Consider the following 140,315-nt stretch of genomic DNA (forward strand, 5'->3'; position numbering starts at 1 on the left):
ATAGACGCTCGGAATGATAAAATAGTAACCTTTTTACAGAATCTGTACCAAAATACAATTCACAATAATACACTATACCAGAGAACCGTAAGTAACACCAAATGTACTCGTAAACGATTCGTAACGGTTCGCAAGCTACGTATCGATACAAATAGGATGTTCCGCGAAAAGAACAAACACCTTAAATCTATGATTAAGAAAAATATTAATCTACTCTTAACGTTAAGTAGAATATATCGGCTTCTCGATTTTTTTGCGGGGTACAGCTTAGGAAACGTTGATCTGGAGTCACGTGATCTTCTCCATTCTGTTTTTTTTTGTCGCGGCCATTTTGTGAATAAAGATATCGAAATCGGTAATACAGTAGGTAACATTTCGACAATAGTAGCGTATTCGCAACCAAACCGGATAGCTATTTATTTGTAATATCCATTTGATCGCATAGTTACAGTTCTACTTGTTTATTGTGAAGTGAATAATTATAGTTTATATTTGAATTGTCATTGAACGAGTAAAGGACAAAAGGTTGTTTATGTCTGTCGACAGGTATGGAACTTAGCCACCATTTTGCCACACAACGAATAATTACCTAGAAAAAGCGGCTTAAGCGTTTGTCGGTATAAATATACGACATTTCCCACGTATCGCGCGGCGCCGGTCCGCCGAAACGAAAAAAGGAAGTAAATTGAAAGTAAAACCGACGACGCCCGGCATCGAGTAGCGCAGAAGCGTGAAGCGTGCGACGCGACGCTGCGCATCGCGGAGACATAAGAGAGGCCGACAGGGGCCGGGGGTCTCCGAGCTATTTGTACACCGAATGGAAAACGCGGCACGACTCGCCTTCAGACGAAAGGAACGGGACGTTTTCTTAATTACCACGTTTCACCCTTCTCCAAGCTTTTCTCTTTCCTATTCGGTATCGCAAAACAGAGGCTATTGTTCGAAACTTTTAAGCAGCAGATCGACGACTGTTGTTCCATATTTTCCAAAGCAAGCCCTATCACAGGTTAGAAGAGTCACGCTACTTGACCCAGGCCTTAAATTTACACTAAATAGATAATTGTAATATGCTTCTGCCTTTATAATCAATTTACAATTACTAATCCTGCCTTATGCGTGACGCTATTAATCATTCGAACTACCAGAGTAATTGGAAACTGTTCAAACGATTAATAGCGTCGCGTCTAGAGCAGGATTTACTAGCCTTATTAATGTTCATCCATCAGATCTAGGATTGTTCGTGAAAAGGTTAAAGTACCAACTTTTATTTAGCAGATACGTTGAATAAAACAGTGCCTGAAGTCATGATCTCGTAAGTGGTTTTTAAGCGTGTTGCGTTTGTTGGAGTATAACAGAAGTTCGTCTCCTCGTTCTTAGGAAATTGAGCATTCTCTTAGAGAATTTCTCTGCCCGACGTTGACGCCGAGAACCTTCCAGCCGTAGGAAATCTCGAGCCATTAAATCGCGCGTGCACTTCTAATACATTCTATTCTATTCTAAGCAAGCCAGATACGCGCCGAACGACCCTTCTCACCAAGGGTTTATTTACCCGTTAATTTATTAGCATGTGTTGGTCGCGGCGCAGCTTGTAATCGAGCGCGACGGAGTTCGCGAGCACTGCGTGCCGTAACACCGAACACTACCCACTAGAAGTCACCGTATTTTAAGGGGGTTGCCGCAGGCATCAGACCGCGGACACCTTTATCTCACGCTTGAATCTACTTCCAGCGAAAAAAGACTTGACGTATATTTGCCGTGGAAATTTATACGCCTATTCACGGCCAATGTCCGTCGACTCCTCTGATATTAGACAGAGAGATCACCCGGTGAACGTGCAACAGAGTCGTCCGAGTTGCATTCCGTAACTCGAGTCATTCTTGCTACAGAGACCATCTGTAAACAATAAAACTGACGCAAAATTTTTAGTCTTGAATCTTTGCGGTTCATCTACCTCTAATGAAACGTATTTTAGTCTACAGAAGGACTCAAGTATACTTCTTCTATTATGACGCCGTCTAAATACGTTTACGATTTAATCGTAAGACTATTTTTGTATTGCTTCTTCCGAAGATTATTACAGGTCGTTCCATAAGTTCGTCTTTATTAGATTTTGTGTTAAATCATACCTTGCTTTAATCGTCAATCTCTCAATTGTTTTAGATCGTGGCAATTCAACCGTGCAGATTTTAGCGAAACTCAACCGTGCTCCACTGCACGTCACATGGAAGCGACAGCGAGGTGATAAAACGATCTCAAAGAGCAACGTTCAGTAGGTGACGTTCACGAATAGCTTTCGCTTAAAACTTCTCTCGGTTGTCGATCCTCCTTTCGACATATAGGCGCGATCGTGTTTTTCTCTTGACGCTTTGGCCGCGCATAACATAATGAGGACCGTCGCGGCGTGACGGGCCGTCCCTTTGAAATACGAATACCCCCTATCTACTCTGCGGTGAGATACCCCGCCCCGATACTCTGTTACTCTGTTCAAAGGAGCGACAGAACCTGCCCACGGGAGCTACTTCTTTGGAAGTCCTTCAGTGTCGGCTTTCTCCAATCTCATTAAGGGCGCACCGCTTTTATTAAGCGCGCGAAGGATGGATAGAAACTAGGGGACCTTCCTGGTCCGAGTCGCGATTCCGTCTTCTTAGAGAGTCTCCGTGGAACGATCGCTTTTTAAGAGAAACAATGCGTAAATTGAATATTTAAAAAAAACTTCTTTGTCTTTCTTCAGTCAAAAGGTAGCTTTTCGTTAATTTTATAGAAGACCCGTGACAGAAGTGCTTCAATGGCTTTTTATATCATCTTCCATTGGAAAAACTATCATTGGTTATTTAGACCGAGGCCCGTGAAGCCGGGAACGCCGAGTGGGTGTCTAATTTCGTCGAAGAGGAGGGATTTCACGCTCGATCGACGCTGATTGGATAGCGCCGCGCCGTTTGCTTTTATAACTCGGTATGTGTGTAAATGCGCGTGTGTGTGCACGCGCGCGTATCCACACAAGGAACGGCTCGATGTGAGTTGCAGCTATTATCTGTTGTCTTATCGAGTTACAAACACTCGGAAGGCTCGGTATCGTTTGGCAATGTTTTAGTCGCGTGTGCCCATAACGATAATCAATTCGTAGCTCGTACGTTTAAGGCTGAGAAACTTAGAAAATGTAAAAGTTAAATTCGATTTACCCTTCATCGGGAAGGGAGGGTTGAAACGATTCCATGTTACACTCTTCATCGGAGTAAAGATAAAATCTATCGATTATGTAACCCATATTTAACTCGATCTAACAAAGATCTAATTGAATTAGCAACATTTCACCCCGCTAGTCGGGGGTAAATTGCGTCGTTCTTCGGAGAAAATCCGCTTCTGTGAAAAACAAGAGAAGAAACGATTGATTTAGTTGTAAGCTTTTATGCATTAAGAATGATATCGCAGCTCATTAAACATTGCGCGCACATTATCATCGGTTACAGAGAAATGGTTCCGATTATTCGGAATGGAAGCATCAATCACGCCAGTCCGCGCTATCGACTGTTACGCGTGTATGTTACAAGACGCACGACGTCCGCGAAAGACCTAAACGCTGTATTGCAAATATAATCGTACCAGTATACGCACTTTGCGACTGGTGTAATTGTTTTCGATTCCCACGCGCGGGACTTCGTTGTCGAAGAATACGCTCGATGCTCGGTAGAAGTTAACGAACGACGACTGAAAAATTGCTATGCAAGAGGTCCCGTGATTCGCGGTACAGATAAATATCTGATCGCGGCCCTCTAATTGTTTCTTATGCCCATTTGCGGGACTCTCGACTATTGCATTTACCGTTTTTCAAGCGCTGGCCAAAATGAATACGTACCTTGTGCTTCGATCGATTGGAAACTCGATTGCGCGAGCACGGACAACTAAATCCCGATGGTTTTTCTCCCGCTGTTTCTGAAACAAACTTTCCTCTCGAGCCACGGAAGTCGTGGCCATTAAACAGATCGCCGCGAAAGATTGCGTTCTGCTGGAATTGGTGCGAGCTATTGGGGTTCTTCGCAGCCCATAATCGTCTCTGTATGTAGAAATATTTATCTTTAACGCGACAAAATGAAATTTTTAATCCGAAACGAATTACCAAAAAATCGAGAACAAACGCGTCGCTATTCGTATACTTAAGGTGGTACCGACGCGACGTTCTGAATCTTAGTTTAATCTCGACTCCATCGAATCTCGTTTTCTGTTAATGGACCAAACAATGGCACTTTCGATCGTGGACCATTTGGACCATCCGCGCGAAAGAACCGTATCATTCAAAGGTCTGCGCGCGTCGTGCCAAGAAAGTCCGGAATCGCGGGGAATCTAAAGCGCCGTTGTATTCTCGAACTCTTCAGCGTGCCAACCGAGCCGTGAGCTAGGAAGTAGATTAATGTCAGCCGCAGAAAAATTTCGGTTAATTATAGTTATGGCGTGACGCAACGAGAAGGGAGCTCGTCCGAGATGCATCATTACCAACTAATTCTTTCGACGTCTAAGCGTAATCTGACACTTGTCTCTAACTAAATATTCGCGAATTACCGACAATACCTACTAAAGCAACTTACCTGTAGCTGTTTCAGGTCCTGGTGCGAAAATCTTTGTACAGATAAATGGTTAAACACGTCCTGGTACTTAAACGATAGCTTGAACTTTCATTTATATTAAACATTTTTACAGGATTGGAAGGATAACTTGAAGGGTGGAGCCTGTCGTTTAACTTCGAGGAAACTATATATTTCCCAATGAGAAAAGTTACATTCCATAAAAAAAAAACATGGCAGAAGACGTATGATTACGCAATAGTGAAACGATTGTACTCGTTTATCAGTTAAATAATAGCGATATAATCCTTTCGATTTGATGTTCGGTCTTTGATTCACTATGTATATCTTTCTCGAGAACAGACAACGCTTCCTCGACGATCGCGTCGTTAAATCTACGCAAGAATCGTGCAAACGTACGAAAACGGACAAAAGGGACGAAAAAATAGTAACAATCTCCCTGTTCCGTCGTTTTCTCATAGTTCGTCGCGTATACGGTAAATACATAGAATTAAGTTTCTTTATGGCACTCGAAAAAAGGCACTCTTGGCATTCAATCTATGGCACACGGCGATAAAAATATGTAATACTGGTGATATACCCCTCTCGTACTTTCTATTGTTCGGAACACTGGCATCGAAGATTTAACAATGTTCTTCGATCGCTCAAAATAGTAATCGTCGCGTTCTTTCGTTACAGAATGGCGCAACAGCGACTCCGACGATCAACTGTTTCTTTTGCACCACAGCGTCTCTGTTCTCACGAATCTTCACAAAAGGTACCTTTTACCGTGTCTCTCCACTACACTTTCCAAAACCTATTTCACTTCTACAAAGTCTTCTGTCGTTTATCGATTCTAGGGACAACGCTTCGACGATGAAACAACTTCGATCTCAGCTACCCGGAAGACTGCATTATGATTGCACGGTGAGGATAGGAGAAGCAAGCGGTCACCAGGGGCGTCGCGTTCACAAAAAGTAAGTACCTTTTACCGTGTCTCTTCACTACACTTTCCAGAACCTATTCCACTTGTATAATATATTTTGCTCTCGTCGTCTGCACTCCTTCTCTTGTTGCTTGACGTTAGGGACACGCTTTTCTTCCGATAAAACGAATCTAATCTCAGTTACATGGACTGGCCGGTTGACTGTTCGCCGCGGATGATTGCATCATGATCGATTGAACGGCGAGGACGGGAGACGCGGTCACCACGGGCGTCGCGTTGTCCGAGTGATGATGGTGATGATGATGGTAGAGGGCCGACGCGTAATACTGTTGATGGTGATGGTGATGGTGGTGCGGATGATGGTAACCGGTCGCACTGGATTCCTCGTTGTTGTTGTTGTTGTTGACAACGTTGTCGTTAGGCTGGTGATGATGATGGCCGTGATGATGGTGGTTATTGTTGACCGTCGCGCAGAGCGGCGAGGTCGGCGACGAGGACGATGGAGAATTGACTGTCAGATTGCAACCACTGGCGAGAATATCGTGGACCGTGTGAGGACTCGGCCACTGAAGGCTGCTGGCGGTGGTCGTCTGGTGACCGGCGTGGATCGCGGTCGGCGACGATGGCGACAGCTTGCTCGGCGTCGTCGGGCCAACTGGAAACGCACCGGTACCGAATTGGTAGGAACGGGTTGTTGCGAATTCGATAATCAGCGCTCGTATCAGGATGGAAGAAAGAGACGCGACTGTTGCCTGATATCCCGCGAGCTCGCTGCTAGAACTGAATAGAGCCTTCGATCTTGTACGTGTTTTTAAATACACGGATACACGTGGTGCGTGTACCCGTGAAAATGATCGCAATAGACACGAGTATACGGGTACCCAGATATATGTGAAAATGTGTAATACACGTATAGCGGTGTTAATGAATTAATTATTGATTAGTTTTGTGTGTGTTTCTTCTTCTTTTGACATGGAAGCAGTGTCGAGCAAAATGTAGTTGAATTGGAACTATCGCCAGTGATTCTTGTAATAGTAAGATGGTTAAGTTTACGTGTATTCGTGTGTCTGTAAATCCATGTACCCGTGTACACGTGTATAAACACGTGAGAAATAGCATCACGCGTTCCTCTACGCGTGACCTTAAATTCAGGTGTATCCGTGAAATAGGGGGCTCTAGAACCGAACGATTTCAAAAGGCTGAATACATTTCAGACCGCATCTGATTGTTCTTCCCCGCGTCACGCACAGAGCTGAGCGATATCGTGACGATTCGGGTCGGAACAAAATGGACTGTCCGCTCTAGATCACCAAGGGAATGAAAATTTTCGAGTCAGAGATTTAAACATCTATCTATATACTATAGTTGAGCCGTCTACCTAATAAAATTGTTGCTTCTATTTGTACAGAAAGAGAGAGAGAGAGAGAGAGAGAGAGAGAGAGAGAGAGAGAGAGAGAGAGAGAGAGAAAGAGAGAATGAGAAGATTGTCAGCTACGAACCTGGAATATGATGATGATGATGGTGATGCGTTACAGCGGGTGGTGGCGTTGCGTGATAAGGCGTCGGCGGATAAGGGACGGGACAGAGCGCAGCTCCTGCGGCGGCCGCGGCCGCGTACAGGTGATGATGATGGTGATGATGCGCTGGATGATGGGGATGATGATGCAATGCAGTGGCGGCGCCGACCTTGTTCCTCAGTATCCTGGAGATGCTGCTCACCGATGGAACGTTGTATTTGTCGCATACGCCGTCGGACAGCAGACGATCCCTGATCTCCCAGGCGAAGATCCCCGGATCCTTGAGCTTCAGCTGCTTGATGTACTGGACCACCTTCGGCGTGGTCACCCGGGGCTTGCTGCCGCCGATCGCGCCCGGCAGTATGCTGCCTGTCTCGTGGTACCGGGCCAAGATTTTGCTGACACAACCATGGCTGACCCGCAGCTGCCGCGAGATGTCGCACGGCCTGATGCCCAGCTGTGCAAGCTCTACTATTCGCAGCCTAACCGCGTTTGGCAGGGGTCGCCCATTCACGAACACGCCACCCAGTTGGTTCACCTCGCCATACTGCTGTTGCTGCTGCTGCTGTTGATGCTGTTGTTGCTGCTGCTGTTGTTGTTGGTCCCCACCCAACTCCGCCGCGTTGCTATCTGCTCCGGGAAAAGAGGGAAAGGAAGGATTACATCCGCGTATATGCTGCACCAGAGAACAGAAATATTGGTCTTGTCAAGGTCGATCGGATCTAGGTAGCAGATCATAGGTTTTACCATTTAAAGCTAGTAGGACGAAATCTGCTGAAAGTAAATGGTACTGGTAGCTGAACCTTAACCGTAAAGTATTCCTTGTATGTCTAATAGCGTTGAATATGGTACTTGCCTATAAATATGGCAAGTACCATCAGTACACCAAGATGTCAGTACGATTCGATAACGTGAGAAATTCGAACACATAATATATTCACAGTTCGAGGTTCGTCGAAGGGCCAGCGAGTCGAACAAGAAAAATGAGTGGCGCTGCTCGATTAGACAGACCTTTTGGGTCAGGGTTTTTATAGTCGACGTGTCGTAGTCGATTACGGAGAGGGCTTTCGGGCCCATTAAACTCTCAGTAAATCCCGATTTTATTTTCTCTCGCTGTTTGGGTTACGCGACACCCCCAATTTCCGAGACTCGCGGTCGTTTCAGCGGTGGAAAAGCAATACGATTTTGATTAACAGAATCGTGGTAGTCGACAGTCGAGGTTTATAACGCGCGGTCGGAATGCAAAGGAACCGCGCGATCTAACATCGATTCGCTGGGACGCCGAAATAACGCGGCGATAATATACACCGCATCGAGACTTACACCTGGCGTTGGGGAGTTCGTTTTAATGAGATGCAGATGTACTCGGTCTCCATATCATCACGTCGGTTGCTCCTGTTAATCCAATCTGCCTTGTGTAACAGCCCTTAATTAGCGAAGCGATGCCTTACCAATTACCTTTAACTGCATTCCAAAAACCCACCTAAATTCCACCGGCCGGTAACCAAAGACAAACAACCCGTTACGAGCATAATAAGAAGAGCTATCTTTAACCCGGGGCACAGCTACATTCTGACTTTCCCTGAAACACGAGAACAGAGGAAACTTCTTGTACGTTTCTCCAATATCCGCAATAGAAATTGTGTGGACTGTTTAGTGCCGAGTTTCTTTGTCTTTAAGCAATTTTGTATATTTTATAAATTTTTAGCGTAGAACGAAGTAGGGGTAACCTTTCCAAAAATTCCGAGACCATCGATCCGCAAAGACAGTCGCAAACGACTTAGCGTCGTTCCGTCACGGAAACCGGGCATTTAGCGAATCTATGTTTACATACACTCTGTTATTTTCAGTGTCCCTCGAAACAGAGAGATGGACGGACGGATCCTAGATGGAGAGGAAACGCGGAGCACGCTCTTTCCTGTTCACAGAAGAGACACCGACACCCGCCGGTGGGGAAATTTATGTGGCTCTTCTCTTTCTCCCTTCGTTTCTCTTCCCGTGCACCGAGCCGGAGGTACTATGGAGAAGAAGAGGAGCAAATAAGAAAACCGCGGGCGGAAAGGAAGGCCCTACGATGGCTCCCGTGATTCCTGGAAGTGGGAGCACCGTCGCCGACGCCGACGCCGTCGACCGTAGAGACGCGTTTTTGCACGCGCGCCCATCGGCCACCATTTTTTTTCTCCCCATCTTCCCCGGCATCCCCTCGATTCGGATCGTAATGGCGAATTTCGCGCGACCCTTTGCTCCACCGTCAACGAATGTTATTGATGCTTCTCAAAGGAAACGTCGCGTTACGTTCTTTGAAATAATCGAATGACTGCGCGAATGAGTTTATAGTACGCTACCTAATACGTCGTAAATTTCAACGTAGTGTAAAGGATGTTCGCTCGTAAGCCGAGACTCAGAGATCAGACACTTACCGAGTGTTATCGCTGTGCAACGATGGCCGCCCGTCCACTTTAAATCTCGACTTTTATTTATTCATTCAACAAACGGGTAAACTGACGTTGAAGAATAATAAAATTAATAACACCGAAACCGTTGAAAAGTAGAAACTGACCGAAGCGAACCGCTAAGATGAAAAATTCACGGAGAAACGGGGTGAGGGGTTTTCCGGGAATCACCCCGGTCAAAGGAACGGGTTTTTCAGCAGATCGCCGATTCGTGGAACGACCCCGACGTGGCCCGTTAAACTCCAACGATTTGGACTTAATGATCCGCGCTACGTTAAAAGCCCCGTCTTTTTGCTGGCGAACAGTCGATCGTGAAAGAGTAGTGCGGGCTCGTTAAACAGGAGACAGCCTCTGTGGTTTATGCGCTCCCCAGTCGGCTCGTTTATAGGTGAGTATTAATGAGCGGATAAACCGCCAGTTTGATAGATTTACAGTTACGATGAATTTCGTGACTTTTCAGGAGCCTACTGTTTCTGTCACCGCCTTCGCGAACCATGAAGCTACACTCTTTGCTGGAGAACGACTTTTAATTCTTTGCAATTCTCATTTTTCGGGGCAACCAGGAGCACGCGATACAAATCGGGTAAGAGTAATTAAAGTTGAAAAGGTGCAACAATAAGCCAGAGTGAAATAGAAGCAAATGGTACCACAAAAAAAATCATCGAAATCATGAAACGCTTTATCTTGTATTTTATAGGACCCTTTCTCGCCTACTCAAAGGAAAATGTTTTTCTTGTCCCCCAAAGCATTAATCTGCAGGTCTCCGAGGTCTCGAGTACTAGAAATTCTATACGGGTCGGTGATAAATTTCTAGTAATGTCCCCCAGTCTCTCCCGCGGGAGGGTAGAAAATATTACTGGTACAAGATAAACAATTGGATCGCATTTCTGATCCCAGTCAACTTTGATATACTGCTGACTTTTATGTATCATTTAATTATTTATTATTATGTTTATACTTCTATAGGACACCTACGCCTACAACGGTGTTAATTACTATAACGTCGAAGAACCCAACACACTCAGCCTCAGCGAAAGCGCAAGTTCCGATGTCCCGAACAGGGGATCATCCTCCTCGAGTGTCGCATGTGCGGAGAGACGCAAACCACGCACACGGTCGCACACGCGTGCACCGTTCGCTCTCTCCTCGCTCTGAATACGTGTATTACACGCGTGTAAAATTACTACACGCGTCGGGACCCTTTGATCCCAGCCATTCATCACTGCACGCTCGAGAAAAAGTCTAATAATATTGCGTGCACGACGACGTTCACGCGTGTGCGTGCGTGAAATGGCCGGATCGCCGGGGTTCCATACGACGATCCGCAGATGTATGCGACCACTCGATCTTCCTGCAACGATTATATTCCTCCTCGATCCGCGACGATCCGCCAGGAAATTCGAGCTAGCCCGAGAAGAGATAGCACAGAGATAGAGAGAGATAGGTTGGCGTTTCCTCCGCGGGTTAACTGTGGTCTTATTGTACACGGTACAGAAGCGAATCCGTCGCAACCGTGAGTTATGTAATTCGCAAAACGGTGGGAGTCATACTTACGATCGAGATTGATAGCATGACAATAATTACGGCGGTAATTGAGAACGTCTGGCCATAGCGTCTGTTAACTTTAATGTTTACTAGCTCTTGCAACGAGCTGACTGACTCTGTAGCTAATTGTGCTGTTTAGGAAGACAGATTCGATCGAGAATGGCATGTAAGGTAAACTGTTTTGATGGTATTACGTCATTAAAAAATACTATCGACACGAGTAAATAATTGAGGTAAAAGACTGATCTCTATGCAGTGGCTTAGAGAACGATAAAGTAATTCGAATAAACGATCTTCCAATTATTTCGAGCGATTTGTGTCTTCAATTCCAGCGGTCGCCCGTGCTCTCTGAGAAATGCAACGAAGCCTCAGGAAGAAGTATCGCGCTAATTTCGTAACTGGAAATTTGCGAAAACGATACCAGGGGCAAGAGGGGGTTGAAACAAATTGTCATGGACAAAAGGAAGAGTAAAAAAGACAGCCTGGTGTATAAGTAGAAAAGCGAACGCCGAGGCATGGTCCGAGATGTGGGCGTGCACGAAACGAGTGATGGATGTCAGTGTCACCCTCGAAAACATGTGTTTCACTTACGTAGATGCCCCCGAACGCGACCAGTGTTTGTCTACCATTCTCACTCGCTAATTATCGACCCCCGAGCCGCCGTCCCCTTTGTCGGCCTCTCTCGCTTTTATAGAAACGGATCTTTAATTTAATTTCCGCAGTGCCCGGGAGCACATGTCAGTGATTAGTTCGTCGCAGCGGCGCGTCAGAAATTAAATCTTCTTAATTCTCGAGCGTGAAGTTTAAACTGTCCGGGGAATCGTCCAACGCCCGAGATTAATGCAACGTCAACAGAAACGCTAGAAATCTACTGGTTTCGGTAAAAATTGATGGGGAGTGTTTGTGATTGAGAAATTTGGCAAGCTGGATTTCTGTGGAAGCGAAGGCGGTCTTCGAGGAAAGGTACGCTTTCCAAATTTTGCAATTGAAAATTTTACAGGGTGCCAGCACTCTACAATTTGAACACTTTTAGACACAGAACTTCTTTTTTTTTAGGAGTTCCTGGAGGAAAACCCTTGATCCCTTCAGAGAACCAAGATGGCGGTGAATCTACAACGAAGAATCTAAAATAGCTTTTGATAAAATCCTCAAGTTCAGATTGCACAGTTTATAAAAGTTTATAGCCATAGCTTTGAAGGGCCACGAATCTCGGTATCGAGTCAGAATGTTTGAAGACGAACGCTCCCAGATTTATACCACGTGTATCCGCGAGTGTTCGAAATAGGCCTGTCAGGCTTCATCATTATTTCCAGAAGTCACATAACCTGGGCACCGGCCAAACAGTGTTATCTCCCACCGGAAAAGGATTCTTGGCAAATCGAGGCGATTTTTGCATCGCTCTAAAATCGGTCACGCTCGAAGACTCTTCGATTTTGTTATCGCGCGTAATCCACATGGTCGTCCAACGCGCTACGACGCAATCGAACGGACGTTATCGTGCTTGCACGTAAATTTATGCGCGATATTTTTCCTAGCGACGAGGGAAATTCATTTAATTGGGTTATCGCCGAAAGAACGAATTCTGTATTTTTTCCTAGATTACCGAATTGTCTATTTATAACCGTGAAATTTATGTAACTTCACGCCAGAGGAAATTAATTATGCGCTAATCGCGGTGCATTTTTCACGATAACCGTTTGACCTCGTCGAACATAGTTTCATCATAGCTTCGTCAGTTTCTAGACGCGTCTGCTTGGAACTGAATTAACAACGATTCGCGTATTCATCGTTCGCCTCTATTTCTTCTTCTCTCCTGAAACATTTGGTACTTATTGCCAACGACCCACGTGGAAATACATAAATATATACAAATATCGTACAGGGAATTGTTGATAAATTATGCTTTTCTAGAATCATTAACAAAATACGCAAGATACGCATTTACTTATTCTCCAAGGAGAAACTCGTTCATCAGTTTCACGTCGCTGAAGAAGCACTCGCGTTTAATTCTCGATTTGTATTTTTCTCCTCGACCTTTCGCCAAGTTTTCCAATAATTCTTCCTTCATACCTTTCTTCGTGCACCTAAAATACATCCGTGCAAAATTTATCTCGCCACGTGCGTGTACGCGCGCGTGTTCCGCGCGAGAACCCGGTCTCGCATCTGGAATACGCGATGACAGTGGGACCGAAATATATCCGATCGACGAACAAAAAACGTGCACCGCCAAAAGTATATATCTCTTCTTTTTCTTCGTCGATCCCTCGAACGTGTCTCCGCTTTTGGCGAAGGGTTTCGCGGATCACTGTCGACCACAGTCTGCAGTAGTAGATATCCCAACAAAATGAAATTACGCAGACGGCGATTGAATTGACTATTATTATTTCAAGATACAAGAGGAACAGCTTCAACGATAATCAGGATTGACTCGATACGAAAAGTTGGATTTAAAAACGCTCGTGTCAAAACTAAAATTGCTGACCGACGCGAATGCTACACAGACGAGCGAAATTTTTGGGATAGGCTATTAGAAGATTCCCCCGATGGCGGATCGCCAAAATTTTGAATCACGGGACTGGTATGCACGTCCAAATCGTGCAAGTAACAACTTGTCAACGATACATCTCGGAATCGTTTTACCGTACGATCGTTGTCTGTAGGCGAAATAGTCCATACGATACGTTCCACCTTGTCACGTTTTCATAACCGATCCATGACGCGAGGAACGGCGAATAATTTAAATAAATATTAGAGACGCATCGTGGTAAACGTTCGGGACACTTTGCGATCGTTCGATCGTAGATTTCTGCCGTATCACGATGTGTTTTGAATGACACTTTCTGGTATTCTGTAATCGTGCGACGACAATAATAACGGCCTTATGTAATATTTAATTAAGCGATTCGGAAGATCTCAGTATCGATTCCACCAGCGTGTAATACGATGTTGTATAACATTCGAAACGAAGCGACGGAGACGCATAGTACGATAAAAAGAAAGACGATACCGTCTCTTACGTTTCTGCGCGATTTATGTTCGCCATCTAATCGTCTGGTGTCCTCTTCTATAATATACGAATTAGCGTCTGGAATCGGTCAAAGTTCAGATAAATACATGTTCTAATGTCCGTAAAAAATTTGCTCGGTCATCGATGCATGACGGTGTTCGAATAATAAACTTTTTATTAGAGAACATTCTACTGTCAAAGTGAAGAAGATAATGAAAATTAAGCAATGGTTTTCGTTATCGTTTCTCGACCATTCGCGTCTTCCAATTGACAAAGTCTTCTCGGTATCAGTGCCTTCTCAGAATTATTTTCTGTTTAGATCGGTTACTGTTTCAAAGCTACATCCAAAGTGTGATATGTTGTCATTCGTTCTTCAGACTATAAAATAAAAAAGCCTGCAAGCGTTTGAACAAAAGCGCGTATCCAGAAGGGAGCCAAAGTTAGAGTAAACACGAAATCTCAAAGGATTAACTTTAAAGGTACAACGAAATTAGTCGACAACGAATTGTCGCGAATGCTTTTCAAGCTAAGAAGGACGATTGCTCGGAAAACCGTGGTGAAGGACGCGAGAGGATCGACCGAAACGGTCCTTAGGTAGCTCGAGAGAACTCCAGAAGCTACTGCAAGTATTTGCGCAGAGTCCTTTGTCAACTGGACCCTTTAAAAGCTGGCTTCCTTGTTTAACTGGAACAAACGGTACTAATTGAACACTAATGAATCTATAACTGCACATTTTCCAACAGTGTCAATATTATCAAACGCATCTGGAGCCTTCGTCCGGGAACAATTTGATTTTCGATTCAAATTATGGTAACAAACAATGCTTTACTCCTATTTGCATTGACATTATAGATACTTCGACACAGTCGAGCAGCATAGTAAAATGTTTATTCTTATTTCAGGTACTGCCTGTGTAGAGTTTACATTCAGTAGCAATTGGTTCGTCCCGCAAAGACCGAGATCCAACGTTTTTCGCAGATTCCCGTGCGCGATCGCCTCGAGCGAATTTCGCTCGTGCAAAGTAACGGAAAAACAATGTGGTTAATCGGTTGGTCGCAAAGTGTCGTGACAAATTTTTATTGTCGAGCGTATCTCCCGGTCCACCCGCTTGAGAGAACCACGCTCGGACGACTTTATCTCGCGACATACGTTTCCAATGTATCGCGTTAACGTATCAAGGTCTTGAACCGTACGCGCTGGTTTATGGGTGTATTGGTGTCAATGACTTCGAGGGATTGTCAACGTCATCGCGGAGGGGAAGAAAAAAACGTGGAAGCCGATAACGCAGGCATTTTAAACCGCGGACATTATTTCCACACGCGTATTTGTTCCGCTCCGCGATCGGATTCCGTTTTTTAATCGCTTCTCCGTCCACTTCCGAACGTTTTGTGTTTTCGTTGATTGGCGTATATCGATAGATTCCCGTACAAAGTTCGATTTGCCGCGTAGTACTGAATTTTTTTGTAGAATTGTATCTTTCGTTGCAGGTTGAAGGTTCCTCGTAATTTCGTACGGCCCGCTTTCGGACGAGTCCGTTTCCGACGCGCGTCCATCGCGTGGAATACGGGTGTTGAAAAAAATCATCGGGATTTGCCGCGAAAGGGTAACGTTAGATCTGGGTCATCGGCAACGTTTCACGCGTCACAACAAACGTGGCACATCATAGTGATTTATGATCGCATTACCAAAATGTAGGTCATGATACCCGGATTCCTGTCAATATTTCTGATTCGACGCGTCGCTCTTCGACTAGAATTCCTTTTCGACCGAGTCTCAAGCTTTTCTGTTCGGCCAGAACTTTTGTTCTTGTGCACCACTTGTCCTAGCTGTGCAACGTGCGTCGCAAATAGACAAACAATAGAGGGAGGAAAGCATTGAAAATCTTTGATAACAACAAACAACATCGAGCGTTTAGGGGCCTCTGTGTGTCCAGACGTTTAGGAAGAGTATAAATCGCAGTTGGTTGGACCATTCACTGGTAACCAGTGACATAAATTATGCTAGCTAGTGTACTCATCGGCAACCAGCTATGAAGCAGTCTCGTTAGACCGGTCAGTTCCGATATTCGTGAAGTCGAGGATAGACCATTGGCATAATTACCAAACATCGCTTTGACGAGTCACGTATGGTGTATAGCTGTTTCGTCGAGAGTTTGAAAAAACGAAGAAAAGCAGGGCGATAAGGACCGAGAGAGGGCATCCGGGACCCAGCAAGGGCAAAGGTTGCTGGTGAAACGAGTACAGTAAACTTTCTATAAATAGACTAATTCGTATCCTTCTCTGTGCGGATTATTCGGTTGATTGCATATCATTTCATTCGTCACGTAAAAGCTGGGAGTTCTACAATTGTAGTTTCTTAAATAGAAGAAATAGTTCAACGTTATCTTAATAAGATACATGGTTTGACTTGAAGCGGTTTTAACGAATGCGAAGATCTCTGCCGCGCGTTTATCGCTCGTTCTTCAATAGAAAAAACGTAGGTGGTTTCTGTTAATTGTAAACAAGAGATTCTATTGAAACGAACGTCGCTCGCTGGCAGCTTAGGTACCGTTCAGTGTTGAGTCCGATAATTGCAACCTATTTTATTATCGTTGCAGCGAAATTAATAAGTGTGACCGGCCGACGGCGCCGCTGAGATACAACGAAGCGCCACGTCTCATTTAATTATAAATTCAATTAGGTCGAAGTTGATCGACACACGCGTCAATCGCCGCGCGGCAATTTCAATCTTTTATCATGGAAGACGCATGGAAAAAAAAAAAGGCAGAATGTTCGGCACGCACGCCCTTAGAAAACAGGAACAACTGCGACGGAATGGCTTCGAAACTCCATCCAGCGAAATCTTATAACCGTAGACCACCTACACGAATCGGATAACCGATGGAAACACTAAACATACACACAGGTTTGAAAAAAGCTGGGACCAAACAACATTGGTAACGTGGATCCATATTTATTAAGATATCCTTGCTCGTTTCTATACTCAACACCTGTATAAATTACAGCTACCATGCAAATTCTCGTTCCTGACATTTCGTTCGTTCTACGAGCATCTTTTCTTCTATTATCCAAAACGAAATTGGTCCCGACAACCCCTGTCAGTGGGTTCAGAGAGTACGTATTACACAGTTAACCGGAACAATATTTACGTCGCTTCTAAATTACAGGACCGATCGCTCACCTAGAACTATAGGATCCATTGGGAAGACCAGTCTCGCGGCCGTCGGCTACATGCAACGCGGTTCCTCTGTGACTCTGCAAACCTCGAGTACCTGCAGCAGCTTCTCTCCGATACTTGGGCGTTTCGAATTGGACTCTTGGTCCGAGAAGTTCTCTGTCTCGCGATCTAAGTGCCCTTTGAACTCTCAAAGCAAGGAATCCTCTAACTCGCAAATCCAGGGTCTCCGAAACACCTAGTCCTAGTTGAGTTATTTAACCCGCGAATTCTCTCAAGCGAGTCTTTATGTCCTCTGCACTGTTTGTACCAACATTCCTTCAATTTTACATTTTCCTCCAGTAAATATCGGCGCGCTTTCACTCGCGTCCAGCAGCGTAACCAGCTCACCGAACTACGCCACAACAATTCGGAAGAACAAGAACGAGGCACTTCACTGACGCAACGCGAGAGAAGTTAGTGCAACGGCCGCCGATTGATTCTTCATTCGCGTGGAACGACGTAAACCGGAGAACCACGGGGCACCGCGTCACCGGCCGATGAAAGAAGATGGTAACTGGCGAACCGCGTCGTTGATTCGCGCGGGCTGGGGAAAGACACTCGACGCGGGAAAAACGCGACAATGTAACTTGACGGTAAATAACACCGGTGCAAACAACGTGCAGTACCGTGTCCGTGTCCGTGTACACGCCGCTTTGCTCTACCATAGAAGAAAGAGCGAGAAAGGAAGAGACGATGTGCTGTTTGTGTGTGTGTGCGCGGGAGAAATAAAGGGCGAGAGGAACGGAGAACGCCGGGTCGCGACTAGAGGAGACGAAAAAAGAAGCACGGACACGGTCAATGGTGCGCGGCTCGCCCTTCGCTGCCTCACTGACTGGGGCGACAGATTTACCAGAGCAGAAATAAGAAATCTCCTCTCCGGCTACTAGCGTGGCCTTAGAACCGCGACCCCCGCCCGCTGCCTGTGGTAGTCGTCTCTTCTCTCATGTGTGAACGCGCGACCGCGTGCGCACCGAGAGCTATATCCTTGTGTTCGCCAGAATACGAGCGAAAGATTCATCCCACCTACATGCTTTGGTACGCGTGGTCGTGCACGTCCCGTGCAACGAGAGCGACCGAGAGACGTGAAAATCATTTAGGGAAAAACGAGACAGAGAGAAAGAGTAACTCCGACTAGAGGGAAAGAGGTCGAAGGAGGACGGACGACGAAACAGAGAGAAGAGATCCGTGACTGAACGCAAGTGGGAGAAGAATGGACTGCATTTGTTTCGAGAGGGCTGCAAGTGGTCGACGACCAATCGGTGGCCGCGCACATTGACGTGTCGCGTACACTTCTGCGCATTCGTAGTGATCAGTCCGTTGTGCTTCCGTAGTACAGATGCCGTGTGTGTGTGTGTGAGAGAGTGTACACTGGTGCGCACGCTCGACCAAGCGCAGCCGACAATCACGATGGATACTAGAGGGGAAAGCTGGCCACGCTTAAGAGGCGGAGCCACATTCGCACGGACCATTGGCGAGAGCACTGCACCGTGAGCAACCGTGGTTTACGCCTCTTCATTGTGCCCTCGTGACTTACGTTCATTGTCTTATTCTGCTTCTCCCGCTGTCTACATGAGCACTCTTTCCGGTCCCGATGGTGTTTCGGTAGAAGGTTCGTATGAATTTTTAGATACTGGTATATGGAGCGTGAGATAAATTGTCGAAATTCCGATGGGGGAAGCACAAATTGAAAGGTAATTCTTCGGAAATGCAGGTATACTCTCGTCCATAAGTCATTGGACAGTTAATGAATGTCAAGTAAAAACGAATTAACAATTATGAAACAAAGCAATAAGGTCGCTTCAAAAAATTGTATTTGTATTTATCTCAATTTACTTTTTCCAAGATGGACGACCGAAATGTCCTGTGTCTTATGGACGGTAGTTCATAACCGTTCAAATCGTGAATACCATGATAGTTCGACGTACTGAAGCGTACGAAGTTAAACAAAGCTTTAATATTGATGCCCGAAAATTTATACTGTTTCTCAATTACGACCGAATAATACATAGATCCAAAATTACACGTTGACAATAAATAGCATTATCAACGATAATTATGCCAACGATAACACGATGTTTCCAAACAAGCAACCCAATTAACGACAAGTATTAACTACATCCCTCAACGCAATTCTTAACTTCGATGAACGGATCAAATTGCAAAACGTTCAAATTTATAGCAGAACAGTACTCAGTTTTATCATTGAATGACATTATAATGACTCATTCTATTTTTCTTTATATATATACATAGTTCTACATTCATTTACGTTTAATATGTAATAACTTAGACTTATAAATTTTGAATTAATATTCAGTCAAACTTTATTTTCTTAATAAAGATGAAGGCATTATTGCGAAAAGGATGGGCGTGCCATCTACGGTAGAATGTCTAAGTTTGTAAAAAAATAATACGGTTATAGACCGGTAGATGACATCACCAGTATGTGGGAAACTTCCTATAAAAAGGGTCACAATAGTTATATTATCGAATCTAATAACATAAATAGTATATTAAATAATAATCTGTAATTATTGGAAAATTATCATCAGTCCTAATTAAGATATGTCATTCTTATATTACACCTATGGCTATGCTTAGCTGGAAACTTTTTCTATATGGTAGTTTTCTAGTTTAAATTTATTCAATCTAAATTCCTTAACTAGTCGCAGTATGTCTGTTTACATAAAAATAAGTTTAATATGACAATTAGTACCATTCTAAGTATTGCATCTTCCGTTGGTATTTTCCTTCCATTGAAACATGCATGGAAATTTACGTCTATTTATTTAACCAATAGTTTTAAAACTTAATTTTATATCCTGAACTTAAATATTATTTCATCGTTATAGCTCAATTTCATTGTAGCTAAATGTATTAAAATGCAACGATAGGTATTTAAATCTATTCATTACATTTGATCAGATTGATAACCTATTCCAAAATTTAAGTAACACCATCTAACATATCGTATACGTTTGGCGTGCCATATTTCTCGGAACAAATTAATAAACCTTTGAGTGCGCACAAAATTCGTTTTGTACTTTACGAATTACGCATTGTTGTTCAAAAACATGGATGACGTATATAGATTATACAATAACAATGCATCACCAAGAGTTCACATAAAAGAATATTTCGATGAATATAAAAACATGATAACATCGACAGAATGTTTTATACCTATGAAAAGAGACAAAAGAGATTATTTGTCACTTATGGGTGTTAATCTTGGTGAAGAGGAAATGGCCATGCTGGCAAATTACTGCAGGTATTCTTACTTGTTCGTTTGCACCAATTGTTTCTATCCTTTTTGGTTGCTCTAAAGTATGTACATTGTTGTCAGCATTGACAACTTGACTGTAGAAGGAGAAATGCCAAAAATAATTAATACTAGGAGAATGAGAACACAAGAGGCATTCGATCCTCAATTACCAGAAGATGTGGATCTACAGACCATTCAGAATTTAAGAAGCAGATTGAAATTAGGGACCAAACGAATCTCTTACAAGTATCAAAGTGAATTATTTATAGTAAATGTCTATTTAATATAAAAAACATGTAGGAAAGGGAATATTATTGATACATAGTTATTACATTATTGTTTAGACCCATGACAAAAAAACAGAAGTAGAATCAGATGGTGAATGTGCTACTCCTGGTCAAGATATTCTAGTCTTTGTTAGGATTTATCATCCTTTTGCTCAACGTGCACGAAATGCACCAAAGACAGAATGTGGTTCTTTACTTCGATTGAATAATGTTACAGCTATATTAGGATCTCAGACACTTGCTCAGTTGAAAGATAAAATACCTTGCATTGCTGATTACACTATTTCTAAAGAATGTAGCAACAATTTGGACAATGCAGTAGGACCTATGGCAAAAGTAATTTTTTTTATTTGTAATCTCTGCACAATTTGTCAGATTATTATACATACTACATATTCTAAAACGTCTCTCATTATTTTAGGACGTTTATAAATCAGGATTCTTTTTTATCGAAGACACTTTTTATAATGACAGTAGGCAGCCAACAAATGTTGATTACAGTACAGTAATTCAAGAATGGGCAAAAAGGCGGCCAAAATTAGGGCCTTTTCGAACTGCAATAATGGAAAATTGTCGAATAGATTCTCTATTTTTAAGATTTGGTTATCCATGGGTGTATAAACACCAAGGCGGGTGCGAGCATTTGATCGTATTCAGTGATTCAAGGTAATTCGATTAAATTGTGTGGAAATCTTGAATGTTAAAATAGACCTATGTTTAGCTTCAATTGAAATTGTTTAATCGTCTTTAGGCTGATTAATTCCGACGATGATTTAGCCGTAGCCGCATACCCACAAATAGTAAGATTAAGACCTACGTCTTCTAAGTTTTGTATGATATGTGGTGTGTACAGTGTACAGTGGATCACAATGGAGCATGAGAGAATACCACACAATCCTTGTTACTTTTGTGACACGTGTTTCAAATCTTATAATTACATTGGTAAAAAAAAGGTTGGAAATTTTAAAGCGTACGCCTATCCACGAAATACGGAACTCTTGAGGAAAATAGAAGATATATGAATCGGTAATTTCAATTTTACAGTTTTACCGTACTAAAAAATAAATTATTTTATTGATGACTTCAGAGAATACAATTTTCTCAAGTTATCTCTTGCACTATGAAGTTCTGGTTTAATTTCTAACGCTTTCTTGTACATATGTTCCGCTTCGTTAAGTTTATTCCATCGGTGGTACAATACACCTAAATTTAATCGATATAAACGTTTAACATAAACATTAAATAACAATTTCCAAATTTTCAAATTTACCTAAATTTGTGTAAAACATAGAGTCTGTAGGATTTTTCGATATTGCATTTTTAAAATGCACTTCCGCTTCTACAAAGTTTCCAGCTTTGCCTAATATATTTGCAATATTGAAGTGAATAGAGGCATCATCTGGTAAAAATTGTAAAGCTTGAATTGCTATATTAAGTGCGTCTTCGCGCATACCTAAAATCATGCGTACATTATAATATACATGAATAAAAGTGTAATTGATTTTATTTAGATACCTAAATCATCAAGTAGTAATATCATGTTCGTCCATGCTCTTCTGTGAGTTTTCCTCTGTCTGGTAGCAGATTCCCAAGCTTTTAATGCTTTGTCGTAATTTTTTTTTTCCAAATACTGCAATAAAAATTGTTTCGCTCAGAACGGATAGTTTCACTTAATCAAATCGATGTACATTCTACTAACCAGCACGCCTAAATTATAAAAGCAATCGGGATATTTGGTTCTATGAGATAGGGCCGTTAAATAACTTTTTTCAGATTCCTCATATTTCTTTAGAGTCGACAGGACAATACCTAAATTCATCCATGCTGTAGCAAAGTCTTCCCTAAAACTCACAACTTAATGACACTATGTTTCTAATCAAAAGTTTCAGGAATGACTACATAAACTTTCCCATTCTCCTTGCATCTCAAATAGTCGGTTGTAATCAGACTTACTGCAGCTCTATAGCCCGTTTAAACAAAGTTTCTGCTTCTAAATATTTTCCTTGATCTTTGAGCAAATTACCGAGGTTGTTCATAGCTTGTGCATATTGGGGATTTAATCTATTCAAAAGATATAGAAATTACGTCGGTCTTGTCATTCTACTCTTAAATATGTTGCTTGAACTTTTTGTTATACCTTAAAGCTTCTTCATACGCATACTGTGCCAATGTAGAATTCCCGGCATCAGCAGCATTTTTGGCAATATTGTAGTGAACTTTAGCGTTTAATGGGCAAACATGTAATGCTGATCTGAAAAGTGATGTTTCGTTTTTCCACTGGTCACTTCGTATCCACGATCTCACGAAGAATAACGAAATTAAAATTGTGTATGCTAATAGTGCATACTGAATAGAAATGCGATTACAAAGTTTATGTAATCCTATAACAAATAAAAGACAATAACCAGCAGAAGGAATGTACAAGGTTCTCTCAGCTAACACAAAACCAACATTGAAAAAGATGTTACTAGCTGGCAGAAATGGAAAGACTAATATTGCCAGTCCCATAATCGTAAATCTGTAAAGAAAAAACATTTTTTTTTACAGTAGATTTACAACTTCAGCTATTTACAACAATATAATTACCTTACAAATTTTTCTTCATGCTGATTGAAAGTGTATGTAAACAGTATGCCAATTGTCAGCCAAAAAATGAAAACAAAAAATATTCTTTTATCATATGTAGTAATTAAAGGTACACAACCCATAGACCAGTCAAAACACAACCATTCAGGACATATCAATAGCCATGCATTTAGGCAGTAAATGTAACTGTAATTCAGCATTCGTAAAAATATGTTGTCTATGAATGATGCTGGATTATCAATATGCTGAAAAGTAGGAGGTTTAAATCCCATAACACTGAATCTTGAAACTATGAGTATTAAACCAGATACAAAAAGTATAAAGAGCCTGATCAATAATTTTTGTTTCCGCTCAATAATGTTCTTTATTTCTGTATAAGAAGGTTTAATTGCCATAAATATGACCACATTAAATGGTAATACTTTATTTACTACTACAAGATCATATACACTGCAAATACCCTGGAAAAATTTATAATTAATGAAACCAACTAACACACAACAAATTTTTCATGTTTCTTACAATTGCTGTAATTCCAGTTTCCTTGCATAGCATTGAAATTGCTATGGCTGTAATGCAACCACACATACTACACCATCTGTATAGTAATCTCTTTGCAAAGATTGAATAGTTGTATAGCAAAATAGATAACCACATAAATAGAGCACATAGCAATTCAGCTCTACCTACTATACCTGAAACCTGAATGTTACAAGTGATTGCTAATATTGAGTTTTTATTTGAGAAAAAAATATATTAATTCTATCAATATTTCTTACAGCTTCTGTATGTACTGGGTGAACAGCAAATAATACAGTAGCATAAACTGCAATGTTTTTCCCTTTTGAGCCCAATAATATATTAAATACAGGCAACAATAACATACACACTATCATATGTAGAATAATATTTACTATATGATAATCTTGAGCTACTAAAATTTCACGAAGCCAAAAGTGTAATCTAAAAAGAGTTAACATCTCTATGTAACAGACATTCAAATATATTTTTTATAAGCACAGTTTTACCTAAAAGTCAGAATTGTAAATGGTCTGTATGATTTGTGACTTTGCTTGTAAGTTAGTTTAGTTCCCCAAAAATCATTTTTAAATAGATCCCTGAGAGGAGTCGTTTGTACATCTTCATTGTTTACAATAGCTTCAGAATCATCAAATACAAATTCACCATTGTAACTATTAGCAAAACACAAAGATAATAATGCGATTATGAGCAAAGAAAGTGGTAGTGGAACGTCTGCAAGTATAAAATTATTAATCGAAGTATTGCTTCTGTGTAATGCTTAAAGTTTATTACAACAGAAACGTATTAATGTACCCGGTAATGTAACGTTCGTTTTCGATAACATTTTTCCCCCTTAATTTGAACTTGTCAAATGTTTACGTCGAACTTTTACATGTCTGTACAGCCTACTTGAACGAATCGTTCAGTTTGCTGGAAATGTGGCAAGGACATAAGATTTATTTTTACACTTTAAAGTTTGAATCAAAACATTCGATATTTAAGTTACTTCCTGTAATAGTATTTACCTTAAAACTAGCATTTTATGGAAGATGGTGTTACACGAATTGAAATACCGATCACTGATTTTCATGAGGTTGGTATTTCAGTTTGTCTAACACAATAATAAAAACCAACGCATCTAAGGCAAAATCTCCCAAAAGAGCTTTATTTTTGATTCCCTCTTCACTTCTTGAAAAAAACATAAATAATAATTTGGTTACAAGTTTGCTAAGTTTATTCCAATCTATTCTAAATACATTGTCTGTGACCTTGTCTATGGTTGACCCAAGACTTGATATAATAACTGCATGTATTAATAATTATTAATGATGCAATGGGAACTATATGGGATAAATAACGAATGTAGTAATTTGTTAGGAAAAGTTTTAAAAAAAGAAATATGTACAAAACTAGAATTTATACATAGTTTACGTAATACGAATAGAATAAGTGGAATTGTGTGTGTAACATAGATACAAAGTACAATTTCATGAATTAAAATTCAATGAAACTCAAGTAATTCCTGCATTTTGCATTTTGCAATCAGTCATGTTTTAAGAACGTATTTGTCAAATATATTAACGTATTTGCACATTATTCGATGGAAATTGAATCTAAAAGCTTGTTTGCGTAGGTAAAGGTCTATACACAACGAATTTAATTAATAAAATTTGAGTGAATAGTAATAACATTTTCGACGAACATGTCGAATATTATAAAGATATATCAAAGATTATTATCAAAATATCCATTAAGCACTCAAGCTATCCAAGCTGGTAATAGAATCAGTTGTTCTATATCGCGTATATATAATTGTAACTTGCATTAGTGGTTGTTTGTATTGTTATATGGATAGGTACATTCATGGCACTTGGGGATCAGATTGCACAAAATGTAATTGAACGAAAAAAAATTAGTGAATTAGATTTTATAAGAACAGCCCAGTTTGGATGTATAGGTTTTTTTATTGCTGTAAGTAGTTGTAATATAAAAGTGTTTTATACACTGAATGTTCAGCTATAATTGCATACTTCATATATTAATTTTATTGATTTAAAATCATATAACAGGGCCCTGTAACAAGAACCTGGTATGGAATACTAGATAAATATATTGGTTCTACAGGAGGAATTGTAGTATTAAAGAAAGTATGTTGTGATCAACTGTTCTTTGCACCTTCATTTTTATTAGTTTTATTATCTACAATTGGTACGTTACGAGAAAGTGATTTAGAACATGTAAAAACAAAATTAAAAAGTGAATATCCTGAAATTTTAAAGAATAATTATAAGGTAACATATAATATGTATAGTAAGATAAATTTTATATAATATTCCACGTGTATTTTTAACACTTGTGAATGCAACATTTTTTCAGATTTGGCCTACTGTACAATTATTCAACTTTTATTTTATACCTTTGCAATACCAAGTCTTAATAGTACAAGCAGTAGCTTTGTTATGGAATACTTATATTTCATATAGGACTAATTCAGGGAAAGAATAGGTATGTGAAATATTTACAAATTTCTAAACATAAATGATTTATACTTGATCTTTGTAATACAAATTTTCATATGCTCGAATTTTTTGATCTGAGAATTGTACATAGTAGAGTAATACAAAAATGGATACTTTTTGAGAAATAAAACTAAATAATAATGTTGATAATAAACAAGTGGAAATATATTTGTAATTATAAAATGCAATATATTTTTATAGATAAATGTTTCTTGTTTTATTTTATTTTTTCGACATTAAAATACAAAATATATGTTCTCTTGTAATTTATTATTTACGTATAAATAAACTATATAAACAAACTTTACATTATAATTTTTTTATACTTGAAAGCATTAACATCTTTACAAACGAACACATTTTTAATACATTAATAGTAAAATTATTTTACGGAATGTAACTATTTATAAAACTGTTAAATGATTGATTGCAAACACCCAACATTAAGCATTGTGCCTGAATACTTGTTACTTACGTTATATATGTACAATATACGAAGTGTATAAATTAAAATCTCATCTAAATTATCTATGAACTATGTAAGTGTATTGCTATCAACTTTTCATAGTGGAACTTTTTCTGCTTTTGCAACTGCTGCAGGTATTGTTTCATTAGTTTTAGATGATATACACGTGCCAAGTAATTCTGGACAGGATATTTCGTTTGTGGCAATCTTCTGTATTTTTTTTAATAAATCGTAGTTGATGCGCTGTGTTATTACAGAGTCGTTTCTGTGTCAATATAATATGATTGATTATATAACGATACATTTTTGTAATTTTTAAGTTACACACACACGCAAAGACGTACTTACTTGTATACTGGATGTGAAATAACTTCCTTTCTTAACCATGCAGCAGTTGTTAATAGTTCTCCAGAAGCTCTTTTTTGTATTAGTTTCATATATGATTGTACAGTACAGTGAGTATCGGCATCTATATCCATACTAGCTAAGTACGAATTTACAAGTGGTATTAAGCCAGGAAAGACACCATCCTAAAACCAGATGTGTTTTTATTTATGTCATTTATGCAATTAGTTTCGTTTACCGGGAAAAAATAATACCTTTCCATTGATAATTTCATTAATGGTAAACTCTGTGTATTCTGCTTGTCCATCTTGCTTTTTTGCATCCGATGTAATATCTTGGCGGAACCAAAATCTTTCCGCCTTAACTGCGTCTCTCTTTTGAGCCCTAGCCATATTTGCATCAACTTTACTAATTGGTATCAATAAATTTAATTTATAACTTAAGATAACTCTTGTAAGGAGAACAACAAAACAGACAATTGCAGCATTTTCAAAATCTGTAATTTGAGCTTCGCACGGACGAAATTCAACACGCCATCCTATAGGAGAGTTTGGCGGCGGTGGTTTAAACCGCATTGTTTGCCAGTTAGTTGATTGAATGTTCTGAAATTTTACATTTGCTGTTTATACATTAATGTATAAAAATTATATACTTGCAATAATAGTATTAATAGCAACAATCATTACTTCAAAGTGATCAGTATCTTCTTGGTCATTTTGATACACTTTTTCAGAAAATAGAGATACAGTATCCCTGATAAATAAATGAGCTATATGTTGTGCTAATAATTTGTCGATTCCATTATCCAAAAGTTGTTTATATACTTCATCATCATACGTCAAAGGAACATCATTGTACTTTTCTCCTTGTTCGCTAAGATATGAGTCAATAGAGTCATATCTAGATTTATTGATTCTAAATTTGTTTTCCTTTAGAGGCTTTAAACCACGTTCTTCCTGTGTTCTACAGTCAACAGAACACGATATCACATTCCATCGACAGTCAACATCGCTTATATATCCTCGATAAAATGGGCTAGCCGCGGTTAGAGCCAACTGTCGAATGTTAAACAAATGTTCTGTAACGTATGCGCGAAAGAATATGCTATCTTTGTCTTCATTTTTCAAGAAAACATAACAATATTGTTATGTGTTACTAACCATTATTGGGCATAAGGGTGTTAATTGATCATACAATGTCCTTGCTTCTTCTATATTACAAGCTTGAAATGTAAGTTGCAAACAGCAACATCCCATTCCAAAACCCATAGCATCCATGTAAATATGATCTTCTTTTGCTGCACTATTAGACTCATCTTTAATCAAGGCACCAAAATCTTCTTTAAATGGATTTGGAACATTCTTATCCTTATAAACTGTAAATAAGTCCTTTGTGTTAAGCATCAACTCAATTGTGTTTACAAAACACTATATACAAAAATATTAAATATAGTAAATACATACTAGGAATGTTTATAGAAACTTTTTCTCCGCGTCGTTGTCTTATATTGCCTGTTAATGTTTTGAATCGCGGATGACCTGGATATATAGCTTCATCTGGGAAAAATAAACTTCTTGATACACCAGTGTTTGGTGTTGGCTGTGTAGGAGGATCTGTAAAATCAGATGCCCCTATTCTGTAGAAGAAGATATTAATTAATCAGATCTCTGAAAAACACTATACAACTACTATATTATAATATCAATATTACTTTATCTACCTTGGAAAACTGGTTAAAGACATTAAAACTTCATTGGGTTGAAGTAATTTTGTAGCTTCTTGCCTTCTATACCTCATGTTGGCTTCAACAACATTAAAATGGACTAATAGACCTCCATACGGTTTTCCTGGTGTTCCTTCAACCATATAAGCTCCATATTCAGGTCTCCATAATGATTTAATATTACTGAAAAAAAATATGTATTACTAGGATATGTTTACTATTTATTTTACATGCAATTGAAAATAATGTACTATTGTTTAAAGTTTTAATTTTTCATTCATAGAAGAAGAAAAAGATACTTACTCTGGATCATTGTATTCTTTTTCATTTAAAGTTTTTAATATTTCTACAGCCCTTAAACTAAGCTTTGCAGTTTTTGCTTCATCATCAAATTTAATAAGCATATATTCCACCTGTATTAAATCAATGAATAGAATATTAAGAACACTATAACAATTTAATCTTAATTGTTAACATTAAAACAAATAAGTTTAGAAGATATGTCAATGACATTGACCATATTGAATGATATTAGTGAAATCACATGATTAAATCAAAAGTGTTGACTCATTCATCACCTAGAAATATTGAAATATAATTGAAATGAAGAAAACTGAAGGTTATGGCTTATAACAGTTTAAAACCTGTTACAGCTTATAACATCTATTAATTACTGGTATTAATAGTGACTGAATAATTTATTGAAAGTAAAGACAAATAAATATAATATTCTTATATAAATAATAAACATATGAGAGTTAATAAAAACCTATATAATGTGAAATACAAAAATATTCAGCTAGAAAAAGAAATTTTTCTTGATCGATGATACATGTAGTAGAACAATATAATTATATTATTTTATGAATTAAAAAATAATAACTTTAACGTAAAATTCAATTTTTTTAAAATAAAAATAGAGCCATGTATCAATAATATACATTGAATAACATTGTGCAATTTGTAATCATAGTGAACATGAGGTAGTGTATTTTTTAATCGTTCATGACAATTAATTCTTTATGACATGACATTGCAAAACAAGTTTATAAGTGTTTTATGAAACTAAGAAATCGAAAAATGGATATTACCTCATCGCCCCATTTGAGTATATCACCTTGTCTGTCTCTGAGCCTCTTGTATAAGTTAATAAATTGAATAATTCCGTGTTTTCGTACGTGTTCCGCGAGGTTTTTTGTTTCTTCCCAAGATAAAGGGTTTCCTTCAGACAACAGTCCCATATTTGTATAGGTTAATAATTATGGGAGTGTTTCAAAATCTGACACTTGAAACAAAATTTCGCGCAAAATCGGTCCAATCCGACTGGTATCGAAATACACCGAGGCACAATCGCGTGTATGTTATAGAAACCACTGAAATTTTCGAATGAGATAAGATATAGTACCACCGACGCTTTATATACTAACTATACAGCATGAACTACAGTCTTCGTCGAACGTCGAACTATCCCGTCACTTTCAATGATATATATGACATCTGAATCATTAAGACTTCGCTACTTTAAATATAGGTGAAACAAATAATATGAAGTATCCGATCGATATAGTAAGTGGAACTAGAATGACATCTTTTTGTTAGAATATACAAAGCGCGGAAGAACAAAAAATTTTATTCACTGTTATCTTGTGTCAACTCATCTAATTGAGCAATATATTGTAATGCATACATTTATCACTATGAACAAGATAAGATAGAGAACATACAATATCAGGAAATTAAATTTATATACAACATATAGTATAAAGTAGTTTATTAGATTTTCCATTTTATAAATCCAGTTTAACATTAATGTGTAGTGGTCATGACCTTCTGCTTCACATGTTAAACATGTACGTATGTATAGATATATACGCAATTTAGTCGAATAAACCGAATCCCATATCTTCATCTTCGGATTCAGATTCTTCTTTCTTTTCTTCCTTCTTTTCAGCAGCAGGTGCTTCTGCAACAGCTGCAGCTGGTGCAGCAGCAACAGAGACTGCAGCGAATTTGCTCGGATCCTACAAAAACGTTACAAAATAATAATGCATACATATATTTAAATACTTTCAAAAAAAGTATATATTCTACATTGAATTTCAGACGGCACTTTATGCGTTTTTCAACAAAAAAAACCCTAAAGTGTCAGTGGGTTCTGCTATTGCTAGCTCTGACACATTAAATAGGATTCTCAGATATGTTTGTCATCATAGGTGTAGTCATTATAATAGCATATAATAATCAAAAGTAGACATACTTTGATATATTCCTTGATTGTAGCAGCTTCTGCAAATTCAATTTCAGTAGTAGCAGCGATAGCCAATAGATTCTTGAACCCGTTAACAATGCTATGCGGGGCGCTGGCTACCGTAGGATAGCCAATGGCTAAACATACTGAAGCTAAATTTGCAACTCCAGTCATGAATTTTTCACGCAGATCTTCCGGTTTGATATCCAAAATTTCAGGTGCAAAAATAGTACCGGAGTCGTATACTTGTTCAACGATTAAACCATACGAGAAGGGAGAAATGTTTAACATATTTAGAAGAGTGGCTTCCGACGCGCCCACTTTGTCACCCGGTTTTAAAATATGAACGTCGTTCTAAAACATGAAACATTAATTGTACAAAATTTAAACATAATATAATGATACGAATTTGAATTTTAACAAAAATGCAATTACAAGATTACAATATCATATTACAAAGATTATATAATATATACGTACCACAATTTCAATAGTACCCTTGGAAATTTTAGTGGGAATGCTCAGTGCTTGAAAGAACGATGTTTTGTCAGGACTGAGTCCAGTATTTTGAGAAGGAACGATTACACTTAGCGGTGCAATGGTTCCTGCTCTAGCTGGGGCTCTGACCTTGTTTTCTAAGAGCTTGTCTCTTACTTCAATTAAATCTCCGCGAGTAAAAACAAAACCGACATTCCCACGAATATGTGGCAGTAACTTTTCCAATGCAGCATTACGTTCAATATGACCACGAATTGCTTTTCTCATCATGGTATTCTTTCCCATTAATACAACAGCATTCCCGCGAAGGGACATGCGTATTTGTTGCATCTGTTTAGAGCCAACATTGTCTGCACCCACGATGAAACATTTGGGATAATCATCCAAAAGTTGCTACATAAAGATATAATATTTTTCATGAGAATCATCCAGAAATGCAAGCACACATCCAAATATTACAAATATATTATTACAAGGTACTTACAACAAGTTTGGTGAAGTAATTGGATTTCCATGTTGCCTTATCCTCCCTACCCATCTTAATGTGTGTGTAGGGATTGTAAAAAGTTTAAGGACTAAAAGAAAAAGAAGATTTATTAAAATAAGATCTACAGTATTTGTTACAATACATATCAATAAAATTACAATCAGACATGACATATGCAATTTATAATCTTTTAATCCGCACACAGATGGGTTCTACTATTTCTAGCTTCTGTATGGTTCTCGGAATTATCAGACGAATTATTTTATCATCATATAGAATCATTATATCAATAAAAAAGCATAATCGGTCACCGATATTTTATGCAAAAGATCTGATAATATACAAATTATAGAAAGTTCAGTTATGGCCACATGGCACGCTAACCTTAAAAACTGTTTATTACTAATTTCTTGAAAAATTAAAAATACATTTTCCATTTCCTCGATTGCATTTATACAATTATAGTGTATATAATGCTACAAAACAATTAATGAATACAGAATGTAAGTTAACTTCTTATTTTATTGAATAAACGGTAGAACAGAATGTACTTACCGTGGCAACCTACGTGAATGCAATGGGGAAGAAACAGGAAGTTGCAATTTCTTCATTTTACAAATCTATCAGCCATATTACCGGAAAAGCGTCATCATGCTGTAAAATTTTCATAGTTTCAAAAAATTACTTGTGCATTAATTCATAAAACTATAGAGTTGTACATTACTTTAATTATCTAGTATATATGTGAACTAAATAAATTTGAACAAAACATACGGTTTACTCAATTTTTTAATGAATGCTTGATAAATTTTTTGAATATATTGAATAGTATTTGACATTTCAAACAATATTTATTATAATTTATGTTTAATTGATATACTAACATATTATTGTTCGGCATCTAACTCTTGTTTCTGGCGGGAAAAATATTGCATTAGCCCGCCAATATGATATACTTATAGAAATCGCTCTAACCATAAAATCACATTGTATATTACTTTACAGTTTAAAGTTTTTATATAAAATTACATACAATTATTTAAATAAACTTATATTTTAGTATTTAGATAACGTTTTTGGGGGAAACGAATGATTACGATAGTTTCATTCGGGTGGACGTAAATGTAATTGAAAACGTTAAAAAATTATCGAAAAATAAGTCTAGTAGGGAAATAGAATAGGACAAACAACTTGGGCAAGATTAAGATAAGTGAGACTTATATTTTAGAAAAGGAATACAAGATTTCAGCACTTTGTGCGATCGCTCATGACGTTTCTGTCGAGTGCAGTTTGCAGAAGATATGTATATTTATACATCACTGATACATAATGTTAAATTAGGTAATGTAAATATTAAATATAATTTCATACAAGTATCTTTAAAGCATATACGTGAGATAATAAATTTATGAATAATTACAATATAAAATAACAAATTTGTTTTTATATATTCTATTTTGTACTTTGCATTTATTTGTTTCTTCAAAGTTAAATATAAGACAATGTATATATCCAGAAATACTGTTAAATTAATCTTTTAAATATAAAACATATCACAATTGCTTGGATATGACACGATATTGAATAAAAAATAAAATATTTGTAAAATAGAGAAATGCTTTGCTTGTACAATCAGGAAGAGATCTATTCGCGTTTGTACAATAAATGCATAACTGTACAAGGATGTTAATAAATAGTATTTATGTAGAATATTTGTTAATCTTTTAGAACATTGTTTTAAAAAGTTTTTGATTTTCCTCCAATGATAGAACTTCCTCAGTACAATTTTTTAATGTATTCAGTGCAAAATCAATATCATTGTTATCAAGAATAGTAGAAATGCAAAGTCTGAGACTAGGCCTGACTAAATGTTTTTCTGCTTCTAAATATATAGGAGTTATAACAGCTAAATTATTTTCAATACATCTTTCAGAGATTTTGGAAAGTAATCTTGCTTCTGTATTGTAATCCAGTTTTCCTTGCAGATGGACATGCTTTACTGGAGACTCTGGACAGCTTGAACATTCCAAAGAGGGAATGTTTAGAAGTCCATTACTTATGATTATGCAATTAGCTTTTAGTGATTGGAATATCTGTGGATTATTTTTCATAATGTCTAGGGAAGTAATAGCAGCTGATGTCAGAAGAGGTGGCAGAGATGCAGAAAAGCAATATCCAAGTCCAGATAAACGATGATGTTCAATAACAAATGATGTGCCCACACAGAAACCACCAATAGATCCTATAGCTGTTTCCAAAGATCCTAAAAATTACACAAATACATTATTCAAGTATAATAATAATTACCTGCAATTATTATACATGTCTAATGATACTACCTACCCATAATCATGTCAATTTCATGTCTAGGAATACCAAAGTGTTCAGTCACACCTTTTCCATGTGCACCAAGAGTTCCAAAAGATATTGATTCATCAATAAATATTCTTAATTTATATTTTTTACAAAGTTCAATTAACTGTGGTAGTGGACAAATCTTTCCAGTATTCATATAAATACCTTCAACTATTAAAAAGCGTTTAATTTTGGATGCTTTTTTAGGATTTTGTTTATCAAGTTCTGCTTGTTTTGTTAATAGATCATGTAGATCTTTCACATCATTGTGTTTAAAATACTTAACGTTAGTTTTAGATGCGTCTAATCCTTTTTGTATGGCAAAATTTACATTTTGATCAACAAATATAAGATCTTTGCGCTTACAATATGCTGTTATTGCAGATGCTATTGTACTAAATCCATATGAATATACAACAGCTTCTTCTGTATCTGTATAATTTGCTAAACGCTCTTCTAATTCAAGATGAACATCAACAGTGCCGTAGAATCCACGTGGGCCACAAGATCCTACACCATACTTTCTGACTGTTGCTATTGCTGTTTTTTCTATCTCTTTATTTTCTATTAAACCTAAGTAATTGTGTGTGCCTAAATTTAAACAATCTTTACCATTGATTATTATTCTTTTTCCAGCTCTAGATGTTACACATCTTGGATTTAGAGAAGGATGAACTTTGTGTGAATTAGGTATTAATGGCTCAGGTTTCCATTCTGCAAGTTTCTTTTCAACTTCATCTTCTGTTGGCACTCTTTCGTGTCTATTATAATGTCTATTAGTAATAAACCAAGCAAGCCAAAGAATCAAGAATGTGCCTAGCAGCGTGTGATATTGAGGTATTATGTTTAAAATTTCCATTGATTCAATAAATACAAATTTTGTGCTCATGATTTTGTTTGTATGATATTTTACGTACCCTGTTTTAAATTCGTTGTAAATTAACAAAATCAATCACTTTATATTACGGTATATTATTTTTTCAGCAAAGTTGTAAAGTTTAAAGGTGTAGTAAAGTTTATATTTTCAAAAATCATATTTTGTAAGTTTAAAACAGATGCATATATGGTATCAATAATTATACTATAATTATAGGTTACTGTTACAAAATATTAGGAAACCATGAATAACTTCACGATAAGGAATATTATTAAAGAAAAAGACGTAAATATTAGATAAATTTATTGTGACTCAGCATAATTACTGCAGTCACCTTTTTTGACTGCAGAACTAGATGGCAGCACTAAACAGTATATGGATCAGTAAGGAACATTCAAAGCATTACTTTATAATATATTTTTGTGTTTAAGTTCAGAGAATACAGATACAAAAGATCTCTGTGGAAGTGTTATTATACGTTTAATTATATTCTGTCGATTGAATTAAAGTTTTGTACTAAAAAATATAACACTAAATTTAAAATCGTTCAAGAACGTAAATCGTTACAACTTTATTGATCTATTACGCAGTAAAGCTGTTTCTTCCTGGATCTTATTAATTCGATGATTTTAGATTTTTAAAGGAACACTGCAAGGAATGGATGCGTTTCTTTTGAAGATAATGCGCTTAAATGTAAGCGCATGTGCAGTTAACAATTCTAAGCTCTTATAATAGCAAGAGTAGTACTTCCGGTATCCGGCAAACGCCCCAGTGTAGTAATGTTGTCAGATTGAATTCTTATCACTTGTGTATCGTGTTTGTTGTGTTGTTGTTGAGTCAATTGTCACAAAGTGACAGCATACATGTTGCTGAACTTCAGCGAGGCTTTATATTGGTGAGTAAGTGCACATATTTCGCATAATAATTATTAACACACACACCATAGCCGCTAGGTGCATATCAACTTTCCTGAAAACATTTTACTATTTACTAGTTATCGTAGTTTACATTATTCATACTTTGACGTTACACATGTATATACACGAGACGTGTAATATATTCGATTAAGCGAGTGAAAAAATTAGAACTGTGGTTCTTTTTATTAAAAGATACAAGGGAGTATTTAGTTTGGTTATGAACATGGTTATACGTGTGCAGTTTATACCTCCTGCTGCGTTTTGACTGTGAGTCATACTATGCTGCACCTGACACTTGACACCTGGTAACGAATCTTGATGCCTCGTAATATTGAATAAATATACGAAATCCGATTAAGTACAGTATATATACCATTTAGGTATGTATTTATACGTATCGTAGAAACAAAGATTTTCATTCTCTACTTTCCATGTTCATAAATGACATTTTTTAAAACGAAGTTGTTTTAATTGTCTTTCGATAATATACGAACACGAAGGATATATGAATTTATAATACACAATTTAACTAAGAAAATTTATTTTACGGTATGAAAAAATATAGAAAATTATGAAAGTATATATAATTCTCTTTGTTTAAAGCTATCGTTTTAGTCATATAATTTCACGTTCGTTTAATTAGAAGTTTAAAATTTCGTTGCTGAGATTTTTTACTATTAGGTTGGTTATATGACACGGTCCTGTGATTCTGACGCGAGATTAAAATTCCATCGTGAAAGCTGACGAAGTGAGTCCGTTATCATCATTCATCAGTTACACATCGAACGTATTATTCTTTATATTTTATGTAGTCGTTTTTTTTTAATTATCCGCGTAACTGTTAACGAAAAGATAGATTTTCTAAAATGTCCGAAGTTCGTAAAATCGCGCAGAACGATTCCCTAATGGTACCAGGTGCTTACGAAAAGGTTTTAAATATGTGGAAAAATCGTGAGTACCAAGTGATTTCTTTTTTTATATGAATAACGTTCATATATGAGTTAAGGACACTTTCGTAGTTTTATAAAAATAAGTTTAAGATAGTAATAACAAAGATACGAGTAAGGCTGATTATAAAATTGAAAATACTGATAACTTAAGTGTGTGTGCGCAATGATAAGAAATTCAAATGAAAGTTCTGCAACATTTTCCAAATGCTTAACTGTTTGTTATAAATTTTCACACGGATTTAGAAATTCTATAATTATTACTTAAAATTATAATCTTCAAATTTGTATTAATATCGCGTATCTAAAATGTACGTAATCTGCATTGCGCAAAAACGTTTCTAGCAAACTTAATTAAATATTGTGTTGTAAATTGTGTATTCACGTTGTAATTTATAATATTCTAAATTATTAATTGTATTATTTATGCTCTATAGACGATATGTTTATATCACAACAAAGATTTTTGATAAATATTACATATCATTTATCATTATCAGTACAAGTGACTTACATGCAATGTGAAGACTGATAATAAATAAAATATATTTATAGACGTATTTGTTTAAGATTGGAATTGTTTTAGAATGTTGTTATGAACACAAGTATTTTTATGAGATACATATTTTTTAAATTATAGAGTTAACATGTACGTGTAGAATTACATATAACGGACCTCCGTTTCTGATCTATGATTAATTTGAGCAATAATGCATGGGCAATAATATTACTGTTGTCTTTATATTAGTTGATGTTGATAAACGTGTCTAAAATGTGAATTATAAGTTAAGTGATTTATAGAATTTGTTTAATAGCGACGAGGAAAGAGAATTCAAAGTTTCGTAGTCCTGTTAGAAATGAAGTTGCATTTCGAAAGTCCTATGAGTGCACGTGGCTCCTACCTAAGAAACTTGCAACAATTTCGGGTCTCGACCACTGTGGCAGCACCGCAGAGTGCCGGTCGAAACCAGAAGCGGTAGAGTATTGCGCCGGTTGCTTCCAAAGTAGGCTGTTTTTGAGGACAGAAACTCCACCCTCACGGGTCTCGTAATTGAATTAAAATTTTCCATTTGTGTATCAGTTCGAATTCACGCAGTTGTCAAGTGCCAGTTAGGTCGGAATTATCGAGGGTGGACATATTCGTCTGGTTCGAAACATTTGGGAATTATTCGAGGACCCAAACACATTAATTCGTACAACGAAATTGAATGACATCGCATTGATAATTTAGAAACGTAACAAATAATTTGGAACGCGTGTTAGCGTATGTTTTGCGTAGTGTTTGATTTATTGTTGAAATATAATACCAGTAAATGATACTGGCACGGTGTTAATTTACATAGTCGTTTAAACTATTTATAGTCGAATCAACAGAAGTGATTCATGGTAAATGAATGTATGCAATGTTTTTTTAATGATTGGGCATTCGTTCATTCATATTTTGATCGTCACCGTATTAACGTACGTATCTCTGTTACATACATTACCTGCATATATGGAAATGGCATGTGCTTCTAATATATACGTGTGCGTGTTTATCTATTGACTCATTGCAAGTTATATCGAGTCTCCAGCTTTTTCTGTGCGATTATGAGAAACGTGGTCACGGTTTACGTTTGTAGGGGTGTATCGTTGCCGTTAGGAAGGGCGTGTATTTGCTGTCCGACGCAAATTTCATCTTGTCCGTGTTTTCCGTTAATCGTAATTGGAAGCCGTTAGAAGATGAAAACACAATATTTGCTGTTTCAAGACGAACGCGTGCAATTGTAATTTCACGATCGTGTCTGTGTAGAGTCTAAACTCGGTTAACGTGCAACGCCCATTTCTGCCATCGAATTAATCTCGGTAATGTAAACTTGCATGTAATTGAAATCGATCATTGCATTATCGAGGGACGTTACAGTTTCTTAAAAGTTATGTGATTTTTACGATAGTTCATTGAAATATTATTAAAGCGTTATCAAAAACTGCTGCTTGTTCGTGACAGTTAAAAAGGACATCTTGATTGTTGAAACGATTGAATCAGTTTTATCTTTGTTGTCTCAAAAGTAGCGGTAAACATGGTTTCTTCAGCATACGTTGCCTGTTAATATTACATGCTCCATGTTTTTAATAGAAAGAGAAAATAATATGCGTTAATTACTTAACCTAACATCGTTTTATTGGGTGTGCAATAGAAGTTTACAATGTCAACGAACGCTGACCGTAAACATACGAACTGGCTGTGAGTAAATGTAATTGAAGTTCGTTTGTATGCTGAACAATTTATAGTGCGTGATTCCCGTGGGAAATTCACTTGGAATAGAATATTCGATCGTCAAGTTCCGCTGCCTACGAAGGACTAGCTAGAACGCGTGCTCAACCTAAAATATTCAAGTACCGGTTACTTCGGCTGTGAGAGGTCTGTGCTGAACTTGAGTCTAAATAGCAAAGTGTTTTTACTCGTTACTACTTTTCATATTCCGACTCGATAATCGTTACGTACTAAGAAGCGTTTTTCAACTCTAATTGTTAAAAATTATAATATTTAATCCATAAATTAACACCACACTCTGAATTCATAGTTAATATTTTACATTGTTACAACCTAAGTCTTGTATATATTTCCGAAATTATATCTCTCTCGTTGAAACGTACGATATATTTTACCGAAGTTTTAACGCGCGTTTTACGCACATCGATCATTTCCGGTCTGACGGATCGATAGTAGTCGCGATACAGAATCGAACTAGATCGATATTGGAATACACCTAACCCCAAACGTAAGGGTATCACTTTTAAAACCTACGAAGTTAAGATTAGAAGCTACGGCAAGCGTTTGCTGATACGAAGGAAATCCATAATCGATATTGACGATGTTCAAATGCTGTGTTTGCAATAAGAGCGCGAAGAAGGAGAAGTCGAACGGCGATGTGACGAAGCAAAGTCAGAAAGCGATAGACCTGCAGGTAGTTGCTAAAGTTGAGGAGGACGGGCCAATCGGACGAGAAGAAAAGCTGAACGGCGACGTACAGAGATTGGAGAAAGTTTCTCCATCTATGGAGAATTGCTCCGCGGAAGTAGTCGATGACTTGACTGTCAAGAGTCCGTTGCCATCCGGTAAACGCGATGAAATCGATGGTTCTCGACTGAGAAAGGAATCGATTGTAGAATCGAACAAGGGGGAAGACGATGATACTAAAAATGCGACCGATGGAACGGAAGAGAACAAAAGAGAAGAGGAAAATGGAATCAAAGATGCGAGTGGAAGTGCAGAAGTAAATGGATGTGATAATACGAGCGGGATTAGTGACGGGGGTGGCGGGGGTGGGTTAATGCAGGTAATACTGAATACCGGCGTTCCTAGCATTGTTAAAACGAATCTTTACGATTCCTCAACCGCGTATATCGAGAGAACGATCGATGATGGACCAGAAGAAGAAGGCGACGATTCCGTTTTCGAAGCCTGTCCGAATGACAATGCTAATAAAAAGACAACGCCAGGTATATTTTTATTGATGCAGTATTTTTGTCCTTTATGTTTTCATAAATTATTTCATATATGCAATTTTCTTACTTCCCTGGTTCTTTATTTACACGCGTGCCGTTTTAGAACAGCATTTCAGTGTAATCAAATTTCTTTGACGATAATAATAATGTTTCACCGGGCCAAAGTTCATTAAGAGCATAATGGAAACTGCCTTTGACGCTAATCGCATTACCGCGTTTAATATGGATTAGTACTCCTAATAATGCGATCTGCGTTATTGTTGTCGTGTTTGTGTAATGTATTTCGTTACAATCAGGTTGTAGAAAGAATCGACTTTTTGAAATTCCAAGACCCAACCCAGAAATATGGCCTTATTTGGTTATTCGTTTTGTGACTCATACACATACATTCCCACCTTTAGTTGCTTTTTAATTACACGAACACTTGGTACTTATCAGTACTTGCGATATGATTGATCTCATCGTTAGTCATCCGCCAACAAAGTGGGAAAAGTGATTTCCATATCAGGATAAGTGGTGGGGGGGTTTCTTAAGTCGATTCTCTCTTCGGTCCAACTAGTTGAATTATTCTCGACCGTGAACATGAAAATTGCATATAATGGACGATTTTGTGTGGACAAAGTGTCTATATTCGGGTGTATGATGCGCAGTTCCGTCAGTTCCCCGTTGGCTATCGGAGGAGGACGATCATGATTCAGAAGAGTGCAGTGGCATGCAAGAACCACCAGCGACGCCGGTCGCCCGCGACGAACTAGCTTTAAGACGACACAGATTCTTCTCCGATTTATTGCACGCCGCGCAAAATTCGTCGGAGCACAGAGTGAGGTTTGACCCACTAGGACCGATGGTGCACGCCGGTTAGGGCTCACCCATAATCCATTTCTTACTTTCTATAAGTTTTATCGAAACTAATTTCTCGAGCTTGAATACACCGCGTATAGCTGGACTAACTTACACTTTGTTTTACCAATGATTCAATATACTGTAGAACAATGCTGTCCCTTACATTGTTTTGCTTCTCTCTTCCTTCGCATATCGCATTGTGTTTGGACGTGACGCGATAACGTAACATCAGTCAACGTCTTGCGGTAAATGGCTTATGTTGGACAGCATTGCTATAGTGTTGCGATAATGGCTTTGTTATCTGTTAAATATATTTTGTATGTAATGTAGATGTATTTTGAATAGGTGTACATCAGGTTTAAAGCGCGCGTATATCTGGAATTATTTGTCTTGGAGGTATGACAAGGAAGCAGCATCAAAACATCTCGCTGTATTATACATTATTTTTCGTCCTTGTTCTATTTTTACACCGTGACCCATTTACCTTTCACCTCGGTGTACTATTTGACAACCTTTACACGTCGAGTGGCGTGTTGATTACGTTACGATAATTCGTTATTTTTTTTAAAGAAATTCTTTTTTTTTTATTGTGCGTATAAAATGTGGAGCTTAGTAATTTTATTCACATAAATGAACCATCTCGAAATATTTAACACTTGATTGCTACGTATATATGGAATATCAATGTACAAAGAATTTTTTAAGCATTGAATATCTGTAAACACGCAAGGTCTACCATACGAAATAGTATCTACCTACGCAGAGTTTGTAAGGCACGTACATATAACTCGCGATTCAGTTTTCGCAGTTTTCCTAAGAATAGGCCGACATATATCGCGTCGAACATCATTAGAACTGTGGTTTAGTTCTTCACCAGTTTCTGAAAAGGCGAGAAGGTCTCGCGCGCACAAACGTTTGTTCCAGTAGAAATAATTTTCGATAAAGTGAACGAATAACTGAATGAAGTGTGATTTTAAAATTGACGTACTATTGGATTGGAATTAAAGCAGCAGTAATGAATTATTTACTTTGTCTATTGCCTATTGCTCTAAATTTAATTGTAGACCTAAACAATTTTTCTATGATATAAATCAAATTAATGTTCTATTTTTATATTTTTAAACTTGATTCTTCTTATTTTTAAACCAGTAATAATAGAAGCAATACAAAGAGTCCGCCTATAGAGTCTTTTTGAATGCAACTATAACGAGCAATTATAGTTGTTTTGAATGTAATTTTCACAAATATTTTTAATAGTTGAAAGGAAACGCGATTTTATTTCTTTTAGACACTGCTTACAACATAATGATCTAGTGGCTCTGGATCTTGATACATCTATTTATACACTCATTCTATATTTAATGTACTCGACATAAATGCGAACTTTCTGGATTATATTTTCTCTAATTATTGAAAGATTTATTTTACGATTAAAGATTTAAATTAAAAACAAATTCTGTTTTGTTTGATTAAAATATTACAAGTACTTTCATGAGAATTGAAATATTTCATATACAATAACTCGTTAATTTTTAATTATATTAAAGGCTGCGAAGCTAGTGATAAGGAAGATCACTTAGAAGAATTGGTAAATCGTTTGGAAACTGTTACCAAGCGACTGGAGAAAGTACGGACTCATTCTATAACTGAAACTCAAGACTCTGCTGTTCAAACAAGTACACCATCTCCAAAGAAGTCTCAGTTAGTTGGAAGCAGTGCATCTATACAGTCTGCCTCACCTACTCAATCTCTACATAAACCAGCATCAGACAAATTTGTCAGCATGTCAGTAGCAGGGTATGAAGATCTTTTGGCTGGTCCTGTAAGAGAATACTTGCAGCTGAGTGAGAAAATTGGCAGTGATGTAGCCACTCACAGCAAGCTTGTAGAAAAGGCATTCCAGTAAGCATTTCATTATAATTTTATTTTAAACGTTGAGTACAATCGCTATAACGTTAATCGCTAATTATTTTTATTCCTTTTATAGAATTCAATTGGAATTTATTCGAACTGCGGCAAGTCGCTCAGCCCCAGTAAATCAATCAGAGCAACTTGCTCTTCTTGGACCTACATCTACACAAATTCAACAGATTCAAGACTTCCGTGAGAAAAATAGAGGATCTCAATTTTTTAATCATTTATCAGCAATTAGTGAAAGTATTCCAGCTCTAGGATGGGTTGCTGTATCACCTACACCAGCACCCTATGTAAAAGAGATGAACGATGCTGGACAATTTTATACTAATCGTGTATTAAAAGATTGGAAGGAGAAGTAAGTTCGTATTGCAAACTGTTAAAAAATAACAATAAATCAAACGTTTCGCCATTATTATTATTACAGAAATAAAGTACATGCTGAATGGTGCAAGGCTTGGGTTCAAACGTTAAGCGATCTTCAGCAATACGTACGTCAACATCACACAACAGGATTGGTATGGGCAAAAACTGGCTCTGCACCGGTAGGCATACCACCACCTCCACCACCATGCATGCCTATTGGAGATGTGGCACCAGTCAGTATTGCCGATGACAGAAGTGCTCTTTTCGCCGAAATTAATCAGGGAGAAGCTATTACAAAAAGTAAGTGTACTATAGTTATAAAATACTAATAAAACGGTAATTAGGAAATTTTATTAATTGGTACATCTTATTTTATAGACTTAAAGAAAGTCACTTCCGATATGCAAACACATAAGAATCCTTCATTGAGGACTGGTCCAGCGCCATTTAAAGCACCGGTAGTTGATAATGTTATACCATCAAAAACAGTACCACCTGCAAGTGCACCCATTGACAAACCACCTGTATTTACTAAAGATGGGAAGAAATGGCTTGTAGTAAGTAATACACTGTATAACATCCTCTGTTCTGTATTTGTAAAAAATTAATTTTATTCGCAAAATTTGTATTTTATTTGTTTTGTAGGAATACCATAAAGGAAATAAAGATTTGCTCGTCGATAACGTTGAGATGAATAATGTGATTTATATGTTCCGATGTCAAGACAGTACCTTAGTTGTTAAAGGCAAAGTCAACTCTGTTGTTATGGATTCATGTCGTAAATCGTCTGTCGTGTTCGACTCTGTTGTGTCAAGCATCGAATTCGTCAACTGTCAGAGCGTCCAAATGCAGGTATGTTGTTTAATTTTTACTAAAAATGGAAAATGATTCACGTCCTATATCTTGGATCAAATATCGTGTAAAAAATAACTTTATTACGAAATGTGTACATATATACATAATATAATTACATAAAGTACATGCCCTGTATTAGAAAATAAAGGTCCGATATTATAAAAATATTGTTCTGATAATAAGGAATTTTATAAACGCAGACAATAAGTACTATTTGTGATCGAGTATTACTTATTTTTTTTTATATTCTGATACAAGTTTCTTGCAGACGTTTTGTAATTCTTGTAGATGTACAGTGTTTGGCTCTTGATGAAGAATTTCTAGGAATGCTATGTATTCGTCGTTATTTAACTCTTTAGGTGTCCCACATATTTGAAACTTGTTTAATACACTTTTCGATGTACCTGAAACCTTTTCTAAATCCGACATTGATGTACTTGTATCGATTACGGATGGTTTAGCAGTGACATCTATTTCCCTTTGCTCAACGGAAAGAAAACATAAATGTTTTAACTTGGCGTTGGTGAATGAATCATTTTTTATTAATCGTGCAGGTGATTCGGATGATACATTTTGATCCAACTCATTACCATTTATGACAGAAGAAACGATGGTAACAATTTTGTGCATTATACTTTTTTCCTTTTCTATAGAGTCTGTTGAAAATTCTACATCTATTTTGTTAGATTGATTTTCTTTGGTCTCTTTTTGTAGGTTCAGCTCTCTGTTTTCAATATATTCTAAAAATTTGTTCGGATCTACTATCTTAGTTGTGTTTTGATCATATTTTGTGTATATGTTAACATATATTACCATTTGTTCTTGTGGAGTAATGTTACTGTCAGTATTTTCACTTAAATTTTGTAGAGTATATGATGCTTTCATCAAATCTTGCTTGTCAGTATGGTTTTGATTATCGTCTGTATTCTTGACGTAGTTGTTGTTTTCTACCGCATATTCTTCATTATTTTCTGATTTGCCTTCCATCTTGATAGATTCTTCCATTGTATTTTCGCTTTTACTACACAAATCATCCTTCCAAAGCATAGTCATCGTTAGCGGTCCTCTCATTGGACTCTTAGATCTTGTCTCATTTTCTGATCGTCGCGCTGCTTCTAATCGACTTTTTAAAACTGGTATGCAAGATCTTGAAGAGGTTTTAGGTATTGGTAGTATTGGTTTCCCATGACTTTTTAATTTAGTTTCCAAAGAGTGAATGTAATTTATTGTGTTCGCATTACTCGGAGATTCATATGATTGTGAAGTAACATGTTTTGCCGATTTCTTTGATCGAAAACTGATTTGCGATAGAGACTGTTTTTTATCTAACTTAACGTGACATTCTGCATTACGTCTAGATTCAACGGATAAATCTCTGACTCTTACGTGTTTTGGAGTTGTATTACTTTTTGCTTTGGCGTGGACAGTATCTACCAAATCAGATTTTAAACCTATTATATTTTGCGGAGCAATTGGTTTCTGTAGCTTTTCAATTCTTGAAGTGTAATTTTCTTGACTCCTTGACTTCATTGTTTTATTCAATCTTTTCAATGTCATATTGTCTTTTGCATCCCTTGGAGAAATTTGACACGATAATGTGTTTGTCATAAACGCGTTTTGGTCTTCATTTAATATGTTTGATTTATTTACTAAGAAATTGGATTGTGTTTTATCACCGGCATTTATATTTTTTGGTGACAGCAAGGTATGATTATTGGTATCGATGCACGAAATTAAAACTTTATCATTTAAGATTTTATTTCCTTTTCTCGGTGTTTGTTCCGTTTCCTTAAATAGTGGTACATCTACATTTTCAGAATTTGATAATTTTTCATCAATATCTTGCGAAATAGATAGTAAATCGGCATTTTCAGTGTCTTTTGAAAATTTGTCTTGGTAGTGTAGTTCCTTATTGTCCGTTTGTATGTTTGAATTCGAATGTAAATAATCGTCAAAATGGTTTGAGCGTGTATTATTTAATTTTGCGATAGAACTCGAAGCTTCGTCAGTGAAATATAAACTACTATGCGGAGAAATGAGGTTGGAATAAGATTTATAGTCTGCCTCGTCAATTGAATTTTCTTTACCCAGATTTATTAATGAATCTCTTATATCTGAGTTGTTCTGTTCATCTTTCAGTGCGTCATCTTGGTCATAATGAATTCCTGTTTCTTTGTGTTTCTCTACCGATGATGTATCATCATTGCATGTTAGCTTGTGTTTATCATAATTCTCCATATCTGTGCAATCATATTTCTGAAGGGTTATCGTGTTTGTTGAAATTGTGTGTGCGTCTTTTTCGTCAACGTAATCATTACTATAATTACTTTTGATATTTGACCAATTTAAATTGAACTCTTCATTTTCTGATTTATTAATCATTACAGTTACTGATGGAGGTTCTGGAATGTTAGAGCTATTCGAGTGATTATTGGTACTGGTTGTTAAGGAATCCTGTATTAGATTTGTTTCGATTGAGTTTTCTTTACTTTCAGAGGGTGATAATTCATATATTGCATCCACATTTTCTAGCATCATATGCATTTCTGCTGCATTTTCAATACTTGTTGTTATTAGGGTTTGCTCGATGAGTGAACACGCTCCAGGGTGTCTTTTTAAACTAAAATTCGGACTGGACATTAAAATTTCATTGTCTTCAATGTACTTTTCATCGTCTGATAAATTAAATTTCGTATTCACAAAATCATCTTCTGCATTTTTCATGGATGACACGTCTGTACACTGTTTCAGAGATTCGGAATCTAGAAAATTACAACCTTCGTTTTTATTTGGATTCTGATTCTCCTCGTCGAACAGAGTTTCATTTAAATTTTGTGAAAACAGTTCCACGCTACTAACGTTACGATTTATAAGCTCATTTGTATTATTCATACGTAAGTAATGCGTTTCAGAGTTCTCTCTTTCATCCATCTCATTATTGCGTGTTTCGTGTTTACTTATATTTGTTTCTACATGCTTCAAACAGTTTGTAAATTTCATTTCCATAAGTCTTCCATCAGAGTTATCTTTAGTGTGATTTAAATGTTTTATTTGTAAATTATTTGGAACCATTTCAGCAGATTCGTTTCCTTGTAAACAGTTGTTAGCGTTAATTTCGTTCTCCTTTTGAAGCATATTACTGAAACTGAAATATTTAGAGGGGGAAGAAAGGTTTTGATTCGATTCAAAATATTCTCTACATCCATTCTGATCGTTAATCGCAGTTTGGTATGTAAGGCCTGTTATGTGATTGCCGATTGTTGAACGTGCTGATCGTTTATTCTGTTTTACATTGAAAAACATGTAAGTATGACTAGTTCTGTCGGTGGAGCTACTAACAGACTGTTCCTCTGATATTATATCCAAAATATTGGACTGAAGATTATTATTAATGTAAGAACATTTACTGTATTCTGATAGAGATTCGCTGTTTATATTTTCTTTTGTGTCATCGATGCAACATACCTTTTCAAGTTCAACGCGTGTTAGTAGTGCCTTTTTGAATTGCAAAGCTTCTTGAAGTAATAATGACGTAGACTTATCATCAGATTCACTGTCTTTTGACATTTCAGTACGGCTCGACGTTGGTGACAGTATTATCAAATCTTCGTCGGTTTCCATTGGGATAGCATGTTGATTGAAGTTCTCAGTGCATATGTTTGGTAACGTACAATTCTCAGTTACAGTTGTTTCCCTATTAATATCATTTTCTTTGAACAGGTCGGACGAAATGGTATAATATATTCGCTCAGGAACTTTATCGTATTTAATGGCGAAGGGGCATCCATTATCCTCAACTGTATCAAGCTTCTGATTGCTCAGGGAACATATTTTATTCTCCGATTTCTTTAGTAGCGACCAATTAAGTTCGTTTATGTTTCGTGGACAACACGTATTGAACATGGTGCAATAATTTTGAATGGACAAGTCAGAACTTTTAACTGTGTCGTCACTCTCGTATTGCTCAGAGCTGATGTAGATTGTTTGTTGCATTTCATCAGGGTTTATCCTGGCATCGGTATCAAAACTTACTCTACTTCTCTCTTCGTTCCAATTATTGGCTTCCGTCGTGGCCGATACAAGCGTATTCATGACATTCTGACAAATGTTATTTATGTTCTTGCTATTCTCATCTTGTCCGTCTTTCCCACGCGCGTCAGGATTTTGTATCTCGTACGTTCGCAACACGTCGTGCAAACTTTCCAGCTTCTTCTTCACTTGGTACAGAGTTTCTTGAGACGTTTCTATGAATTTCTTCCGTTCGCACGGTTGTGGTACCAACATATTCGAGACCGATTGCCGCGGAAACACGTCGGTACAGAACGTTATATTCATTTTCGAAGGCCTTAAGCGTTGGTCGATTAATTTTAAAACCGGATAAACTGCGTTCGACAGCTCCAAATAATTTTTGTTGCTCCGTTGCATCGAATCTGTTACATTTAAGTCCGTTCCTTTCTCATTTTGTTCGTTTTTTTCAGATTTTTCATCGACCAAATCGTTCTCGTGGGTACACATTCGCTGCTGTAACATAATCGAATAGATCATCGATAGCGACATAATAGTTGTTATAGCATCATTCATATTTACCTCCGTTTTTGACCAAACATTTTTCATCAAAGACTCGTCGCTGAGCTCGGAAGAGCTGCAGACTAATCCTAGATTTTTGTTGCTATCGTGCAACTCTTTTAAATACCGTTTGCACTCGTCCATGGTTTTAGTGAATTTCTTACAAGCACCGGTCATTTTGTTCGTTTCGAACGCTTTTGTATTCTTACTGATGTTGCTCGTCGATTTGGCGGTCCTGTTCCTCGAACAGAGTGCAGACAATAACGCGTTTCTGCTCTGTGCTTCGAAGTGTTCGCTTCTCGATACTTTGCGCTGCTTACGACCGATCGCCCTCTTAAACACGGAATTTAGCCTGTAAGCACAACCAGCTTAGAATATCGATGACATTTATGAACGTCGTATTTAGAGCGTGTAATTGTACTTTATCTCGCTGCTACTTTTCGAAGATTTACTGCTGCGTTCCAGTGGCAAAGCGTCGCGTCGAAAGTACGGATACGTGGTTTTCGTCTTCGCGTCGAACAGTTCCGTCAAACGATATCCGGATGGATAATTATATTTCGGGCACGAAACGTACGACTCCTTTCGCCTTGGACTAAAGAACGACACAACGTCTTGATAAAGTGGAAGCTCTCTTTTCGTAGCTCTTTCGTTACCTTAATAGCACGTGTTTTATCCAGTCGTTACGGTCGTTGGGATTGGATAGAGTCAGCCGGAGATTTCGCAGGTTCTTTCTGAAGTTCGATTTATGAATTTGATGAGGCAAAGGCCAAGCACCGTACTGCATTTTATAGGTCAGTATATTAACTTTCAGCTCGAGGTCCTCTACTTTGTATCCGACTTTGTTGATAATCTCATTCTCGACTACAGTGTCGTCCACGTGTTTCGTCTTGGAGAACATCAAACGCAGCAATATAGTGCAGATAAAGGACACGGCGAGGATCTTGAAATATTATTTATTCGATTAGTGAAATATGTTGGGCGCCAGATAATATTTTCTTTTTGCGTTTGCTTTTCGAAGGGGCTATTCGTGAACATAGCGTTCAGATAGAAGAAGTGAAATCAGTTTCAGGAAGAACTTACCCGATCGCTATGTTCATAGACCTCTAATTCATTACAACTGAAAAATAATAATTCTCTGTACCCGCCAGACTATCTCTTCGTTCTTCAAGCAGTCAAGAACGTCGGTCACAATCTCACTCCAAATGTAATTTGCAATTGCTTTCGGGCATTCTTTCCAGTCGACTTCGCAGATCATTTGCACAGGTTCAAAATTTCCGCCTAGACATATATGATTACCGAGGTACGTTTAGGTTTGCTCGAAACGAGAGTAATTAATTTTTATTTCATAACGAACGTCTGCGAAATCTTACCGAACTGCCAATGCATCTTGACAAGAGGTGTTTTAGACACAACTGTAGGTTTTAAGAAGCCATCAACACGTATCCACTATTATTTAGAATATGTACCGCGTGAAACGTGGAAAGTCAAGAGATACTGCGACTGGCAGTTGTTCTTCTTCGATGTACAAAGCGAAAATATCGATATTGCGTACAGAGTGTTTCAGATAAGAAGTTGGGACATTCTATTTTTGGTGGATGGTGGACCAGTAATGTTAATTACTATAAAATAAATTCGTTTCTTTTGTCTTTCTGTGATCACAGGTACTGGGAAAGGTGCCTACTATTTCCATTGACAAAACAGACGGTTGTCAGATGTATCTGAGCTCCGAATCAATGGACGTAGAAGTTATTAGCAGCAAGTCTAGCGAAATGAACGTCATGGTACCAAAAGCCAACGGGGATTATGTAAGTTGTTTACGATATCAATCGCATAAATTGTACGGTTTTTATCTACTCTGGTATATTTATATGTTGTATTTTTGGGGGATTTTCAGGCAGAGTATCCTGTGCCGGAGCAATTCAAAACAACTATTAGTCCAAAAGGTCTTAATACCATCGCGATCGATCTATTGGGTTAAAACATACAAAAATCAACTACTCATAGCCTAAAGTTAACGTCTGTCTAAGAGTACGGCTCATTAGAGGTATCATCTTCAGAGGATTCATCGATTTATTATTTATTGCTTCTTTAATTAATTTAAGTATCGAGAGAGGGGCGAATAATTAGAAAAGAATAGTTTCATCCTCGCGCATAGATCTGCGATCCTATATCGTTTTCAGAGATATAGAATCGAATTAGATAAATCGATTAAATAACATTTCAACGTTATAGCCCTATCTCTTTCGATGTATTTGTACATTTCGTGGGGATCATCGATTTTATTCGGATGGAAATTTGAGTCAAGCGAAAAATGATGCTTGACAAAACGAGTCTTGTCAAATTTACGTACGCGGATATTTGATAAATTGTTGCTTAATATTTTGTAATATAGGACCGATTAGATCTCTAGTAATTGTGATTCGTCAAACAGGTGTTCAAATAGTAGAATCGATATTCTTCACGAAACGTTATTACGCACGTTGGCGTGGAGATAAAAGGTGGCTGTAGGTTGGATTAAGAATAGGTATGGACAAAAGTTTTGCTACCTTCGAATCGCACTTTTATACATTTACACCATTTTTTATTGTGATCGAACTTTTGCCCAAACCCGATCGCTTCAAGGTTGCAGTCAACTCGCCAAGGAATTGCCACTGAATTGTTTTAGTGGAAGAGGGGAGAGCGAGTATCGCACGTACACATCTGAGAGTATAGAATCAAGGAACATTCATGAGCCATTTAGAAAGTGTTAGGGACGTCATATCAGTAGGTCGATACATTACCTCTAGACTTTTGCAGCAAATAATTCTGTTCATTGCGACCCCTTATCAGTTATATCGCACGGAATTACATTTATTCAGAACAAATTAATTGATGTTTGTAGATGTCGTATCCTTAATTCGCTATGACGACTTTAAAGCTTGAGCAATTCAGTTCACGTGTCTTCCGAATCTATGAACGTTCGTGATATGTAAATAGAATTGAATATTGAATTTATTTTATGTATAACATCCGATTTATCGCGCGTGAATTCGAGAATTTTAGAAACTCTTGGTACGTTCGTTGAGTGATACGTGTAAATTGAAACGATCAAAATGGTTGTGCAAAAGTCTTGATGGTTCAGCCGTTAAGGGGGAAAATACCTTGAACAATAAGGAAATTGTGAACTCAATATTGAATTTCAAATGCGTGCTGTTTGAACGTGACGTAAATTACATTGTGATTTTTACCACTTGGTATATTGTGCTAATCGTAGGTATAATCTAATATTAGAACTACTTAAAGGAGGCACGATTTAGAATGACAAGATCGTTTAGGGTAATAACGAGTCCAGCAGTTCGATCCTTTTTACCGAAGAGACAAGCAAATCCGAACAATGCGATTTTTCTATCGTTTCTATGGTACTAAATCTGTTTAATTACGGAACGATAATTATTTGACCGAGATTATTTACTCCAAGGATCGTACTGTCTTTAATACAGTAATCTTTAACAGCTTTCATTTTAATATCGATAGAGTATTATAACGAAAGTAACCAATATTTATTTCCGAATATGATTTTCAGTGCTATTTCTAATTGTCCTAATAAAAGGAAATGATATACCACCTAAACTATCGTTGTGTTATATTTATATTTTTCAGAAACCGACGAACGATTTAACAGCGCTCTTTCAGAGAGAAAGGTACGCACCGTACATATTGTTTTCTAAAAATTCTTATTTATTGGCATCAAAAGATTTTTTACATAATACATTAGACACGATATATACACATTATGTTAAAAACCTTTGAACTTACGATGAGATTAAAGTAGCGAGCACGATATACGTGGCCTTGAGATTCGTTTTGCAACTACAAAGAATCAGAATGCCAGGTTCGTCTAAATATGTTTACGTTAAGTATGTCTGAGTCGTACGAATGATTGAACAAATAATGCCGTGAATAATCTAATGGTTGTCATTAGTCGATTTACTTCTATGATTCTAACGCATTAATATTAACTATCAAACGCATTGATAATTGCACAGAAGATTATACTTCTTAGTTAATCATTAATACTTGAAACCTTCAACAGCTTGTACGGATGTTCAATACATTTTGTAACATTTGTCTTCAGTTTTCGATTTCTATCTATATATTGCACATATATAAAATGAACGAACATTTTTATATTTTACAGAAGTGTTCGTAAAGACACGGTGAAAATTGAAACATTTTATTTTAGTGCTTGTGTATCTCGTGTTTTGCTTTTTATTAAAAAACTTACTGATTCTCGCGTCTGTTTGCGGCAAATGGATCATCGTTAGGATAAAATTAATTGGTTGCTCAAGATCGTTTCCCCAACCGTGAATCGTGCTAGGTAGAATTACTTTTCTACTATGTTTAAGTTGAGCGGCCAATTGATTTTCGGCCAACTACGGTTTCGTTGCCAGCGAGCAGACACGCGGATTCTTAAACTCGTTTATCGTAAAATTAATTCATTCGTTTGCCCGACGCGTGTACAAATACGATCAGTCTTTTTTCGTTAACACGTTCGGTGTCTTTCCGTTTTGGTTCGCACAGAAAACTAGAAACATTCAATACTTCGACGGTGTACTTATTATTTTACAGTATTCCGAATTACGTAAATTGGTATTCAAATATTTCCAAGCATCCGCGTTTATCGATGGTAAGCGTTTTAAGTGCACGAGGGGCTTCAACGGAAAGACAAATGGCGAAGATCGATGCCCGCCATTGGACACGACGTGTTAAAAATTAACAGGACAATTACGTTCGTCGCTACCGTCCGAGCATTCTAAAAATCCGTTGCATACTCGTGATTTTGGCAGACATTCACCGAGGGGGCATCGATGTCCCTTGCAGGACACCATCGACGATCGAATGTCTTCGCTCGAAAACGTGTGCTCGATCCAAGGAAGATAATGATGGACTTTCGTGTAAACTCCCGGTCTTCCGGGTCTGGCGCAACCATAACCGTTCGAAGTAATACCTGAAGTAAAAAGTTACACGACTTTAACGAATAATAGTAGTCTCTATATTTATCAAGTTTTTAATAACATGAATCTTTTCTGATCTTCAGTATTATCAGAGTGTGCGTGTTTACCATGAAGAGTGTACGTGTTATCCGATCCCGAGCAAACCAGAGGTCCACCGCTGTCTCCTAAACAAGCATCTCTTCCACCATCCTTCAATCCTGCGCAAAGCATTCCCGACGTGATCCTGTACAAGGGAAGAAATAGCGTCTTCCTTCGACACTCTTCCGTGGAGATTACAGGAAGCTGTACTTCTTGCAACGTATCCGCTGTTCCATAAAAAGTTATTGTTAAACTGCGTGCTTCTCGGTTTTATGGATGTATCATAAGGTATACTTACGAAATATTCTTCCAATCTCGAACAGTTGCCCCCATCCGGTCACGGTGCACATAGTACCACTTTTTGGCTCTGTTTCAGGAAGACATATCGGTCTAACGTAGTCGCTGAAGATCGCCGGCTTTTCGAGCCTCAGCATCGCTATGTCGTTTATGAATCCGTTGTCGATGTATTCGGGATGCAAGGATATGTGGTCCAAGCGTAGTACTTGTTCGTAAGGACTCGGGAAACTTCCACGGCGAGTTGCTCCGATTCTTGCCACCCAATATTCGTCTTGAGCACTGCAAAAAACCCGAATATTCTGTTTGAAACGGTTCAAACAATTTCTTTGTACCAATTTTACCATTCTACCAACCTTTAAAGCTTGGATCTACATTTACACTTTGCATAGTGACAGTTTTACCCTAATTCTTTCATTTAAATATGTTTTTAATATATTTGCATCACTTACTGGTAAAAGCAATGCGCTGCGGATAGGATCCATCTGTCGCTGATGAGAGCACCTCCACATTGATAATCGCCTTCCTTATACAGAGCCACTTGCCACGGCCAGCTTCCAGCCGAAGAGCTACCGCCCCCGACTATCCTGGAACGTCGAGAAACATTCGATCTGCTTCAATGCATACGTCTTACACAAGTACGTTCATGTATTTCATTTTCTATAAAAATATAATTTACTCGAAAGATAAATATCCTTTTACGAACATAATGGCTCTAACAAAAAAACAAAAACGACAGAAGTTTTCGGCAGATTAGCAGTATTCCCGATGATCTTGATAAAAATTTACGATGTCGATGCACGATATAATGTGGCTCGTTGGGAGCAATAAGGATCGTTTGAAATTCTAATTTTATGCGTGCCGTGTAGTATATATTTTTTTTTCCCCGCGATCGATATATTGTTATTACTGAAACGCAGGAGGAGGGCATTATCCTCGGGCGCAGTTTGTATACAAAATAGTTGTATAAATGTTCTGGTCGGTATATAATTATGAGAAACTGGTTCAGTGAGTATACCTGGCCTGCGATGGAACCTGCGTTCTTATTCCGCACTCAAGGTTCTTGCACTTGACCCTGAGAATCTCGCCGCTCGGGCACTCGGATGGTTTGAAAGTCAGGATCGTCTTATCCAGGGGTTTTTCGTTGTACGACAATGTGTAATACGAGCGACTGGATGTTGGCCTTTCGTCCAATACCTTTTCGACGGTTTCGTAATCTCTGGAAAACGTTAATCAATTTGTCGAGACATTTTCCACGCGTAAATAAATAATTTTTAATGTTTTACTGCCGTATGTTAGAGTCGAAACGTTTGTAGATCCACTTTAATTAGTATCTTTCTCACAGTTTCGAAAAACACTGTTACACAATTTTTGGAAAATACTTACTGATACGTAATTGCCTTGCAAACAGCTCTGCCGAGGTCCTCGATGGTCCAGGTAGCTTGCCTCTCTTGCAGAAGAGTATCCATTCCACTTAAACACAATTTTCCCCATTTCCCGTTCTTTCGTATGTTTATGTACCCCTCCTCGTTGTAATTGTTAATCTCCTTCTTAACATTGGCGGAGGTAGCGTCGTTCTCGTTTGCATTTACGTGGATCGAGTTCCCACGAGTAAGAACGTCCTTTCCATTCGACGATATTTCCCTTCCGGAAACTAGAGTGGCGTTAGATCGTTCACGGTTGCCAAAGACCACTCCTTCCTTGATCGTCGACTCAGTTTTTGTGTTTATAATTTTTTCCAGCCGAACGTTGTCCTTGAGAGCACGGAGAGTAGTGGATTCTAAGATGGAGGATTCGACTGCTTCTTGATCGAAGACGACGTCCTTGTCAGTGGTGGATTCGACTTCCGAAAAATATTCTTGCGCCGATGGGTACGCATCTTCCGTCACCGTCGTCTCGAAATTGTTTTCCCGGTTTGGAAACGCGCTCGTGTTCTCGTAATTTAGAACTACGTCGTCCTCTATGAGTGCAGCGCATTTCTTTTCGTCCTCCCCTTCGGGACAGTCTGCGAAACCGTTGCAAACCTTATCTTGATCCACGCAGAATCGACTGTTACCGCACACGAACTGACCCTCCTCGCACCAGTCTAACGACAAATTAAGAAAAACTATTTATAACAGAATGGTCGGTCGTTTCGAGTTAGAATTTATTATAAGATATTATCTTCGAGTTTAAACTTTCGAAAGCAACGATAGATAGTATCGATTCGCGCGAAAGATAAATACCACAGTCCGTTTCGTCCGAATAGTCCCAACAGTCGGCCACGCCGTCGCAAATTTTCTGATGCAGGAGCTGCGCTTTTAGAAAGTCGGCGCACGTACAGTTCGCTTCGTCCTCCGAATTCGAACATTCACCCAACATGTTGCATCTGCCACTGGATGGCAGACATTTTCCGTCTCTGCATAGGAAACCGAAACAATCGTCTGTGAAAACGGATGGCGTCAGATAAGAATCTTTAATCGCAGACAAAGTGATCGCAATGTATTTGTTCTAGGGGTTGTATACGCCTGAGCGTCAAAAAAAAAATTGATTTCAAAGTTTCAAAGTCGATACAATTCAGTCGATGTTCAGGCGGATACAACCTCTAAATATACCACTAAATAATTACCAGCTTCTGTACTTTTCTCGGTGGTGGAGATCATCTTGTCGTCCCGATCCTCCATCTTGTTCAAGATCTTGGTGAATATTTCCACTCCGTCGCGTGTCATCGTGAACCCCGCGCTCGAGTTCATCAAAGTCTTGTTCCCGGTCGCGATGTCCGCGATTTCCTTTAGTTTCTCGAAATCGAGCAACGGTCGAGCTTCCGGTTTCACGTTCGAAACGTGAGGTCTCGAATGATTCTTGCTACTTTTCACCGGCTTGTCGTCGGTCCCGATCGCGGCGAGTTGCTTCAGCTTCTCCAGCAGAAATCGGTTTTCCTCGATCGTGGAGATCTTTCTGTCGAACGTTTGAATCGTCTGATCGTGAGACTTTTCTACTTTCTCGCCCTCTTTGCTCGGATCTAGATCCATTTTCGAGTCGTCTCCGAACGAACGATTCTCTTCGCGACTATCGTCGGCGGAAAACTCTTCCGGTACACGTTGCGTCGACGTTTCCTCGTGCGATTCCGAGCGTATCACCGGAAGCGACGTAGAATTGGTGATCATGAGTTTCAGAACGATAGGATCGTCGTTGAAGTTCGAGGACACTTTGGTGCTGATCGACGTCACCACTTCTACGATTTGCTCGATCCTGGCGTGTCCGTTCGCGTTCTCCGACGCCTCGGATTGGAAGTAGTCCCGACGATTAGGCGAATCGCGTTTCGTCGTGTTTCTGTCGCGACTCTGCACGCCGAACAACTGCTCCAGAAGCATCGCGTCCTCCGTAGAGCTTCGGTTTGCGGATTTCTCTTTGTCGATTTTGGGTCTGGGTCTGACAGGCCTGCCAACAGCAGTGTTGCTCTTGGCGGGCGCCAACGTGACCAAGTTCTCCACCACGTATGCCTTCAGGGTATCGTTGTAGACCTTCTTCCGGGTCTCCAGCGAGCCGGGTCGACTCGTGGTTTCGTTGGAGAACCAGTACGACTCGTCTTCCGTATCGAAAGGCGGCCTGTGTCTTGACGAATCGTCCTCGGTTTGTCCAGGAGTGTGCTGCAGCGTGTCGATCTCTATGAACGTGGAGTTTCTCGATACGCTCGACGTTATTCTTTCCGGTGGCGTCTCCTTGGTGTCCTCATTCCTCACGACCAGTTTGTCTATGTTATTGTACGACGGGTGAATCATCTCCGAGTAGACTTCCGTCGTGCTCAATTTCAACAATTTCTCGTCGTCTATCATACCTCGAGTACTCGACTCCGTTGGCGTCACGCGATCGAACATCTCGATCTTCGCGTGCTCCATCGGAACGTCCGTTTCCCGATCCCCGACAAAAGTCTCTACCTTCACGACTTTTTCCAAGTCTCCTGGCAACACTCGCGTCGCGTTTGCGTTCGTTTGAGCCTCCTCGACGAATTTCTCTTCCTCGTGTATTATGCTGTCGGTCACTGCATTAGTCTCTTGCTTCGACGAGGACTCTTGGTCGTTCCCGTCGTCGTCCACGACGGACGTGATCTTGTCGACCGGTATAGTGTGCCTGAAAGGCTTCAGCGTTCCAGAGTTCTCGATCAAGCTTGGCCTCAGAGCGGCCCCGTTCAAATCGGGCGTCTTGTAGCTTGTGTAGACAGGCTCCTGGACAGTCTTGTCAACCTTTCTGTCTTGCAAAGCGTTATTATGGTGTTTGGTAACCGCTTGGATGTCCGAGTATCGGTTTCTGGGCTCCAATTCGACGTCCACGTCCGGAACAGGCTCCGCTACGCCTACTCTGGACACTTTCGTGGTCGATTCCACGTTGGGTTGCGTCGGCCTCTGCACGTTCCATCTGGGTGTACTGGAACCGATCGTCGAGTTTCGTTTCTCCGCGTTTGCGGTAACCTGGTCCACTCTCTTCTTATTAGTTTTCGATGAACCTCCAGGATGTTTGGCGTCCTCCGAGTCGCGAATGGGGTCCGTTATCGTGTAGGAGACTCGCGATCCAGGGACTCTCCAGCCAGTTTCGTTCTCGTTCGTGGACCGATAGGGTTTCGTGAACGAAAATTCCATTCTCTCGGGCTGAGCGGAAGTACGCAGCTTCAGGTCGTAGGTCTCGAGCGGCAGCTGGCCCGCCACTTCTATTTCCGGCTTCTCGGCGTCGTCCACCCTCGTCGGAGGCACGGTGAAGATCTGCCCGTCCTCCAGGAGTCCCGGGATTTTGTTCTTGAATTTCCCGTTCACACGGAAGTTCACCATTTCCTGGGGCACGATCCTGTCGCGCGGGAAGTCGCTGTCGTCCGTGTCGAAGGTGCTCATACCGGGAACGTCTGCGAACGAGATCAGCGTTTCCGGCGGCTCCACGACTTTCGTTCGCGACGTCGATGATTCGAGAACGCTTTGAACGGTGTGTCGGGGCGGTTTCAACGTCGATTCGGGAACCATTGCTTCCCCAACGTTCGCGTTGCTGTAGTTCACTTTGTTGTTGGTCGTCTCGACGTTCCCAGGCAATAGTTTCAATTCGGTGTTCACGTAACCGGGTATAATCGGCTTCCACGGCGACGTCTCGAAATCGGGTTTCCGGAAATCCTTGAAAATGTCGTCAGTTTTGTTCAGAGTGGCGGCCATCGTGGACGTCGGAATCCTCGCGGTTGATTCCGCGATGGTCTCGTTGAGTTGCGCGTCGTTCGCTGTGTAATTTACCCTCTGATTGATTTTAATGGGCACCGTGTGCACGTTACTGCGCGTTGGTTCGCTCGTTCCTACGGTGGAGGATTTAATAGTAGTTTCCTCGCGAGCTAACGGTCCTCTCGTGTCGTTCCTCGCGTCGGGTTGCGTTCTAACACCCTCCGTGGAATTGATCTTGTTCTGAGCGGTGACGTTCACTTTCGTGGCTTTGTACGTGCCCTGAATCGTCGGTATGTTGCTGAAATCGATTTCAGGCTCGCTGGATTCTGGTTTGCTCGGTTTCGTTTTTATTTTCGGGCTCGTGATCAGCGAATTGTTCCGACTCGGACGCAGAAGACCGTTCTTCGTGATCATCGCGTTTTTCTGCTGCGACTGTTTCTGACCTCCGGCTGCGTCCTGATTTATTCCTGTAGAAAAAATTAATACAAATCGTGGCGCGCGAAAATTGTATCGCGAATTTTCCAATTTGCACTTTTTACAAGTGGTTTTGAAAAGTAGAAAAGAACTGGGGTACGCGATTCGATCTAGATTAATAACTACTTACTTTTGACCGATATCGTGGTGAGGTCTAGTTCCATGTCCTTGAACAGAGAAGACGACGAGTACGTCTCCTTCGCGATTATGTCTTCGATCGTATCCTCGATGTTCGTGATCGATCGCGGCACCTTCCTTCTGTCCAGATATATCCTGAAGAAGACCTTCAGAATGCCGCTTTCGAATTTGTCTATGATGGTCTTCTGATAAGCAGTGCCTAGAACGCTTCTTCTAAATAGGAGCTCGAACTGAAACGCAATAGCAGAATTCGTGAGCCATCGTCGTCTCAATTTATTATAAAAATATCCTTGAGTCAGGACTTACTATATTCTTATACTTTCGTTCTTTCTCGCGAAACACCATGCTCGTGTTTAGTTTCAACATGGGGTTGTATTTTTCACCTTTGGCCACCCTGAAGGTGCAGGTGAATCCAACGATAGCTGTAATTGTTAATTAATATTTGAAAATACCAATTCGTACGTAACAAATCGTAGATTTTATAATTAAAATAGAAGTATAATTAAAGTCTATGCACGATGCAGGATAAATTTTTTATGTACACGATGTTGCAGAAATAATTTATGCAAATTTATGCAAATTATTTCGTACAGGGTAACATTGTATACGATTAAATTTAAGTAGAGAGTCGATTATTAACGTGCAGTGCTTACCATTTTTCGAGTCTGTTCGGAGAGCTGAAACAAAGTTTCATTTTTTATAAGTTTTGACTAATTTAATATAATTTTGTGGAAAAGAACCCAGTAGCAAAGCGTGGACGAACCTCCCATCCACAAAGCCAGTCCAGCGATCGCGAAGACAGCGATTAATACTAGCATGGCGGAGATTATCAACATCGCGCTGCCGACTTTCCACGTGGTACTGCCCCTTTGTTTCTTCGTCTGATGCGGAGACACCCTCGACCATGTTGACCGCGGTGGTAAGTAATAATCGTTCTATAATTAAACAAAAAACGACCACGTCCACTTTATCAATCCTTTCACGAATCAAGCTCATCCTTCTATACAAAATTCACCTCGTGGGCGACTTAAAAGTCATTTCGTCGGTTTTTTGTGATTTTCAAAAGGTAAGCGATCGATATTTTCAGCGTTAAATGAGTATTTTATGTTAATTTCGTGTTATTTTACAATCGGATTTTACCTTCGTTACAGTGGCTTCGAAAACACAGATATCTAGATAAATCTGGTTTGCAGAAAGGCGAATTTGGAGTGCAGAACCTGTATTAATTCTTAATGCACGATACTCGGAAGGCTACCCGGTCCTTTGAAGTCAGTTTCACAAAATATGGGAGAGTGTAAGATGCGCTATCATTTTGTCCCGCGCCGTATTCACCGAACTAACTGCCGCTATTCGACGATTCAATAATTCGAACCCTCGATAAATTTAGTCAGGCGTGTAGTAATACCAATAACGGTACTGGGCGCCGAGACGGTACGCTTACGAAAAAAAGAAAAAAAAATGGATGTTTTCGAAGCGAGGCACGGCAGGTGGGACCATACAGAAAACTCATATCGTCCCGATCAGCGGTACACGAAGCGTGATGGTTAATATGGAAATAATCTATTACAGCACGGTCACACTTGTATTCCCAACCAAGTGGTACTGTTGGTACATTTGTCACGGTTCTCCCCCGTGAATCGCACGGATTTCATGCAACGGACTGGCCAACGTTCCGCCCGTACCTTTTAAACATAAATTATAGTGTTTACTTGTTTGCCGTGGAATTGGTTTCCGACCCAATATTTATGTCCAATGATTTTTCCTGGATTATACATTTAATTCCTCGTGTCCCCAAGTTCTTAGAATTCTTGTTCCGTTTTCTGTACCTTCGAAAGCAACAAAAGCATCGAAATAGTCGTGATAAGCGAAACATCCAGTATATTTGCAACGTATAGGAGACTTTAACGCCTATCAGGTGCTAACATAGGTACGGATCGCCGGTTAACGGCTTGATCAACGGTGAAAAATAATTTCACGCTTAAGTATTACGATCGATCGAAATTTCATGGTCACGTAATCGGAAGTCCGCGCGTATCGCGAGGTCGTTGGCTTCGAAAAGAGGGAACCAAATCGTCCATGAGTAGCCAGTGACGCAAGTAGAATGTCATCATCGTCCGGGACACGACGTGACACTTTTTCGACGTACCACATTCTATGTGGATTAACGTGTGTCCAAGTGGTGATTGTAAAAGGACGAAAATAAGTATTGGATATTACGCAATTTTTACTTTTAATTACGGAAGATCTCCGCAAACTAGGATGAAGTCATTAAGCGTCGTGTAAGAGTGTTAACAGTTTAGCAGAAATTGGCAAGATCAATTTCGACGTCCTTGTGCATCCAGGTTGTTGGTTTAAGACTTCGTAACTCGAGAATGTTAAGTACACAGAAGCAAATTGTATGCAATCGTGAAAATTGCAAAAAGTAGATGCGGTTAAGTAAACTTTACTTAGGCTTACGTGCCTACATCTAATAATGCGAACTAAATGTCTAGTAATGCGAATAGACGTTTGAACAATTTAATCACGAGCAGCATTACCCTACAAATGACAGGAAGTATCGCGTTACGTACTCAGAATCGTGCATTGAACGTATGATCCGATCCGAAACAGTAGAGATTATTAGATGACTGGTCGGCGACCGAATCGAATCGAAGATCCACCGGCGCGCCAAGAATTCCATGGCCGTGCACCGTTAAAGGTTTATCGATGTCGTGATTCGCTAAGAAATATCGTGCAGCGTTTTCCTTGGTCTTTTTCTCGCACAATGGCAGCGCAGCAACAGCACACGTGCTGCGTTCGGCTGTAACCATCAAGATGGTCACGGATGAAACACGCTGTAGACATTGGTTTGCACGAATCACGGTGTGTAAATCTACGACGTTTTTCTTCGCTCACGTCGGAAATGCCCGCGTACTTTTTACAGTTAATTCCGATCTTTTTCTCTTCTCCTCGAACTTTATATATTATATTCGAAATTACAACGGGGTCCCTATTATGCGTTAAACGACGTATTTGCAAGACAAAGACCTAGCGGGGTAGAAAGATGGTTGGAATCACTTGGAGGTCTGCTAAGTCGTAAAGGCCCATTCTTTACACCGTCTCCTTGATTTATTACCCGCCATCTTTTCCCATTAGCATCGGGGAACAAGGGAGAAACGAGAAAAATTAAGCGACAAAAACGTGCGGTCGGGAGCGAGGGCAGATACGTTTATTTATCTCGACCAGAATAAATGTTCTAAACAGTTGTAACGACACTTCGATCTCGTTTGTTCCTCTCGTCCCTCGTCTCGAAAAATTCTAATTCCATTTAGGCGTTACAACGGCTCGCGTAATGGCTACACGCGTATCGTTATTAAGTTATGCCTCCGAGCGACCGTCTGAATTGAAAATCGCGTCGCGTTCGAAGGTTCCAGCGTGTCTCCTGGCAGCAAAGCGTGCAGGATGCAAACCGATCCGTAGAGAATTGTTGTTAACGAAGCATTCGGCTTCTTTGAAACGTTATTCGCATAAAAGCTCCGAGAGGGTCGTATACGTCCTCTGTCGAGTCCGCGCGCCGCGCTGGCTTATTATTATTTCCATTCTCGAAGGACGCGCCAAAAAGTTCAGGCTCGAATTTTACGATTGAATAATAAACGAGCCGCGTCATCGTTGCGCATTGATTGCAATTCGCGAAAAGCGTTTAATGGAATATTTTACTGGGTGTTTCAGGATTGTGGATACAAAAACTTATGAGACCAACGTGTTTAAAAAAAGGAATACTTAATTTATACAGCTCTCTAGTGTTATTGTCTGTTGTAAAGTCAATACTTTTTGTTTACTGTTCTATTGCGTTGGCCATGTACCTGTTGAGCGGCGAATTAAATCGGCTTTTGAAAGCGAACAAAGTCGTCGATCAGCCATGCTAATTTATGCGATTCTCATTGACAGTGAGTCAGTCTGGTCTCGTCAGTACGCTCCAGATGATAGTGATCTGCATTTGGGTCAGTCCCTTGAGTGCTGCACGAGGATTTTCATCCACTTTGCATGCAAACTACGCAAGGAACGGTCTAATCGTGCGATTTGTCGATCGTTTGAAATTTTAGCGAGCTTTTGGCGCGTTGCAACGTTCGTTTCACACGCTTTATCAACGACGAAAAGATCTTGCGCGTGTAAGGCAGTTTACGCCGAAGGACACTTGCGCGTATTCTTTCCTCCGAGAATGTTTAAACTGTCGTTAGGAGATGTTAGACTATGTCAACCGTAGGTTTCCGAAGGTCTCAGTGTCCCTGGGACAATGTTTGATTTCGACGATAGCGCTTAGTTAGAAAAGTTCTATGTTTACTATAGATATAGTTTTAATTATTATAACAAGTCGCGAATCCCAGCGTTAATTTATGAAAGGAGGCTTTGGGATTGTTTAAAAAATTCTAGAAACGCCGTTCTACAATATATTTAACGATTAGTTCCACCTTTCGAAGCCTCGAGCGAAGATTAGATAAATAAAAATGGCGTTTCTCGTCAGCGAGGCTGACTCAGCAAACCTTGCCTTTAGACGCAGTTAAATCCAGTTAGATTACCATTCGGTACTCCGGTTAAAACTTGTTACGCGAGTCTGTTAACTACCAAATCTAGCTTAGGCAAATGCAAGGCGAGTTGAGATTTTCTTTTACCGTCGATTTTTAATTTCTATTAAGACATTTGGAGAGGTTGTCATTGCCGAATGGTCGACGAGACGTTCGTATGGGATTTACCGTCCGGTCCGTGGCTCGTTACCAGTTACAACGACAAAAGAGCCGTCCAACTATGCAATTCCCGTCGAAGGACGAGGGTTTGTCGGCGACTCGGCGAAGACGTAGAGCCCGCCGTTAGAATCGCCATTATCGTCGACAGTATCGACACTCGTTTGGCGTAGCCCTGAAAAGGCCTCCGCGAAGAGAAACCTGAATGTTTGCCTTATTACACGAAATACGTCGTCGCCTTCGGGAAGTTCGCACTTCCTGCGAGGTTCACTCGACGCTAATCGAAGAACGAACGTCGTACGAATCGTCGACTATATCTATCAATTATAAAAACACGATCAACGAAACTGTCGGTTAAAGTTTACGTAATTATTGTAACGGATTTGCGAATTATGTATTATAAACAAGTTACTCGCGAGCGCAAGATTCGCTTGTTTGCCGATGCAGACCACCGCGCGCCATAATGGAGCGTCGAAACGGTTTTTACTCGGCCGTTCGTTACTCTTGCTACATTTCTGGATACGCGCAGGGCCGTAAAAAAAATTAGTGGTCCATAGTTAAGTGGCGTTACCAAGCATGTCCAACTATATGGATCACAAAGCGTGGTAACAGCTATGATTCTCGGAAGAGGCCATTAGCTTCGCCGCGCGCGAAAGTGCGTTATTAAAACTAAGCGTAGCAATCCGGAAGCAAGGATGCGCTCGCGAATAATGATATTTCTCAAACGGCGCGTGTTTAACGCCGTCAGGTGTAGACTGCGTCGTCGAACCGGGGTCCTTTCACGCTCGACGTAACCCGTGAGTTTCTGGAATTAAATTCGATGGTATCGCTCGGCTCGAGCGTAACATCCATCTCTGTCGGCGTTCGCTCGAAATAATCACGCGGAAATGATTAACGACGCTCTCGCGGTCGGGCCGAAAAGATTCGTCCGCCGAAATATAATTCTCGAATACAAGAAAACAAGGCCTCCTCGTGGTCGTTTTAATTGCAACGATCGAAATACAAAATCAAGGAAGGCGAAACGAAACGCGGACTCCTCTCGTCCTATACATCATCCCGGTTATCGTCGAATCACCGCGGCGCCTTTAAATCGTCGCCAGCAAGAATGCCATAAATCATCGGACCGATGAAAGCCGATAAGTCGGCTGGAACCCGGTCTTCGCCGGATGTACCGTTTAACGGAACAATATTAATAATCGCGGGGGTATTTTTCAGGCGGCGTTCAAGGAAAATAGAGACGTTGAGGACGAGGGGGGGCGCGTGAGAGGCGGAAAAAATGGACAGAAAAAGGCAGCATCGGCACAGGTGCGATCTGCACGCCAGGTGCGTGGACCATGACCTGGGCGGAGCCATTTCGCGGCCTTCGAAGGGGCGGCATGAAGAAAACGCGAGGAGAAGATGCGACTACGACCGGCGAGTGCAAAGATCTCTCAAGGACGCCACCGTACCTCTCGTCCTTGTCTCGCTTAATGAGACTCCTTAGAAACGTGTACGTACGTTCGCCGGTAGATACAGGTTGTAACGAATGCCCAGTGCCGAGCTTAGACCGTCGGGAAAAGGGCTGCCCAGTGGGAAAGTATCGGCCCGACGGAGCCTCTTTGCCTCCTTATATTCCTGGAACAGGTCCGCCTCGATGTAAAGTAACCGATTCAGGATAAGGCGCGCCAAGATGCACGGCATTCGGGGACCAACGACGATTCCTGGTAGCCCCAGTGCCCATTAACGTCACCATTCACCGCTAATTATTTCGCCTCTACGAATTAGAGACGAAATGAAATTTATTTGCCCGGTCGTTTCGATCCGAAGCACTCTGTATCCTTAAACTAAACGATCCGGCTTCGACAGATTGCTCTTAATCTCGTAATTATATATTCGAGAGATACATTTTTGATTTTATAGACGCGTTAACGGCGAGTCCTTAAACCTATAAACTTTGGTTTACGAAGATAGCGAAACGAGAGATTCGGTCGCGATGTTTATGTACTGAATCCTTGGGAGTCTCTATAAATAGTCGAACTTCGAAATTATTATTAGCGTGAAAATATCTACCCTTTACATTGTCGGTGCATGTTATTGCGATATATTAAGTGGCGCCTGCACCGGTAAATGTCTCGCATTTGAACGCGTTCTCCCTTTATCTGGCATCGAGCTGATCCTCGACAAAGAGGAAAAGCAACCGGAGAGGCGGCAAAAAACCGACCGACCGAGACTTCACATTTTTCTGTTGGGATACTCGTTCGAAGTTCCATTAGGTACGAGCACTTGGTATAAATATAGACACTCGACGGTGCGTACAGTTGTCTAACTAGCATATTCGCGTTTCTTAACAATAATATTGTCGCCGTGTGGCAGCGTAAAATATATAACGCGACAATACAGCGAATATACAGTGTAGATTAAACCAGTTTCTAACCTATGGGTCGTGAAATATTTTCTAATAGATTTTATTCCTTGCCAAATTAATTGAAATAAGCAGTAGATGCCTTTGAAATGTCCATTGATTACGTTACTTATTTTACGATTCAATTTATTTTATAGCGTGTCGTCAAGTTCATCGACGCTCGGGTGATTTCAACGCGTGGTAAAGGTATCAACATGCTTGAGAATTCGAGTATAAAGTTTATTTGCTGGTAATCGGTCTTATCGGAAAAATGTTAATGGAAGTGGAGACGAGTTACGCTCGCATGTCACGGTAAAGAGTTAAATAATGTTAGTTTCGTTGCAAAAGCAGCTTCTAGCGTGGGTGGCTGAAGCAGCACAGTTAGTATGCAATCCAACATCTTCCGTCTTCGGTTTAGAATGCACGGAAGGAAACGCGGGGCATTTTGGCGGTCGCTGCTCGAACATAAATTAACAATAGTAACATTGTATTGTAAAAAGAATGCATTCCAATAACTTGTCGTGTTTTCGACGGGTGTACCGTGATTGGAATTATCAACCCGTTGACTTCTTTTAGAAATTTTGTATAGAATTTATTAAGAGTTAAGATTTTATGAAAAATATGCACTAGTCGGTAGTGAGAATTCCATTAAAACGTGTTCGTTTGAAATCTGAGGTTTCGGAGCATTTAAGGATCGTCTTCGCAAGAGATTGCGATCTCTTCGGCGTGTAATTGCTGTAACCGTTGTTAGCCGTGTGTCCAGCAATAATTTCTGCCCCCTTCGTCGTTTCTGTAACCTCATCCCCTTGGCTGCGGCTGCGTAATCATCACCCTCGAACCATGAAGAACTTGGAACGGTCGAGCAGATAATATCCACGCCCGAAGACTTCTTCGAGAAGACACCCTCGAGAACCTTCTCATTTTTACCGCGTTCGATCGCAACCACTTGGTCATTATGTCCGGGCTCGTGTAACTTCCAGAGTCGGTGAACTCGCACTTTCACAGGAGTATTACCCTCGTCTGCGTATCATTACAGTTTATTATTTTATAGTTCAACGCGCGGCTCGGTGATCTCTTTCTCGGGATTCTTTTATCATTGACTCTCTATACCGATCTCAACCTCTTCTCTTCGTTACTCGAAAGCTCCCTGTTAGTTTAAATAATCGACGTTTTATTGTACCAGTAGTTCCAACACAATATTTTGTATCCTTGAATATCTATATAATTGTAAAACAGAAAGGCTACTCGACCGGATACAGCTCCGTCGAAAGAGGAGACCGGAAGTACGCATTTGATCCTCGAACACTGGGAATGATTTCAAATTTGCATCTACGTGCTTCCATTGAGCATCACGTCGGCCGTTCAGCGTTAATGTTCCAAGGATTTCGAACAGGCAACACCTTTTTCGAGTCAGGATTACTAACTAGAAATTTTAGTTTCTGTTTCAGGTCACGCTGGACGTCGTACTGAGGATAACCGTATTATTATGAAAGATATTGGCAACATCCAGCAACCGTGCCACGTGGAAATCTTGGATCTAAACGGCGGGGTCCTGAGAGACCCGAGAAGGTCAATCCTACGTGCATCACGATTCTGCGGACTCAGCGACTTCCGGTTCGTGGTAAATCGTGGAGAGGCGGTGATCCTGCACGGCTCCTCCGCTTCACTTAGAGGAGCCAGTAACTCAAACTGAAGCGGTTACAGGGCAAGACGGTCATGTCACGGCTAGCGCGATCACATTATACGTGGTACATCCTATATATCCTTCGCGTTCCATCAGACTCTGAACACCGAGGTCAAGAGGAATTCACGTAACCGGCGCCTTAATACTGGACGTTACTTTTCATTATGTAATCGTTACGTTGCTACTACGGTTAACGCTTCGTGGTCCCTGAAAACGACGAAGAATAAATCTAAGAATAGAAACACTCCAACGTGAAAGCACTTTGACTCTTGCAAGACGAAGACCAACGTTGAAGATTGAAAAGAAGAAGACAGCAAGACTTCACAGTCCCATCGTAAACGGAAGGCACCCTTGTTTATAGAATTATCGATTAATCGCGCGGGAAGATTAGATTCTAGTTAGATTATATAGAGAAAAGAACTTCGTTATGTGGAGACTCGATCGCGACGAGGAGCATCATCGCGTTTCAGCGATTACGTACGGATCCGTGGACAAATGGAGCACCGTAACAGAAATGGCGCGCGCGCGTACAAGAGTTCACTTTCTTCCTCAATGAAATCAAGACTTACGACATTCTGAGAGGCGAAACAGAATGAAACGCGTGCAAAAACATACTGCGAGCTCGCCCTCTTAGGGAAGTCGAACGACAAAGACTTTTCTCGTAGCCGTGAAAAATCCACTTAGTTCTTATAATTGTTTCAAGATTCCATGGGAAAGTCTTGAGGATTGAGACGTTTTGTGCGAGGATATCAACGAATCTCGAACAGATTTAGACAGTGTTGTGAGGGGAATGGTTGTATCAACGATAATTTATTTAGCCGCGATTCTGTTTCACGCAGTGGGAATTTCCGAAACGGAAATTATCTGTACAGAGTGGTATTAAATACGATATCCAGCCTCGCTGCTGTTAGGCTTAACACGATACAGTTACATTTGCCGTGCTATGGAAATTTAGTCGACGTTTTTCCCAGCAAACAAGCGTTACCTTTATAATGTTAATTATCCTTATATCGCTCGTGCTGCGTTTGAGGAATCGCGGTTGGCAGAATTTTATTTCTGGCCCGAACGAGCAAGAATAAATGGAAACGAACGTTCCGTTGTTAGCTCAGTCCTCGATGCCGTAATCACGGTAATCTTTCGATCGTGCTATAATAAATACGATTGTATTTTATTTTATGGGGATAATGGTCCGTTGAACGTGACTTTGGGAAGGGAGTGCAACGTCCAGATATACATGCAGAGTCTGCGACTCATAATCCGGGTCCGTTGAACCTAACTGTCCGCCATTATGGCGGTCGTGGCTAGACAAAAAGGAAGGTCACCCATTGGCTCCGCGTTTCTATTTCGACGCGCCTCTCGTCTCATTAACGAAGAAATCTAATTATACCTGTAATCGATTCGTAACGGACGATACCAGTATTAGCGGAGGTTCGAGCAGGACCTAACACCTGGGTAATTAAAGACTGCTAATATCTTTCGAACGTCCTCTGCAACCAACTCATCCATTCCGATTAAGTTCGTCCATGTTTCTTGCCGTTCGATACACCGCAATAATTACGGTTCTAAAGTTTCGTCGTTATGTTTATTACGCGAATACTGCTGTTATTTATCTATTTTCTCGTCCCATTTCTCTAGGCGTGTTTCATATTTCTTACTCCTCCCAGTTCTAGTCGTTTCCATTCGATTTCCCTGATTTTATTGCACATTTTGTTACGTGCGCCGCGCATGCCAACCTTCGAAAATAGTTTGCAGCTTAGCATAGAACTAGTACGAGAAATATTTGCCTAAGATCGAGCGTGAATGGACGATCGAGCATCGCGTGTGCGCGAAGATCAAGATCGTGACCGCATACCTGCGTAACGATCGATGCCAGTTTCAGTGTTCGAGGTCACTTACGCGCGTTTCGTTGCCGATTCACATGGAAAATTGGCAAGGATCTCGTGCACACCTTTGCATGCCTATTCTCTACATATTTTCATGATCGTTTGTACGCGTATAGATAAATTGCCGGATAATTGAACCCGCGGGCGGAATGGATGACTTCGAACAATGATCACCACCGTTAGGGAAAGAGATCGAGATCAGGAATTTTAAACGTACGACACAACCGGGGAATTTCAATTAACATTTTATCCCTTGTCCATTGTATTCTTTCACAGCAAAAATATGATAGGTTTGTTTTTAAATACCACCTTTCTGTCTCATTAGTGTTCTCTTATTTTAACATCTGGTATTAGGTACTCAGTCTAACCAACGAAATCTCTACCATCTGACAACAACCTCCATAAGTATCGTTCTGATTCACAACAAGGTCCTCCAATTCCTCCGTACATGGTGTTAGAAAAGTGCCTTCGCTGACTATAATAGTGCCTTCGTTGTCTATCGAGAGTCGCGAAGCCTTAAAGAGCTAAATCAGTCTAACAGAATTGAACGATACACGCAAATGTATAACCAGTTTATAATATTAATTCCTCCAAGTAAGTAGGTTTAATCAAACGGTTACGGTAATAGTATTGGTTTGAGGAGTTTGAAATGTGTGTCAGCCGGTTGCTTCAACGTTGAAATGGTTACGTTCTGCGGATCCTCGTGCTCAATGTATCTATTACGAATAATTCGGAACACGCGTCGAAACGAAAGCAAACACGATGCTTGTACGGCTAAGAAAAATGCATACCAGGATAATTTTCGAATTGTTTCGCCTCTCAGCATGCGTGCGAGTCATCAAAGCTTTGTACCCTATTTTTAAGCGTCCTGTACCGTCCAGGATAACAGTACCGCGTTAACCGTACAATCGTTATGTAATTTTATTCCACGTTAAGATATTCGCGACGCGTTTCAAGTTCAGCTAGAATGTTCCGAACGGGAGCAGGTGTTGTTCCATTTATCGATAAACTCAATGTCACTCCGCGAGAGCGATGCTCGCCGCGTGAACAGAATCCGCGACTCGAAACCAGTTTGAAATTTTCAACAGGCATTTGGAAAGAATTCGTACGATGAACCTGAGCATTCAACCTTGACTGATCCACGGTACCTAGCTCTAGATGGAATTCCTGATGCATCACCGTTCGTCTTCTGCGTGCTCTGTGTATCTTTTGCCGGCCGGATTCATTTGGTATTCCAGCCGAAGTATGCCAGTGAAATAACAGTACCTACCAGCGAGCAGGAGAGTCGCGGAACGGTCCACCTCTGGTGGTCCTAGCCGCCAGCTAGGTCAGTGCCACCTTGAATTTTAGTGTCACCCGAGCTCCGTGTACCGAATCAAGGAGGAGCAACGACAAAAAGAACCGGGAAGAACCGACACGGAGCAGCGACCAACGAGGAAGACCGCGACGATGACAGTGTGAAGGCGGCTGGTAAACAACCTAACGTTGAAACATACTCGAATGTAACTGCCGGAACGACGTGGAGAACGACGAGATGAAAGACAGCATTGTTATCACAGCTTTAATCACGGTCTTTGTGCGGTCTTAAGAATCCTCAAAGGCCTCGAGAGCGCGTCTTTAAACGGGCCTCGAGTACATTTTTCGGGCACCGTAATTTTTCTCGTATTATAATTTCTTTTACGATCAAATAATAATAATATCTTTGTTTCAGTTGGAATATCCACGATCGGGGCACGGGAACAGGATGGCCGACCAATTACGATCCCTCTGTCGCAGTTAAATGCGATGCAAAACTAGTCCATGATTATACTAATATCGTATAAAAAGAGACTCGGATTCCCAAGGCACGCAAGTCACGTTACACGTTGATCACGATCGTAGGTGCACGAACGCGTTATGTTGATTTCTAGGACGCCCAGCGTCCAATTCGGGACGTCGCGGTTTTTTTACGTTCGTCTGATTATCAGATTAACCTGGAGTGACCAAATATTGTAGAAGTTTATTAAAAGAACACGCTTTGTACGAGACTTATATATTCCAGAGTGTAGGAGCTACATGGCTAATACAGTTTCGGTGTTAAAATGATACAACGTAGTGCTTTTGTTTAAATAGGTAGCTGGATGAGCACAATGGGAACGAGAGGTTTAAGAAATGGCGCGACATTACGGTTTAAGTTGTGTACAATAAATCAGCGATAACCCTATACCCGGTGCAGGTCCTACCGTTTATCACGAGCGGTTCGAATATCGCGCGTTGCAAAAAGCGACAGAACTTTCCCACAGGCCTGACGCTTTAAAGCGGAAGATTAACGAAGACGGAGCGTTTACGTTCCGTAATAATGGCGTTATTGATGCGCGCCGCGTGTGCGTTCGCCCTTAAACGCGGAACTTGTCCGCGACGATCTTTCGGAACAATTTCCTACGTTCACATTGTAACGCGACGGGTCGAACGCGCGCGGTTGACAAAGATGAAAAATCAGCCGGGGGATTATAGTCATTACTCTCGCGCAATGCCGAGCCTGATAGCGATTTGTCCAGGACGCGCATTCCGTGCGGCCTCCCGGAGTCGACAAAAGCCTCCAGGATGGCGAGACGTGCCTCCCTTCTGTATTCTTCCCTGACGATCTCTTTCGAAATTATTTTATCGGGGCCACCGGTCAAAATTTTTAATCTACCAACGTTTTAATCGTCGTCCAGCCTCGATGCAGACATCCATTTTACTTTCTTAACGCGTTTTAATTTTAAAAATTTATTATTATAGCTTGGTTAAAATTCAAGAGCCCTATCTTCATCATCTAATCTTGAGAATTAATTCTTGTTAGATTTTTAGTGAAACCTCGTGTTATCTATGTATGGGTCGAGGCGTTAACGGAAAAGAAAAAGGGGACGCTGCGGTTACACGGTCGATCGAAAAGTAAAACGCGTTCCTTCGGCGAAACCCCGATCGATAGATCGTAGCCAAGCCCTTTCGCGTTGGCCGTAGTAATCGTGATCTGTAATTAGCCGGACCGTTGGAGAGTGATACCTTGGGGACAATCGTAGTCGCCGTTCAAGGCTGGTGACATTGTCGCGTGAATCAGATATCGATGCATCCTTCGATCGATACGCGCCGGGCACTCGAGCGTATCAAGGATGAAGTCCATCTAAAGGATCCCACGGTTTTGCATTTGTTATTCAAGGCTTACACGGCGTGGCTTAGAAAAATACTGTCCCGTCAGATGGTAACACGGCGATAGCGTTCGAAGGCTTCGAACGTTTGATGTCTCAGAAAATAAAATTGTATTATGTGTCTGAAAGTATTTATGGCGCGTGACTGTCAAAATCTTAAGTTCGAAGAATATCTCATCGAAAACAATATTCACGAAACGTTTTCTAGCAAGCCTCTAATATTGGTTTTTAAAATTCAAAGTTCGATATTTTATTGTGTCGTTTGAACTTGCATTTTTTTTGTATTTATTCAAATTTACAATCGATTCCACTGTGAAAATATTAAAGAGTTAATATACATTGCGAGACAGTGATTTGAACGAGTGGATAAGAACAAATATTCTACTTTTCATAATGTGAAATTAATTGTTTGTACAGCGTTCGAATATTTTTACAAGGCGTCAGCGAAAAGGCATTTCTGTGAGAATATTGGAATCGTCAATGACAGGAGAGTACAGGGAACTCTGAAACAATAGAACATCTGTTCCTCTAGGGTCAACGGACATTGCAAGGTAAAGCACGCATGTCTTTGACCGGAATGACACGCAGAAACGCTTCATCTTGATGGAAGGGTAAAACTTAATTGCATTGCAGATTTTAATTGTACGCTCGCCGTTCTTACACTGCGATTTTAACGGAATATCGTGAAAATAAGCGACCGTACGCGGATAATGCGCGCCTCGAAATTGACGTATCGCGGAAAAAAGAAGAAAGGCCCATATTTTACCATAACAACTGTTTCTCTCGGGTTGAAACGGTCGTGCGTTAATTGGCGTTTACTCTGTACCGTGTTAATTCTGTTACGGAAAATCCACTCGACGGTCACGCGAATATAATAACTAAGATACGTAATATTTATCTCTTACCTGTAAAAAATATTGGTACAACGACTTCGTCGATAAAAGAGCGTGGATCTTATGCAACGCACAAGAACAATTAATACCAATCAACAGTTATGACATAATCTGCAATGCAAAATTCGAAAATATCGTATCTCTCGTTAGGAAAATTCTGGAAAATTCTGTATAGAGGGAAAAACCTTTTGCATGGAATTTTACGTTTGTAGGGGAATGGAACAGCATAATTTATTTAATTGATCGATGCCTGAGAGGCCAATGACAATCGTAAAGTAGAAAAGAAACTTCAAATCTTCAGTATTTTTACGTTTTTCTAAAAGCATAACTTTATAACTCTGCGTTAAACGAACGCATCGTAGGATACTTCTTGCGCTCACTGTACACGTTTTAGGGTCCCATAGAACAGCGATGGGAAAGACATAGGACAGAGTACAAGGGATCGAAGTGGCAAGGAAAGGCAGGTCGAGACAGTATGCGAGAAGAGGAGAGGGACAGAAGAAAGTCGAAGAATGGCGGATCATCATCTTCACGCGATGCCGAGCGAGGCGAACTTATGTAATGCTTTCATGCAAGACAAGGCCAAGGTTTCCAGCGACGCAGACTCGGTACGTGTGGTCCGTTCGTTTCATATTGTTTTATGCGACGGACGGCGACGCATTTAATTACGTCTATCGAAAGAAATCCTACGGGTCTTGTTCTCCGGGACCACCGAGTTGCCGGAATCCGAGAGTCCAAAGACGACTCGATGCTCGATCGTATAATTTTCCTGATAATTTTTCAGGAATATACAGCATCCGATAAATCTGGTGGTCCTTGAAACGATTCATCGATTTAGTTTCTTTAATTTGATAAACCGCTTCCCCCTTAAAATCGGTAAGAAAGGATTTTTACTACGACCGAACAATGGAATTACATATAAATTAAAACTGTAAGCGTTCGACGTTGCGACGCGCGAAGTCAGAACCGCAAATATTTCACAGAGACGGCAGTTATTGCTTCTTGCTGGAAACGACCGCGTAGCTGACAAATATGTAATTGCACGGACAATGAATTATTGTATTTTGCAGATTACGCAAACCTCGTACGTCGTGACGTCAATACCGGTTGCTGTTAGCGATTGAAAATTACAAGAACCACGCAAATCGAGGTGCAAATACGTTAAAGATCGCGATCGAGAAAATTTCGATGGTTAGCTCGTCGACGGTGAACGTTGTTTGCCTGGAAGATAAGCATCGGGCAAGATCGACGCGCCCATCGACAACGAGAGTGACGAATAACGGGTAAGAAACTGTTCTCGCTCGCCTTTTCTGCGAAACTTGTTAAAAAAGTTTCTCGATTCCTGCTCCGTTTCGCGTTTCCCGTTATTAACCAACGAAACCAAACAATGGTTCTCCCGATCCGCGGCGAAGACAACGAAAGTGAGAAAACGCAGGAAAAGCTTCCCGGCAGATAAGCGCCAATTTATGATGATAATGGCTGTAACGAGTGAGAATGCTTTCAGTGTCAAAGATACGTCGAAAGAACAAAGAACAATGCGCGCGTAACAGTAATTGCCGATCTAGAAAATCTGAGAACAGTTCCAACGTTCCAGCGGGTATCGAACGAACGTGTTCGGGCAAAGAATTGTAAACCTAAAATTAGAATTAACAACGTTAGAGTCAGCGTAACTCTAAACGCGATTTTCTCGAGAGCATCTGAAATTCTAGTTGATTAATCGATATAATATAAAATTTTGGGGGGATCTTCGGTGGAATAGCTATTTCGTTGTTCGAATTTTCATTCTGTTAATGCCGGAGCAACGGACTGCACGATTGATTCCTCCATTATTCATAACATTTTACTCGTGTCGTGCGTGTCGGCCACGAAACGGGTTTTTCCGCAATATATTCAGTCGCGTTCCTCGTTCGTAAGCTTAATGCGTTCGCTGCCGAGCACGTCAAAATGATTTCCGGTATAAACCATAACGGAGCCAAAGTGTAAGCATCCGAATATCCGGAGGCAAGGCTAACGAGTGCGATAATGTTTCACGGATTCCTTATACTTTGCGTAACTTTATGGTTAACAGTTCGCGCGCGAACGTTTTTCCACACTCACCTGATAAGGGTAGGCACCTGGTCTGTAATAGCTGCCGGTGTTTATCGCCGGATAGCTCTTCGTGCTGCCACACATAGAGGCCATCTTTTACCAATATCTTCGTTTCCTCTTGCCGCAGAGTTTCTCTCGTTTATTCGTTTTTTCCGCGAGCCGAACCACCCGGAGACAATGCAGAGCGCCTACGCGACCGTCTTAAATAATTCGAAACGCGTTCATCGTCGGGCTATACGGTTCTTTTTCTTCCGAGGTTGCCTGGAAGTTACACGCCGTTCGATCGTAACGAAAGCAAAAGAACAGCCTTATCACGATGAAACGAAATTGTTATTCCTCTGCTTGAATTGCAGATCCGGCGACGGTGCGCACATGGACCGTAGTGTATTTTCGCGTTACCACGATCGGTATTCAAGGTCACGGAACCGCACAATTTTTTAACGTCCAGAACAGTCCCGTTAAGCACAGTTCTCGATATATTTTTTCGTAACTTTTAACGTCATGACCCACAAAAAAACCAGTTCATTTTTCGGACCAGTTTTAAATGGCTTCGAACCTTTACCTGACTCCACCGCTCGAGAACGATCACTTTCCTCCGGAATTTATCCGTTGATACGGTTTCTGGAGTGTTTTCAATCCTCACGGTGTACGTTCTCGGTCATAGTCCTTGCGTATTCTACCGACAACGCGATGAAATTTCATCCTAGACCTTGTCACCGACGTTGCGTTCGACGACCGATCGAAAATCGGGATTCTCGGTCGCACTTCTCCTCGACGAGCTTGCACGACGAGTACTCGCGACGATGATTCGATAAAAATGCCTTCGGTGCTGCTCGACGTAAACGAGAAATGAAGCGAGGTAGAAAGCACTCCGCACCGCGTCCTTCCTCCGAGACGGTTGACCACCGACTGACAGCAGGAGATCTTCACGCACCGCCGTTCTTCATCTTTATCCTTTCCGTTCAGCTAACCGGCCGTTCTTTGTCGTTCATTCGATTTCTTCTTCGTCCAGCGAGCTTTGTCGGCTGACTTCGCTTCACGCCACTTTACTTTTTGGCTCTGTCTTCCTCGTGGGAATCACCGAGCGCACCGACTTTTCTTCCCTCAATTTTCATTGCTGCTCCGTTTCTCCGCTACCCCCTCTCCCTCCATCGAACCACGCTCTATTCTTTTTCTCGTTCATTCTTGCATCCCTTCTTCTACACGCCTCTGTCGGTTCTCCTCCGCTTCGGGCTACTTTGTTGCAATCCGCCGATCCTCACGGTCGGCGAACCAATTTGTTCCGATCCCTTTGCGAACGCCCCGATCAGAACCGACTGATTATCGATGAAAAATCTTCAGATCCCGTAGATATCTGATCGTTTAACTCGCCACGAACAAAATAGACGCCGCGGACGTCCCTTGGACGCGATAGCGCCGCTCCTGTCGAAACTTCGATGCTCCAGAGTGAGTCGCGCTCTCGGTGATTTCAATGCGCGTCGCCTGAGACTCCCATAGCGATAAATAGACGCTCGCGTGGTATTATGTTCACCGCTGATTAGTAATTTAAACAATAATGGACGCTAGGATCATGCCACGCATTTAAAATTAAATAGGAGCTACACTCTCGATTACAATTTCAATGTTTAGATCGCATATACGCATAATATATTTAACGAATAAAAATAGAATAAATTAAAAACAGTGAACCCCGTCTTCACTGTCGTAAACTGGTATACAATTAAGTTGTAATCGAGTTGGAAAACAGCTACTCTGTTTATCCTACCCATCGTCTGCGATTCCAATTAAGTTATCTCCCGGATAAAGATCTTCGGAACCACACGTGCCTGGATTATGCAAAATTGCCGCCTCGATTGCTTCTTGTACCTTCGAGTTTAATTAGGTCCCAAAAGAACGAACGCGCTAACGTTTCACGTTCGAAACGCATCGCGAATAGATTCGTCTATCGTAATGCTAATTCTCGCGTTACTTTTTAACGAGATGCTCGGCTGTTTTCTTCCTCGTTCCTGTACAGATGCGATCAGTAACATCAACGTAATTAAATCATGTAAATTATAATGTAGAAACACCTTCCGTGTCTGAAATCGTTGAACGGCCCTCATTTCGTCGCTATATACTTGTGCTTTTAGGAACTATCTGTTTGATCTGATTTTTTAACATTAGAACTACCAAAGCAGTTAAAATGCTACGTGTAATTTTCTATAAGAGAACGAATAAACATTTTTCATTATACATTTCTTCGCGTATCTATCGTTTTAATTTCTTTGGTACAAATAAATACCAATTGTCGGTAGTTCTAGTGTCAGGGACTGAAAATACAATTGTTCGCCGTCGCGTTCCGCGCTAGTTAAAAATTCTACGTTACGAACGTAAGATGCAACGCGTTGTTACACAGTTTAGAAGCAACTCCAGTAGAGAAAATTGATTTTCGGTCGATTAATACACTGGAATATTCGTGAACTGTGCAGGTAATAACAGTTCTCGCTGACGGTTGATTAATAAAATGCATAGAATAACTGTACCGGGATAACCGAGAGTCTCGAGGTCCAGGATCGAGCGCATTGTATTGGCGTGTGATCAAAGGAGTAGGTTACTATGCTCCCTCATCTCGTTAGAAACTTACGAACCGCTCTTGGCATTATCCCGTCCATTATCCGCGCCATCCTGCTGTTTGCATTAATGCCACTCATTATTCGACCCTTAATAAAACGGATCACCGTTCCGCGTTCCATTGTTAGCTATCTAACGGTAATAAATTTCTGGCCGCGAAATTTCTCACGATGGACATTCGTTGTCGTGCGGCCGCGGACGCGTTTTGACGGCCTGATTCCTAACCGCGCTCGCGATCTGCGGGTAATTAACGTGAATCATATTCCTCGAGCATTACGTATGTATTCCGTTGTACGTAGGAAAAACAAACGATCGAGCAACTTTCCCTAACGGGTTTTCGAACGATTACGCGGTCTCGTTTCGATCCAAGGGCGAAAAGTTAAGTCACTGTCGATGAAAATATTGCATCGTATGCGTTTTATTGTACGAAACGTCGATATAATAGATTTGTTTAAGAATTAGTAAAATTCCATGGATAACCAAAGACGGGGAACGTTCGTAGGAAAGGTTTTTCTCCCATTTTGCGTCCAAGGTGAAAATCGAAGAATAAACATCGTCGGGGATGAAACGTAAATAGTCGATGGGCCTTGGTTCTGCGGTTATGACCGGGTTAGTGTTTTTCAATCGTTCGTTCGAGCACAACGTGGCCGGGCACTTCGGTCGGCTGCAAGGTAAATAGAGTCTATGGTAGCAAGCAAAACAAAGCGACGCTTGAGAACCTGGCGAATAAAACTTGATTCACAGCCCGGCTTTCCCACAGATAATAACGCGAGCACGAAGCGTGTGCACGCGTTCCACGGTACAAGAATGCGCGCCAGATTTAGAACGTTTACCTGTACGCCGATAAAGATCGTTACCGAGCTGATTATGGGCCTTTTTTCAACGAATTTGCATAAACCTTGCACACCATCGAGTGGCAAATCGGACCTCGACGCTGCTGAGTCAACGTTATACCCAGGGATCCAGAGAAGGTACGGTTTCATCCTATGTTTGCTATAATCTTGTTTTTATTTGCTGTAGAAGGGACGTAACTTGTGCACACAGCATACTTGGGTATAAGATACCTTTTGTTGACCAACAACTTTCATTTTATAAACTCTTTTATTTTTATTTCAGAGACATTCGTTAGAAAGCCTCGGTTACCATTACGCCGACTCATCTGCAAGAATGTTTCTGTTTGGGAAGTGTTACTCTCCCAGTGTACCATGTAAACCTTCGATTTCTAAGCTAAATTTGCAGCATGTGCAACGCACGCCAACAATAAAAGCGTAACGAAAACGTATCTCGGTAAGTAACTCACACTTTCGGTGCTAAATGGAAGATTTATGCTATCACGCAATATCATGATCGAGAACACTATAGACATAATCTAACGGAAAGCGATGTTATAACTAAAACGATTAAATGCTATTTTGGTATTTCTATTTCAAAATCACTTTTTCACACATTCTTTTTTAGGAGCTGCCTTACAATAATCTCGATGGTCACAGAATCAGAATAATCAAGTCTTCGCAGGTTTGTTCAAAACGTAATCATTTCATCCGTTTTAATAACAGACATTGGAAGGGTAATATTAACGGGGAACATATTCTCTCGAGCCAATTAGTTCTCAAAAATTACAAAATCGCGCGTTTCAGGAATTTTAATCAAATCTATAAAATATTCTATTTGGCCGTTGTTCGGTTCACGCGCCGCGTGCTCCGATAATGTTTCCTTCCAGTTATTTGCTCTTCAACACTCTCGTTAATATTAAAATCTTCGTAATGCTTTAATTGCACGCGCGCAAAGTTTCTTGTCGGGATTCCTTTTATATCGAAGCCTTTCCAACCGATAGTAACGGTATAGGTTTTTAATTACTCGCACACCTTCGTCTTCTTCCGTTCGCTATTAGTCTTATTCACGTCAGGGAAGAAAACAGCCACTTTTGATAGGTAATAAATAATAATTGTACATCCGATAGATCGTCTGTCGTTTAACACGAAAAGATACTAATACACGAAAGCTTTAGAATAAATAAAAGATTCGCGTTGACTCGATCTGACTTTGTCCGATATGAAAGTCGAGGTAGTCGCGGGGTATTAATTATTGGCTACGTCTTAAAAGGATTCCCGATAACGAGCGCAATACATCCAGGCTCTAATTACTTCGTTGAATCGTAGGGGACGAGGAGCGATCGGCGTCGCGTCGTACAACGCTCCGCTGGATCCTCAGAAGTCGGGCAAAAAAGTTTTTCTCCCTGGCTCGTGGTATTTCATTGCCCGTATAATCATATCCGACATAACAGTCGTTATGTGGCCACCGGCACGGGCACGATGATTCGACCGCCTGCTTCGGTAAGTGTCAGTTTAAATTTCTCAGTATCTTTCTTTTTACGCCTACGATTTTCTTCTTCCCGATTCCCGACCCAAGCTGACCGAACTCAAAATTACAGATCTACATTGACAAATTTCAATTCAAATACAAAGCACACGCTGGTTCTCTGCGCGTTCGTAGAACAATTTTACCGTACGGAGGATAGTCGAAAGCTATTAAATACGATTGAACGTTGGGAATAATCCGAATTCCCTGAACGGAACGTTGGGTCCACCGTATCAGAGTCAGGACGCGCCAGGCATTCTGTCATATTTCATTCTCGTGTGTTTCATTTTCGAAATGCTCCTCGTAATTACCCCCTCCTCTCTCTCGGTTTCGTTCCGAAATCTTTTTGTATCGTACGATTTTTCCCCTCTTTACGCCGTACCCCTTTTTCTGCGTCCCTATCCACGCATTCATCTCTCCCGCGTTCTTACGTCGCCTCGGTGCGCGTCCTTTCCGTCTTCCTTTCCAATTATATACAGCGTGTTTCTCGTTTATTTACTAAGTTCTAAGCGTGCCGACTTCCAGTACGTCGGAACGCGACGGTTGAATTCCGCGTGGCATTCTGCCGTTTTTCCCGTCATAATGTCAGACCACTTTTGTTCTCTCGGCTTCGGCCACGGTCCTGGCATTTCGTTGTTATTTAGCCACCATCCCTCCCCTTTCCGCCATCCCTTTCGCGTAGCCCTTGAATCTCACCGATCTGGGCCTCGCAATTCACGTGTGTTTATAGGTGCCAGCCGTTGCCTTTCGGGGCCCGGGTAGCCTCCGCGAGTACATTGTAATTTTCCTTTCTTGCCAATTAAAGCCGTAAGTGCCGTGGACGGACAATAAAACTCGAACCAAAGCCGCGACGTGATGATCAGCACGTGTTCCATTAATATTGCCTCCAGGAACGAGTTTTCCAACACATCGGGGGTGCAAATTAATTTATACGCCCTCGATAACAATTTAAAGGCGAATGGAGACTATTTTGGTTAAAGATTCTAATTCGAAACGCGATAAATGCAGCTCCAAGTTCTTGCGTATCAAAGACGCGACCGTAATTAACGAAGATATCGCTCGGGTGATTTCGATGCGTACATTCTATCCAAAATTAATATTTGGTTACGCTTCGATTACAACGAACAGTTGCATGAATTTTAGATTTTTGTTTAAAGTTCCTATTAAATGCTAGAATTCTTGGAGTTTCCGCGATTGTCAAGATCTTTTAAAAATGTTTTACTGTTGCTTCCCTGTGCTTTGTTACATTCCGCGTGGCGATAAGACGCATTATTATTTTCATTGCGCTCCGCTTGTAAAAAGTCCATTTGGTGGTGATTCATTGATACTAAGTGGATGTTTGAACTGGTAACAGAAAGAAATTAATCGTGGATTCCGCATTACCATCGCGAAATGGCCACACAAATCACGGGGATCTTACGGTCCCCTTGGATAGTAGCCAAAAAGTCGTTCAGGATATCGGATGCTCATTGAGAACGGATCGAAACGCATCGATAAATCATACACTCCGTATAAATGACCCTCACGTAGGTCCGACCGAATAATAAATTTTTACGTCTTGCGCGGATCCTTTCTTGCATTGCTGCTGGGGCGGATGAATTTCCTGCCAGCTGTTTGACGCACAAATCTTTTTGCGTTTCGTTAGAAACACGCAAGAACAAGATATTTTTTAATCCCTTAATATTCTACGTAAGATCAGCTACCCAAGCCTTCGAACTAAATGCTTGGAAACCACAGATTACTAGTTCTAATGAAAATTCATAAATACTTTTATAAATTACGTATGCACTTACGCGTATCCGAATAATATTTCCTATTTCAGATTTTCAATTGTACGCCCATTATTTAGGAAGTAGCGTTATCGCGTAATTAATGATCGACTAATTGAATGAATATAACCATCTCGAACAATTTTCAGGATAATGTAATAGTCTCATTTTCCAAGGTAGGATATTTCACCGTAGAATCAAATTATTATGAAAAATAATAATACAGGAAAGCTCTATTGGAACTAATGGCGTCACGGTAGCTAGATCACGCGTTTTTCTAAGTTTTTATTAGATACACGTCTCTAATAAAGAGTAATGGTAGAGATAATCCTTAGATTTCTCGTCGCACGGACCAATATTTTCTGATTTGGTCCCGGAAATGCAACGCCTTTCGCGCGAACATCCCTAGGGTTCGCTCGATGTATAAAATGGCCTCGAAACGGCACGGCGCGGTGTACGTGTGTCGTAAATAAAATTTTTATCGCCGGTACTCTTTCCTGTTAAACGCGCATCGAGATAAAGTCCCTGATAGATATCCCGCGTCATAATGAATTCTTTTTGCGGTGGCTGCTGCACCCTTTCGAACGACTTCTCGGTACGTCCCCGCCCTCTTCGCGTCCTCTCCCGTTCGCCTCATTATTATTATTATCATTAACTATAAAAGAAGAAAGGGAATGGCGGGGCGAGGACTGGAGGGAGGCCGGTAGTAGAAGGAAGCTGCGTAGCCTCTCTCGCTCCGTTCGTATTTGCAACGCGAGAATTATCGATCACCGGCAAGCATTGCATCATAAATTACTGTTTTTATCCGCGGGCCCCGATTTCGAGGCCCCCACCAGGCCCTTCCTTTTTTTCCTTTTCGCGTGGCAGAGATTTATCTGAAATATTAAAAGTCGCTTCCTGCCTCGCGAGCCACGCGGTCCCAAGCCTGACGGTCATTGTTAAGATTCTTTCGTCTTTCCATTTCGAACGGCGGCATACTCGCGAAATATTTGTCTACGAATCGTAGAGATTTACTTTCTACAAAGATTCTGGTACTTTGAAAACGGAGTTGGCTCAGATTTTCATCGATATTCGTTTCCTGCGGACGTAAGATGGCAACCATTGCGCGCAGAACGTGTAAATTTCGAGGAAATTCGCGGTGACATTTTTCGCGAGAGAATGCTCGGTCTCGTAATGACTGTAATTGCTTTCGGGGGCCCGATTTCGCGTTTCATCGTCTATTACCATCGCGTATCATTACACGGGCGAGTTTCGACCGCGAAACACGCGGGAATCGCCGATCGACGTTGATGCGCGCCGCTGTAAATAACAGTTTTTACGTCGTTTTTATCCTCCGTCGTTTCCCCGGCTGGTCGGAGATTTATTTGAAAAATTAAAAAAAAGAAAAAAAAGTGAGCCCGACTCCCCTTTCTCTCTCTCGGACTCGTTGGCCCCTCCCGAGATGCACCCGGCCGCATGAGATCGTCGTACTTTTGCCCAAGGTACCCCTTGCAACCGACTACGTGGCGGAATGCGTTGGTGAACGCGCTGTGGGTGATTTTTGCAGGGCCGTACCGGACCCCTCGCTATCATCCGAACTCGAATATTCGACCGTTTCGCGCCTGGATCATTCTTGTTCCGATCACTTTTCGATAAACCTACAAATACCAAAGTCGAGCAAATTTTATTCTCCAATGACAAATGGAAATGTAAACGTCCAAACGTTAACGGATTCTAATTTACAAACGAACGAATAAAATGTACACAGAGAAGTTTACTTTGCCCAACTTCGATAAATGCGAGGGCGGAATTGTTTTGAGGTTCGATCGTTGGTTGTAGAAATGCAGGAAAAATCGAGGGGTAGGTACGGTCCTGTTGGTCCCGAAAGATGCTCGAGGGCCCCCGTTACGTTGCGCTGTTCGACAAGAAAATTTGCCTCCGAGGTTGAACCGCGCATATCGCGCGCACACGCGTTCACATATAAAACTCGCATGGCTCCGGTGAATACGTACGCGAGCAGGATCGCACGGTTGATTTATCGGTCGACATTTTTTCGGGGGATTTTTATTACGTTTTGATCCTTGCGCGCATACATTTTGGCGTCTGCTACCGCTTCGGTCGCTGCCAAAATCTCCCTCGTCTTATTTGCTTTTCCGAAACTCTTCTACCATAACGCGTGATATTCGATTGTAAACATTGGACAGAGAAACGTTCGTATTTTTGTGCTCGATTCATTTATCGTCACAAACTCTCTACAGTGTATAGTACTTTAATCAACCCCTTAAGTATACGTTACAACAATAAATTTTGATTTTTACGAGTTACATATGTATTTCCTATCGTACAAACGAACAACGAAAATTTTCTAAGCAACGATGACAATTAAATTCTCTGGAAAAAGGTAGATTTTCTAAATTTCGGTGCAACATACGCCCTTTTTCCAAAGAACTATTAAATTACGTTATTAATTTAAGAAAGTTCTCCTCCGCAGAAATTTTAGAAACCAGAACGAACAATGTCTGCTATGGCACAGTCGTTTTCGAATCTTACGTACAGTATCTTAACAGTCGCTCGTTATTGAAGTCTGAAACTTACCGATTTCGTACACGTATCTTTCGGTTTAAGGGCCTTTCTTGCATCGTAACGTCTCGATCGAGCGCACACGCGTCGCAAGAATAATGTGGAACTGTACTAATTAAATTACACACACAGTCGCTATACATATATACAAATTACAGGCGCAACGCGATTATTGCAATTTAACTGCAGGTATTTTCAGTAATCGAAACGATCGTAAGAGCTAAGATTCGAAGCACTCCGCGGAAATCGACAACGCGAACGCTGATTAATCTCACGCCGGATAGTCGCGAACCATGGCTTCGAGTTTCTCGAAATTAACGTGCAAAGTCACAGACTTCATAGAAAACGAAGGGAGTTTCTCGATAGCGTGTCCCTTCGTCAGTGAATCTCCCTCGAAACTGCGTCCATTATCCTCTGAAACGTGGCACTGTCCAATCCGCAGAACGGTCTTTCACAGGGTGGCGCGAACAACGATCGTCGTCTTCTTCGACGACGAAATATATCGTCGAACTCGTCGTCGGTGGTCGGCGGATTCACTTTAGCGTAGTAAAGCGCCGCGAAGCCACTGTAGATCAGAAGAGCCGCGGTGGCGAGCTGTGAAAAACGCGTTTACAATTAGAACATTCGCCACAACCGCGACAGAAACTTATTTTTTATTACCAAACAATTTTTACTTCGAAGTCGATCGAGCAATTTTAGTAAGAACGTCGTGAGAAACTCACCTGAAACACGGCCCAGAACTTGTAACTTCCCTCGTTGATCAGGAAGTCGTAGTAGCCGCCCCAATAGTCGACTTTCGGCTGCACCATAGCCTTCATGTCCTTCTGTTCGTCCTGATGATCGTCGTGATGATCATCGTAATCGTGCTCTTCCTGGTAACCGCGCCGGTACATTCTCGGGTGTCTAGTCGGGAAGAAGAACGCTGATCAATCTCGTTTAACCATCGGTAAATCCGACATTTTCAAAGTGGCTACCTGTATGGCTGCAACGCAGAATTTTTGTCGGGTTCGTTCGTCTCCGAGGGTGCGTCGATCTCGTGAAAAACAGCATCCGAGACGCAAAGGAGAAGCAGAAAACAGCAACTGACTAAATTCGTTCGTATTCTGCCTGAAATATTCGAACACGTTTTCTCTTAAACTTCAAATCATCGATTTTACAGTTCGAGCGACAGTATATTTATCTTCTAGGCTCTTATATTTACGATTTTCATAAAAGACAATCAATTACACAGAACTGAAACGTACATGTAACGTATTCGTTTTTGTGGACCCCGAATTTAGCAAATCTTTTACTGCAATTTGTATCTCTCTAACGAAACGTAAAGTAATATCTACCCATAGTTTGTCTTCTTCTCGTATCACGGTAAACTCGTCAAGAATCTTTCGTTATCGGTTCGAAAGGCGCGCGACTTGGTCCTCTCATTCGTGAACACGCGTTTCGTCGCACTTACAGTTCATGTCCCACAAATTTCGCCAAGACGATAACGCGTCGCGATTCGATTCGCTCGTTCGTTCCTCGGTTTCGAAGCACACGCGAAAATGTTTCAGGCGAACTTGGACGTTGGCGAAAACGTTCGAAAGGTATCGACGACGAGGATCACGATTCAAGGAACCGTCGGTGATAAAACCCGAGGAGCGACTGAACGATTCGTGGGTCCAGTTCAAACATACTGCTCGGTTCACGCGTACCGATAACTGTATCAGCAGAAACGTTAAGTAAATCCGGCGTACGACGCTAAAAGCCCTAATTGTTACAGATCTTACGTATCGTCGCATCGTCTAGACTTTAGCGGGAAATTCGCTCATAGGCGACGAATTGTCCTCGTGCGTTCTCGTTTTTTCGTTTACTCTTCGTCGTGGCGTTTCTCGACCGGTTAGGCGCCTCTCCTTCGCCCCGGAATATAAAATTTTTAACAGTAATTACGAAAACGACCCGCGTTAAAAGTCTGCAAAGATCCGATCTTGTAAAAAGATTCCTAGAAAAATCACAACTATCATCGTCCAATGTTAATTGCGTCTCTCGTTAGTCGATGGCGAAACTACAGTTTTCCTGGTAAAATTCCACTTGTTCCTCGTCGAGGACGGATCATTGACTTTTGAGCTGTCCAGCAAAGTAAACAAAGTGGCCGCTTCTGGTATTGTTCTCGTCCCAACCAATTTGAGCGTTTAGCTGTTTTGCATGCGGCAACTAGCGAATATTCGAACCGACGGAAAGTTTTTTTTTTCTCTCTCCCGCACGATGGAACTTTTGAACATCCACGGATATCTAGGCGATGGAAACATGAACCTCGGGTCAGTTAGGCGATGTACATCCTCCTACGGTATTAGGCCACGCGATTAGCAAGTTCTTAAGCAAGTCCCGTTGAAACAATACTCTAAACCGGCGATAATTGCTACAAATACTTGATGCAGGTTCAGTTAGAAATGGGCGGGGTACGTTAGTTTAATAAACTCTGCTTTATACGGTGAACTTGTCTTTGAATTAATAATCTATCGATCGAACTCTCGGAGTTTGGAAAAAATATAATTCCTGCGATTCGATCGTTCTATAAATTTTCTAATCGTCGATGAAACGTAATCAGATTACACTTTGCAAATGGCCTGGAGTGGACGTCGTAGCGTTATCGCGAATCTTTATGTATTAAATGCATTATGCATACGCGGGACGCGCGAAAGTGTAATATGAAAAGGACGGTTTCGTATTCTCTGTGCGCCGCGAGAATCGAGGAATCATACGTGAAAAGAAAACCGTGGACGGAGGCAACGTAATTGGTCAATCGGAATGCGAGAACCATCAGAATTCTCGCGTCGTTTCCTGTAATTCTTTCGATTCTGCCGATACTGACAAATTCCACCTCGTTATCCGTCCAAAAACTTGCGCCGTGACTCTTGACGCGGCAGTAAGAAGCAGCCATAACCGAATACGCCCGTTTCTCGGGAATTTACGAACGCGTCAACGTTAAGGTTTGCTCACGTTCGCGCGTTCCTGCGGATTTTAAACGAAGAAATTGCCGTACAGGCTTTCGTTGGATTTTTCAATCCTCGAACACCGAACCCTGGGCCCCGGGTCCGTTTCGACCCGAATTATTAGGCACAATTCCAGTTCTTATAAATTAGATATCGAGACTATGGTAAAAATATTGGTTAGCCACCTGCAGAAACGCAAAAGTAGGAGTCTTAATTGATTCTTAATCGATCACAGTGGCTTAGATTCCAAGGTTCTAACCATCTATGAGACATTACGAACGATGATTTCAAGGATCAAACGATAGAATGTCACCTCAGGCTTCAAGATCAACCATTTATTAACTCTATGCTCTTAATAAATACATCGACGAATATTTACAAAACACTTAACCGTAATATTTACACATACAAAGTACATGCTTCGTAAAGTAATTCTAAGGCTTATATGGTACAATGTCACAGAGATTCTCGACTATACTAGAATTTCCTTACGATGATCAGAGATTCGGAAGACGGTAGAAAATGTTATAGAAATGGCGTGCAACTCTCTTTTCGCGTTACGTTCGTGAACTTTAGGAGACCGCTCCGTACTTCTCCGCGAAGTTCTCGACCCCCTCCAGTACTTTTCCCGCGAGATCCCACCAGTCGAGTTCCATAAACGATCTAGAGTGTCCAACCGCTTCCGCCAAGTGACTGGGCAACGTGATCTTGTGTCTGGCTATGCTCTTCAGTACCAGAGCAGCGATGTAGATGATGAAGTAGATGCTGAAGTACAGAGGGACGTACCAAAGCTTTTTACCGATGTAATAATAGGAGTACGGCCTTTTGTCGAGCCTTTGATCGTTCATTTCCGGTTCCTCGGTGTGCTCGTAGTATTCCGGTATGTGATCGTGGATCACCTCGTGGTGAAAATCGTGATCGTGACCGAAGGAGTCGTCGTAGGGCGGATGATCCAAGTGGCCCGTGAACTCGATCGGTTTCGGTGCTGGTCCGCCATTGTACGACGAATCGTCCGGAAAATCGGGGTAGTCGGAATCGTGATCGTGGGAGGCGTAATGGGGTTCCGGTTTGTAGGAGTCCGGAGGCTGAAAACAACGATCCAAGTGAGTCTCGATCGTTCGAACACACGGCTCGAAACTGTCTATCTTTGGTAGCTGATCGTTCGAAGCGGAAAAATCGTAACTCGAGATGCTTTACCTTGTCGCGTATGCCGAAGTCCGAGTAGTCGGACATCGACAGAGGTTTGGAGATCGGTTTGTCGCCGAGGAAGTCCGGTGGTTTGGAGATCGACGCGTCGCTGAGGTACTCTGACGGTTTTGAGCTCGGTTTGTCGCTGAGATAGTCCGGTGGTTTGTAGTCGTAGCTGCCGGAAAATACTGGTTTGGAGAAGTCGAAACTGCTGGAAGATGGTGGACCACTTGGTGGACCATTGGATGGTGGACCACTCGGGGGACCACTCGGAGGACCGCTTGGAGGGCCACCTGAAGGGCCACCGGAAGGACCGTTTGGCGATCCGCTAGGAGGACCACTCGGAGGCCCGTTTAGGCGAATGGGTTTCGAATTTTGTTTCGCGTCGTTTCCCGGATCTTTATTCTTTAAAGAGAGAAGCGGTGCCGGGTGGTATCTGTCTTGAATCTGCTTCTTCGCGTTCAATTTTGCCAGCATCTCGTGGTCCAACGTCGAGTATCTAGAAATTTAAGTAGTCGATACAAAAAGAATTGAAAAATCAGAATAGAAATTCATGGTTTCTCTCCGTACCTCGTCTGTGGATAGTTGACAACCTCGCCGTTCTGTAATTTAGGAATTTTCGGCGAAATGTAAACGGGCGACACCGTAATAGCGATGTCTTTGATGCTCCTGCCCTCGTTTTCCGACTCGTTGTTCCGAGAGATCATTCTGAATCAGAAATTATTCGATTTACCAATACGAACTATTTCCAAACGAACGAATTGTCTAACCTGGTGATCCACGAAGCCTGGTCGTTGTTAGTGTTTTGATCTTTCTGTCCGTTTCGCGACACTTTCGCGTATGACGTTACTTCCGGTAACATCGAGGCGCTCGACAGGCTCGCTAAAAGCAGCGAAATTAATATAACCAGCATCTTCTCTGCTGTCTAAAGATGAATGATCGAAGAGCTCCGACACGCGTCTTCTATATAGACTCGTAACTGTATCTTTCGAGGAAGAAGCTGTAAATTTATTGACCGTTCCTAACGTTCAGCGCTGTCGTATTTAACGTGACTTGCAACTTCCATTTCGTACGTTGGAAGATTTTCTAGTAGTCAGATAGCAAAAAGTTCTAATCCGATGTCACGATTTTTACCAAAATCTATATCGTTCGCGATTACTTTCCGCGTCGGACGGATTTACGAAGCGACAAAATATCTTCCACGAGCATGAACATGCTAATAGCTGTGAACGAGGATTGACAAAATCACTCTAATTTGTTCCATAAACTGTAACACACCGTTACGAGGATTCACGCGCACGAAATGCGACGAGGAAGGAAACAAACGGTCGTTAATCCGTCCTTGACCGGATAATCCTTATCTCGGATAACTATGCTGTTAACGAAGACTCTTTTTATTTGATTCACGACACGTGACATATAGAGGAAATGGATGAAACGAGGAAATCTTTTCGCTTGCTTATAGTTCCTTTTATTTTTCCGTCGAAACTATGCCACGAATGGAAGATTATTAATCCGTAAATACTACGCAGTGATTTTGTCTCTTATTGTTAGATAGATCTTCAACGAGTCCACGAGATCCATGCGTGGTAAAAAATGTGCATAGTAGTTACGGGTATATAATTTATCCTCTTTATGGTTGTACATTGTGCGAGATTCGTCATTACGCGCTACTTCCTGCATAATTATATCACATTGTTTCTTCGCAGTACTGTCGTTAGCTTTCTATCGTTTAACAACATCGAGGTCTTTTAATGCAACGGCTAAGCTACTGATTCTATGACATAATGGTCGAGAGAGCATTCTTCAAAAACTGACGGAACGAAAAATTATATTTCTTTCTATCGTTCTTGGGAGGTAACTTCAAGATCAACTTGATTTTACGATGCGTTTAGTAATGTTCAAAGTTATACGATATTTGAAGGGAACCAGAATTCATTGTACGGGAAAGATCGACAACAGTTTTGTAATAAGATCGCGATGTTACTATTAATATAAACGCCGCTCGGGTGATTTCAATGCGTGGTAAGAGTATCATCGACGGGGCTCCAAGTGTTAATATAAACTTTAAAATATCGGTACCGTTACAGATTTATGACGCTCGCGTCAATTAATACGTCCATATTTCAACGTTCGCGTTACCCTATTTTATGGACAAAAATATATATATAACGTTCTTACAACAATAACAAATATACTCGTTTCATGGGTTTCAACATATTTATATTAACACTTATGTCTATTAAAATTAATTGAAGTTCTATTTAATCTGTAACGTACGTTAATCTTTAAACGTACAAACTATAGTATCTTTATTTTATATTACTCTATGAAAAAAAGTGTACAAAATAGAGATTTAATGTTACCCTAAGAATTAAAAATGGAACATTACATTTACATTTGGAATCGTTATGTCTCTACGTTGTCTCGATATTAAAAAAAAAAGAAACATATGTAATAAACGTAACTCGATATTTGACATTGTGAAGTACATGCACGATGTTAGTTAAAGTATCTTCGAATAGCGGATAAATAAAATTTTAGAGCATCGTCGTGTATTATTATCGTACATAGTAAGCTCGTCGTTGTTAGAACGATTTCTAATTTTTTCAAAACTGAAATAGACTCAAGGTTCGTTCGATAATTGTTAATCGTGCCTAATTTTCTAACAGTGATGCTCTATTTGCATCGTTCTAACAGTCACGAACAGTACCGTCTTTACCCAAGCATCTTCAACTACGTATGAGTATACAGTTTGTACAAGCACGAGACTCGACAAGAAATCTGCTATTGTTTCTTCGTCGTTACCGATTCGTTAAATTCCGCTGAATCGATTCGTTTTATCGAGATTAAAGATCATAATGAGGGGATAGGGCGTCGAGATCTCTAAAAGGAACTTTTTTCATTTCTTGTCGTTGGGCTGACTCTCGACGGTGACGTTACACCGATCTTGATCGTCGTTCTCGAAGCTCGGATTCGTCGTACCGTTCTGTTTCGAGCACTCTCTCGCTCGATCGAGTTCGTCGATTTGCACTTTCTTCAGCCTCTTCGCGCCAAATTTCTTCCTGCTGTTGTCCTCCGCCTTCTCGATCTTGTCGAGGTTCTTCGCGTTGTTGATAATCTCCATATTGTTCCGATTCTCCTCTTCCTTCGACAACTTCGCGTTCTCTTGTTCCTTCGTGAAAGCCTCGTTGTCGATCCCGGTCAGATTGTTCGATCCTTTTTCTTTCTCTTTCCCCTCGTTGTTGCGTTTCTCTTCCAGCCCTATCTCGATGATTCCGCTTTCCACGCCGTTCTGATTCTCCATTTTCTTCGGCTTCTTCTTCACGATGTCGTTCCCCTCGACCTGGGGCCGCTTCTTCAGGTACGCCACGTTGAAGATGTAGTACATCATACCGGTGATTAGAGTTATCACCGCGAATATGCGATAGGTCGGTCGGGTACCGAACGCCTTCATCAAATAACCGCCGATCAAACTTCCGGAGCCCTTGCCTGGAATTTATTTTTCATCGATTACAGTTGTCAAACTTGAAAAAGAGTTGTTTATTATTTAATTACTAACCGACTCCATAATAAACTCCGCCTAGTAGTCCCTGTATCGAGCTGTCGGTGGTGGTGGTGGACAATTTCGCTGCGTAAGTAACAGCGGCGGTAAAACTAAGCGACAAAGTGACGGATTCTAGCGCCTCGAAGATGAGAGTGTGCCACGGGTTGTATATCAACGAGTAACCTGTAAATAGGAACGTATGTAAATGTTAAAATATCGTGGAAGTTCGATTCTTAAATTGTAAAATTGGATTTTACTACGGAGAAAAGTTAAAGTAAAAAAAATAGTATCAAAGTCGTGGAACGTTACTGGAGGCGGAGAGGATGCTCACCACAAAGTCTTATGGCGTAAAAAATGAAGCCTATGAAAAGTACATTGGCATGGCCGATCTTTGATATGATTGGACCAGATAGGACCAGTAATGGTATACCGGCTATACCGCCTACGGTTATGGTGATACCCATGAGTGATCTTGATCCTCCTAAATCTTGTATCAACCAAAACAGGAACGATTCGATGTAGCCCCAAGCGGTTCCTACAAGAAAACATTTTATTTTCTTCGGCTCGAGTTCGTGAGATACGAAAATGCATCGAATAAACGTTACGTGCATGTGAAATTAAAAAGCTATTGGCTCTAAAAAATTTGAATCTCAAAGCCCAAAATACTAGCGTGTTTGGACGATGCTAAATTATTTTATTTTTACCGAGAATGAAGCAGGCGATAAATAGGGCAGCCGCCTCGATGTTCCTCAAAACGGTGAAAACGTCGCGAACAATGTTGCTGGCCGGTGATTTGAATTCCAAATTGATAGCAAGCATCAGTATACCCGACATGAGCTTCAGGGCCGCGTACAGATAAAATGCAGGCCTGTAAGGTACAGTGTTCGATATAATCGTGCTACTATAATCACAACTACGCTCAAAATTCGGGTGTAATAAATGCACCTTTACCTAAAATCCGTGTAACTCTTGCCAGTGCTCGCGTAATCGATGAGAAGCCCGGAAAGAGGCGACGATATCATACCTCCGATGCTGCCATAAATCCTCTGAAGGCCATAGTCGGCCTTTTGTTCGCGCAGTATCGCGATTACCGCGCCTTCAAACATGGCGAACGTGGTACCACCGATGACACCTGCAAAGTTAATAAACGCCCGTAATTAAACACGAAATTCACCGATTTCGGACTTCATACAAAAAGTATCGTACTCACTGATAAATACCCTAATGGCAAAGTACATCCAGAAGGTCGCGCTGACGTTGAATTCGACGACCATGTCCTTGTTCGAGCACATTTCCTTCCGAGGCGCAGTCACGATGCACCTTTTGCTACACTCCTCGCTGTTTAATATCCTGTACGGTTCCGAGCTCAAGGAATAATTGTACAGCGGTAGATTCAGGATGATCCTCTCCGTTTCCAGGTCGGGATTCCCGCAGGTTATCTTCTGGAACGTTTTCCTGGCCCACGATATCTCCTCCGACAAGAATCTCCTTCGTTTCGTGTCGCGATCCTCGTCGGTCACCTCGAGCTCCTTCAGCTTCGATTTGTACGAATGGTAGTTCAACAGTTGGTCCAAGTCGTCCTGGACAGTGCATAGACGTTACAAGCTAGCACAAGAGATCAGAGTTTTGAAAAAAGTACAATTTTAACGCAGTGAAAAATTAATTCTCAAGTCTAAAAACAAAGTTTCGTTTTCGTGGACAATTCGAGGGGTTTGGTTTGTGGCTATTGTGGCTATTATACGAGATTCTGACCTCGTGAGGTTGCAAAAATAATTATTGCGACCAATAAGTCGAAAATGACGTCCGATCATGGTACCTTGTGAGTTACAATTGGGTTGAAGGCGCAAAGGGTGCGGTTCTCGTAGATTCTGTTGGACATGGCGGTGTCCAGGGTGGAAGTTTCAAAGTCCTCGATGAATCCCGACACCGTGCACGCGAATTCGTAGAGCTGATAGGTCGGGAAGTAGTACTCGTTCCTCGAGAGTTGCCGTATGGACGTTTTGAAGTGCTCGTTGTTCGTCAGCTTTCGATGCTCCCTGATATCCTCGTCTTTGTCCTAAAAATCGTACACGCGTTTCGCAATTACCGCCTGTTTTGCATTCCATTGGCGCAGACGGAAGCAGCGTCAGTGCTTCTAAATAGAAAAGTTGCACGATACGTACCAGCGGCATGTCGTTTTGAGCGTTCGAGAACACGATCGTGGAATTCGCGCCAGTTTCCAAATTGTGTCGTTTGATCGTGTACATTCTGGACGACAGGATAGACTTCGTATCCGTGTCGTTGTGAACGTCCATACGACACGTGTAACTGTAATAAAACAATGGTTACGATGAGAAGCCGCAAAGATGGCGGTCGAAAAATGTAAAATAATCGTGCGACACGGTGGCAAAGTTTTTTTTTATAATTTTTTCGTTTAATTTGCTCGAAACTCCCTGGTCTTCACGAGCAGACGTCGTTGCTTAGCTCGAATGGCTCTTACGTCTCGTAAACGTTGGAATAGAAGCGGAATCGTTCGCGACACGAACCATTACCTACCCGCAACTCTCGAGCCTCGTGGAGATCTCCGTTTGCAGCTTCGTCTCGCAAGGATGGTTCTGGCTCATCGTGTGAAGCAGCCCGTTATTCCCTGTACAGCCGAGATCCATAACGACCCTGTCCGGAAATTCCACGGTTATCCTGCCTATTGGAACGAGCAGCAATAAAAGCGCCGCGACTCCGCCAAAGGACGAGAACAGGGATAGTAAAATCTGAATAGAAAGCATCGTGTCGGCGTTAGGGTTCTTCCTCGTCGTTAAATCGCGAGCAAACATAAACGTGTAACAGTTTACGTGACGGATAACGCAACGCAACGACGGAAACAAGAATCGTTCGATTAATTTGAACGTTTCGAACCGAAAGATTCTTCCTCCCTTAAGCTTGACAGAGGGTGTTTCTTCAAATCTTGTTACTTGAAATAATTTTATTTTCAATGTTCTTAAAATCTGTTCGCGAAACAGTTTAGGAACACCCTGTGCATTGTACGGCGATAGTTATTTAAAAAAGTATCGGTCAATATTACTTTGAAGTTTCCCACGCGATCGGCGAACATTCCGGCCAAGGGTGGCATCACCATCGCGATCACCGGCGTTATGGCGCTCATTATGGCAGTTTCCTCCACGTTTATGCCCAGTTCCCGCATATGGATCGTCAAGTATGGATAAAGTACATAGAGCGCTGAAATCATCGTTTAATATCGCTATCGCGTTCGAGAGAAACGTTCAGAAATTTCTTAAATAAAATTAATAGTATACTGACTCGATGCCTGAACGAAGAATATCATTTTAAGGGGTAGTAGCTCTTTGTGCCGGAAGTCCTTGATGATCCTCCGGAAGAAACTCTTGATCAGCATCATCTTGGCGCCGTTGAGAACTTTCAGTCGTGCGCAAGAGTTTCGTAAGTAGTAACAGTGAAAACTCGCAGTTAAATATTAAGAATGGCACCAACCAGCAAACATATTTTGAATGCCGTTGTGTCACCGATGCATGATTCTTCTTCCTGTTGAAAAAGAAAGTAGCAAACTGGCCTCATTTCTCGCTCAACGATCGCTAAACGACGACGTGGCCATCGATAACGAAATATTACTCGATACGGATCCATTCGACGCGTTTTTTACAAGAGAATCTAACGCTAGATTTTTATTGTTGTTCGATCATCGTTGATCGTTTTGGAATCCTCGGGAAATTTAATTTAGTAATAGAAATCGCACTCGAAGCGAGTCGAAGCTCTAACCGTACGCGGAAACAAACGAAACAATGGTGCGTGGGCGGACAGATTGGTGAGAAGTACCTAAACAGTCCTATAGTCTTGCTGGTGATAATTTAATGGCGGTGACGACGCGTAATGACGACATTCTCGCGGAACAAAGTTAAAGGATGCAGAAGGTTTCGCGGTACCAGTGGGACCAAACAAGTTGAAGGCTTAATAATTAATTTTAAAGCGCGGATTGAGCTAGTTTCAAATGCAAATTTCGGGAATAACGAGTTATCGACTTTAGCTCTTGATTCTCGCCTGAAATTATTTAGTAATATTTCATTTTCAGCGTTAATTTAGCAATTTCGTCTCGCGACGACTTTCGACACGAGCCAGGTTGGAGTTCGACGAAGCAATTGTAACACTTTTCGAGGCAATACCGTTGCTTACACGCGACCAACTTTGCACCGGCTGGTGTCAACGTGTTCGCGTCGACCGATTCTTCCAAGTACGGGTCTCCGAATACCGTACATCCGGTACAAAGTGAGCCTTTAGCTCGTTATCGGATGGGTGCGAACATTCGTATAAAAGTAGACACTCATTAAGCATTTTACTTAATGTTATTCCAACGAACGTGATTTCTATTTTGTCGATAATCCAGGAGAAAAGTAGCAATTTCAGAAAAAAAAAACATTAATCATAATTCGGTAATATTCGAACAATTCGGAATAAGCATTTCTTGTATTATTTGAATAATTCATGAGACGTTATACAAGGTGGAATAATCGGACGAAAATTATGCAGGGTGGCCTTCGCGAGGTGTTACATAGTGTTATATAATGTAATTAATTTGATTTCTCTAGTATACATTTTCTAAAATTATTTTGCATTTTGAATTTTTTTTAAATTTGCACTTTTATCGATCGATACGATTTCTTTCCAAGGTTCCTCTGCTACCAAGTACACGTGGATCTCGATATGCGCAGCTTGATAAAGAACCAAACGTTTTAAATACTGTCATTGACATCCATGGAACAGTGGCCGCGATAGTAGACGGCATGTCAATACAAATGTCATGACTTTTACATAACGGTTTTACATGCGCTGCGCGTCGTGTGTGTAACGCTGTTGCACGTCAGCTTCCGCTCCGAAGAATCAATCTGTCAGTAAATACACATAATCTGCGCGAATGCGCTGTAAGATGTAATTCGTTGTACAGTCGAAAAAGCGACTGATTTCTTGCACGATAGTAAACCGTTTTTTAATATGTAGACCTTGGAAACATCGAAACAACCGAAAATCTACGTTTGGCGACTCGTCCATGATTTAATATTATTTTAGACTTACATACGGAGGAGATTGTAAGAACAAGAAATTTTAAGCCAATTACGCGACGTTTCGGACGACGAGATGTAAAGATTAAAAAAACGAACATTTGTTTATTACACGCTCGTCCGTTGTTTGTTTTTTCGTTGTTATCTATTGTCTAGCCTTCGGATCACGGTCTTCTGTTCCCCCGGACCTTCCCTCATCTTTAATTCATTTTCCGACAGTGTAGCACGCGATTGTTGCAGTCGGGAAAACGCAGTAGTAGCGCGATATGAAATTCCTATTTATAGGGTAAATCGAATCCCGCGAAGTAATCGAACGTCGATAGATATTTATCGAAAAATTCGCGCGGTGTATCGCGACGGAATGAATAATTCAGAGCTCGTGTGACGGAAACGGCAAAGTAGTAAGGTAATAATTAATTCTGACAAGATTGCGCAATGCGTTTACACGACAGATGCAACCGGTAACTCGAACGTTGCACTTTTTCGCTACTGTCGCGATGTCGTTCATAATTTATCGAACCTCGTGGCGATCGCGTGTCGGCCTCGCGACGTTCGTTTTCCCATGTTCGTGTCCGTTTTGGAAAAATATTTTCCGAAATTCACGAATTGGATTTAATTGCAATTCAAATTCGACTCTGACTTAAACCATCGAACGTAGAATATTCTTGATAGTATTTTTATTTACATACAATTGTCGACACTTATCATACGTACATTTTTTCAAACTACAAGTTTCAAAGTAGAATCGTTTAAGCAATGAGTTCTCGTCGAACAACTGACCAAACAGTAATTTGTACAAATATTAAGATCAGACGTAAATTAGCGGCATCAATGACGTAGAACGCGTCTTTTCATAATTTTATTTTCTTTTCTTTTTATCCCCAAATTCTTTTCAATTTCGAAACAAAGCAAAGATCGAACCCATTTATTCGTTTACGTGTAAAGTTTCCAAAAGATCCTTTGCCCCGAGAGTTGAAATACTCGATTAACCGGAAATTAGCTTCCACAGTAAATTTCGAACGAACGCCATTCTACGCCGCGGCATTCGTTCGAAATTGATGTTTCCTTTATCGGATCGCCGATTGTTTCCAAAGCTTCCGATAATGGAGTCGTGCGTACGAAGTTCAAGAAGCAGTCTGTAATCTGAACCCTGGATATTGCGCTGTTTTACAAACAGGACCACGAGCGTGTTTTGATATTACGGTATGCATTGTTTCTCGATTCGTCTGCAAGTTAAACGACGATGTTACAACCGAGGAATTTCGTTTAAAAAACTTTGGGTTGCGTTCGCGTTGGTAGTCGAGTGAAGGGAATTTTCCGACGAAATTTTGTTTCGAAAGAATTTTGTTCTTCGAACCTCTCGTGTCGAGTTAAACTATTGTATAAGAATAGTTGGCAGATAGTAGTATGGATGGTATCTATATTATCATGATCTGCTTTGTCATTAATTGTGCAGAGTTTTATGTGAGAAGCGTTAGAGAGATCTTATGCAATAATTATCCTTCCGCGTCTATTGTTTTAATATTGTCAAAATTGAGGAAGGAAGAATGTTACGAATCTATCCTAAGATCTACATTCTTATGCTATGAGACTAGCAGAACGTCTGCGTCATGGTAGAACCTTGGTTAACCGAATCAATTCAAAATAATCAAGCGATGGATGTTTATTTATCTTTGCTAGACGATACTGCTCCGACAATTGAACGTTCTATTAAGTAGCGTTCAGACAGTTGAATCTTCGATTAAGCTGTAATTGCAATCTACTGTAATTATACTTCTTCGACACAGGTGTTCCGAGAAACATTGATACGTATTCTGCGAACAATCTGTCGGTTTTCTTTCTGAACCGGAAGATCGAACGCGTCCATTTACCAGATTCACTGATACGTAAACACTTGTAATCGTTATTAAACAATACGTGTCGTATAATTAATACGACGATAATTCTATTTATAGGCATGTTTCGAACGAAAAATTTTTAATTTTAATAAATTTATTCGGGGTGAAAAGCGATAGATAGAGATGGAGCTTGCAAAGTAAATGTTCGCAAGAGTTATTGCGTCGACGTAATTTAGCAATAGGAAGAAAATTATCGCGCCAATTTATCAAACAACGCTTCTCACGTCCCGGCTAGTATTATACTTTCGGTATTTCAAGGATATTCGCGGCGAACGTCTGCAATTCCATTTCGCCAGAAGATAGTAGCGCGTTCATCTTCGAGTTAAATTGCACGGCGTTGCGAGAGAGGACTCGACACGCCGTTTGGATCGACAAGTTTGTTAACATTCCATTCGTGATTACAGTGTCCGTCAACGCGACGACGGAAACGTAGCAGAACTTGGAGATCGATCTATTATTTATCTAGATTTCCTTGACGGAAGAAAACGCGTCCTTTTTCTTCTCGATCGTATTCTTTCGTACTTTCGCTGCAAGCATGAAAGGCGCGCTTTTTATTTTAGTTCTGCGACAGGATGGATCGCTCGATGGATGCAGGAAGCTCGTGTAAAAATAAACGGTAAACGTTTCATAATTACGGAAGAAATTTCAAGAATGCAAACGCGAAGACGTCGCTATTAGCTTCTTCGATGATAAATGCGAGAAGCTGAATTTTATTTAGAAACCATTTTGCGAAATACAGGACGTCGCGATCGAATCTTCGCGCCTTTTGCTTTCTTCGTCCTTTCACTCGCGGCAATTTACGATCGTTTTTTTTGTCAGCTCGAGGAAAACGCAATTTATTTAATAATTACGAACAGCTAACGAGATATGTTAATCTTTGATGTTCGATGTTTCGTAGATCACAGATTAGGCTATAAACATTCATTATCTTTTATGGTCGAATTAAAATAGACAAAACGATCTTGAATTTTTTAACGATTCTTGTGAAGAAGTTCTCGTACTATTTCATTCTGCTTCCAAGTATAGCTAGTCGTAGTATTCCAACAACCTGTATTTTCTTAGCACAACAATAGCTGCTCAAAATGATTACCTTGCGTCCAAGTGCAAGTCTGTAACCGTCTTATCATAGATCTTCGTATTCCGTTGGCACATCCAGCTGTTATTTAGATCTACCGATAAGTTTACTCGATTCTCCGTGCTTTTCAGTGTCGTCGATGTTATAGAAACATTGATTTTTAAATGATTTAGAATGCTTCGAAAATGTCAAGTACGAATTTCGAAATTCCAAGCAATTTGGACGATAAATAATAATAATTTGTCTTCTAAATTCCATACGAGATCTACAGCAAGCTATCGATCTTGTCGTTTACGTGCTTCGAAACTCGTTTCGAGACCTGCGAAAAACGCAGGGTCTTACGAAACGGTCATTATTAAAACGTTAATATGTTCGAAGAGAACGGCTAGAAGTGCAACTTGTGCAGTTTTTTTTGTTCCTAATATATATACGAACGGCGCAGAGTGAAGGTGTAGATTGAATTTGAGAGCACACTTTTCAGGAAGTAATAATTGCATTCGTTTACTTCAATGTTTCGGTTGACGCCAGAAAAAGTTACTGTTTTATAATTCTGTCTGAATTCCGTAACGGTCGCGCAAGTTGCCTTGCAAATTAATTGTCACGCTTGATTCGCGACGATGATTACACCGTAAAAAGAGAAGTTTTACACACAATTTGTCCAAAGAGTAAAGGTAAGCGTTTGCTGAGTCAGCCATTTCGACGAGACGTCGGCAAAACCTGGCCGAAACGTTAATTAATTTTCGTTAACTCTCTTATTTTGGAGTCGCAAACCCGAAACGAGCGATGCAATTTATCGAAAACGTAACCGTCCTCCAGAAATTAATAGTAGATATCTATGAATCGTCGAAATTATTAATTCCTGAAAGAAGAACTGTTGGAGTTAAACCGATGTTGAGTAGCGACGATGTCAACAATCCCCCTGGTCGTGCATTTTCCGCGCGGTTACGCAACAATTGTAACCGCGAGCAAATTGTATGCTTTTTCGTAAGGAAACTGGCCATGATTCCCCTTCGTCGAGGATTACAGCAATCAATCGCGCGATTACGACTGCTCGTCGATAGGACTCTCTTTGAAACACACGAATCGAGATGTGTGCCGCGATACGGTGCCCTCCCCCATAAATTCTTGCGTCTTTTCTTTTACACTGGAACAGTGACATAACAAATTGAAGGTCCCGAGGATATTTATGTGCGGCGCGGAGTCCGTTTCCGGAGACTCGAACAGGCGATTACTCGAATGCTCCGCAGCTTCGAGCTTCGAAGAAGCTCTTTTGCATTTCGTAATAAAATCAGTCCACCAAATACAGAATAGAAGAATCCTGACATCCTTGTGATCGTTCTTCTTTATTAAGCCAATGGCGTTTCGTGTAAAATCCATTCCTCATCCATAGTTAACCAAAGGTTTTGAAAAGGGTACTGATTTACGTCCTTCTAAGCTTCGAGTTTTCCATAGCCCCATTTTTTCCAAACGTAATCCCCCGACCGGATAAATTTCGCTTTTCGAGTGACGATTTTTACACTCGTCCGAGGATAAACGGCACAAATTTATGGGATGACCTAATACTTACGAGCGAAGTATTACATGAACAAATTAGTAATTGAAGAAGCAATTTACACTCGAAATATGGTCACACCGTTTCGTACAATATCTAATGATAAAATTCCTGATAGCATATTGGGCTATTAAAATTCTACCAAACAAACAGTGTTCGATAACTCCTCGTTTTCCGTAACGTGAGATTAACAAGTCAATCGTATGCTGATTTCTCGAGCAATTAATTGCATGAATCACTGGAAATTTCATTAGATGTAGATGCCTGATATAATCTGAGAATTTTTGAATGAAGAATTTTTTCCTGCCAGCGACTTCAGAGATTAACCGTAACCTGGAAAATATTTTGGTAACTTCGATGTTTTGATTATTTTTCCACGTACGTGTACTCAAATTTTTTAAATTTCTCCGATGTCGTAAATGCATTGTTCGACGAATTTTTGCGTTTTCCATGTCGAAGGGCAGCGAGAACGTTCCCTGTCGTCGAATCTTTTCCGGAATTATCGAAACGATCCCGAATGAAGAATCTACTGCGTCGAGTGCATAATCTTTGGCAATGCCATAAATTCCCTTTCCACCTCTTCCTATCAGACGCGAAGTCTTCGTAGACGACGCGACCTGCAACGGATTACGAGATACGCTACAGTAATTACCGCGAATTGCCGGCGTTGTCGGGGCTGAATGTTCGCCCATTACAAATGTAATTGCATAACTCGTGCATCGCCGGACTTTGTGGACGAGCTGAGTGCTAAGTATCCTCTTCCTGAAAGATTTTTTCAGAACGCAGAAATTCCTAACGGTGGAAAAACGCTAAAGCTACGTGCTTTTTACGCGGCTGGACGCGAGCGACAATCGCATTCGTCGCGCCGCGAACGTAACTAATTATTCCCAGAATTGATTTTATTCCTGGAAATTTACCGCCTCGGACGCGTTACTTCGATCTCGATAACATTGTTAAAAATAATATCTTTTTTTTATCCTTATTTCAAGACTTCTGTGTACGGGATTTGAAGGGTAGTTCCACCCCTTAAACTTGAGAAATCTATTCTCCAACAGGGTCTATTGATTCTTTAATCGATAGTCTGAACGGTGGTTTTACTTCAAGATTTCTTTTCGTGTACTTTCGATAGTTTTCAAGGCAGGGTTTGAGGAATTTCGAGGGTAGTTTCATCCCTTAAACTTGAGAAATCTATTCTCCAACAGGGTCTATTGTTTCTTTAATCGATAGTCTGAACGGTGGTTTTACTTCAAGATTTCTTTTCGTGTACTTTCGATAGTTTTCAAAGCAGAGTTTGAGGAATTTCGAGGGTAGTTTCATCCCTTAAACTTGAGAAATCTATTCTCCAACAGGGTCTATTGTTTCTTTAATCGATAGTCTGAACGGTGGTTTTACTTCAGGATTTCTTTTCGTGTACTTTCGATAGTTTTCAAGGCAGGGTTCGAGGAATTTCGAGGGTAGTTTCACCCTTTAAACTTGAAATCTATTCTTCAACAAGGTCTATCGACCGATAATTCAATAGCTTGTTTCCTCAATCGATAGTTTGAACGGTGGTTTTGATCTGTTTTGGATAACTAGCGAGTCCTTCGTCGTATTTGTCGCTTCTTAATTCCAACCTTCGCGTGTCTTGACCGTGTCAAGGAGTTCGAATCAGTATGAGAACTCCGTAACTCGTTTAGCGACCCCCTCGTATGTAACCAGCTGAACCTTGAACAGAAAACGTGTCCTGAGTCGCTGAAAACGCTTCCGTGATCGACTGTTGCTCGTTTTCCTGAATCGATGCATTCCAAAGTGGAAAGCGCGACTCCCAGGCGCGTCTAATCAACGTTTTAAACATCTAACGTGGATAAACACAAACATCTGCTCCTACCAACCCCTTGCATTACGATTTTTCTTCAAGCAAGCGCGTCCATGCAATTATTAGAAATAAATCTATTCCCAAATATGGTATAAGAATATTTTAAATATTTTCGCGATCATATTCTGTTATTTTCACTCATAAGAGTATATTTATCGTTTCAATTCCACCATTCACCTCAGTCTATTTTCGTACGAATAAAAATCGAAAACGCAAAGGTTAATTGCAACGAACGAAAGTCCAGCGAGTGGAAAGATCGCGTAAAAGAAGAAGATGGGTCGTCGTACCCGCAAATTTGAAGCAATTTAATGCGAACCGGTCTTAACAGCCGCATTACCATATTATCTTATTATCGAGTGAAAACGGAGCGATGTAAGTGAATCAAAAAGACATTCGAAGAACACGTGTATCATAATAGGTGGCTCGGGTATCGATTATCGGTTTCCCGTAACCTAAACGTGCGACGATCGAGTTTGTCCCGCGTTCCGTTGCTTCGTTCGCGGTTTTCAAAATCTTTCCATCCGGAGAATTTTGTTTCTTCGTAGACTTGGAAAATACTTGGCGCTCGAATTGTACACGTTTTATCCGGAGATTAAAATTCTGAAATGCAAGAACTTCGCAAGGGAACGATCTTGCTAAGCTTTTTAACGCGGACAAGCGGTTGTAAAACGATTCCCGTGCTTGCGTAATTCTGATCCCAGTTGTTGTTAAGTTTTTTTTTTCGTGTTTTTTCTCTCTCTAACGCTGTTCGATTGGATTACATCGACGTTACCTATGCAGTGCACCGTAACCAACTGATACATTTGTCTTTACGAGTATGCGTCCAAATATAAAAGAAGGTAAATTCAAAAATGAGGATTTCAATTTTCTTATTGCATATTTGGTTCACTTTCGTTGCATATCTGTTTCTTTTTTGTTTGCCTTCCCGGGCTATTCCTGTTTCTAACAAAAGAACTTTGAAGATGAAGATAGGCCAAACAATCAGTCGTTATCACACGCTTAACTCCTGGTGACTCTCTCAATATTTACGTTATGTTAAACTTTTCCCTGGCCGAGTATTTTGTTGCTTCGCGCCGCGATTGCTTTCTCTCGGCGTTGTATCAACCTGCTAATCTTCGTGACATAGATTTCCAACAATAAGTGTAAAATCCATCGTTACGTAAACGCGGCGACAGCCGTTACCGAATGCCATGCAGATTTACGAGTTTCTCCTGCGGCGAAAGAAATATTGCTCTCGGATATTCTAGATCGCACTTGGGTGAAATCTCGTGCAACGATTAACGCAAAAACGATCTTCTGTCGCTGAACGAATCGAAACCTACGGTAAACGCACACGAAATAAAATTCGTAACAACTCGAACAGGCTGTTAAATATTAATCAATTTACGTGAAAAGAACCAAACCAGTTTCGTTGAACGAATAGTACAAAATGGCAGAGGATAATGGAGGTAATTCTGTTCTGTCTTCTCGATTCAAAGTTGACATAAAATTGTTAATATCGTAAACAAATCATTCTACACTTTGCAGGCGTTTAAAAAAATCCACCGAAAATTACAATAAATTTTCAGCATTGGCAAATTCAGTAGAAACGATAGAATTAAAATTCATGTTCCTTTACCAGTAAATATAAAATATAGACTTTCATTTCTCGACTTTTGTCCATCGACGCTTTGCTTGGGACAGAACTATAGATCGGTCCAGTTATCGAAGACACCCTGTGCGCCCGAGGAATGCATTATAGCGATAATAATGCGTAAATAAAGTAATATGTTAAATCGGTGACCTGAAAGTTGCCCCCCCTTCTCCATCCCGGTCGTAGGATCGGAGAATAAAAAAGTGTTAGGCCGAGATCGAGTGTTCGATTTCGATTTCGCTTTCACTGGTACGGACACCCCGACGACGTCGACGACGCCGTCGAACCGGGTCAAGTGCATTGAGGCCGGCTACTATTCTACTGCTCCTATGCGACTCCGCGAGTCCCTCCGGAGTGCGTTCAAAGGAACTCACAAATTACGTTGTTAGTAGTCCGCGACACGCGTCACCGGGTATCCGTGTGTAAGATGCTCCGTCGGCAATTCGTACGATCTGCGTCATTGACCAATGGCACTGACGATACACTGCTCAAAACAATTAGGGGATCACGATTCAGGAGAGTGAATCTCGGGGATGAAAGAAATGCCTCCACCGGAGACCCCGGTAACGATTAATTCGCGCTATCCCTCGACCAAACTTCCCCCCGATCGTCACTTTATTTCCTCACTGAATTTTTCGATAGTCTTCGCAGGGTGACAGTCCTTTAAGGGTGAATAGAGATCTAATTTTGTTCCGAAAATAAAATTCTAGAAACCGTGTGCGAAACAGGCGCCTCGTGACTCGCGTTGTTACTTTGGTGATATCCGTCTAAGCAACGCTCCGAGAAGATCACCCTTAATTAAATTTTCGATGAATAGCGACACGAGGATCTAAAGCTAGTTCATGCTGGTATTCTGCAAGCGTGCCACTTCGGCTTTTCTACGCTCACGTCAAGTCGAAACGATTTTATGCAAACGCGTTGCTGGTATTGTTTTTTTTTCTCTGGTAACGGATTCGCGCGTATAATTATTCCTAATCGCCAGCTCGCGGGGCTACCGTTTGGAATTTGTTCGATATTTACATACTTTATAGATGATTTCGCTTCCTGGTTAATAATCTTCGCTTTATAATATCTAATTAGCGAAATTCCGCGGCAATGAAAATTCAATTTTCTTGCTAAATGCCACGTGTGTCTCGTGGCGTATTTAGTACTTACCGTGCGTGCTTGAGATTAAGAAGGAATATTATCCGTTAAGATACATTTATCGATGCGAGCCCGTTATGTTCAGGACTTTCGATTTTAAAAAATTTCCAATACGATTTAATCCTTTGAGTAGCGAGCAATTAAATGGGTTCTCACGTGTCTTTACCATTTGTTTTGCTACCTTTCATATCCAAGAAAATTTCTATTTCTCAGGGTCGACGTATGGGAGAGGATGTTTTGAAGCTAGATAACCCGAGGCTGTTTCGCTTTCAGACGATTCGTGGCCGGGTCAAGGTTCGAATGGAGCCTTGGCGTAGATCGTGCACCCTGGTGTTATTTAGACATTTTTATACGTCGCGAAAACTGGACTAAAATTCTCTTTTTTGCTTTATAGAAATTGCATACAATCGTTTCTTTCGATACGTCGATTACTCCTGTTCCACGAGCGAATAATTTTTCCTTTACAAGAGAATCGTAAAACGCAATAAATGCCAGGCGTACAGTGTACACGCTCGTAAAAATTGACGAACGGTCGATGAATAAACAGTAGCAATTCGCCTTAAAGGTAGTTTCTTTCATTTAATTGGTCGGTTACTAAACTGTAAACCATTTCTAACAGTCCATAATGAACGATACACCGATTATTAAATTAATCGAACATTTAAAACTGAAACTTCTTTCAACGAATATTTTCATTCGATGACGTCTCTCCGCGCGAAACTTTTGCTCTTGCAAAATATGATTGCAAATTTGAAGGTTTCTCGACAAATTGTACGAAAAAAAGTTAGAAGGAGTCGCGTGCGTTCGACTACGTTTTAAGACACCTTGGCAAACCCTGGTCGCAACGTAGCTGAGATTTTACGCTTGGCTCAATGTCGTCGAGCCTGATCTCGGTCAAATGCGCGCCTTTATTAAAAATTCTTGCCTATTGCCACCGGCACAACTGCGAAGTCCGCCGAGAGCATTGAAAGGAACTCACAAATTACATTATTAGTACCCTCAGACACGCGTCACTGTCTACTTCAGCACGGACGAGCGTAGCCAATTTCTACGTCATCGATGAGGGCCATTTTCGTACCTTTTACGGTACTTTTACTTCCAAAAGGAAAACGCCATTGTGTCCACGCGAATATAAAATCGGGGAAAACCCTACTCTTAAACCGATTTGGACTCCGACTGGGACCATCGATCTCCAATTTATCGTATTTTCGGTGAATTAAGTCAATTCATATAAAAACGATCGTGTTACAATTAAATGCAAACGAGTAAGAATTTTACGACCCCTGCAATCGGTTTGAAACTAGTACGTCGATCGTGCTCGACGATATCGCCCATTTACGTTCGATCGACGCGATTATGGGACGGTTCGTTCCATGGAAAGTCGACTTACGTTTATCCAACGTCCAACAAACAGGAAGAGCCACCGTCGTAGGGCAACGTGCTTCCTTCGCAGACGAATTCCCCGAGCAGCCACGAGGAGGGCCTACTTTCCGATCGAAAAGTCACCGGGTTACCGGTCTCCGCACGGAATTCAGTCTCTTTGAAAGCTCGAATTTAAACTTTACGGAGGGAACGAATATCGTTTGCACGGACGAAACTGTTTCCAATAAAGAAATCCCGATCGAGCGTGTCTGTTTGAACTCGCTGGTGTTTCAGACCCCAGAAGAGCGAACGATGGGTCCGTTCAGCGCGCCGTCGAGCGCACTACTGGAAGGCCCGATCATGCCAGCGACACCGGCTCGAAAATACACGTATTCTAATACGCCAATCGAATCTATGAGCGTGACCGCGACGCACCGCCGATTTGTGTCTTCATTGATACCGAGCATGTCCGGATAAGCGAACCGGTTCATGCGTTTTCCGTGGAATTCCTTGGGAACGCGTTTCTCGATTCGTCGAGGATACATCGATGCATCCGATCGATCGACGAACTTACATGCCACATGCAACGTAGCAAAAGTTCACGTCGCTTTCCCATCTTACAAAACGAGTACTTAACAATTTAGCAGCGTCTTGTAAGATGGAAACGCTCCCCTAGGCGACCACTCGACAATCTACGAAACAGAGACAATAACTAATAAAAATTTCAAATACGTTCTTAGGTATCTAAATCAACACGATAAAATAAATTTTCATATCACCTATTTATATATGCAGATTTCGAATTAAAATTTATGCCAAGTTTTTCCTTTTTCTTTGTGACGCAGATGTGTTTTAATATCGCTAATTAGAGTCGAGCTATCTTTTCTCGATTATTTTCTTTCTAAAGTGCACGAGAATCTTTCTGCAATATTGTAACTAAGAATTTTGGCGCCCAGGGCGACGATAGTGCAGAACGCCCTTCACCTATTCGCTTCGATCGAAAAGACGTTTTATCGAGTCGTTGAATCCATCTTGAAAGGCAGTAATAAAAATGTGCAGTTGTAACGTATAAGGAATTGAATTTCATCCGTCGCATTTACCTTTTCAACCTAAATAACTTGGTTTTCGCAATCTAAGAATTAATTGAGGCACGAACAAAATGTTAAATATTAGAAATATTAGCGTATTCGTGGTCGAGAATCCTAGGACGAGCAAAGGAGAAATCAAGGAGTTCAGGTTTATTGTTGACAATATTGTTTCATATTGTGAATCGTGGGTTAGTATTATTATTGGTTGTTGCGAAAGCGGTAAAAAAGTTATTAAAATATCTCGGCTATTTCTGAAAATACAAATACTTTCCTTATAATTCAAGGAGACTGTTGTTCCAATATAATAGTCGTTCATCACGTGGTGATTACTTTTGTAAAGATTAGAATACAGAAATTTAACGATCCCATAACTTTTTACTTAAAAATCACTCTGCTTGTGTCTGAAATTAAATAGACGCAAACAGTGTAATTAAAAACTTTTTAAAGTGTATCGCTTATCGAAACCGGATAGTTGTAATAGTATTCATGTTTGTGTATTTTGCAAATACACATATAAAGGAAATGGTAACATTCGCCAAAGTACAATTTAAATAATTATATTGTTCGGCAAGTTAAAATATTTTCTCAAGATAATATCTTATCGACATTTTTTTTGTCCCTGATATTTAATTTATTCTTCAGAACCGTACAAAAAACCTGATCCATTAAATGTGGGGAATTTCAATTTTATATTTCATAAGATTCTTGTATCTCCAACAATACCTTCTGGAGGTTCCCTTTTAAGTTGTCGGAGTCGAACTGACAATTTATTCGAACGATTAAAGTTATGTTACTGTTGTTTACCTTCCTTAAAACCGAGTCGGATATCAAGTCGAAATTAATTAGACGTTTCCACAGTTTTACGAAATCGTAAAACCGCAAGAATAAAAGTATCATTTCGTCTAGTCGTCCGAAGCAAGCGTGTTTCTACAACTTTTCATCACGACAGGCGCCACAAATCCTTGACACACATCATTATGCCGTTATTAAGACAGGATAAGCACATCGCGTAGCGGATTCGTAATGGATGGATTGCCATTAATGGTAATCGGTTGCAGGAGTTTAATGTATAAGACGGGTTCATGACTTTCTTTCCCGCCGATTGATTAATTAGTTTAAATCGCAACCGCGTAGTTTTCTTTATAGTTTTCCGTTGATAAAATTGCAACGCAAATAACAGACAAAATGTGATCGACCTTTTTACGAGGAGATCAACAAACTTTTATTACGATTAAACTTAATTGTATGATAAATATGGGGTACGGCGTAACCTTTGTGCAATAAGTGATTAGGAGACCTTGTTATTGAAGCATTCTTTATTATAAAAAAGTAAAAAAAACAGTTGTATCTTTGGTTACTTAGTACGTCCTGAAAATAATTTAGTACAAAATTTGTTCCACTATTGGCTGTCGAGGATCTTGAAGAAATATTCCACCTGAAGTTAGTAAATGCAAATAAGTAACGTGGCCCGTCGTACAAAATTCGTGCGAATATCCTCGATTTACTTTACCTCTAAACTTCCATCTTCTGGCAAATCAGAGCAATGTATGGCATTTTGAACTTTGGTTTTTCCATACTTTGCTCGAAGTGTGTCTGGTCTTATTTGCCGTGCGATATCCTGTATAAAGTAGCGACATAAATATCATTTTTAAAATTTAAAAAAAAACGTACTTACTGGATCCATGGGGCCGCACCATTTTCTAAATTCCCCTTGAACGTCAAAATTTTTATCTTCGTGTTTCAATTCCATAACAATGCACGCCCCTGACTGCAATTCACCTACCATCGCCTAAAGCCAAACTTCTTACCAATCATTCTAAAAGTTCCCTAATAAATTCATACATGAACATACCCCATAATCAGGAAGAACACCTTTGTAAACTTCTAAAAATTCTTCCGCGTCGAATGGATTGACATTAAATTGTTGCACAGCAGATATGACGTAACCGGCTTTTTGAATATCATAGATAATATCTCCTATAGTAACAGTGAAGAAATATGTTACACTTACTTAAAAGCATCTTTTATTTGAAGGTATATTTTCATGTACCAATTAATTTGGCTTGAACAGCATGTGGTTTAATGATACAGCAAGTACAGTTTTCTAATGTAGCTGTATTTGCAGGGCCCTTTTGCCTGCTTTTTAAGTCAGGGAAGAAAAACTGTAGTTCCTGGTAAAATAATAATAATAACAATGCATTTATATATTTCCAAGATAGTATAAACATATCAAAAGCCTATACAAACCCTTTCTGCTGCTTCTTCATTTACCGAACCGTGTACTGCATTATGAACAGTATCTTTACCGTAACATGCTCTGATTGAAGATGGATCTTTTGCACGGGCTTCTTCGCTATCTTCTGGCCCTATTACCTCCAGCCAACGTGTAAGTGCATGATCACCCAATAATGTTAGAGCTACAATAGGACCGGAAGTAAGATGATTTACAATATACCTGATGAAAAATATAGACAATGGAAATGGGCTTTGTATTGAAAAATTCTGGGTTTATTTAATGCTGCTTTGTATCTTACGCTACGTTGGTGGAGTCACCCATGTCTTGGCAAAATTTCGTTGCCTGATCTTGAGTCAACTTAACCATCTTGATGTTTGCAATGTGAAAATTGCAAGAAATTATTCGTTTTAGTATTTCGCCCAATTTATCAAGAACATCTGTCTTTACAATTGCGAATGTTCTAAAAAGAACAGTATTATTTTGTTAAATCGAATAATAACATTCTTCGCGCAATCTCAAACTGTAATGATTTACTTTTGTATTTTCGTTTGCAATTTCGTCCGCGTAATGCAATCCGCGTAATCCACTATCATAATATTCCGCGAAAATATCGTTACGACAGCGCCTACGTAAAAATCTTTTGCTTCTATCCCTTCGCATTTTGTCCTCCTTAAAAAAGTTTTTCTGGCTTTTATATCAAACTGAAACAGTTAGAACATAACTAAGTTTTCATTTCTAAACGTTGATGCAATGAAACTTTATGCTTCACGTACTAATTCGACCGTATTGTCATACGGATAATAGTATAAATAGAACTTCTTCAAAATGCTGGCTATTTTGTCATACCACTCAGCCTCAAAAATATACTTTTCATTGTGGTCCACCGACATACTTTAATTACATTTATTCACGAATTAATATCTTAAAGAATCTTATTAATCGGTTTCTTTTAGATTATGCGAGGTTATGTTTAGAATGCATTAGATTACCACTTTTGCGTTCAAATTGTATAAAAGTTTAATTCAGTACATTCGAAGAAATAGGCGTATTATTACTGTTGACACCGTAGTTGTTAATAAAATTATGCGTATGTTTAGTATCTATGACAACGACGCGATAATCAGTGGACAGATTGAGTTTGACGCAATTCATTACGAAATCAATACAATTCATTGTCAAGTAGTTTCATGTTATATCATAAATAAATTTCCTTTAATTAACTATCATGTAACATAGCAACGTAATTGTGTTAATTTGAAAAAAAATTCGTATTAGTACGACATTTAGAAATAACAAGTATAACATATACTGAAGTGCAAGCACAGGCAAAATATGGAACAGATATGAATGCAATGCTTTGTTTTGTTACACGGATTGGGTAAAAGGATAAGGAAAGAATGATTTTTCTACATTTGTATTTGATTGTATTTGTATTTTTGTTGTACTAGTGGTAATGCTGTGAGTGACACGAAAATAGTAATGGGGTTTCGAGTCACCAGAAAAATGGGCCGTAAAAATACATAAGGTGAAAGGTCTACTCGTATACCTCGTCTGTGGTATAACGATTACTACTGACTACTGACTTCTGCCAGCCTCTGATGGTCTCTGCTGGCCTTTGCTGGCCGCAGCAGGCTTCTGTTGACCACTGTTCACCTTCGTTGACAACTACTGACATAACATGTATGTATTGAAGCTTTGTATAATGTAAATCTATGGCAATAAATGATATAATTTCATAGAATTCTATGTGTTCTCATTATTTTTACCTTTCTTTTCCTCTCCCCATTATTCCCTTAGCTATAAGATACGCGCCGCCTCTTCGCAAGGCGGCCAGCATTTTGGAAATATTCCGGAAACTTTGAAAATTCCGATAACAAAACACCCAAGTTTATCGTGGAATAGTTCGTTACCCTCGAAGCTAGATGGCGCTTATTTATCGACCTCAAACCCCCTGGTGCTAAAACGTCCAAGTTTGTTGTCGAATAGTTCGTTACCTTCGAAGCTAGATGGCGGCTCTTTTATCATCTTCATGCCCTCTGGTGCTAAAACGCCCAAGTTTGTCGTGGAATAGTTTGTATCGTACACGCTAGATGGATTTCTCGACAAGCTTGGGCTTTTTAGCATCAGGGGGTTTGAGGTCCATAAATAAGCGCCATCTAGCATAGAAGGCAATGAACTATTCCACGACAAACTTGGGCGTTTTAACACCAGGGGGTTTGAGGTCCATAAATGCGCGCCATCTAGCGTTGAAAATATCGAACTATTCCATGATAAACTTGGGCGATTTACTATCCGGGTGTCCAAAGTGCTCGGAATATTTTTGAAATGCTGGCGGCTTTGCGAAGAGGTTGCATGTATCTTATAGTTAAAGGAATAATGGGGAGAGGAAAAGAAAGCTAAAAATGATGAGAACACATAGAATTCTTTGAAATTATATCATTTATTGTCATACATTTACATTATACGAAGTTTTAATACATATAAATATATTATATTATATTATATCATGTCAGAAGTTGTCAGCAACGGTTAGCAGTGCTCAGCAGTGCCATGCAGAGGCTAGTAAAGACCAGGAGGGTCAAAAAACTAACAGGACCAAAGGCAAACTGATACATGCTCGATAAAATTGGGAGTTATAGTAGCAGAATACCTGTGGTCGATAAATAAGCGCCATCTAGCCTTGAAGATAACGAACTATTCGACGACAAACTTGGGCGTTTTAGCACCAGGGGGTTTGAGGTCGATAAATAAGCGCCATCTAGCATTGAAGGTAACGAACTATTCCACGACAAACTTGGGCGTTTTAGCACCAGGGGGTTTGAGGTCGATAAATAAGCGCCATCTAGCATTGAAGGTAACGAACTATTCCACGACAAACTTGGGCGTTTTAGCACCAGGGGGTTTGAGGTCCATAAATAAGCGCCATCTAGCGTTGAAAATATCGAACTATTCCAGGATAAACTTGGGCGATTTACTATCCGGATGTACAAAGTGCCCGGAATATTTCTAAAATTCTGGCGGCCTTGCGATGAGGTGGCATGTATCTTATAGCTATGGGAATAATGGGGAGGGGAAAAGAAAGCTAAAAATGATGAGAACACATAGAATTCTTAGTTATAGATCTATCGTTAGTGGGAGGAACGCTATCGCTGTACCACGAGTGTCTTATAACATAAGATACTCTCCTCCAAAGTGGAACAAAATGTTAAAAAGACCATGCATCAAATTGTAAGGGGATCCTCGTAAGAAGGCTTTAATCTTCGTAATGGTTTTAATGGGTCGATTAATGGCTAGCTTATGGTCACTGGTGGTCAACAATGAGGTTGACATTAAGGTCAGCGGTCCAGTGAAGATCCAGAAAGGGTCAAGAGATGGGACCAATCGAAATAGCATTGTTCTCTAACAGTTCTTATCTCTTCACGTTGACACTGTCTCCCCACTCTTCGACTTCCCCACTGGAAGGCTATCGCTGGACAAAAATTCTTCAGTTCCCCTGGAGCATCCAGGGGACTCGGGTCTCGCGGGCCTACGTCAGGCCATTCGTGGAGCGGTGACCACTGGGGGACCAGGAGTGACCAGGGCTGACCAGGGCTGACCAGGGCTGACCAGGACTGACCAGAACTGACCAGAACTGACCACTACTGACCAGTGCTGACCAGTGCCGGACCGTGATGACCACTGGTAAGAACTATTTAAAATTGCTCTCCCCACTTCTATTTCGTCGTTTGATACCAATTCAACGTTATGGAACTATGTAACGCATTTGCTAAATTACGAATCGTTTCTTATGTTACAGCTGGACCTCTGGTGCTGCTTCCTTGGTAATGGTAACTAATGCTCAACAAGTAGTAAGTTCACTTTACTTGTTTATGTTATTATCACAGAATTGACCAGTTTATTTTATTTGTTTGGTCATAATTCGGTGTTGTTTTACTGTCCGGTTTTATCTGGTTATTATGTGTTCCTCCCCTATTTCTACTTCTGCCTTATTTTTTCAATTGACATAATTGTGTTGGATCATGTACCATTTTTGTTTCCATATTATTTTATGTATTTTGTTTGTATATTATTTCATGAATTTCGATGTCACTAATTAGAATAAGATTTTTATTCTTATTCTATTTCGCTAAGATATTTTGTTTGATTCTTGGGTATTTTCATTCTTTTATTTCATCGTTGGATTTTCAATTCTGCGTTGGATTTTCAATCTTTGTTTCTGCTCGTCTTTGAAGTTTGTATGATTCTTCGGACAATTTTTGTAATCATTCGCTATTTTACTTCGACTTTATACTCTCGTTACGCAAGTATAGGTAGAATACTTTGTTCCTAACATGTGTAAATTTCGTACATTTCCTTAGGTAGGTCTAGCATCGAGAATCTTATAGATTCTCACTTTTAGGTACATCAGCACGACTAATTATTCCATCGCTTCGTCTAGTTTGCATGGTGTTTATTAAATTTCCTTTCGTATGTCACTAATATGGGTATCAATTTTAGTTTCAGATTATTCGCAGGGACATCGAGGGAGTACGCCACATCCGCCGAGGGACATTTAATTCTAAGTCGGTTAGATTTAAGCTTCGTCGCGAATCTTAAAATTAACGTCGAAGATTTCTTTATTGTCCATATTTCCGCGTCGTACCAAGCAATTATTCAATAAGTAGCTTCTCTCGACTCGTTCCCTCGTTTCTAGCTTCGATCACCGCTGTTTCATCGATTGAAATATGTGATCGGCCGTGTATCTGGTCCGAAAGATCTAATCGCCTTCCCTTGGTAAGCTTGATTGAGGGAAAACGGCACTTCGCTGGAAGGTGTGGAGTTTCCGTATTCTGCGGAAACGCATACCTTCCAGCGGAAGTCGACCCTGTTTCAGGTACTCTCTCTTTGTCAGACAGCCTAAGTCGGGTCCTTCGGGCTCCCGGCGGGTTGCGTTGGAGAAATGGAGACCTCGACTCGGGGTTGCAGTTCTCTGTTTTCTTGTTGAGATCGAGTTAGCAAGGGCAGTAGGTTCGATCCTCGGATCCGCTGCACGGTACAGCATCGCGTCGCGTCGCGTCGCGTATCCCACGATTTAGCTTCATCCCTCTTTTTAACCACATAATTGCTTGGTACAAGGAACTTTGTTTCCTTCTATCGTCCGAATTTTAGCTTCAACTTGACTAGACTTAAGCTTCAACGTTAATTTTAAGTCCCTATTGTATGCGTCTCCCAATATTGCCAAGTAATTATTTAACAAGTAGCTTCTCTCGACTCGTTCTCTCGTTTCTTGCTTCGGTCACCACTGTTTCGTCGAACGAAACATGTGATCGGCCGTCCAGTTTGTCCGAAAGATCTAGTCACCTGCCAATGATAGATCGATTTCTAGAAATAGAAATCAATCTACCAAGGGTAGTGTTGATTCGATCCGAAGATCTGCTGTACGGTTCAGCATCGCGTCGCGTCGCGTCTCCCATAATTTAGCTTCACCCCTTTTTAAACAAAATAATTACTTGGCACAACTAAACTAGAAGATCGAAGGAACATTGCTTCCTTCTATCTCTCTAGTTTAGTAATTTAGCTTGTAAGAATGTAAAAGGGAGATCGATGGAACTTGATTCCATCTATCTCCCTTCGGGTCTCCATTCGCAGCAACCTCCACGTGGTGAGACCTGGTAATCGGTGTCACCCACGATAGAAAAGTTATTCTTCGTGGGTGACACCGAGCTAATGGCTGCGAATTTAGAATTGTTTCTTGATATAATAAACGAATTTAGATTTATAGTTAGACAGGTGTTTGGTTAGCCATTATGTTAGGCAGGTCATTTTTATTTGAAGACAAATTCTTTTGAAAATTCTTTCAACTCTCTTTGTTGGTTGTTGCACTTTCGTTTGTTTCTTCTTCGACCAACATCGTTGGTCACAGAAGATCTTTATTAATGAAGGGTGGTTGGGAATCGGTTAGGATGGGTCTCCATTCGCAGCAACCTCCGCGTGGTGAGACCTGGGTAATATTATTTAGCGTTTAATTAATAATCGTATCACTCTTAGTTGGGTAATGCAATTATTAATTAAAAACTAAATAATATTAGCAAATTGGCTGCGATCCGCTTTGCATAGGTCATCATAAATATAGAGCTTCTTCGCTAGGTTATTTTTTATTCTCATTGATTCATCAAAGATTCTAGAGTATTGTCAAAGACGAGGTATACGAGTAGATCTTTCACCCAATGTATTTTTTCGGCTCATTTTTATGGGGTCTCGAAACCCCATTACCATTTTCGTGTCACTCACATTACCAACAGATTTAGAAATGAATATCAATCCCTTCGCACTGCAGCTGGCTGTCCATCAATGCTAATTCAGTGAATAGTTTCTCAACTGACCGTCATCCATGTGAAGAGGACGCTAACATTACGTTCGAATTTTCAGGTCGGTATGGCAGTCAGATTGGGCTACGAAAGTCCATAAGGTGTAAGCACAGACGAGTCAATCTTCACTGATCAATTGAAAATCAAATAATTTTTATGTTATTATTTAATAATTTTGTTTGTACAATAAAATATTTCATAACAATTTCATGGGGAACTATTTCTCGATCACTTTCAATGTTGTGCCGTAGATGGCGATGCAATCTATCGTACAGTAGTGAATTCTTTATTATAAAACTAAACTTTGGACCAGGTTTATTAAGTAGATCAACCTGTATAATCTCAAATTAATGTACACTTAACGAGATGTGAAAAGTAGAAATTACGAATAGTCGTGACAGTGTCGGAAAGTAGAAATTGTCGGGATCGTCTGACAATAATATAAATTATTAACAACCTTCGATATTTTGTTGTTATAGACGAAACTTTTCAAATAAGTTAAATTGATCAGTAATTCATTTTTATATTAAAAATAATAATAAAAGAAAATATTTTCGATGGCACATGTCTGAGGCGCCATCTGCCTTCGGAACACGACGAACAGTTTCACGAGAAACTTGGACGTTCTGCCGTAGATAGCGGTGCAACCTTCCGTACAGTAGAGCATTCTTTTTTATTAAGTTTATTAGATACACAATAATTCCTTCTACGTTCTCAGAATACTCTTTATTCTACAGTTAACTCTTAAAGTCATACGATAGTTGCAGGACATGTCTTTTTAATTGTCTCCGTTCTTCGTAGACGCGAAATGGATTCGTGGTCAGATTATTGGAATGCCCGAGTCTGACTGCTTTGAAAAACGATATTTGTTTAATCCAACAGTTTAAGGGATGATAAAAACTAGAGTAATTAATAAAAACTGCATTTTTAGAAACAAATCCAATAAAGAAAACATCATTCCTGGTTAACCCGAAAAATATGAGCGTTAAGGGGTTAATACGTAGGTTCGAATTTTGGGCATTTAACCACCCACTAGCGCCCAATAGATCAACGCGTGCACACGAACACGAACACGAACGTATCGCGTTGCGTTTAATATTGCATTCGCGACAGCGGTAGAGTATCGTAAGATACATATTCCCAATTATCTCTCGTCGGTACGGCGATTTATCAATTATTCAGCCCGCGCGGAGTATGCATAAAGTATCGTGTCAGCGACGATTACAAACATGCGGTATGCATATTAGGTCTCGCAACGCGTCTCCTCGTGACTTGGCGTGCCCCTGGTAGAGTTCGTTGCCGCGAAACAATGTTAACTTTTCGTTCGCGGGGATTTTGTAACCCTACGACGCGTTCGAAATAGAGTCGATAAATTAGGGTGACTTAATCCCGTCTAGGATGATGTACGATCCAACGCGAGATCTAGCTACCGACATCGTGGGTCACGATCGATACTAGTTTTTCGGGTTACACGCGTCGGGAGCAGATATGCCAGAAAGGCACCGAAGGTGCTCTCTCACACTACGTGAGCTCGTGGAGTTTCGGAAACCCGACAAAGGCAAAATGACGTATGCCCTTTTTCTCGATTCTCCGAAGCTGCCCAAAGTAAGTTCGAACCGTCTCGTAGGAGTCGAGAGAGAAAGGCTCACACTTCCCTTCTCGCTCTTGAACAACTAATATCCGACCTCCCGTCAACAGGTCTCCACTGGCCTTTGCTGACCGCTGCTGACCACTCCTGGAATTTCTGACAACGTATAACGATTACGATCAGCTACTGTTAGTCTCTTTCAGCCTCTGCTGACCGCTGCTGACCACTCCTCTTACTTCAGACAACGTATAACGATTACGACTGGCTACTGTTAGCCTTTCCCAGCCTCTGCTGGCCTCTGCTGACCACCGCTTATATTTCTGACAACGTATAACGATTACTACTGACTTCTGCTAACCTCTGTTGGTTTTTGCTGATCTCTGTCAGCGTGTGCTTGTCCCTGCTGAACTTTCCTGGCCTCTGCCGAACGCTACTGACCACTGCAGGTATTTCTGATAATGTATAACGATTAATACTTACTACTACACGCCCCTACAAGTCTCTGCTTGCCTTTGCAGGTTTCTGCTTGCCCGTGCATGCTTTTGCTGGCCTCTGCTGAACACTGCTGACCACCCCCGATGCTTCTGACATCGTATAACAATTACTACATGCTACTGTTCGCCCCTGCTGATCTCTGCTTGCCACTGCAGGCCTCTGCTCGTCTCTGCTGACCGCTGCTGACCACTCCTGTTACTTCTGACAACGTATAACGATTACGACTGGCTACTGTTAGCCTCTCCCAACCTCTGCTGGCCTCCGCTGACCATCACTTATATTTCTGACAACGTATAACGATTACTACTGAATCCTGCCTGCCTCCGCTGGACTCTGCTGACCGCTACTGACCACTCCTGATACTTTTGACAACGTATAACGATTACAACTTGCTACTGCCTGCCCCTGCTGGACTCTGCTTGCCACTGTTAGCCTCTGCTGACCACAGCTGACCACCCCTGATGCTTCCGACAACGTATAACGATTACTACTGGCTACTGCCACCCTCTGCTGACCTCTGCCAACATCTCCCGACGTCAGCTGATGTAATATACATCCGATGTAATATAATATAATATGTTTATATGTATCAAAGTGTTGTATAATGTAAATCTATGGCAATAAATGATATAATTTCAAAGAATTCTATGTGTTCTCGTCACTTTTACCTTTCTTTTCCTCTCCCCATTATTCCCTTAGTTATAAGAAACCGTTTCTCTACTTAAAACTGGAATTCCAAAGTGCCCGGAGCGTTTTCTGAAATGCCGGTGACCTTGACCCACTTTCGAAACTGGGTCAAGGCCAAATCCTGATTCCCAAAGCGTCCGGAATTTTTCTGAGATTCGATGGCCTTGACCTACTTTCGAAATTGGGTCAAGGCCATCCGGATTTCCAAAGCGCCCGGGATTTTTCTAAGATTTGAATGGCCTTGACCTACTTTCGAAATTGGGTCAAGGCCATCCGGATTTCCAAGTCGGCCGGAAGATTTCTGAAATTTCGAATGGCCTTGACCCACTTTCGAAATTGGGTCAAGGCCATTCGGATTTCCAAAGCGCCCGGGATTTTTCTAAGATTTGAATGGCCTTGACCTACTTTCGAAATTGGGTCAAGGCCATCCGGATTTCCAAAGCGCCCGGGATTTTTCTAAGATTTGAATGGCCTTGACCCACTTTCGAAACTGGGTCAAGGTCAAGGTCAAATTCGGATTTCCAAAGTTCCCGGAACATTTCTAATTTGCTGGTGAACTTGCGAAGAAGGTGGTACGCATCTTATAGGTAGGAGAATGATTTGGAGAGGAAAAGGACGGTAAAAAATGATGGGAACACATAGAATACTTTGAAATTATATCATTTATTGTCATAGATTTACATTATACGAAACTTTAATACATATAAACATATTATATTGTATTACATCATCTCACAAGTTGTCAGCAACGGTCAGCAGTGGTCAGCGATGGTCAGCCGACGTCGGGAGATGTTGGCAGAGGTCAGCTTAGGTCGGGAGATGCTGGCAGAGGTCAGCAGAGGGTGGCAGTAGCCAGTAGTAATCGTTGTACGTTGCCAGAAATATAAACGGTGGTCAGCAGTGGTCAGCAGAGGCATACAGAGGCAAGTAGAGTCCAGCAGGGGCAAGCAGTAACAAGTAGTAATCATCATACGTTGTCGGAAGCATCAGGGGTGGTCAGCTGTGGTCAGCTGAGGCTAGCAGTGGCAAGCAGAGTCCAGCAGGGGCAGGCAGTAGCAAGTTGTAATCGTTATACGTTGTCAGAAGTAACAGGAGTGGTCAGCAGCGGTCAGCAGAGACGAGCAGAGGCATGCAGTGGCGAGCAGAGATCAGCAGGGGCGAACAGTAGCATGTAGTAATTGTTATACGATGTTAGAAGCATCGGGGGTGGTCAGCAGTGTTCAGCAGAGGTCAGCAAAGGCATGCACAGGCAAGCAGAAACCTGCAAAGGCAAGCAGAGACTTGTAGGGGCATGCAGTAGTAAGTATTAATCGTTATACATTATCAGAAATACCTGCAGTGGTCAGTAGCGTTCGGCAGAGGCCAGGAAAGTTCAGCAGAGACAAGCACACGCTGACAGAGATCAGCAAAGACCAACAGAGGTTAGCAGAAGTCGGTAGAAATCGTTATAGGTTGTCAGAAATATAAGCGATGTTCAGCAGAGTCCAGCAGAGCCAAGCAGTAATCAGGACCAGTCAGTAACAGTCGCTGTATGGTGTCAAAAGTTGTCGGGAGTTCTGTAGTTTTGTCAGCACTGGTCATCAGAGGTCATCAGAGGCAAATAGAAACCAGGAGTAATTTGCAGAGTTCAGTAATGAACTCTAGGAAAGGCAAGTAAAAATACCTGGGCAGTCGAGATTCCGAATCGTATGTCGTTGACGTGAGGTCGGATTTCAGTTGTTCGAGAGCGAGAAGGCAAATGTGAGCCTTTCTCTCTAGACTCCCACAAGGTGGTCCGAAATTACTTCGGGCAGCTTCGGAATAATCGAGAAAGAGGGCATGTGTCAGTTTGCCTTTGTCGACTTTCCGAAACTCTACGAGCTCACGTACGCGTGATCTTCCATGTGCGAGTAGGGCACCGGGTGCTGAATCTGGCATCTCTGGTTGGGAGAGGCGGACCTGTGGATTCCCCCCTCTCGTTGTCCCTGGCCCTTCGACGAGCGAATGTTTTTGGAATTAATGCACTCGAGTTCCGAAACTGGGTCGGGCGAGGATCAAACATCGCGTCGTATCGTCACCACCGGTGCGTTGCTCGCGTATTTATTTTCACAGTTTTTAAATTAATTAAATCTTCGACCGGCTCGTTAACGTTATTCAGGGTTATCGCGGTAATTCAATTAAAAGTTACGAACAGTCGGTTGTACCCGTTCGACGCTTTTCTACGCGTAAATAGTATATTAATTTCGAAAAAGTCTCGAGCCCCCCGATGGAGACGTTTGTTTCAGCGGTTTTTATCGATCCATGGAACCCGCGATTTTATGTACGTCGATGCTCGGTTTCGCGTCTCGTTTCGTATCTTTCGCGGAGAGGCGAAACGTAAATTGTTTTCCTACGCAGAGCCGTAAATTGGGTACGGCGATTTAAGCAAATATCCGGCGCGTGTTTGCGTTGGAGCGATCCGGAACGCGACGGAATGGCCGCGCGGAACGCGCATGCATTCGTTGCCCCCGAACGTAAGAACGAAGACGAATCGGCACGAGTTGAGCCATGGAGGCATAAACCAATCAGTCTAATAGAATCTCCCCTGTTGCCTATCGAGTGATTCATAGGACGTCGCATGGGAAGCGAATTTATTAATAAGAGTCGGCCAGCTACGCCACCGGACCGGCTACGAACTGATTCGTCATTATTACATGGGTTCTGACCCAGCGATCTTAACATCCAACGCTAATTGGTCGCCGTGAACGCGTTTCAGCTGCTGATTTATCGCGCCAATAAATAGTCGCGTCGCTCTCTTTTCCTTGCTTCCTCTCCGTCGAGCCTGCTCGTGAGACGATACGTCGCGACTCTTAAATGAAGATTTAACGAAAGGATGAGAGCGTGGACTGGTCGCGCGAACCGGACCCATCGACAAACGACTACAGGGTGTCCCAAAAATCACATTAATCCTCGAACCTCCCTAGCTCACGCCTCTATTCAAGGTAGAATAACAATTTTATTGGAACCCTTCGTATCGTTTATCATAGTTTGTTATAGTTTAATAGGGCGATGGTACTTAACACTTTAACCCCTTAACGTTCATACCCGAGTCTGACTGCTTTGTAAAACGATATTTGTTTAATCTAATGGTTTAAGGGATGGTAATATTTGTTTTCTTTCAAATTATACAACATTGTAAGTAACAGAAACCACATTTTTAGAAACAAATCCAATAAAGAAATCTGATCATTCCTAGTTAACCCCTTAACGCTCATATTTTTCGATTCACCAAGAATGATCAGTTTTCTTTATTGGATTTGTTTCTAAAAATGCGGTTTCTGTTACTTACAATGTTGTATAATTTGAAAGAAAACAAATATTACCATCCCTTAAACCATTACATTAAACAAATATCGTTTTACAAAGCAGTCAGACTCGGGCATGAACGTTTAGGGGTTAACCCGAAAAATATGAGTGTTAAGGGGTTAATGGCCGCACGTATCACGCGAAGACCGTTGTCCGTCACCACTGATATTGTAGACCAAAGTGAGATACACGAAGATACTAGGAATATTATTATAAAGAATGTAACCTCAACAAACATAATAAGTTGAATGTATGATGAAATGGCGACTTATACAGTCGATCACGCACACGTGACAGCGGCCGTCAAAGTGTTAATGGGGACCTAGCAAAAGTTGTATCGTCTGTTAAACTGTTCCTATGTAACTTTTCCCCGAAACGATGACCGAGTGTCCTGTTCCATCACTTATCATTCGAATTAGTTAGCAAGATATTCAATATTAAATTCACCGTTCAGCCAGTACACCTAATCGAAAGGAACAACAAACTAATTTGTCAACGCGAACAGGACGGTTTAATTTCAAAGTATAATGTACTTGAATTTTTCTAAACTTTCGAAATTAGTTTCTCGAGGAAAACAAACCGCGCCTGAATTAGCATAACCGAGGCTCGCTGTTAACCGAACGTTTCCCAAGCCCCCCCCCTGGAGCAATCTCGTTCGCACCCTAAAAATTGCTCGGGTATATTTCGACGGTTATTGCGAAATCGCGGAACGCGCTCTAGATGTTTTCAGCGGGAGTTTCATTATTTATCCTGGACTGGTTACATCAAGGTTTACGTAACATCGTCCAAGTAACGCATTATTACGGTTAAGGCAAGTCCGCAGGTACTCGAGAGAGCCCACGAAGAGGAAAGGCGAGCGCGAAAGGGATGGGGGGGGGGGCGTCGAAGAGGGAGAGACGGTTACAAGCGCAGTGGATGTGCAACTTCTTGCGCAAGAGGTGCTCCGCAGTGATTCATCATTGTTACCGGGAATATTGGGATATATATCGGGGAGGTCCCTCGGGCTGAAAGCAAATGGAGTAGACAGGGGTCTATACCCTCCATCTACTTAAATGCCCCTACATTCCACCGATGGAGGGTACTTACGTTAGCCTCGTTCCCTGCAGTTTTCTGATTAAACTACGTCGATTTCCACGAACAAAGTGCACTTTACGCGAGACTTCACACGATTGACTTCGCGCTCTTCATCGCGTATATTAATCCTTTTCGGAAGCGCAGTTACGAACTGGGAAAGTATAGATGCACCGGGAAATCGTACACGGCATACCTAATGGGCAGATTTTCTTAACGTCCTCAAAATTCAACTATAGGTGTACTCGATTGGGGAGAAAAGTGGACAGGTAGTAAACTTTAGATTATTCGATAAAGAATTTGGAAGAAATATTTTCACTTTCGTACGAGCAAGCTGTGTTTAATGACTAATTCAAATAATTGCGAAGAGACAAAAATGGACGTCTTGTGAAATCTGTAATACGTGGCATACTGTTTCTTAAGTTTTCAATAGATTCAAATGCCAACTGCATATTGCTAAGGCCACTACTCGTCCACTTACTTTCCCCCTTGAAAAATAATTAACAAACGACGGATGGTTGCAGACGAATATCGTGTATTGACTCAAAATAGAATTTCCCATTTCATAGCAGCTTTTATCAATTGCATGTATAACATTTACATACAACAACACGAGTATGAAGCCTGTCGCTGAATAGAACCCGAACCGCCCGACTTTGTGGATTATTTTAACAATGACAGGCTATACAGAGCCATTAACCCTTTGACTACGGTCGATTTCGACTAAAAGCACAAGTTGCGTTCGGAAAATTTTTACACGCCTCGAGCAACGCACACGTTGAACGGTCATATGCGTTTAGTAGTCAAAGGGTTAATTAACGCTAGATTTACGGAAGCGTCAATTTGACAGATTGCAGATTCCATATTTAAAATTGCAGAACACGTAAATATTATTTTTTAACAACTTATGTTGAATTTGATTGATGCATTGGCATGAATACATATTCTAATTAAAAGAAAAATCGTATTTTAATGTAATCGTCAACATGAAAAGTATCAATAAATATAAAAAAAACTCGAAATATTTCTATACGCATCAGCGCAATGAGTTAACTGATTCAAACAGCTCGACACGAGTATAAGAGCGTATCCGTTTCTTTCGTAGTAAAATGTATGGTTTCTCGGTTAGCGTATCGAGTTGGTGGCACATAATCACGCTGCACCCGTGAGCAAACGTACGCGTCCGACACGTTCCAAAGTACCTTGCACACGTGTCGGGTTTTTCGCGCCCCTCCGAAGATCCTTCCATATTTAACGAACCCAGTGATTTGGCCGGAGTAAATCGAACACGCAGCTGTACGCTTCCATTTCGCGGTGGGCCAGCCTCCAATCTGTCGGCGTGTTCTATCCACCTTACCGCGTGCTGAATTTCATCTACGAAAAAGCGTATAAAAATAACCGACTCTGCGAACGTGCGCCATATGCGGAACGCCATGTGGCAGAGGGGGTCAACAATGTCACCGAGACCGTCTTCGCCGTATCTCGTCGGGGCAGGAATGCTGAAAAAAAGGGGTGTTGCGCGTTGTCCTGGTTGCAGAGCACCTGCCTGCCTCGAGGTGAGACTTTGGAATCTCTCGAATCTCTCTTTGGAAAAGGGGATTATCCCGGGGGCCTCTGCTCGTTTCGATCGATGGTTAGTCGATCGAAAATCCTAGGAAATTCTTCCACCCGGGTAGAAACGCGTTTCCCCCGCGGCGTGGAATGCGTACAGGCCAACCGAGTTGTCGCGGGTCCGAGACGGTCAAAAAAGTTGGCCGCCATCGCGCGATTCCGCGGCACGATAAGGCGGAAAGTTTTTTCCCTGGGAACGAGACGCCGAAGTAGCGAAGAATTCATAATTTTATTACGAAAAATCCTCCCGTCCCCCGTTAACCGTCGGTGTGTTTCTCCCCGTCCCTTTTTGCGAGAACTTTGCCGCGCGCGCTATCGTCCCATAAGTCTCGGGGCGATAACACTCGCTAAAAAGTTGGAAAGTAGTCTGGGAGGGTTGGAGGGGGGCGAAGGTAGAAAACATGAAGTTGTTAGAGGACTTTCAGAACGTTTCGCGATAACGGAAGTGATTTTCAATCATAGTTTTGACATCTTACTTGGAATATGCACGGGGAGCGATCAAATCTCTCTCGTGTAACGTTCTTTGTTTAATTGTCCAATTATTTCTCCAGCGTCTTGTAGAAATAAGAAAGGATTTTACTTAGAAATATTCGTCTTTGTCGCCATTTTTGCAATTGCTCGGTCTTTTGCACGACTGACGGAAACTCTTCGAGCGTCGTATGAGTAACGCTGCACCGTTTTATCTTATAATGCATCCTTGTTTAATTGAATTCATTGTAGGAGCTAATTAACGTTAAATATTTAATTATACTAATAGTACTGGAATTAGCTCGACGATTCGTCACGAATCTATCCTAGTAGCTTTCCGTTAAGAAGTATTATCGTCGCAACACTTGGCTGATGGTAACGTGGAAACGCTATGAAGCGTTAAGAAGGTCGCGAATTGCTTTGGTTATTTATGCAACGACGAGAACTTTGGAACAAAGAAGCATTTACATTTTCACAGTCATAAACTCGTGTTACGTTTATTATAGTAATGAGAGCTAAAATCCCACAGTGGAACCGTATTCCTGTTGTCCCGGGGCAGAACGGGACGCGCAAAGGGATTGTTGAACGACAGCAACATCCCATTATTATTATTAACAGAAGAACTCTTTTGTATAAATATACAGTGTTCGGCCACCCCTGGGAAAAATTTTAATGGGGGATTCTAGAGGCCAAAATAAGACGAAAATCAAGAATAATAATTTGTCGATGGAGATTTCGTTAAAAAGTTATTAACGTTTAAAGTTCCGCCCGTACTGAATTTTTTTCTAGAAAGTGGGTACGATTTCGGGGGTAGGTCTGTTCATCAAAAATTATTGTAATTGACCCCCGCAACCGAAAATAATTTTTCCAGAACGATTTCAAATTTTTTAATTTTTTCGAAAAATTTCACACCTTCTCGAATTTTTTTCTCGAAAGTGAGTAGGAATTCGAGGGTATGTATATTGTCAAAAAATGATTGTAATTGATCCCTACAGCCAAAAATATTTTTTTTAGAACGATTTGAAAGTTTTCTTTTTCGTCGAAAAATTTCACACCTTCTCGAATTTTTTTCTCGAAAGTGAGTAGGAATTCGAGGGTATGTGTATTGTCCAAAAATGATTGTAATTGATCCTTGCAGCCAAAAATATTTTTTTTAGAACGATTTGAAAGTTTTCTTTTTCGTCGAAAAATTTAGGTCGATTTTTTTTAAAAATTCATTTTTCATTTTTAGTAATTTTGTTTGACGCCCTACAGAAAAGTTGTCTAATACTTTTTTGTAGGTACCCATGAGCTCCACTTCAGAGAAAAGTTTCATTTAAATATATTCACAATTGTAGGAGTTATGGCTGTTTGAAAATTGGACCATTTTTATGGGGTTTTTCTCATTTTGCGGGATGAAGGACCAACTTTTCGAATATTTTTGCGATTTGTGCATATTCTCCATCAAAATACGCGTAGTTTGCTTTTTTAAACATTAAAATCGTCCAATCCGTTCAGAAGTTATGACGTTTTAAAGATTCGCATGAAAATTCGGGCAGACATTTCTGGTCAGAAATGATATTTTCGGTAAGGAATTTTTTTCTCGAAACTGAGTAGGATTTCGGGGGTATGTCTGTTGACCAAAAATGCTTGCAATTGACCTCTTCAACTAAAAATAATTTTTCCAAGACGATTCGAAAGTCTTTTTTTTCACCCAAAACTTTCAGCACATACTCGAATTTTTTTCTCGAAAGTGGGTAGGATTTTGGAAGTATGTGTATTCACCAAAAATGATTGTAATTGATCCCCGCAACCGAAAATAATTTTTCCAGAACGATTTGAAATTTTTTAATTTAATTGTTAATAACTTTTTAACAAAGTCTCCATCAACAAATTGGTATTCTTGATTTTCGTCTTATTTAGGCCTCCAGAATCCTCTATGAAAATTTTTCCCAAGGGTAGCCGAACACCCTGTATAATCGAAAGCGAAGTACAGTGTAAAACGAAACAAAGTGAAAGATGACGAGGAATATGTTTGCAATTTTAGGAACTTGGACAAGCTGTATAAATATTACAGTAAACTCCAAAGAGTCTAAAGAAACGATCGGGTTTACCCCATTGCATTTGTTTCCAGCCTACGTAACAAATCTTACCAATTATTTTCGTTACGAGTGTAACGACGAAACTCTCGAACTCGTTGGCGTAAATTTGTCAGAGTTTCGAGGATAATTTTAAAACACGATTCGGTTTCAACGGCCAAAGGCGGCCACGCAGGTGAAACCCTTTCGTTATCGGAGCAGCGGGGGACGCTGATACGAAACACGCGTGTCGCGTAATAGTAATGAGAGCCGAAATCCCACAGTCGTAGCTCGTTTCCGCTGTCCCAAGGCGAGAAAGAACGTCGAGGAGGGATTGTTGAACGAGGGCAAACCTGCCTCGAGGTAAAGTACCCTTCGGTCCCTACTCGAAAAGGGATTATCCAGCCTCGACTCTATCGGCGGTTCGCCACAGTGTAACACGACGATCAAAGTTCTCCGTGCGTCGTGTCTCGACCTATAAAGGGAGAGTCTCTAGCCGCCCGAGGCATCGTGGAATCACGAAAACACACACACACGCACACGGTATGGTAGGAGAGAGATGGTATCGGTGCAGGGCCCACCAGAGAGGGCTGAACCTTGTTATTGTTAGTTATCGCATTAATACTCGAGGACGGTGACGGTATTGAGGTAACCTGTGTGCGCGAACATTGCTCGGTTACGTCGGCTGTTTTCGATCCCCGGTGTGCAGAGCCATTAGCAACGGACCGGGACCGTATAGGCGTCCTGTTCAAACACTTCCTTCGCAGCAATTTGATCCGTCTGCCGTCTCCTCGTCTCGAGACCTGGCGAAGTACATCGGGTATCCGGATTTTCTTCCTTCCCGGAGACACTTTGCCGTCAAACGATACTTTCCGTCCGGATACCGGGGCGTAGGAACTTTAGAAAATATGGTCCCACCGGTGACATCGATGCCCCACGCGCCACCTTTGCAAACGATACCAAAATGGACCACGGTGTCAATTTGGTATCGACTTTTATTTCGAATTTTACTAGGTTTTTGTAGCGAATTTCCACCCTGGGCCTGATAGTGGACTTATCAGTAAGAGACAACACTAGCAGACTAATTAGGAGGAGTGGATACTCGTGAGAAAGGTACAGATTGAGCGTAGCCCTCTGTTGGTGAGCGCGGGAAATTTAACGTAGTTTAACAACAGGACAATAAATGTTACTTTGCACCTGTAAATAAATAGTAATTTACTCCCGACAGATCGAATGTAATCTAAAATTAAAGATAACGGTTAAGGGGATCTAGATAAGAAGATAGCTAGCTGTTAAATTCCGTTTAGCGAGCGAGAGGGATTTTTCTAGTTCGGGGGTGGCGCGCGTTCACCTTAAGGCGCAGACCGGGGGTGAGACCGTGGCGACGAATCCGCTCTATAAATCCAGGGGACAAAGCAGCGGGCTGGGAAATGTCAGGATGTCGTCGACGGTGTTTCTCCCGCTGTGCTGACCGTGCCGCGAATCGTTAACGACTCGACGGGGTCAGAAGTTGGGCCTTTTCCCTTAAAAGTCACAGCTGCCCTCGCACCTCCGCGACTACGTGGCTCGATCTCGTTCGACCGGAAACGAGCGCGCATACCGCAGTATGTTCAGTGTCAAGGACAGCTGTTCCGCTGTCTGCGTCCTCGCCCCGAAACCGTAATACCGATTGCTTCGTCCAATTTTTTTTCTCCCCCACCCTCCTTCCCCCGTTCTTTTCACGCATAACTCGTCGAGGGCTCGTGCGTTACGTGTCAGAATCTTGATCGCCTTTCAGGAAGTCGTAATGTATCCCGAGTGGCATGCGACCAGAACCATCGAAACGGAAAAGAGCGATTCGAAACGATTAACGTTCGAACCAGCCAAAAGTTAGATGGAAAGCTATTAACAATCGCGGTTATCGAACCTGGGAATTCTAAAGATCCTGAAACTCGATTTGAACTCAGTTATTCGACAAAATGATTTTTTTAACGCTAACTTTCGAGGGGATGAAATTACAGACGAAATTAAGGTTCCCCCTTTTTTACGGAAATTTCTTTTCACCGATCTTTTCTGCTTGGTTTCTCGAGTAAAATCGAACGGTATTTTTTACATCTCTATGGAATAATTTTTGCAAAGGGTTAGTTCCGCTCAAAAGTTTGGGTCAAGTTTGACAATGGTTTGAATTTGCAGATTCGACAACCTCCCTTGTAAGACGTAACAGACACGCAGGCGTTCCTTTTCAACTATTCTTTGTGCCCGTGTATCCGTAGGACCGCGCATTCCTAAATAGTCGCAGTCGTTCCTCAATGCAGCTGTTCGTAGTTATCCCTCAATGGTCACGACGTCAGGGAAATTAGCGAGCGATAATAATTAGCGTTTCTCTTTTGCACAAACGACGATAGATCACAAAGCGTCTTTGGCGGCAACCCGTGACTCCGCAGAGATCGTGCCAGCTCTGTAATCCTTTGCTCTAGTCCTTTTGATCCTTGCGTTTGTAGACTCAGAGTACTTTATGAACGTGCTCGTTACTAGTTCCGGAATCAACGGTAGTTTGTAATTAATTCCGCCAAACGTTGATAAGATGACACGACACAGACGATGAAACGTCGATGACGCGTTTGGTCGATGGACTGTGTTTTCTCTTCTTTTTTTTTTTTTTTAAATCAAACGTAGCCTTCGCGTCGCGCGAAACGTGTATCGGTGACAGATATTTCCAGGTTAGCTTTTTATATTTCAAAGTCGATGACGTCGGGGCAAATTGGTAAGCGATAACAATTATCTGCGACTGACAAACAGTTTTCCATAAAATGTTTCTCCCGTCGAACGTTCGCCGTGCAACCACAATTTCAATCTTTTTCGATTTATAATTCGCCCGCGTATCGGCGTGTCCCTCGAGCAAAAATTCCTTCACCCGTTAAGTAGAATTTGCCGTGGCATCGTTCAGGGTTGCGTGAAATTTTTCACCGAGCGTGACGATACGTGGAAACATCGAAGAAGTAAACTCTCGGACAGAACGCCATTTTCTGTTAATTATTAACGAAGAATTATAACGAGAAGGGACGAAATCGGTGTACAAACATTTAATTTTTCATAGAGTCACTCGTTACCCCAAATCATTCTCGATGACAGCAACAAGGGTTGGAACTTTACTAATATTACGGTTTATTTCTTCTAAGTAGGACGTTGACCGATAAGTCTGGTTTTTCGTGTCTAGACCAACAAATTTTTATTGCATATTTTTGCGATAATTTCACTCGCACGATTTTAACGTTCTCGAAAACCCATACGTTTCTTACATTTAACATTTCTTTTGTCGAGTGTCTATTTGCATTTATACATTCTGCGGAAATTCCCGTGGGGATCGCCATCTATGATGTGTGATTAACGGAAAGAACTGTAGGAACCGTTCACTGTAGAAAGTCACGTGTCAAATAAGTAACACCAACGTTAAAATATAAAGATATCAAATGTAAAATGAAACAAAATTCGAGTATAAACGCGTTCTCCACCCCCACAGTCGAGAAGCGCAGATTGGCGACGCCATTGCATCGTTGCAACGCAATTGACAGAGGGCGCGACGTGACCAGATAGGGTACGCGTTCGTTTCGAAAAGCTGAGCCGCCCTTTGGTCGAGGTGGTGTTCGGGGAAATTAGCGAGCAATAACAATTAGCGTTCGCGGGGCTGAGAAAGGACGCCTCCTGGCCGTTTGGGGTCCTGGTGTCGGTGGACCAGGCAAAAGGACATTGTCCTCGGCAGCCAGCGGGTGGCTGCGAACGTGGTAGCCACCTTTTGTGCCCGGTTAAATGAAAAGTCATCTCGAATCTATTACTTTCGAGTCTTGCCACCGGCCAGTGTAAATATTTGGGGTCTCGACCGTGGGTGTCGTCCATGCAGATAGGGAGGGATTCCTCTTCCCATTGTTGCTCGTTCGATAATTTATGATCCCCCGGTACGCTCGCGCCTACCGCTTCTCGACGCGTTCTTTCCTCGTCCGTTCTCGGTAAAACCGCCATTATCGTTCCTTTTCCTTTCGGGGTCCCTCGAACCTTGCGGACACAGACGCACGGGGTTGGAGGTCGCGCGAACGTGGTCACGAGACTCCCCCCCGTCGCGATAATTGTTCGGATTCCGGGCGAACTTTTCGCAGTTTTCGCGCGATCGGGGGTTGGCGAGGGGTGCGTCGGCGTCTCGTCGCGACGTCGAACAGGGGCTGCGCTGATTGTGCCGATTGTTCGGCGCCGATTTCGACGGAACTTCTCTCGGGACGAGGCTTTGTTGCCGCATTGTGGCCGCGTACCCGCTCGGCCACGTGGCCTATCGTCGATAGACGACGGTTTATGGGCGGTTTAGGAATTGGCGGTTTGATTGTCGCCCATAGACACCGGGAGAATAGGTGTTTAACGATACGGTAAACGATGGAATTCGTTTAGGGACGTCGGTACGGAGAAAGGCTCGCTCAGGCTTTCGGGATAAACACTTTCCTACGGAGGAAGGTCCGAAACTAACGCAGACTTAGTTTCCTATCGGATCAACCCCCCTCGTAGCTTCGATTTTAGTTATCGTACGATTTCTGATTGAGCTTCCGTGTTGCAGAAATAGTAATAAGGTTTTGCGAACGAGAACAATGTCTTTTTGGTCCCGTTTCCGGTTACTCGTTCAACTTCAACGGTGTTTAACGAACTCGACGCCGCTTCCGCGAGTTTTTCATACATAAAATACTAATTGCTTGTCCCCGTATAATTTTGTGTACATTAACGGCGGTATGTTAATGACTAACCTGGTTCCGTTTCTCGGGGAACGAAATATGAATTATTTACGTATTAAATATTTAAGAAGCGTGGTTTTATCAACGATACAACCGTCAGTCCAGGCTCCTAATCAGGTTATTTTACAAAGTTTCTTAGAAGATTATTATCTTCTCGTGGAATCAGTTCCAATTCTCTAATTTGTCATTAATAATTCTGTAGGTTGGTAGAGCAGTATATCGTACGTGTGCAAATTATTCAATTTTATTTTTCAATCATTCTGGACTCCCCAAACATGGACACCTGCGATCCTCGGCAGTTTTTCAACCGCTCACGAAGTTCGTGATGTATCCCAGTTCTAATTGCGTGGAGAGCGTTAACTTAAACAACCTCGTGGAAAGTGTTAACGATACGGTAAACGGTGGAATTCGTTTAGGGAGCCGAGCGATTTGTACCCGCGTAGGATAAATACGGTTTCGTAGCGCCCATTGAAAGAAGGTCGATACTGTGGGCAGCAGGAACCACGAAACCGTATGGAAATTCGTGTTTTAAATTAGAGATCCGTAGACAACGCGGAGCAGCGGATAGACAAACAATAGAAACAATGGACGGTCGTTGGGTCCGAGCATTGTACACGGGCCGCGTGCGTAGACCGTTCTTGGGTACACAATGGCAACATGGTTTTCCAAATAGAAAAAAAAAAAGAGAGGAAAGAAAGAACTTGTTCGTCATAGCGAGCCGCGGCAAGTGTGTGTGCTTTGAGATGTTAAAATCGCCCCGCGGCAAATATTTGGTCGGGGAGGCAAATGTTCTCGACATTACGAGGAGAGCTTTTCAAATAATAACTCCATGTATCGAGCACGAACGGACCGGGGGAGGACTTCACGGAATTTCACGCTTAACGTGGCCCGGGCTTACTCCTCCGGTTCGTTCCGTCATTGTGACCGTGTTTCGTCACGACCGTACACTTCCCGCGATGCACTCTCGTTTAAATTCCTAGCCAGTTTGCGTCCCTCTTGTTCGTCTTTGCGAGCCGAATTAGTGCTCTCTTTAACGCGCCCGTTTCGACCAGTCCACTCGAATAACCGAATTCCTAGGACGAGCAGTCGTTAAATGTAATCGTATTATCACGAGTGCATCTAACGTGGAGCTAACGAGACTTCAGTCTCGCCTCTGTGGTTGATTTTTTCGTTTAAAAGTCGAGTATCCGGGATGTCCGATTAATATTTATTCTTTTATTTATCGCCCGTCTGCTAAACTCACCTCCGAATTTTCAGGTCGGTATGACAGTCAGATTGGGCCACTCGGATACCTTACCGATCGGTAAGTGTCGTCGGTAAAAACCCCATCAATAGGCTACCAGTCGGTAAAGTGTTAATTCGTGCATACAGGAGCTTGTAAAGTCGTAGTTGTTTATAGAGACTGAATAAAAGAAACGAAGGAACAATCGTAGCATTTAAATAATCGAACCAGTATATTCGTTGAACGTTTAAATCATCCTAAGCGCTGCAGTGTTCCCCGGTGCAGACAAATTCGACGAGTTGCAGCCGTAGTTCGGACGTAGCCGTCGGCGAAGGTAAACTTTCGAAATTTTGCGCGGCAAGGCTCGGTCGGGGAGTGAGAGGGAGGAAGGGAGGGAAAAATATATACTTACGCGCTGCGAACTGTACAGATTCTATATCTTGCTGTTATTCCACGCAGACTTTGTCCTCGAACTTCGACTCGGTTTTATAAAGGTAAAGTTCCCCGGTGAAAGGATAGGCATAGTCTCGATGCTGTTGTTGCAGCTGCCGGCCGGAATTTCGGTGAGAAAACAAAGTTCTTCGAAAAGTAAAACGCCTTGGGACTCCGGGGCGCATTGAAACCATCGCAGGGCCGCCGCTTTCCCATCGTCGTCGTCAAACTTTATCTTCCATAAATTTATATTCCTTCGTGTTCCGCGAACGAGAACCGCGGCTTCGCGATTCTTCCGTTCTTCGAACGATTTAACCCTCGGTTGCCTCGGATCGAGTCAAAATGATCCACGCTTTGTTCCTTCGACGCGCCGCGCCCGATGGCTCGGAGAAATCGTTCAGCAAAGAAACGTGTACTTTATCGGCGCGTTTCTAAACTTTCCGGGAACTGATTCTCTAGATACTTGTTCATTTTATCGATTATTTAATCCTTGATCGTTAAATGGAATTTTTATTTATCGTAACTTTTATTCTTTTCTTGCGATCTCGCGGATACGATCGAAGCGTATCGCGAACAAATTTTGTCTAGAACGTTGTTTAATAATTTACCAACAAAAAAAATTGTAAAATTCTCCTATTATAACGTCGTCGATTCCGGGAGCTCCTTAAGCCGAAAGTACGAGGAAGAAACGTCGGCCGCGAAATCCGAGCAAAGTTGACAAATCTCCAGAACTATTAATCTCGTGGCTCGACGACGGTCGTTGGAGCGTTTTGCCTCGATTAATCAGACGGTCGAGCGTTGTCGAACGTTCCGTGGCAGCCTAGTTCTCGAATGTCCCGCAGCTTTAACATTGATCTAAAGCTTCGTTCGCAGTGTACGTTTCAATCTGTGGGGTTGTTGGGCGGAAAAAAACGTCGTAACACGACGCCACGGTAAAATATCGCGTGCCGAGGCATATGGCCGGGAGAAACGGTCGAGGATCGTCGCGACGCGCGTTTAGGCGCGAAATTTCATTAGCCACCGACACACCTGCTCGTTAATATTTCCATTCTATCGCACCTGAGCGATTTCGTACGGGCAATCGCGACGCGAAACCGCAGATACGACAAGCTGAACGCGAAGAAGCTCTTTCTCGCGCCAGCTGCGTGCGACCACCGTACCTTTCGAGTGACTTGTGTACGCGTATTTGTTGGTCATTTGTTCCTGCGCGTCGGTCTCTCGAATTCCCCGACAACGGGGAATCGCTCAAATATTATTTCAGGATGGCCCCTTCTTCTTCTTCTTTCGTCCGCGGGAGCACTTTGCGACAGCCCGGCGAAAAACGATTCTGGGGATTAGTTTCTACGAACTTCCAATACGCCACGTCACACCCCGTCAACTTTCTTCGGTGTATTTGAACAGGTTGTCGACGACAACGGGGAGGGTTACAAGAGGGGGAGAAACTTGTACTCGTGGGGTCAGGAAAATCGTGGAAATCCGTGCCTCTCACGGACGTCCCTCGTTGGTATTTCGTTGGACTCGTTAGTGGTCTTTATGCTGTTCTTAATGATTAAAGAATCGGCTGACGGAGCTACTTTATCACCGAGGCATCTCCGACTTAGGTTAGCACGCTATACTCTGTTGTTTTAAATTAATGAGAACGATAATAGTAAACGCAAAGGGTAGTCCGTTCGCAATGTGAATTATACTTTATAGAACAGAATATTTTGGTGCATATTTCGTTTTGTAACTGGGGTTTAGACGATTGGAAACACACTGGGTGTTCATTCTTCTACAAGTTTTCTTCCATCGATATTCGAAATAAGTCGAGTACTTGCGAGAAAGGTACAGATTGACCGTAGCCCTCTGCCGGCGAGTGCAGGCACTGTCTAGTATTGGTCCAATCGGTAAGAATGTTTCTCAATATAAAAAAGTGACAACACGACCAATTTTGTCATCTTCTTGATTTAAAAAATATCTCAAGCTAAGCAAGAGGAGGGTTTTTGCCTGCTTTACCGATAGGAACAATGCTCGAAACGGAATCGAACGCAAACGGCGATCGTAATTTTTGTGGGCCGTCTGGTTTGTGCAAACGCGCGAGATAACGCGTCGCGCGTCTGCCACGAAAGGGGTGTGTACCCTCGAACGCCCAAAACGCGACCAGTGTCGCTTTACCAAGCATCGTCGAAGGAGGGGAAAAAGACGAGATGCATCGACACGAGCAGAGGCCATCAGTCAGCTTTTATCTTTGACGAGGTTCGAAAGAGAGCCACGTGAAATTTAAGACGCGGCCAAGCTGTGCCTATCTCTCGCCTCGGAGAGGGCAGATGGTTCGATCGGTCGATGGAATTTACGATGTTTGGCGCACTCGCTAATTTCGCGGCATATTTTCTGGTAAGTTACACCTTCGGGGCCACGGGTGCCACATGACACCTTCTGCGGCCGTACACATTGCCACGTGCCTCCTCGAGGTTCGCAGAAAATCGTGTACCGACCGCGTACCATTATTACGGGCGAGCATACAACGTAAATCCGTTGTTATTCGGGTCAACGATAAGTGTCCAGCTCGGTTATACCGCCTTCCGTGGCGGTTCGCTCGGTTAAACCGTTCCCTACGATAAGAAGTTTTCGTCGAAGAAAGTAAAATGCAAATCAAACACGTGCGGCCCGGGAGTTATCTCTTATTAACGTGCAAAATGCATTTCTCGTGCGCGGTATTGCGACGGTTCATCAGCCTTATTTATTTCCCGTCGAGCCCGTTTCAAGAAGAAAGCTCCGCGAACCGCGGACCCCACGAGGGAAACCTTTTTCTTTTTTTTTTGCCTTCCGTTTTCTGTTATCGTTTTTACCGCCGTTCGCTCTCGACGCAGCCGTAATAGATATTAAAAACGTAAATCGTTACTAGAGCCGCGAGTTTCATTCGAGTATTTCTGTCGCGTTAAGTATGTTTCGTCGTTCGATTAGCTGTATCGGACACGTGAGTGGTTCGAGTTTTTTTTTTTCATTTAATAACGAACGGTCGATTTTTCGTTGGCCTTTTCCTCGATAAAATCTTGGAAAGTGTAGAATACTTGGAATATCGATTTTAAAAATTACAGAGAGTGAAA

The 140,315-nt window shown here is 41.0% G+C and overlaps 15 protein-coding genes across 22 annotated transcripts; 4 read left to right on the forward strand and 11 right to left on the reverse strand.

The window, feature by feature from the left end:
- Nucleotides 1-4,800: 4,800 nt before the first annotated feature.
- LOC143347365 (uncharacterized) lies at nt 4,801-18,146 on the reverse strand. Its single transcript, XM_076776439.1, has 3 exons — nt 17,205-18,146; nt 7,002-7,649; nt 4,801-6,157 (listed from the first exon to the last, which is right to left on the reverse strand). The coding sequence occupies exons 1-3, from the start codon at nt 17,221-17,223 to the stop codon at nt 5,679-5,681; spliced, it is 1,146 nt and encodes a 381-aa protein (XP_076632554.1). The 5' UTR covers nt 17,224-18,146; the 3' UTR covers nt 4,801-5,678.
- A 1,563-nt stretch (nt 18,147-19,709) lies between these two features.
- Nucleotides 19,710-24,400, forward strand: Pbp49 (proximal sequence element A Pbp49). Of its 2 annotated transcripts, XM_076784259.1 has the most exons (6): nt 19,710-20,511; nt 20,587-20,773; nt 20,850-21,128; nt 21,214-21,458; nt 21,544-21,818; nt 24,160-24,400. In XM_076784259.1, the coding sequence occupies exons 1-5, from the start codon at nt 20,315-20,317 to the stop codon at nt 21,812-21,814; spliced, it is 1,179 nt and encodes a 392-aa protein (XP_076640374.1). In that variant the 5' UTR covers nt 19,710-20,314; the 3' UTR covers nt 21,815-21,818; nt 24,160-24,400. The 2 variants fall into 2 exon arrangements, with proteins under 2 accessions (XP_076640374.1, XP_076640375.1); XM_076784260.1 differs by lacking the exon at nt 24,160-24,400 and having other exon boundaries at nt 20,293-20,511; nt 21,544-22,498.
- Nucleotides 21,859-25,010, reverse strand: LOC143352020 (protein O-mannosyl-transferase F38B6.6). The gene is made up of 12 exons (XM_076784257.1): nt 24,926-25,010; nt 24,714-24,830; nt 24,407-24,632; nt 24,158-24,341; nt 23,901-24,080; nt 23,379-23,839; nt 22,930-23,310; nt 22,746-22,853; nt 22,492-22,633; nt 22,308-22,422; nt 22,063-22,245; nt 21,859-21,995 (listed from the first exon to the last, which is right to left on the reverse strand). The coding sequence occupies exons 2-12, from the start codon at nt 24,742-24,744 to the stop codon at nt 21,859-21,861; spliced, it is 2,148 nt and encodes a 715-aa protein (XP_076640372.1). The 5' UTR covers nt 24,745-24,830; nt 24,926-25,010.
- A 63-nt stretch (nt 25,011-25,073) lies between these two features.
- On the forward strand, nt 25,074-26,578 carry Mpv17 (Mitochondrial inner membrane protein MPV17). The gene is made up of 5 exons (XM_076784263.1): nt 25,074-25,379; nt 25,534-25,675; nt 25,756-25,871; nt 25,970-26,191; nt 26,277-26,578. The coding sequence occupies exons 2-5, from the start codon at nt 25,603-25,605 to the stop codon at nt 26,403-26,405; spliced, it is 540 nt and encodes a 179-aa protein (XP_076640378.1). The 5' UTR covers nt 25,074-25,379; nt 25,534-25,602; the 3' UTR covers nt 26,406-26,578.
- Nucleotides 26,579-26,780: 202 nt separating this feature from the next.
- Gclc (glutamate--cysteine ligase) lies at nt 26,781-30,434 on the reverse strand. Its single transcript, XM_076784258.1, has 9 exons — nt 30,045-30,434; nt 29,257-29,366; nt 28,951-29,136; nt 28,694-28,866; nt 28,391-28,605; nt 27,917-28,285; nt 27,485-27,832; nt 27,234-27,415; nt 26,781-27,150 (listed from the first exon to the last, which is right to left on the reverse strand). Exons 1-9 carry the CDS (start codon nt 30,192-30,194, stop codon nt 26,982-26,984), a joined length of 1,902 nt encoding a protein of 633 aa, XP_076640373.1. The 5' UTR covers nt 30,195-30,434; the 3' UTR covers nt 26,781-26,981.
- Nucleotides 30,435-30,707: 273 nt separating this feature from the next.
- On the reverse strand, nt 30,708-32,806 carry Rplp0 (ribosomal protein LP0). The gene is made up of 5 exons (XM_076784261.1): nt 32,742-32,806; nt 32,184-32,274; nt 31,682-32,092; nt 31,211-31,555; nt 30,708-30,974 (listed from the first exon to the last, which is right to left on the reverse strand). The coding sequence occupies exons 2-5, from the start codon at nt 32,235-32,237 to the stop codon at nt 30,831-30,833; spliced, it is 954 nt and encodes a 317-aa protein (XP_076640376.1). The 5' UTR covers nt 32,238-32,274; nt 32,742-32,806; the 3' UTR covers nt 30,708-30,830.
- Nucleotides 32,807-33,387: 581 nt separating this feature from the next.
- Nucleotides 33,388-35,772, reverse strand: Spt-i (serine palmitoyltransferase subunit I). Its single transcript, XM_076783610.1, has 2 exons — nt 34,530-35,772; nt 33,388-34,449 (listed from the first exon to the last, which is right to left on the reverse strand). The coding sequence occupies exons 1-2, from the start codon at nt 35,428-35,430 to the stop codon at nt 33,911-33,913; spliced, it is 1,440 nt and encodes a 479-aa protein (XP_076639725.1). The 5' UTR covers nt 35,431-35,772; the 3' UTR covers nt 33,388-33,910.
- A 155-nt stretch (nt 35,773-35,927) lies between these two features.
- On the forward strand, nt 35,928-52,924 carry Capt (adenylyl cyclase-associated protein 1). 5 transcript variants are annotated; one of them, XM_076783604.1, is made up of 9 exons: nt 38,295-40,765; nt 41,422-41,628; nt 43,162-43,516; nt 43,602-43,886; nt 43,956-44,194; nt 44,273-44,451; nt 44,540-44,746; nt 50,977-51,120; nt 51,210-52,924. In XM_076783604.1, exons 1-9 carry the CDS (start codon nt 40,138-40,140, stop codon nt 51,291-51,293), a joined length of 2,328 nt encoding a protein of 775 aa, XP_076639719.1. In that variant the 5' UTR covers nt 38,295-40,137; the 3' UTR covers nt 51,294-52,924. The 5 variants fall into 5 exon arrangements, with proteins under 5 accessions (XP_076639722.1, XP_076639724.1, XP_076639721.1 ...); XM_076783607.1 differs by lacking the exons at nt 38,295-40,765; nt 41,422-41,628 and adding an exon at nt 35,928-36,313; XM_076783609.1 differs by lacking the exons at nt 38,295-40,765; nt 41,422-41,628 and adding an exon at nt 36,164-36,317.
- On the reverse strand, nt 44,981-50,701 carry LOC143347228 (uncharacterized). The gene is made up of 5 exons (XM_076776243.1): nt 50,686-50,701; nt 50,458-50,593; nt 49,969-50,265; nt 49,737-49,907; nt 44,981-49,667 (listed from the first exon to the last, which is right to left on the reverse strand). The coding sequence occupies exons 1-5, from the start codon at nt 50,699-50,701 to the stop codon at nt 44,981-44,983; spliced, it is 5,307 nt and encodes a 1,768-aa protein (XP_076632358.1).
- Nucleotides 52,925-53,017: 93 nt separating the features above from the next.
- Nucleotides 53,018-78,165, reverse strand: LOC143351751 (uncharacterized). The gene is made up of 13 exons (XM_076783603.1): nt 77,287-78,165; nt 61,228-61,399; nt 61,118-61,141; nt 60,771-60,886; nt 60,457-60,694; nt 57,290-60,319; nt 56,907-57,104; nt 56,068-56,767; nt 55,700-55,900; nt 55,134-55,268; nt 54,686-54,963; nt 54,417-54,614; nt 53,018-54,302 (listed from the first exon to the last, which is right to left on the reverse strand). Exons 1-13 carry the CDS (start codon nt 77,368-77,370, stop codon nt 54,061-54,063), a joined length of 5,616 nt encoding a protein of 1,871 aa, XP_076639718.1. The 5' UTR covers nt 77,371-78,165; the 3' UTR covers nt 53,018-54,060.
- On the forward strand, nt 74,711-82,181 carry LOC143351754 (uncharacterized). Of its 3 annotated transcripts, none has more exons than XM_076783612.1 (9): nt 74,711-74,847; nt 75,584-75,797; nt 75,974-76,065; nt 76,260-76,472; nt 80,350-80,558; nt 80,648-80,858; nt 81,004-81,174; nt 81,346-81,402; nt 82,047-82,181. In XM_076783612.1, the coding sequence occupies exons 5-7, from the start codon at nt 80,468-80,470 to the stop codon at nt 81,014-81,016; spliced, it is 315 nt and encodes a 104-aa protein (XP_076639727.1). In that variant the 5' UTR covers nt 74,711-74,847; nt 75,584-75,797; nt 75,974-76,065; nt 76,260-76,472; nt 80,350-80,467; the 3' UTR covers nt 81,017-81,174; nt 81,346-81,402; nt 82,047-82,181. The 3 variants fall into 3 exon arrangements, with proteins under 3 accessions (XP_076639727.1, XP_076639726.1, XP_076639728.1); XM_076783611.1 differs by having other exon boundaries at nt 80,390-80,558; XM_076783613.1 differs by lacking the exon at nt 75,974-76,065 and having other exon boundaries at nt 80,390-80,558.
- Nucleotides 82,182-86,951: 4,770 nt separating this feature from the next.
- Nucleotides 86,952-88,030, reverse strand: LOC143348417 (uncharacterized). The gene is made up of 4 exons (XM_076778599.1): nt 88,024-88,030; nt 87,548-87,680; nt 87,296-87,476; nt 86,952-87,167 (listed from the first exon to the last, which is right to left on the reverse strand). Exons 1-4 carry the CDS (start codon nt 88,028-88,030, stop codon nt 86,952-86,954), a joined length of 537 nt encoding a protein of 178 aa, XP_076634714.1.
- Nucleotides 88,031-89,993: 1,963 nt separating this feature from the next.
- LOC143350356 (uncharacterized) lies at nt 89,994-91,657 on the reverse strand. Its single transcript, XM_076782458.1, has 4 exons — nt 91,498-91,657; nt 91,298-91,435; nt 90,737-91,226; nt 89,994-90,624 (listed from the first exon to the last, which is right to left on the reverse strand). The coding sequence occupies exons 1-4, from the start codon at nt 91,638-91,640 to the stop codon at nt 90,112-90,114; spliced, it is 1,284 nt and encodes a 427-aa protein (XP_076638573.1). The 5' UTR covers nt 91,641-91,657; the 3' UTR covers nt 89,994-90,111.
- Nucleotides 91,658-92,175: 518 nt separating this feature from the next.
- Nucleotides 92,176-110,211, reverse strand: LOC143351020 (uncharacterized). Its single transcript, XM_076782786.1, has 12 exons — nt 109,884-110,211; nt 97,569-97,808; nt 97,333-97,487; nt 96,810-97,021; nt 96,437-96,581; nt 96,091-96,330; nt 95,485-95,854; nt 95,226-95,406; nt 94,979-95,142; nt 94,606-94,809; nt 94,290-94,457; nt 92,176-94,219 (listed from the first exon to the last, which is right to left on the reverse strand). Exons 2-12 carry the CDS (start codon nt 97,663-97,665, stop codon nt 93,630-93,632), a joined length of 2,526 nt encoding a protein of 841 aa, XP_076638901.1. The 5' UTR covers nt 97,666-97,808; nt 109,884-110,211; the 3' UTR covers nt 92,176-93,629.
- A 2,035-nt stretch (nt 110,212-112,246) lies between these two features.
- Nmdyn-d7 (nucleoside diphosphate kinase homolog 7) lies at nt 112,247-114,527 on the reverse strand. The gene is made up of 9 exons (XM_076777151.1): nt 113,953-114,527; nt 113,714-113,880; nt 113,478-113,639; nt 113,191-113,398; nt 112,994-113,114; nt 112,796-112,920; nt 112,619-112,732; nt 112,454-112,561; nt 112,247-112,378 (listed from the first exon to the last, which is right to left on the reverse strand). The coding sequence occupies exons 1-9, from the start codon at nt 114,067-114,069 to the stop codon at nt 112,343-112,345; spliced, it is 1,158 nt and encodes a 385-aa protein (XP_076633266.1). The 5' UTR covers nt 114,070-114,527; the 3' UTR covers nt 112,247-112,342.
- Between the last annotated feature and the right edge of the window lie 25,788 nt (nt 114,528-140,315).

The sequence above is a fragment of the Colletes latitarsis genome, chromosome 2, assembly GCF_051014445.1.
Source record: "Colletes latitarsis isolate SP2378_abdomen chromosome 2, iyColLati1, whole genome shotgun sequence".
Taxonomy (NCBI): domain Eukaryota; kingdom Metazoa; phylum Arthropoda; class Insecta; order Hymenoptera; family Colletidae; genus Colletes; species Colletes latitarsis.

Coding starts and splice junctions, on each gene's coding strand:
- LOC143347365 (XM_076776439.1), bottom strand. Junction 6,158..7,001: donor TCATCATCATCATATTCCAG/GTTCGTAGCTGA, acceptor GTGCGTTTCCAG/TTGGCCCGACGACGCCGAGC.
- Pbp49 (XM_076784259.1), top strand. CDS start 20,315: ATGGATGACGTATATAGATTATACAATAACAATGCATCACCAAGAGTT. Junction 20,774..20,849: donor ATCAAAGTGAATTATTTATA/GTAAATGTCTAT, acceptor ATTATTGTTTAG/ACCCATGACAAAAAAACAGA. Junction 21,459..21,543: donor ATCGTATTCAGTGATTCAAG/GTAATTCGATTA, acceptor AATCGTCTTTAG/GCTGATTAATTCCGACGATG.
- LOC143352020 (XM_076784257.1), bottom strand. CDS start 24,744: ATGTTATCGAAAACGAACGTTACATTACCGG. Junction 24,342..24,406: donor TTTACAATTCTGACTTTTAG/GTAAAACTGTGC, acceptor AACTCTTTTTAG/ATTACACTTTTGGCTTCGTG. Junction 22,246..22,307: donor ATTACTACTTGATGATTTAG/GTATCTAAATAA, acceptor GCATGATTTTAG/GTATGCGCGAAGACGCACTT.
- Mpv17 (XM_076784263.1), top strand. CDS start 25,603: ATGTCGAATATTATAAAGATATATCAAAGATTATTATCAAAATATCCA. Junction 25,872..25,969: donor GTATAGGTTTTTTTATTGCT/GTAAGTAGTTGT, acceptor ATCATATAACAG/GGCCCTGTAACAAGAACCTG. Junction 26,192..26,276: donor TTTTAAAGAATAATTATAAG/GTAACATATAAT, acceptor ACATTTTTTCAG/ATTTGGCCTACTGTACAATT.
- Gclc (XM_076784258.1), bottom strand. CDS start 30,194: ATGGGACTGTTGTCTGAAGGAAACCCTTTATCTTGGGAAGAAACAAAA. Junction 28,606..28,693: donor AGTTTCTATAAACATTCCTA/GTATGTATTTAC, acceptor ACTTATTTACAG/TTTATAAGGATAAGAATGTT. Junction 27,833..27,916: donor AAGATACTGATCACTTTGAA/GTAATGATTGTT, acceptor GTAAAATTTCAG/AACATTCAATCAACTAACTG.
- Rplp0 (XM_076784261.1), bottom strand. CDS start 32,237: ATGGGTAGGGAGGATAAGGCAACATGGAAATCCAATTACTTCACCAAA. Junction 31,556..31,681: donor AGGGTACTATTGAAATTGTG/GTACGTATATAT, acceptor TTCATGTTTTAG/AACGACGTTCATATTTTAAA. Junction 30,975..31,210: donor CAATCAAGGAATATATCAAA/GTATGTCTACTT, acceptor ACGTTTTTGTAG/GATCCGAGCAAATTCGCTGC.
- Spt-i (XM_076783610.1), bottom strand. CDS start 35,430: ATGAGCACAAAATTTGTATTTATTGAATCAATGGAAATTTTAAACATA. Junction 34,450..34,529: donor TGAAATTGACATGATTATGG/GTAGGTAGTATC, acceptor TGTAATTTTTAG/GATCTTTGGAAACAGCTATA.
- Capt (XM_076783604.1), top strand. CDS start 40,138: ATGTTCAAATGCTGTGTTTGCAATAAGAGCGCGAAGAAGGAGAAGTCG. Junction 43,517..43,601: donor CTTGTAGAAAAGGCATTCCA/GTAAGCATTTCA, acceptor TTCCTTTTATAG/AATTCAATTGGAATTTATTC. Junction 43,887..43,955: donor TTAAAAGATTGGAAGGAGAA/GTAAGTTCGTAT, acceptor TTATTATTACAG/AAATAAAGTACATGCTGAAT.
- LOC143347228 (XM_076776243.1), bottom strand. Junction 50,266..50,457: donor AACGAAGAGATAGTCTGGCG/GGTACAGAGAAT, acceptor ATCGAATAAATA/ATATTTCAAGATCCTCGCCG. Junction 49,908..49,968: donor ATAAAACACGTGCTATTAAG/GTAACGAAAGAG, acceptor GTCGTTCTTTAG/TCCAAGGCGAAAGGAGTCGT.
- LOC143351751 (XM_076783603.1), bottom strand. CDS start 77,370: ATGGCCTCTATGTGTGGCAGCACGAAGAGCTATCCGGCGATAAACACC. Junction 61,400..77,286: donor CAGGTGCCTACCCTTATCAG/GTGAGTGTGGAA, acceptor GTTTAATTATAG/AACGATTATTACTTACCACC. Junction 60,320..60,456: donor CACCACGATATCGGTCAAAA/GTAAGTAGTTAT, acceptor TTTTTTCTACAG/GAATAAATCAGGACGCAGCC.
- LOC143351754 (XM_076783612.1), top strand. CDS start 80,468: ATGGGCCTTGGTTCTGCGGTTATGACCGGGTTAGTGTTTTTCAATCGT. Junction 80,559..80,647: donor GCACTTCGGTCGGCTGCAAG/GTAAATAGAGTC, acceptor GCTTTCCCACAG/ATAATAACGCGAGCACGAAG.
- LOC143348417 (XM_076778599.1), bottom strand. Junction 87,477..87,547: donor TCTGCGTTGCAGCCATACAG/GTAGCCACTTTG, acceptor CTTCCCGACTAG/ACACCCGAGAATGTACCGGC. Junction 87,168..87,295: donor AGTTCTGGGCCGTGTTTCAG/GTGAGTTTCTCA, acceptor CGTTTTTCACAG/CTCGCCACCGCGGCTCTTCT.
- LOC143350356 (XM_076782458.1), bottom strand. CDS start 91,640: ATGCTGGTTATATTAATTTCGCTGCTTTTAGCGAGCCTGTCGAGCGCC. Junction 91,227..91,297: donor GTCAACTATCCACAGACGAG/GTACGGAGAGAA, acceptor TTAAATTTCTAG/ATACTCGACGTTGGACCACG. Junction 90,625..90,736: donor ACTTCGGCATACGCGACAAG/GTAAAGCATCTC, acceptor CGTTGTTTTCAG/CCTCCGGACTCCTACAAACC.
- LOC143351020 (XM_076782786.1), bottom strand. CDS start 97,665: ATGATGCTGATCAAGAGTTTCTTCCGGAGGATCATCAAGGACTTCCGG. Junction 96,582..96,809: donor ACGAGGCTCGAGAGTTGCGG/GTAGGTAATGGT, acceptor GTTTTATTACAG/TTACACGTGTCGTATGGACG. Junction 94,220..94,289: donor CGGAGTTTATTATGGAGTCG/GTTAGTAATTAA, acceptor AATAAATTCCAG/GCAAGGGCTCCGGAAGTTTG.
- Nmdyn-d7 (XM_076777151.1), bottom strand. CDS start 114,069: ATGTCGGTGGACCACAATGAAAAGTATATTTTTGAGGCTGAGTGGTAT. Junction 113,881..113,952: donor ATGACAATACGGTCGAATTA/GTACGTGAAGCA, acceptor TAACTGTTTCAG/TTTGATATAAAAGCCAGAAA. Junction 113,399..113,477: donor GGTGACTCCACCAACGTAGC/GTAAGATACAAA, acceptor ATTTTTCATCAG/GTATATTGTAAATCATCTTA.